General features: G+C 42.5%; 8 protein-coding genes and 1 long non-coding RNA gene across 11 annotated transcripts in view; 3 read left to right on the top strand and 6 right to left on the bottom strand.

The window, feature by feature from the left end:
* zgc:101562 (C2H2-type zinc finger protein) overlaps positions 1-614 on the bottom strand; it is a 1,975-nt gene extending 1,361 nt beyond the window's left edge. Inside the window, exon 1 of the mRNA XM_066677640.1 lies at positions 153-614. Coding sequence (XP_066533737.1) covers positions 153-165 — 13 coding nt within the window. The 5' untranslated portion in view covers positions 166-614. The remainder of the gene's footprint in view (positions 1-152) is intronic.
* Positions 615-1,530: 916 nt separating this feature from the next.
* On the bottom strand, positions 1,531-8,214 carry LOC136702469 (verrucotoxin subunit beta-like). Its single transcript, XM_066677539.1, has 5 exons — positions 8,117-8,214; positions 6,856-6,912; positions 5,638-5,770; positions 3,919-5,555; positions 1,531-3,341 (listed from the first exon to the last, which is right to left on the bottom strand). The coding sequence occupies exons 2-5, from the start codon at positions 6,877-6,879 to the stop codon at positions 3,270-3,272; spliced, it is 1,866 nt and encodes a 621-aa protein (XP_066533636.1). The 5' UTR covers positions 6,880-6,912; positions 8,117-8,214; the 3' UTR covers positions 1,531-3,269.
* Positions 8,215-19,202: 10,988 nt separating this feature from the next.
* Positions 19,203-29,512, top strand: si:ch211-57i17.5 (usherin). The gene is made up of 5 exons (XM_066677235.1): positions 19,203-19,418; positions 19,816-20,018; positions 28,266-28,337; positions 28,499-28,702; positions 29,127-29,512. Exons 2-5 carry the CDS (start codon positions 19,893-19,895, stop codon positions 29,208-29,210), a joined length of 486 nt encoding a protein of 161 aa, XP_066533332.1. The 5' UTR covers positions 19,203-19,418; positions 19,816-19,892; the 3' UTR covers positions 29,211-29,512.
* LOC136702258 (uncharacterized) lies at positions 21,231-27,796 on the bottom strand. 2 transcript variants are annotated; one of them, XM_066677233.1, is made up of 6 exons: positions 27,231-27,796; positions 26,438-26,623; positions 23,393-23,529; positions 21,752-23,291; positions 21,596-21,668; positions 21,231-21,430 (listed from the first exon to the last, which is right to left on the bottom strand). In XM_066677233.1, exons 3-6 carry the CDS (start codon positions 23,503-23,505, stop codon positions 21,345-21,347), a joined length of 1,812 nt encoding a protein of 603 aa, XP_066533330.1. In that variant the 5' UTR covers positions 23,506-23,529; positions 26,438-26,623; positions 27,231-27,796; the 3' UTR covers positions 21,231-21,344. The 2 variants fall into 2 exon arrangements, with proteins under 2 accessions (XP_066533330.1, XP_066533331.1); XM_066677234.1 differs by lacking the exon at positions 26,438-26,623.
* A 25,913-nt stretch (positions 29,513-55,425) lies between the features above and the next one.
* Positions 55,426-74,430, top strand: LOC136701754 (NLR family CARD domain-containing protein 3-like). Its single transcript, XM_066676448.1, has 10 exons — positions 55,426-55,685; positions 56,754-57,083; positions 57,742-57,796; positions 58,019-58,214; positions 58,449-60,213; positions 63,126-63,299; positions 63,474-63,647; positions 64,428-64,601; positions 73,468-73,514; positions 73,824-74,430. Exons 2-10 carry the CDS (start codon positions 56,818-56,820, stop codon positions 74,360-74,362), a joined length of 3,390 nt encoding a protein of 1,129 aa, XP_066532545.1. The 5' UTR covers positions 55,426-55,685; positions 56,754-56,817; the 3' UTR covers positions 74,363-74,430.
* A 2,673-nt stretch (positions 74,431-77,103) lies between these two features.
* Positions 77,104-91,255, bottom strand: LOC136701758 (uncharacterized). 2 transcript variants are annotated; one of them, XM_066676452.1, is made up of 9 exons: positions 91,166-91,255; positions 90,884-91,001; positions 90,561-90,646; positions 90,352-90,469; positions 90,165-90,266; positions 89,462-89,635; positions 88,614-88,794; positions 78,859-78,900; positions 77,104-77,699 (listed from the first exon to the last, which is right to left on the bottom strand). In XM_066676452.1, the coding sequence occupies exons 1-9, from the start codon at positions 91,217-91,219 to the stop codon at positions 77,612-77,614; spliced, it is 963 nt and encodes a 320-aa protein (XP_066532549.1). In that variant the 5' UTR covers positions 91,220-91,255; the 3' UTR covers positions 77,104-77,611. The 2 variants fall into 2 exon arrangements, with proteins under 2 accessions (XP_066532549.1, XP_066532550.1); XM_066676453.1 differs by lacking the exons at positions 77,104-77,699; positions 78,859-78,900 and adding an exon at positions 86,906-87,697.
* On the bottom strand, positions 91,234-95,589 carry LOC136702811 (uncharacterized). Its single transcript, XM_066677947.1, has 10 exons — positions 95,419-95,589; positions 95,101-95,221; positions 93,531-93,596; positions 92,832-92,951; positions 92,414-92,515; positions 92,092-92,324; positions 91,805-91,983; positions 91,617-91,710; positions 91,402-91,516; positions 91,234-91,280 (listed from the first exon to the last, which is right to left on the bottom strand). Exons 1-10 carry the CDS (start codon positions 95,587-95,589, stop codon positions 91,234-91,236), a joined length of 1,248 nt encoding a protein of 415 aa, XP_066534044.1.
* A 2,521-nt stretch (positions 95,590-98,110) lies between these two features.
* Positions 98,111-113,790, top strand: LOC136701759 (NLR family CARD domain-containing protein 3-like). The gene is made up of 11 exons (XM_066676454.1): positions 98,111-98,370; positions 102,151-102,411; positions 103,070-103,124; positions 103,338-103,542; positions 103,778-105,593; positions 107,905-108,078; positions 108,253-108,426; positions 108,601-108,774; positions 109,543-109,716; positions 113,032-113,078; positions 113,252-113,790. The coding sequence occupies exons 2-11, from the start codon at positions 102,215-102,217 to the stop codon at positions 113,788-113,790; spliced, it is 3,555 nt and encodes a 1,184-aa protein (XP_066532551.1). The 5' UTR covers positions 98,111-98,370; positions 102,151-102,214.
* A 26,509-nt stretch (positions 113,791-140,299) lies between these two features.
* LOC136701761 (uncharacterized) lies at positions 140,300-141,054 on the bottom strand. The gene is made up of 3 exons (XR_010803856.1): positions 140,903-141,054; positions 140,621-140,738; positions 140,300-140,387 (listed from the first exon to the last, which is right to left on the bottom strand). It is a non-coding gene; the product is annotated as an uncharacterized lncRNA (long non-coding RNA).
* Between the last annotated feature and the right edge of the window lie 3,125 nt (positions 141,055-144,179).

Here is a 144,179-nt window from a genome sequence, read left to right as displayed (position 1 = left end):
AACGGAAAGCTTTTAAAACCAACTGATAATTTCTTAATAAACAAACACTGTGTTATTTATTTATTAAAGAATGTAACAAAGAGCAGGAATGTAAAAAATAAATCAGACAACCGCACAAACATCAAGGAGATAAACACAGAAACATCACTCACCTTCATCCATCATCAGAACAACAGCAGCGCAGCGTCTGATCTCAAAACCTTATCACGTCTGATTCAAACATCAAACACCAACCTCTAAATCAAACGTCTGATCCCAACATCTAATCTAATCCTGCACTGAGCACTTAAACTTCTTAAACACCTGACTCAAACTCCAGAGCAAGCACAGGTATAGCAGTTTTCAAGATAAAAGTCCTGCTAGCTGACCACTCTCCAAGTCTGTCCCCAGATATTTGGGGGGACCCTTGGTTCTGGAGCCGTCCCGGTTTCACCTTCTACATTCACAAGACTGATTCTGGTGTGTCAGAGGGAGCTGTGTTTTTTTTGAGACCGAGGAGAAGTGTGTGTGAAGAAGAGGAAGTGAGCAGTGGTGGGTGGAGGAGTGTGTGCAGGGGACCGGATGTAACCGTTGCTGATGCAGCAGCTGAAGCAGAGAAGGGGAAAGTTTGGACGCTGAGGAGAGACACTCTCACCCTGAGGCTCACATTCAGTGCAGAGTTTACACCCAACTGTGAACTTTATTCTCACACTGAGCATGTGGGTGTACAGCAGCTTTCAAAATAAAAGTCCTTCAAGTGTCATTTTTCTGCAAGAATGTTCTTCAAACGTCTTTATTGTGGAAAATAAATGCATGGAGTTCATTTTGTGACAAAACATTAGAGAAAAGAAGATCATTTTTGTGAAGGGACATCAGACTCAATTCAAACATTAAAAAACCTGCTCTACAGCGCCCTCTACTTCAGAAACTCTCAGTTCTGATGGGTCCTTACCTTTGCCTTGAGTCTCCAGCCTCGAGGACAGGGACATTATGTTTCTCTAGTTGCAGATTAAAGAGATTAATATTTAAACCTGGGCGGCACGGTGGAGCAGCAGGTGGTGTCGCAGTCACACAGCTCCAGGGGCCTGGAGGTTGTGGGTTCGATTCCCGCTCCGGGTGACTGTCTGTGAGGAGTTGGTGTGTTCTCCCCGTGTCTGCGTGGGTTTCCTCCGGGTGCTCCGGTTTCCTCCCACAGTCCAAAAAACACACGTTGCAGGTGGATTGGCGACTCGAAAGTGTCCGTAGGTGTGAGTGTGTGAGTGAATGTGTGTGTGTCTGTGTTGCCCTGTGAGGGACTGGCGTCCCCTCCAGGGAGTATTCCCGCCTTGCGCCCGATGATTCCAGGTAGGCTCTGGACCCCCCGCAACCCTAAATTGGATAAGCGGTTACAGATAATGGATGGATGGATATTTAAACCTAGAATATAAACCTGCTCAACAGCGTCCTCTACTTCTCTACCTTCAAAACCTGTATTTTGTTTCAACATAAAAAAAAAAAATAGGTGTGAGGGTGATATCAAGACAACTTTGGTGACATTAATGAATTTCTTTATTGACATTCACAGCAAATCTACTCTCAGATCCGTCAGTGTTTGTGTTTATAGCAGAAGCAGAAGCTAATATACACTTCAACACTGTTCATTTCTTACTTTAATTCAGTTTTAAACTTTGTACAGAATGAGCAGTTACATCACGACAGAGCCATTCCTTAAAATATTCACAAGAGTCATCATTGTTGGATAAATGTGGTCAAATTTAAAGCACTAGGCAGTTTCACCAGAGCGCCTGTCTGTGTTATTAAAGCCGACTTAGATGGCCACCAGAGGTCGCAAAATCCCAAATCCTGACCAGTGCAGCAGTGCATTAATCAAGACGACCTCCAGTGGCTAAACAGGTGAATCACAACAATATGAGAATGCACTTGTTATTTTTAATCATGTTTTTCGTATTCTACATTTACATCTATTTGTATTATTTAGGAAATAAATCATTGCCTACTGCACCTTTAAGATGTAGTTTGTTTTAGAGATTAAGGTTTGAACTGTATTCATTCCTCCGTGAAATGCAACATGCAGATCTCTGTAAAAACAGGAGAGACTAAAGAACTGAAAAGAAAGAGGCTCTAATGTACATGTAAAATCTCAGTGTGCAGAGGTCAGAGACCACCCTTTAATTCCTTTGATTTTCAGCTAAAACCCGCCTTGAAATGCATTATAAATAAGTTATTTATTTTTAGAGTCAGGAAAGAAAGTAGAAACGGTGTCTGAAACCAAACGTTCTGAAGAAACTTCAGCAACTCCTTTTACTTTTCTAAAGGCTCATTTGCATTTTCTCACAATCCACTGAGCCGTTTATGAATACAGAGAGCTATGGATCTTGAGGGATTCTGATTTATTAAACACATTCTGGTCTTAGGCCCTGAACACACGGAGCTGTTTATTTTTAAAAACTAATGTTGCGTCCACATGCTCCATGCTCTGAACCCTCTCCCAGGAGGAGGTGTGTGGAGACGCCGTGGTCTCTGTTCTTGTGTGGACGAGGAAATCTGATCTTTTCTGAAACGCTGACGTCACACACTCCTCACTCCCTCCACAGAAACAGAGAGAGGAGGATCTGAGTCTTTAAGTAAAAATGGAGGAAGGAGAGGGGGTCTCTGTAATCTTTCATTATAAAACTGTGGAGAACAAAAGAACAGAATAAAAGATCTGGAGATGAAACGGGGCGAAAGTGCACAGAGACCATTTTTCTGACAGTGTTTAGAAGATGTAGAGCCCATAACAACTGTACCACACCTGGTAGAGGAACAGTTTTGTTACAGTTTGGGTTCCACATTCTCTATGTGTTTTGATGATTATTTATTTATTTATTTATTTATTTATTAAAAACCTGATTCAAACCCCAGTGCAGGTAAAAACCTGCTTAAAAATGTAATTTCCTTTCAAAACTTATACATGCACCACACTCAGGTTCCTTTTAAACTTTACAAACCTGCTCAACAGTGCCCTCTACGTCTGAAACAGAACTCTCGGTTCTGATTGGTCCTTACTTTGTGAGCACCCTTTGAAATCGCTAAATGAGAAACAGTCGAATGTGCTTTTTGGGACAGGGCTCATGTATTACTCAATGTCTGTTTTATCTGGAATGTGATTAACAGGTGGTCTTTAACGTTTGTACAGTTGTGTATGTGGATTAATGGCTATATCCGAGTTGTGCAAAGTCTGGTGCTAACTATACAGTTCATCTTTGTAGAGAGCAACCTCTGCGTGGAAGAGCTGCATTCTTGAAGGGTTTTTATTTACTGCCATTTTCTCCCGTCGACTTCTTGCCCTCGAGGCTCGGTATGGGTTTGGTGTTGATGAGGAGCTGCGAAGGAAGGAATTCAGCAATTAGTCAAACATTCAGAAATATCCACAAATACTTGAATGTTAATTCTGAGAGTGAGTTACAGAACATAACTCCAGACTCTACTGGACTCTACTGGGCTCTACTGGACTCTACTGGTGTCTACTGGTGTCTACTGGACTCTACTGTTCTCTACTGGACTCTACTGATCTCTACTGGTCTCTACTGGACTCTACTGGACTCTACTGGTCTCTACTGGACTCTATTGGTTTCTACCGGACTCTAACAGTCTCTACTGGATTCTACAAGACTCTACTGGTCTCTGCTGGACTCTACTCTCTGTTTGGTCCTTGGTAGGTAAGCTAAAAAGTCAAGTAGCGTCGAGTGCACTAGGGCATTATAAGGTTTCCTTGTTTTCTCTTGGATTGATTACGGATGGCTGTGGCATCACTGGTTGATAAACTGTACATTGTCTTAAACTTTATTTACAGATATAATTTCAAAGCAGTGCTTCACAAACAGGAAAAAGTGGGGGACATTGCTCTCATGTTGTAAAACTTTTATTTTGAAATCGAAATGGTTCGAAATGGTTCCTTACCTTGGCGTTATGTTTTCCGAAATGGAACTCGTAGGTGCTGTCAGGGATCAGGTCTGTAATGACTAGGAGCTCTTGCCCTGTTGGCCAGGTCATCTTCTGCTCCTGGCCCTTGTCGTTGCCGGACACTTTATTGTAGCTGAAAGGGAGATTGCTGGACTTTGTTGAGCTTTTCATGGTGATGCTGCCAGTGTCTACATTTATGATCTCGGGCTCGTACTTGTTCTGGTAGTTGACGTAGTCCAAGTGACAGTTGGTGTAGAGTCGGACGGCGGCTCCGGCAGTGAAGGGATAGTTGATATAGCTGATGATGGACAAGTTCCGATCAGCTGCCCCTTTGTTAAAGGCTTTGAGAGACTCCCTCATGCTCTTTGAGACTTCTGCAGACTTGTACCAGGGCGTTTTCTTCTGGTTGCTCAGTGGCTCATCGGGTAAACCTTCCATTCTGTTAAACTTCTCAGAACGCAGAAAGATCTCAAGGTCCTTCAGGTACAAGTCGTCTTCCCCGAGGGAGGTGAACACGAATGCCCAAACGCTTTTGTTACTGGGATCGAAAAGCATTTTGTCAATGTCTTCTGGAGCTATGACTTGGGCTTCTGGCACGTGAATGTCATCAATGTACGATTTGACAATGCTGACCTCTGTCTCTTTCTCCTTCAGCCACTCGTCCATGTTGGTGTATGAAAAGGGAGATTCTGCGAGAAGCTTGAAGAGCTTTTCCAGCTTTTCCTCCTTCTCCTCTCCCTTCCTGATCTCAGGCAGGAGTTTCATGAGGTTCTCCTTCAACACCAGCACATACTTCTGAATCTTGGCCTCAAAGGTCTTCATCTTCTGAGCGGTGTCCGAGGCCTTGATGAGGTCACTCTCTCGGATCAGGTCGTTTGCTCTCATCTGTGCCTTGTTCACCAGCTCCATGATGCTCTGCAACTTATTGCAGTTGATCTCGCTGATTTCATGCTTGAGCTTCGGAGCCGAAGACATGACTTCCTTGAGCGGCACCAGCCAGAATTTCTTGGGCACGGCTTTCTCCCTGTTGGACCCCAGCAGTTTGGGAAGCTCCCTGTAAACTTTCACGGCCTGCTCGAAGTTGGCAGGGTTTTCTTCCAGATCAAAGTCACCGTAGAAGGTGCAAGCAAAGTTCTGCACTTTCTTCTTCTCTTCCTCAGACATCTCCACCTTCCCCTCAGCTGTGACTGGAATTACGTTCATCTTATTTAGCATGGTTTTGAGGTTCGCAGAGATGGATTTCTTCTCAGTCTCAGTGGTCGCTTTTTCACTAAACACCATCAGTGCTTCCGCTCCGTACTCCACTCCGGTAATAACGTGGGTGGCACTTAGTTTATGAATATTTTTCTTCTTTCCCATTTGGCTTAAGTTCAGATGCTCTGTCCTGGTCATGACATGATACTGGATGGTTGCTCGGCACTCTCGGACAGATGTCGATGTGTCATTCATGTAGCTGGACGAACCTTCGACCTTCACCAAGCCTGCGTACACACTCATGCTGAGAGAAGAACTTAATTTTAACAACTTCGTTTTCTCTTCAAGTGAATCGGACAAAGATATGTTGACAAACGTCTGCGGCCTCTCGCTCACAACCTTGTTCTTCTCAATGTTCTCCATGTCCCACAGGTAAACTCCTAAAAACGACAAGAGTCCATTAGAACAATGGCGGAGAATCTCCTGAGAAGTATTAGGCAAACATTTACAGTGAACTCAGACCTGGAACATAGGACTCATTGCGGCAGTCGTACAGCATTCCCAGATGAAGATGTCTCCCGACTGAAGCGACGGTGATTGTCTTGTCTTTCTTCATTTCTCCACGTTTGGAGAATGTTTTTCTATTAACCAGATTCTAGGAAAAACACAGGATATCAGACTTGTTTACAAGTGGTTTAGTGTGAGTCGTTGTCTCACATCAAAAGAATCAATTGGAAATGAGTCCTGAGTCATTGGAAATCACAGTCTGAGATGTGAGTCTGAATCAAACCCTAACTCTGAGGTTGTGAATCTGAGTCATATATGGAGTCTGATGTGTGAGTCTGAATCAAACCCTAACTCTGAGGTTGTGAATCTGAGTCATATATGGAGTCTGATGTGTGAGTCTGAATCAAACCCTAACTTTGAGGTGTGAATCTGAATCATATACTGAGTCTGAGGTGTGAGTCTGAATCAAACCCTAACTTTGAGGTGTGTATCTGAGTCATATACAGAGTCTGAGGTGTGAGTCTCTATCAAACCCTAACTCTGAGGTTGTGAATCTGAGTCATATATGGAGTCTGATGTGTGAGTCTGAATCAAACCCTAACTTTGAGGTGTGAATCTGAATCATATACTGAGTCTGAGGTGTGAGTCTGTATCAAACCCTAACTTTGAGGTGTGTATCTGAGTCATATACAGAGTCTGAGGTGTGAGTCTCTATCAAACCCTAACTTTGAGGTGTGTATCTTAGTCATATACAGAGTCTGAGGTGTGAGTCTGTATCAAACCCTAACTTTGAGGTGTGTATCTTAGTCATATACTGAGTCTGAGGTGTGAGTCTGAATCAAACCCTAACTTTGAGGTGTGTATCTGAATTATATACTGAGTCTGAGGTGTGAGTCTGAATCAAACCCTAACTTTGAGGTGTGTATCTTAATCATATACAGAGTCTGGGGTGTGAGTCTAAATCAAACCCTAACTCTGAGGTTGTGAATCTGAGTCATATACTGAGTCTGAGCTTTGAGTCTGAATCAAACCCTAACTCTCTGAGGTGCATATATAGGAGGCAGATCTCTAGTCATCAAGTTGGGAGTCAAATTGAAAGCTGTTGGAAAGGATGTCCAAGTCAAGTCCTGAGCCCTTTAGATTTAAAGACGTTTGAGTTGGTTTGGAGGCATCGGGGCGTAGTGATACATGTCATAACACCTGCATTATATCAACCTCATCACAGTGTCTTACCTTGAGCCCTGAGATCTGTGCCATTTCTTTTCAGAATGTGTCATAACAACCTGGTATCTGCAAAAACAAGAGTCTTAACTTTACATCTGAGCTGGCAAACACCACTGATAACGGGTCAGGCGTGTGGGAGAGAGGGTTTGTATGTGTTTGTGTAGCTCTGTGTCAGTCTCGATGAAGGGATTATGTAGGAGTTGTGTCATTGTAGTTATACTGACCGTAGAGAACTGATTTTAAACTCATGTGTGTTTAAAAAAGTGTGCACTGAAAGTCAGACACCACCCTGTGATTTATTTAATTTTGAGCATTTAATATAAATTCATTCTTCAAAAATAGCAGGGAAAATATGTTAAAGACCAAATCTATCAGTAGCTTCTTGAATATATCGTCTCTTACCATCTGTGCTCTCTAACGCCACCTGTCTTCCATGCTTACAAACTTCAATCAGGCAAAGCTTCCCTAATATTCACTGGATGAAGCTTGGGGATGTTTAACTTCAGCAGTGGCTGATTGTATTTGGTCGAGGGAATAATGAAGGCTGATAAATGGACATGTTTAATCTGTGAAATAGGAATTCTGCAGCAAGATAATGAGCCTAAACACACCGCTAAATCAGCCATGACCACACCCCAGAGCCCACGCTTCAGCATCACTACGAGTGATCCCGGCCATTCCCAGAGTTATTGGAGTTTTATTGATGTTAAAGTGTGAGCTCTAGAGCGGCCAGTCCTCAGCTTCTTTGTGAGATCCGTAGACTGTGATTGGCTTAGAGTTGTTATCTTGCTCTAAAGTTACATTTTTGTGAGAGAAATATAAAATGCTAAATTAACTTTAAGGACTAAACTTCGGAGGCACAGCCACAGGTTTCTCTGATGAAGGCAAAGTCTGAACACAGTCCACACTGAAAAACTGTAATAATATTTAAATAAATAAAATTCTTTTATTAAAAAAAATCAATGTGAATGCTTCTGTGTAATTATCTGTTAAAATAATTTTTTTCTCATTTTTAACTGGAATTAAAAGAAAGGAATGTGTTGTAAATTATATTTAAAAAATATATAAAGCATAATTTAAGCATAAGACTATGGTGTAAAGTACATAATATGTCCCTTTGTTTCTTTAAAACTATAATAATAATAATAATATAATAATAATAATAATAATAATAATAATATAATATCTTTGATTGTAGAATATGTTTAAAATAATGTTAAAATATTATTATATAAATAAAAACTTTCGTAATTAAAGTTCAGTGCCGTACCTGGGTGTGATGTCATCGGCCGTCCGTCATCCGATGGTTTCTCAGCGAAATGGAGAGGGTTTATATAACTTTGCTGTGTGTAGAACCATTGGGAGTGGCATCAGAAGAGGATGCAGTGTGTGTGTGTGTGTGTGTTTCAGTGTAAAAGAATATACATTTCCAACTAAACTCCTTGTGTTTACACTGTGTTTGTTTGAACCTGACTGGAGTCACACGGCTCCTGATCCTTAGTGTGAATATTCACTTTATTATTACTGCCATTTCAGATTACAATTATTACACCATCAGAGGCTCTTCAGAACGTAATCAATGTCCAGAGCACGTTATTCCAGCCGCAGGTTTATGACAATACACTCCAATACATTCCTCTGTGATTCACAGCTGATGCTCCAGGAGCCAGACTCAGGATAGATATAGGAGAGGAGAGGAGAGATATACTCAGGAGAAGAGCCTTGGAGAAACACCCTAAATGTAAATATCATTTGATGAAATGAAGTCCATTGCTTTTATTCTGGCACCAGGTTCAGATCAATGAAGAATGCAGATGTTTAAAGTGGAGACGACCCCTGGCATTAACTTTGGATTAAGTTTTAATGTCATTTTAAAGAGTGATTACATTTTTAACTGAAATATTGAACGTAAATTGAACAGAATTATTATTATTATTATATAATAGAGTTGTATAAATATGTATATTTTTAAATATTCTTTATCTACTTTGAAATATTAAGGAAAAATTACAGAAACTTTAGGCTTTTTTTCAAATATGAAAAAGTCATTATTATTATTAATAATTATAATAACAACAACAATAATAACAATAAAAACAACAATAATTACAATGATAGCATCATCATCAACAGCAACATCAATAATAATAAAGTACAATAAAGTGAAATGATTGAAGGCTTTAATTTACCTGCAGCGGCGATGTTCCTGAGCAGTGAACACTTTTAGAACGTGTTAAACTTTAATTAACAGTGAAATATTATAAAGGTTTTATAAACAGTAATTAGTCCCTGACGAATGTGGAGAAGCCGCAGGACGAATATGGATCAGGTTATGAATAGTTTGCAATACTTTTATACACCTATAAATATGAATATTAATTAACCTAATGGTAAATAGTAGCAGCTTAAAACGGCTCTGTTTTTTTTTTTATTGTTGTTGTTGATTTAGCTTTAATTTTTCAAGAGAAAAACGACCTGGTTACAGTCTCAGACCAGTTCTGATCAGTTATTATAGCTCTGGGGGGAAGGTCTGTGTGAGTGTGTGTGTGTCTGTGCGTGTATGTGTGAGTGTGTGTGCGCGTGTGAGTGTGTGTGTGAGTGTGTGTGTGTGTGTGAGTGTGTGTGTGTCTGAGAGAGTTTGTGTGAGTGTGTGTGTGTGTGTGACTGAGAGTATGTGTGAGAGTGTGTGCGTGTGTGTGTCTGAGAGTATGTGTGAGTGTGTGTGTGTCTGAGAGTATGTGTGAGTGTGTGTCTGTGCGTGTATGTGTGAGTGTGTGTGCACGTGTGAGTGTGTGTGTGTCTGAGAGTATGTGTGAGTGTGTGTGTGTGTGTGTGTGTCTGAGAGTATGTGTGAGTGTGTGTGTGCGTGTGTGTATCTGAGAGTATGTGTGAGTGTGTGTGTGTGTGTCTGAGAGTATGTGTGTGTCTGAGTGTGTGTGTGTGTGTGTGTGTGTGTGTGTGTCTGAGAGTATGTGTGTGTGTGTGTCTGAGAGTATGTGTGTGTCTGAGTGTGTGTGTGTGTGTGTGTGTCTGAGAGTATGTGTGTGTGTGTGTGTGTCTGAGAGTATGTGTGAGTGTGTGTGTCTGAGAGTATGTGTGAGTGTGTGTGTGTGTGTGTGTGTGTCTGAGAGTATGTGTGAGTGTTAGAGGGGCTGCTGTATTCTGTGTCTGATGTTCTTAACCTTTCTTCAGTGGTGAGTTACTGGAGCTGTGTTTTTACACTGGATCAAGATCTAGGCCTTGATTTTAACACATTAATCAATCAATCAATTAATCAATCAATCAGCCTTTATTTAAACACATTTACATTAGACAGGAACGCTCCAGAGAACACAGTTCCTCTGTTCCACACACAGGTTAGACACGAGTTAGACAGAGATGAGACACAGGTTAGACAGAGATAAGACACAGGTTAGACAGAGATAAGACATGGGTTAGACAGAGATTAAACAGAGATAAGACATGGGTTAGACAGAGATAAGACATGGGTTAGACAGAGATAAGACACAGGTTAGACAGAGATAAGACACGGGTTAGACAGAGATAAGACACAGGTTAGACAGAGATAAGACACGGGTTAGACAGAGATAAGACATGGGTTAGACAGAGATAAGACACGGGTTAGACAGAGATAAGACACGGGTTAGACAGAGATAAGACACAGGTTAGACAGAGATAAGACACGGGTTAGACAGAGATAAGACATGGGTTAGACAGAGATAAGACACAGGTTAGACAGAGATAAGACACAGGTTAGACAGAGATAAGACACGGGTTAGACAGAGATAAGACATGGGTTAGACAGAGATAAGACACGGGTTAGACAGAGATAAGACACGGGTTAGACAGAGATAAGACACAGGTTAGACAGAGATAAGACACGGGTTAGACAGAGATAAGACATGGGTTAGACAAAGATAAGACACAAGTTAGACAGAGATAAGACACAGGTTAGACAAAGATAAGACACAAGTTAGACCGAGATAAGACACAGGTTAGACAAAGATAAGACACAAGTTAGACCGAGATAAGACACAGGTTAGACAGAGATAAGACACAGGTTAGACAGAGATAAGACCCGGGTTAGACAGAGATAAGACACGGGTTAGACAGAGATAAGACATGGGTTTAACAGAGATAAGACACGGGTTAGACAGAGATAAGACACAGGTTAGACAGAGATAAGACACGGGTTTAACAGAGATAAGACACGGGTTAGACAGAGATAAGACACGGGTTAGACAGAGATAAGACACGGGTTTAACAGAGATAAGACACGGGTTAGACAGAGATAAGACACGGGTTAGACAGAGATAAGACACGGGTTAGACAGAGATAAGACACGGGTTAGACAGAGATAAGACACAGGTTAGACAAAGATAAGACACAAGTTAGACAGAGATAAGACACAGGTTAGACAAAGATAAGACACGGGTTTAACAGAGATAAGACACAGGTTAGACAGAGATAAGACACGGGTTAGACAGAGATAAGACACGGGTTGGACAGAGATAAGACACGGGTTAGACAGAGATAAGACACGGGTTAGACAGAGATAAGACACGGGTTGGACAGAGATAAGACACGGGTTAGACAGAGATAAGACACGGGTTAGACAGAGATAAGACACGGGTTAGACAGAGATAAGACACGGGTTGGACAGAGATAAGACACGGGTTAGACAGAGATAAGACACGGGTTAGACAGAGATAAGACACGGGTTAGACAGAGATAAGACACGGGTTAGACTGAGATAAGACATGGGTTAGACAAAGATAAGACACAAGTTAGACAGAGATAAGACACAGGTTAGACAAAGATAAGACACAAGTTAGACAGAGATAAGACACAGGTTAGACAGAGATAAGACACGGGTTAGACAGAGATAAGACACGGGTTTAACAGAGATAAGACACGGGTTAGACAGAGATAAGACACGGGTTAGACAGAGATAAGACACGGGTTAGACAAAGATAAGACACAAGTTAGACCGAGATAAGACACAGGTTAGACAAAGATAAGACACAAGTTAGACCGAGATAAGACACAGGTTAGACAGAGATAAGACACAGGTTAGACAGAGATAAGACACGGGTTAGACAGAGATAAGACACGGGTTAGACAGAGATAAGACATGGGTTTAACAGAGATAAGACACGGGTTAGACAAAGATAAGACACAAGTTAGACCGAGATAAGACACAGGTTAGACAGAGATAAGACACAGGTTAGACAGAGATAAGACACGGGTTAGACAGAGATAAGACACGGGTTAGACAGAGATAAGACATGGGTTTAACAGAGATAAGACACGGGTTAGACAGAGATAAGACACGGGTTAGACAGATATAAGACACGGGTTAGACAGAGATAAGACACGGGTTTAACAGAGATAAGACACGGGTTAGACAGAGATAAGACACGGGTTAGACAGAGATAAGACACGGGTTAGACAGAGATAAGACATGGGTTAGACAAAGATAAGACACAAGTTAGACAGAGATAAGACACAGGTTAGACAGAGATAAGACACAGGTTAGACAAAGATAAGACACGGGTTAGACAGAGATAATACACAGGTTAGACAGAGATAAGACACAGGTTAGACAGAGATAAGACACGGGTTAGACAGAGATAAGACACGGGTTAGACAGAGCTAATACACAGGTTAGACAGAGATAAGACACAGGTTAGACAGAGATAAGACACGGGTTAGACAGAGATAATACACAGGTTAGACAGAGACAAGACACAGGTTAGACAGAGATAAGACACGGGTTAGACAGAGATAAGACATGGGTTAGACAAAGATAAGACACGGGTTAGACAGAGATAAGACATGGGTTAGACAGAGATAAGACATGGGTTAGACAGAGATTAAACAGAGATAAGACATGGGTTAGACAGAGATAAGACATGGGTTAGACAGAGATAAGACACAGGTTAGACAGAGATAAGACAAGGGTTAGACAGAGATAAGACACAGGTTAGACAGAGATAAGACACGGGTTAGACAGAGATAAGACATGGGTTAGACAGAGATAAGACATGGGTTAGACAGAGATAAGACACGGGTTAGACAGAGATAAGACACAGGTTAGACAGAGATAAGACACGGGTTAGACAGAGATAAGACATGGGTTAGACAGAGATAAGACACAGGTTAGACAGAGATAAGACACGGGTTAGACAGAGATAAGACACGGGTTAGACAGAGATAAGACACAGGTTAGACAGAGATAAGACACGGGTTAGACAGAGATAAGACATGGGTTAGACAAAGATAAGACACAAGTTAGACAGAGATAAGACACAGGTTAGACAATGATAAGACACAAGTTAGACCGAGATAAGACACAGGTTAGACAAAGATAAGACACAAGTTAGACCGAGATAAGACACAGGTTAGACAGAGATAAGACACAGGTTAGACAGAGATAAGACACGGGTTAGACAGAGATAAGACACGGGTTAGACAGAGATAAGACACAGGTTAGACAGAGATAAGACACGGGTTAGACAGAGATAAGACATGGGTTTAACAGAGATAAGACACGGGTTAGACAGAGATAAGACACAGGTTAGACAGAGATAAGACACGGGTTTAACAGAGATAAGACACGGGTTAGACAGAGATAAGACACGGGTTAGACAGAGATAAGACACAGGTTAGACAAAGATAAGACACAAGTTAGACAGAGATAAGACACAGGTTAGACAAAGATAAGACACGGGTTTAACAGAGATAAGACACAGGTTAGACAGAGATAAGACACGGGTTAGACAGAGATAAGACACGGGTTGGACAGAGATAAGACACGGGTTAGACAGAGATAAGACACGGGTTAGACAGACATAAGACACGGGTTGGACAGAGATAAGACATGGGTTAGACAGAGATAAGACACGGGTTAGACAGAGATAAGACACGGGTTAGACAGAGATAAGACACGGGTTGGACAGAGATAAGACATGGGTTAGACAGAGATTAAACAGAGATAAGACATGGGTTAGACAGAGATAAGACATGGGTTAGACAGAGATAAGACACAGGTTAGACAGAGATAAGACAAGGGTTAGACAGAGATAAGACACAGGTTAGACAGAGATAAGACACGGGTTAGACAGAGATAAGACACGGGTTAGACAGAGATAAGACATGGGTTAGACAGAGATAAGACATGGGTTAGACAGAGATAAGACACGGGTTAGACAGAGATAAGACACAGGTTAGACAGAGATAAGACACGGGTTAGACAGAGATAAGACACGGGTTAGACAGAGATAAGACATGGGTTTAACAGAGATAAGACACGGGTTAGACAGAGATAAGACACAGGTTAGACAGAGATAAGACACGGGTTAGACAGAGATAAGACATGGGTTAGACAGAGATGAGACACAGGTTAGACAGAGATAAGACACGGGTTAGACAGAGATAAGACATGGGTTAGACAGAGATAAGACATGGGTTAGACAGAGATAAGACACGGGTTAGACAGAGATAAGACACAGGTTAGACAGAGATAAGACACGGGTTAGACAGAGATAAGACACGGGTTAGACAGAGATAAGACATGGGTTTAACAGAGATAAGACACGGGTTAGACAGAGATAAGACACAGGTTAGACAGAGATAAGACACGGGTTTAACAGAGATAAGACACGGGTTAGACAGAGATAAGACACGGGTTAGACAGAGATAAGACACGGGTTTAACAGAGATAAGACACGGGTTAGACAGAGATAAGACACGGGCTAGACAGAGATAAGACATGGGTTAGACAAAGATAAGACACAAGTTAGACCGAGATAAGACCAAGGTTAGACAAAGATAAGACACAAGTTAGACAGAGATAAGACACAGGTTAGACAGAGATAAGACACGGGTTAGACAGAGATAAGACACGGGTTTAACAGAGATAAGACACGGGTTAGACAGATATAAGACACGGGTTAGACAGAGATAAGACACGGGTTAGACAGAGATAAGACACGGATTAGACAGAGATAAGACACGGGTTAGACAGAGATAAGACACGGGTTAGACAAAGATAAGACACAAGTTAGACCGAGATAAGACACAGGTTAAACAAAGATAAGACACAAGTTAGACCGAGATAAGACACAGGTTAGACAGAGATAAGACACAGGTTAGACAGAGATAAGACACAGGTTAGACAGAGATAAGACACGGGTTAGACAGAGATAAGACACGGGTTTAACAGAGATAAGACACGGGTTAGACAGATATAAGACACGGGTTAGACAGAGATAAGACACGGGTTAGACAGAGATAAGACACGGGTTAGACAGAGATAAGACATGGGTTAGACAGAGATAAGACATGGGTTAGACAAAGATAAGACACAAGTTAGACAGAGATAAGACACAGGTTAGACAGAGATAAGACACAGGTTAGACAGAGATAAGACACAGGGTAGACAGAGATAAGACACGGGTTAGACAGAGATAAGACATGGGTTTAACAGAGATAAGACACGGGTTAGACAGAGATAAGACATGGGTTAGACAGAGATAAGACACAGGTTAGATAGAGATAAGACACGGGTTAGACAGAGATAAGACACGGGTTAGACACAGGTTAGACATAGGTAAGACATGGGTTAGACAGAGATAAGACAATGGTTAGACAGAGATAAGACACGGGTTAGACACAGGTTAGACAGAGATAAGACACGGGTTAGACACAGGTTAGACATAGATAAGACATGGGTTAGACAGAGATAAGATATGGGCTAGACAGAGATTAGACACGGGTTAGACACAGGTTAGACAGAGATAAGACATGGGTTAGAAAGAGATAAGACATGGGTTAGACAGAGATAAGACACGGGTTAGACAGAGATAAGACACAGGTTAGACAAAGATAAGACACGGGTTAGACAGAGATAAGACACAGGTTAGACAAAGATAAGACACAGGTTAGACAGAGATAAGACACTGGTTAGACACAGGTTAGACAGAGATAAGACATGGGTTAGACAAAGGTTAGGCAGAGATAAGACATGGGTTAGACAGAGATAAGACATGGGTTAGACAGAGATAAGACACGGGTTAGACACAGGTTAGTCATAAATAAGACAAGTTAGACAGAGGTTAGACAGAGATAAGACATGGGTTAGACAGCGATAAGACACAGGTTAGACAGAGATAAGACATGGGTTAGACAGAGATAAGACATGGGTTAGACAGAGATAAGACACGGGTTAGACAGAGATAAGACACGGGTTAGACAGAGATAAGACATGGGTTAGACAGAGATAAGACATGGGTTAGACACAGGTTAGACACAGGTTAGACCGAGATAAGACATGGGTTAGACACAGGTTAGACACAGGTTAGACCGAGATAAGACATGGGTTAGACAGAGATAAGACATGGGTTAGACAGCGATAAGACACAGGTTAGACAGAGATAAGACACGGGTTAGACACAGGTTAGACAGAGATAAGACACGGGTTAGACACAGGTTAGACAGAGATAAGACACAGGTTAGACAGAGATAAGACACGGGTTAGACTTAGGTTAGACAGACATAAGACACGGGTTAGACAGAGATAAGACATGCGTTAGACACAGGTTAGACAGAGATAAGACACAGGTTAGACAGAGATAAGACATGGGTTAGACAGAGATAAGACATGGGTTAGACAGAGATAAGACATGGGTTAGACATGGGTTATACAGAGATAAGACACGGGTTAGACACAGGTTAGACAGATGTAAAATAGAGGTAAGGGCTGTGATCTGCATTCCGAGACCTGTTTAACTTTAGGACTTATTTCAGTTCCTCTGAACTCAGCCCTGTGGTTCTGAGGAGCTGCTGAACCTGTTTTTTAGAGCGAGAGACGGGATCCGTTAACTGTCACCGAGAGTTTGTCTTCTCTTCTCAGGAAGGCGGACGTGTTTTATTGGCTAACCATCGCGCTCACATTCCAAGAGTGTTTTTCATTAAATAATACAGAAGGACACTGTTGAATCTGATGGAGCTTCGCCAAAACAAACTATAAAATCCATCCATCCATCCATCTGCAGTGACAGTGAGATGGGTTATGTTTGTCATTCATTTGACTTACTGCACCCCACACCATGCCACCCTGGGTTGGTTCTGAACAGAACCCTGAACACTTGAAGAACTTTGAAGAACTTGAAGAACTTTGAAGAATGATCAAAGGGCTCTCTGCACCATGACGGGGTTCTTCAGATCAAATGGTTCTATACAGCACCTTTTAGAGATGTGTTTTCTTTACGGCACCAAACACAGTTCATTTAGTGTAACAAGCTTGACACTTGTTGACACGTGACAATAATAGAACCCTTTTCTAAAAGGTGCTGTATAGAACGCTCTATACAAAATTCTCCATCAGTCTGAAGAACCTCTTCATGATGCAAAAAAAAAAACCTTTAGTCATGCGAGAGGTTCTTCAAGTGTTCAGGGTTCTGCACAGAACCATTTCTTTAATAAAGAGCCCTTGTAGAACCATCATTTCTAAATGTGTGGAGGAGGATGGATCTGGAGAGAGTTAAACCCATCAGCTGCTGTTCCTTTCACCATTTGGAGGAAGAAGAATGTACTTTTCCTCAGAACTTTCTCCGTGGAGTGAACAGAGTAAACACTCCCCCTGGGCGCGGGCTACAAAAACATTCCCAAAGAACTGACAGCAGGTTAAACCTGTTCATCCCACAGTAACAACACTGTCCTAGCAGACACCAGGCCACGGGCCAACAACCGCCATCTCCGTTACACCCCCCCAGCCCTGCAGGGACAGTACGCCGTCCTTTATTAGTCATAGCTTCAAACAGAAGATACGTTCTGGTATAGGCTCAGCCTGTTGTTCCCACAATGGGGGTGCAGCAAGGCAAATGAAGGAGAAACATAAAGGTGATGTCATCCAATCAGAATTTATTGGTGGTTAAACAATACTCGAAGCCTCTGATACTGTGTGTGAAACTGTTCTTCTGGTGTGACTTCAAAATCATTTAAAAATTCTGCAAAAGCCTTCAAAGGTTTATTTTAGCACAATAAATTAGGCAAGTTCACAAAGAGCCGATTCACAACGAGCCGACTCACAAACAGCCGACTCACAAACAGCCGATTTACAAAGAGCCGATTCACAAAGAGCCGAATCACACAGAGCAGATTCACAAAGAGCCGAATCACACAGAGCAGATTCACAAAGAGCCGACTCACAAAGAGCCGACAACGTTTCAGCCTTCATCAGGTCAGTGGTAACACCTGCTGGAGTCCTCCTTCCACAAGGGGCATCATTATCACACCTTCTTACCAAAACAACCAGGAAGAAACACACACTCTTCTACACTTATCACAAAAAAAGTCAGAAACAATCATCCTCATAATTAACTGTAGTTAAGGTCCTTTGTCCGACGCTCATCAGATGTGTGTTTACTGTTTGAATGAAGCTGAGTCAACTCTGTGATCTCTGTTCAGTTCAGAAACAGAAGCAGATGTGTGTCTTTGGCAGCACAGTTCACTAAAGTGGGCCAAACCGAGCAGGTTCTGACAGATCGAGCTCCGAATTCCTGAGCTGTGTTTGTTTAATCAGAGGATGGTGATTGGCTGTCGACTTCAGAAATCACTGCTGAGTGTGTCTCACCCTCGCTCTATTCTCTCTGCTGCTGAGCTCTCGTCTGTTTTTCTGATGTCATTTGTTCTGTGTATTCTCATGTGCTCTGTGTTCTTGAACTATGCGAATATAAATAGTTAGGAACATATATAATATATAATAATAATAATAATAGTATCTATATATAATGCCATAGCAATTCAAGGCGGCTTCATAGAACCCATTTTTAAAGTGTAAAGTGTTAAAAGAACACAAGGTAAGATTCTGTTTTTTTGCTGTTAGGGCCCCCCTTAGCGTGGTTACATTTTACAGCACTGTACTGAAATCAATGGGGAGGCGGATTGGTGTCCTACCCTACTCCAAGAGTTACATAGTGCAGTTTCTGCAGTGCTGAGCCTAAAGTAGCAGTGACAGAGGCTCTGTTCTCACTCTTACACCTCAGTGGAGCATCACAGTGATTTTGAAGCTGTTATTTTAAGGTGAAAATATTACATAGTGTTCCTCTAAAGCGAAGCATGAAATGAAAAGTACAATAGGAATAAAGCAATATTGATAGAAGAGAAGAAAAGAAGAAAGGATGAAGAAGATGAGACCATTGTGAGTGTCACCTGTGTGTGAAGGTGTCATGGCTGACTGGGCCCTCCCAGGTAAACTGACACCCCCCGGTTACCATAGCAACACCGGACAAGCTTCACTACATTAACACTCTCTCTCTCTCTCTCTCTCTCTCTCTCTCTCTGAATGGACTGCTGTTTCAGTGTAATGGACGCTTTGTCTTGTTTTCTTTTATCCCTCTTTATTTTCTCTCTCTCTCTCCATTTTGGCTGTATGACATTCAGCCAGAGGCATTGCATCAGTAAATTATTGATAGAGTAACAGCTCTCTCTCTCTCTCTCTCTCTGCTTCACACACTCTGGGTGTCTCTGCACCCTCTTCACAAAACAAACAACGGAAAACTCAAGTGGTGAGTACTATTTTCTCTCTCTCGGTCTCTCTTTCTTTCTCTCTCTGTCTTTCTCTCTCTCTCTCTCTCTCTGTCTTTCTCTCTCTCTCTCTCTGTCTTTCTCTGTCTCTTTCTCTCTGTATTAAGCAGATGTCTCTCGCTCATTCAGGTCCAGGATGTTGTGAACATTGCTGTGAAGTTTTGATTGTATTCAGCCTTCACAAACATTTGAGTCCAGGGGCTGTTGCTGGTGGTCTTCTTACCCCTCTAGCCCACTTTTGCCTTCCATCACGATGTCCTTAGGCTCATCTGCAGCTGCTCCAGAGTCCTGTGTGTTCTCCGCTGTGAGCTGACAGTGTCCCGTTGTGGTTTGTGTATTACTCCACAGCTGTGCCCCTGTGTTTCTCTGTGTGCTCAGATCTGGAGCTGGAGACTGTGGCGGGGGAGCGCTCTGGTGGGGGTCCGGCTCCTCCAGTCTATCTACAGCTGTGGTTCATGGTGCTGATGGCCGGCGTGGCTCTGCTACTGCTCGCTGTGCTGTTGGCTTTGGGTCTGCACCGAGCCCTGCACCGGCCCCCACTGACCCGCCAGAGGCCCCCCATCGTCCCCCTGCACCTACAGGTACAGCCACACACCTGGAGTGAGTGAGAGAGTGAGTGAGACAGTGAGTGAGAGGGAGTGAGAGAGTGAGTGAGAGGGAGTGAGAGAGTGAGTGAGTGACAGAGTGAGAGTGAGAGAGTGACAGATTGAGAGACAGAATGAGAGTGAGAGTAAGTGAGAGTGAGTGACAGATTGAGAGTGAGTGAGAGTGAGTAAGAGTGAGTGAGTGAGAGACAGAGTGAGAATGGGTGAGAGTGAGTGAGTTTTATTTAATTTTATTAAAGTAGCTATTACATTAATCATTTTATATTTGATTATCTTTATTATTTAAATGTAATCATATACTCATAATTATATATATATTATTATTATAGGTAATATACAAATTGTATTATGTATGAACTATATGTGATATGTATATTTATATAATTTATATATTTTTTATTTAGTACCTATTTGATTATAGTTTATATATTAAACTTGTATCAATTTGTATTTTATTTATTTTAAATACATTTATTATATATAATTATACCACAGTTAGTTCTAATCCTGCGATGTGATTGGCTGAGAGACGTTCCAGCAGTGTCAGTATTACACTGGTCTTCAGGTATCGCTCCGCACTTAGCACTTTTATTTTTCACGGTCTTCTTCGTCTTAAGACCTAACTATAAACGGCTAGAACTGTGTTATAATCAATCATCAATCAATGCAATAAAACACTGGAGGAGTGTGCTGTAGTGTGAGATATTGACAGTGGTGACTGATCTACAGCACTGCGACCGCAGCACAGCAGCGCAGTGTCTCACGCTATAGCACACACCTCCAGTGTGTTATTGATTCATTACAGCATTTATGACATCATATTTAATATGTATTTTACACATATTTATCACTTTTTAAATACATTTTATATTTATATTTCTGTTATAGTTTAGAATTTTATATTATTTTTATAATGTATTCAAATATAATTAATATATTATTTTATATGAATTATATTTATATTCCTCGAACTGATTATATATAATAATAATAATGTTATTGTATATAGTATAAAATATATTGTATTATATAATATTTAAGTATTATTATTACTTTTTAAAATAATGATTAACTCCTCACACCTGCCCCCCACATCCTTTCAGACCCACCCCCTTCACCCCTCTGTAACCCCTGAGGTACAGAGGTGTAATAAAGTCGTCAGAACACAGTAAATCCTTCTGTTTGTTTGTTTATTTAAGTCCAAGTTGAGACTGTGTCCCCGAGTGTGTCCCTGAGTGTGTCCCCGAGCTCTGAGGTGGGGGAGAGCACTGATTGGTTTTGCAGTAGCCAATCGGGAGGGAGTTAAGCATCCGGCTTCCGAAAGGAGGAGAACATCCTGGAGAAGATGGATCCTTTCTTCTGCTTTTTCTCTTGGGAAGGGGCTGCGTCTGCGGAGAGAAGATCACACGGTTGGTATCTGACCACACGAGGAACCAAGGTACCGTCCAGCAGTAATCTCAGAGTTAAAACCACGTCGATACCCATACCTCCCCTCCACCAGCCAGGGAGGAGCCGGGCACTGGCATCAGCTCCAGTAACAGAGCGGAACTTACTTTGTGTGGAGCAGCTGGGTAATCCATCCGGGTCACCATCCTCCGGTCCGGACTTCTTTCCTTCTTTGCTTTTCTGTAAAAAGAGAAAGGACAATGTGGTCAGGCTCAGATTCGCTGAAACTACTCGATAAAGAAAGAATTCAAATAATACTCTACCGTTTTGAAGAGGCTGAGCTTCCTCAGGCTGGAGAAGATGTTCCTCAGCTTCTTCGTCGTCCTCTTCGTGTCCTCGGGTTCACCTTCAGCCCGTGAACCTCCGAGAAGCTTCTCCAAAGCCCGTGTCAGAGCGCGGGTCACGCTGGAGTCGTGAGGGTTCATCACCATGCGCAGTAACCTCTCCTCACCGAACCTCTGACGGAGCTCATCAAAAGTCCCTCTGAGAGCTGTCTGTATCCTCTCAGAGCCAGAGTCTGAGGACACCTCCAGCAGAACCCTCTCCATAAGGTCTTCTTTCTGACTGTTGGAGCTCCTTTTCTTCCAGCAGCAGCCCTCTGGAGCTGGTTCTGAGCGAGCCAGGACGCGAAGGAGCAGCAGAGTCACCGGGTCGAGGCTCGGGCTGCTCACGGAGGCGGGGGTTTCAGGAGCGTACCCTGGAGGCCATATGTATTTAGGGTCCGCTCGTAGAATGGCCCACACGATGGAGACGGTGAGGATCTCGCACAGAATCTCTCTCCGGGTGTACACAGCCTCCACCAGATCAGACACAGACCCCATTCTTCTCAGAAGAGCCTCATAAGCTTCGTCGACGATGGAGGGGTGGAGCTCTGGGAGAGCATGCTCGTCGTTCCCGAGTCTGACCACAGTGGCCAAAGCCATAATTGTCCACACCGAGTAGGTCAGTTCCAGGACCTGCTGCTCTGTAACTGCTGCGAGCTGAGACTTCTGGACATCAGTGGACGCCACCCCCTGGATCCTGCGCAGTATTGCTTGGATGCAGAGAGTGAGAGCTGTCCAGGAGATCACAGGTTTGGGATCAACGTTTTTGGACGTTTTTTGTGATGCTTTCTGTACAGTGTCCACTAAAGAGGACATCAACACCCTGTCTTTGTCGTCGTGTCCCTGCTTCCTGAGGATGACCCAGGATTTGCCCTCTTCCTCTCTCTTATCCTCGGACTCAGAGGCGAAGTCAGGGAGTTCCACACTCTGAAGGTCCAGATCACTGCTGCCGGAGGACCAGCTTCCGTCTGAAGCCGGGGAGCAGCTCCTCTCCTGAACTTTGACCATCAGGACGTTGTTCAGGATGAACTCGACGAGGTCCAGAGAGAACACGGCTTCCTCCGAAGTCTCAGATCCTGTGATCTGGTCTTTGATCACCCAGAGAACTTCAGCAACAGCTGCTGTCACATCTGTCTCTGGGGCTCCGCTGTTCCCTGCCGCCTGCTCCCGGATCAGATCCTCAACCCTGGCCGTGACTGAGGAAACGAGCTCGTCACCCGTCTGTGTGCAGGACTTAAACGGGTGTCTGCAGAACAGGGGCTTAGAACATCCCCAAGCCTCTTTGACCATGGTCTTCTGGACGGCGGCGTTGACCGCATGGAAGACCTCGCTGACCAGAGCCGCGGTCAGCTGGGGGCAGTCGGAGAAACCTCCGAACACACACTTCTTCATTCTTTCCTGGACGCTCCTCAGGACTGTCTGCTCTGTAATTCCAAACAGAGCCCCCAGGTGACTGTAGGACCCCGCTACTGCTTCAGACCTTCAAAAGAGAACAACACAGTGTTATTGGGGGCTGCCGGGTTCTTCATGACATCTCATCCTCACTGAGACAGTCAGATAAAATAAGGTCTGAGTACTCACTCGTTCCTCAGGCTCTGGAGGACAGTGAAGTCTTTGTTAGATGAAGCACAGATGTCTTCCAAGAAAAAACTTTCCTCATCCATCACTTCGTTCTCAAGTGCTTTCTCTGCCATTGTTTCACTGATTACGGTTTAAACCTGTAAACAACAACAACAACAACACACTGAATTCAGACACTTCTACCACTACAAACAACAACAACAACACACTGAATTCAGACACTTCTACCACAACAAACAACAACAACAACAACACACTGAATTCAGACACTTCTACCACTACAAACAACAACAACAACAACACACTGAATTCAGACACTTCTACCACTACAAACAACAACAACACACTGAATTCAGACACTTCTACTCCTACAAATAACAACAACAACAACACACTGAATTCAGACACTTCTACCCCTACAAACAACAACAAAAACAACACACTGAATTCAGACACTTCTACCCCTACAAACAACAACAAAAACAACACACTGAATTCAGACACTTCTACCCCTACAAACAACAACAAAAACAACACACTGAATTCAGACACTTCTACCCCTACAAACAACAACAAAAACAACACACTGAATTCAGACACTTCTACCCCTACAAACAACAACAAAAACAACACACTGAATTCAGACACTTCTACCACTACAAACAACAACACACTGAATTCAGACACTTCTACCACAACAAACAACAACAACACACTGAATTCAGACACTTCTACCACTACAAACAACAACAACACACTGAATTCAGACACTTCTACCACAACAAACAACAACAACACACTGCATTCAGACACTTCTACCCTACAAACAACAACAACAACACACTGCATTCAGACACTTCTACCCCTACAAACAACAACAACACACTGAATTCAGACACTTCTACCCCTACAAACAACAACAACACACTGAATTCAGACACTTCTACCACTACAAACAACAACAACAACAACACACTGAATTCAAACACTTCTACCACTACAAACAACAACAACAACACACTGAATTCAGACACTTCTACCCCTACAAACAACAACAACACACTGAATTCAAACACTTCTACCCCTACAAACAACAACAAAAACAACACACTGAATTCAGACACTTCTACCCCTACAAACAACAACAACAACAACACACTGAATTCAGACACTTCTACTCCTACAAACAACAACAACACACTGAATTCAGACACTTCTACCCCTACAAACAAAAACAACACACTGAATTCAGACACTTCTACCCCTACAAACAACAACAAAAACAACAACACACTGAATTCAGACACTTCTACCCCTACAAACAACAACAAAAACAACAACACACTGAATTCAGAAACTTCTACCCCTACAAACAACAACAACACACTGAATTCAGACACTTCTACCCCTACAAACAACAACAACAACAACACACTGAATTCAGACACTTCTACTCCTACAAACAACAACAACAACACACTGAATTCAGACACTTCTACCACTACAAACAACAACAAAAACAACAACACACTGAATTCAGACACTTCTACCCCTACAAACAACAACAAAAACAACAACACACTGAATTCAGACACTTCTACTCCTACAAACAACAACAACACACTGAATTCAGACACTTCTACCCCTACAAACAACAACAACAACAACACACTGAATTCAGACACTTCTACTCCTACAAACAACAACAACACACTGAATTCAGACACTTCTACCCCTACAAACAACAACAAAAACAACAACACACTGAATTCAGACACTTCTACCCCTACAAACAACAACAAAAACAACAACACACTGAATTCAGACACTTCTACCACTACAAACAACAACACACTGAATTCAGACACTTCTACTCCTACAAACAACAACAACAACACACTGAATTCAGACACTTCTACCACAACAAACAAAAACAACAACAACACACTGAATTCAGACACTTCTACCACAACAAACAAAAACAACAACAACACACTGAATTCAGACACTTCTACCACAACAAACAAAAACAACAACAACACACTGAATTCAGACACTTCTACCCCTACAAACAACAACAACAACACACTGAATTCAGACACTTCTACCACAACAAACAAAAACAACAACAACACACTGAATTCAGACACTTCTACCACAACAAACAAAAACAACAACAACACACTGAATTCAGATACTTCTACCCCTACAAACAACAACAACAACACACTGAATTCAGACACTTCTACCACAACAAACAACAAAAAATCTATAAATTCAAAGGCTTTAAAGTCACCATAGGCATTCTGGGATTTTCTCGTTCCCGTCATTTCTCCTGTTTAAGCGACACGAGTATAACAGCAGTTCAACCCTCACATCATTATAATTCTGATTACATCTGATTAATTTACATAATTGAGCATCGTGATAATACGATAATTTATATGAAGCGTTCTATTCATATTCCCCGTACATTACTTTTCCACAAGGGGGCGCTATTGTCAATGTGTGGTAAAGAGTTGTCACATCATTGAGAATCAGGAAGTTTAAATTAATCTACAAAAATAACATTAGAAACAGGCCAAATGCCGCTCTCCACAGGGGGGCGCTATTAGCCACATTAGAAATTCAGTTCCATAGACTGACTCTAAAACTGTCCGAAACTGTGCCCTATTCACTATTAAAAGTGTACTGTTTTGTGTCTAAAATCATTCACTACCGACCTGAATTCAGCTCCCTAAAGTAGTGCCCTATATAGTGAGTATTGTAGGGAGTAGTGAGTAGGGGGCGTTTCAGTCATAACAGTTTAACAGCTTTGGAGATTGGGCGGGGTTTATTTGTGGCGCTATATGATTGGTTTACCATCATATGGGATGATAATTATAGGCCCGATGATCATTAAAATAATAAATATTATTATTATTATTAACATTTCGGGGGGCGGGTCCTTCTCTGAACAATATTAAAACGTTATTATTTTAGTGAAGAACGTGCGTTTGTGTTCGTTATTAAACCATCTCCACAGCGGAGGGGACCTCCTCTTACCCTTCTCTCAGTGTCACGGATCCGCTTCGGTCCAGTTCGATGGAGCTGTGAAACCAGAACCTCCCTCAACTCGCACCTAGACCGACTGAGGCAGGTCGGAAAAACCCGCGGTTTATTGCGTCACAGACGGCCGTTACCGTGGAGACCGGTGCCTGGTGACGTGATTCGCGTATTTCTTATTTGTCACTGTTTAAAGAATTAGTTTGAGTTTGAGAAAGTCAAGAATTTAAGAAAAACAGTGAACGTAACACATTAAAGCCATATTAAATTCACATTTTTACTGTTCCACCTTAAATGGCGCTGCGATCCATTCTGCAGCTTGTTTCAGGGCTCAGTGATAATGTGGATTATTTAAGGGAGAGTTGTAAATTCAACTTAATTGTCAATAGCTCCTGTCTTTGATTAGTCTGTTCCACCTTAAATGGCTCTTATATGACATCTTTCTGCTGTTTGTTCAGTGCACAGTAACTGGGCCATTTAAGGTGGAACTAAAAGTTGAACGACGAGCTAACTTTTCCTTCTTAAACGTACGAAATCTCGGTTATTTTCGCTTAATATTCGAAAGTTTAAAATGTTGGTGTATGGGTGTGTTCATAATTTTCCGAAGTGTTAGAGGACGGTTTCTGAGATGTTATTTGTTATATTTATGAGCTTTATTGAGTCGCCATTTTAAGGTCCAGTAGCTAGCTAACTAACTTAGCAGCAGGAGCAAACAAGAAATATTTCATCAGCAGCATTTTAACTCTGCTATTCCACTCTGATGTGTGTTATTCCTCATCCCTGATTTATTTACCTCATTAAAAATATTGTTTTCAGTTTCCATACAAACAAAGACAGCGAGCATATATCGGTCCACTGTCGTAAAAAGACTCAGATCACTGTCCTGTACCGGATAGAACTCATTTATAATCTCCTCACACAGACTTTACACTCACAGAGACTTTTATTCTGGAAAACACACTAATACAAATATTACCAGCAGCTATTATTAGAGATATAATAATGAGTATGAGCCTGATATAAAATCATTAAATGATGAAAATGTTGACACTGTGCTGATTTAAATTATTTACTGATCTTATTAATAAAGAATAACAAAAAGAACCTAATGAAGGGGAAAAATGTGAATTGGACTGTGAATGGAAAAGTGCTAAAATGTGTGATTTTGTCTAAAATTCTGTTTAATCAGCAGCGGTCCGCCCAGAAAACGCTGTGTAAAACACTAGTGGACCTCCAACTCTGTCCTCAGTGGAACAACAGTGGTCCGCCGTCTCCTTACGCTCTGGGAATACTTCTTTTATTTTGACAAGTGCCCTCTAAATTGTTTGAGGTGTGCTTTAAAGTGTAAAACTAGGCTACAGATCAGACAGAATCATTTTTATAACTGATATCTATGAATAAAATGGTCCTATTTTAATAAATGATAAGATTATGAATAATATAACTGATATAGTTTAAATTAAACAGTTATTCTGAGATATTATGTTTTTATTGTGATTTAATAAAACACCTGAAAGCGTCTGTTTTTCATGAGATATGAAGTAGACCATAAATCACTTAAACAGAGTCAAGTACAAATACACAAACTAAATAAGACTTTACTGAACCTGAAGTGCATATAAAACAGGACTCTGCTCTTAAACACATTCTGTTGATTAGAGTTTATAACCTCAGAGTGTTTCTGATGGACCTTTGGTAATTCTTGGATTATGGATGAGATTCCACTGCTCCACGTTTCATCCATCGCTCAGTGGGAGTTGTCCTAATTAAAAGTGATCAGTCCGATTGATGTTAACGTGTAAACTGTACGTGTCTGATTATGTTCCAGTTTGATACGGTGCCGGACACGATCAGCTCACCCAACAGTGTCACACTGAAAGGCTTCACCATGCACCTGGAGGTGAACACACCTTACACTTTAAACACTTCAGATTCACTGGGTTTTTACTGACGTTTATGAATTAAGGCTCTGGGTTAAGTTAGATACGGCACGTATTAAACCCTCAGAGAACCTTTATCTCACACTGTGCTGGTCCTGAAAGTTCTGTTCTGTTCCCTCAGGGAGTGACAGACACCAAAGTGCTGGACGGTGCAGATTTTCCTGAAGGTCAGACGGGGGTCGTCTCTGTTTCGACAGTCCACGGCCTTTCCCGGAATCACCTGCGGCGGAGCGTGAGCCAGTTGATGGACAGGAAGGGCGGGGAGGAGGAGGAGGAGGACGAGTGGGTGTCGGACCCCCACTTCAGAGCCCACGACAGTGGCATGGTGAGGATGAAGCCCAACAGCAGTAATGAATAACTCCTGTGTTCATTAATCACTTCCACTGCATTAATCCTTTAAATCGTATGATTCAGTACAACACACCTTTATTTACATCTGCTTTTAAAGGAGCAGCTTTGAGACTGGGTCCTGTTTTTGGGAGATTGTGATTTCAGTCCCCAGTGATGTCACAGCCGTCTGTAATTGTGAGATCGCAGGAACACGTCCCACATCATCAGTATCTAGGAGGCACTGTGTAAAAAGAGTTCTTAATGACGGAATATAAATGAAAAAGTGTCATTGATCAGACGTGTCCGATGTTTCATCTGTAAACTAGATCCAGACAAACACTGCTGCTTTATGGAACAGAGACTGTGTTGTGTGCTCTTAATAATCTCTGTCTCTCTCTCTCTCTCTCTCTGTGTTTCAGTTTGATGAGGAGTTTGTGGACTCTGTTAAAGGCTTCAGCACCGTGAGGAAAGAACACACCATGTTCACCGACACCAATCTCTGAGACACTGGCCTCCTTGAGAGAGACAGAGAGAGAAAATGCAGAAAACATTCAGACGTTGTGTAAAGCTGCTGTGTTTAAGAACTGCAAACAAGAACCGTGTTCTCCTTCAGTGACAGTAATCTCTGTAGAGAAGCAGGAAATGGGCCACACTGCTGCACATGAGCCTAGAGTCTGGGGTGAGGGAGAGGGCTGACGGAGCACTGGAACTGTGTTCTCTAAAGTGAGATAAAGTCAAATGCAGAATGTGGTCCTTTTAGAAATTGAGTGGGAAATGTGTAAAAGGAATAAAACCCAGAGTTGAATTCAGCATGACGTCGTTTATTTTCAATGCACTGTGAAACACAGAGGCGTAAAAAGTACCGCTACAGAACATGGGATGGATATAAAACATGAACGTAATAAATTAACCGTCTTCAGATAAAACATTAGATCAACAACACAAAAGAGGGGCTTAATAAAAATAGGTTGTTTTTGTGTGTACAAAGACTCCAGGCGTTTGTAAAGGCAGCCGTTCACTGGGGCTTGTTTTCTGTAGAAATATAAATCTCTAGTCATTAGCGCCAGGTCCTGAAACACACACACACCTACTACTACTCACTGTCCCCCACCACACACACACACACACCTACTACTACTCACTGTCCCCCACCACACACACACACACACCTACTACTACTCACTGTCCCCCACCACACACACACACACACCTACTACTACTCACTGTCCCCCACCACACACACACACACACCTACTACTACTCACTGTCCCCCACCACACACACACACACACCTACTACTACTCACTGTCCCCCACCACACACACACACACACCTACTACTACTCACTGTCCCCCACCACACACACACACACACCTACTACTACTCACTGTCCCCCACCACACACACACACACCTACTACTACTCACTGTCCCCCACCACACACACACACACACACCTACTACTACTCACTGTCCCCCACCACACACACACACACACCTACTACTACTCACTGTCCCCCACCACACACACACACACCTCCTACTACTCACTGTCCCCCACCACACACACATACACACACACACACACACACACCTACTACTACACACTGTCCTCCACAACACACACACACACACACCTACTACTCACTGTCCCCCACCACACACACACACACACACACACACACACACCTACTACTACACACTGTCCTCCACCACACACACACACACACCTACTACTACTCACTGTCCCCCACCACACACACACACACACCTACTACTACTCACTGTCCCCCACCACACACACACACACACCTACTACTACTCACTGTCCCCCACCACACACACACACACACCTACTACTACTCACTGTCCCCCACCACACACACACACACACCTACTACTACTCACTGTCCCCCACCACACACACACACACACCTACTACTACTCACTGTCCCCCACCACACACACACACACACCTACTACTACTCACTGTCCCCCACCACACACACACACACACCTACTACTACTCACTGTCCCCCACCACACACACACACACACCTACTACTACTCACTGTCCCCCACCACACACACACACACACCTACTACTACTCACTGTCCCCCACCACACACACACACACACCTACTACTACTCACTGTCCCCCACCACACACACACACACACCTACTACTACTCACTGTCCCCCACCACACACACACACACACCTACTACTACTCACTGTCCCCCACCACACACACACACACCTACTACTACTCACTGTCCCCCACCACACACACACACACCTCCTACTACTCACTGTCCCCCACCACACACACATACACACACACACACACACACACCTACTACTACACACTGTCCTCCACAACACACACACACACACCTACTACTCACTGTCCCCCACCACACACACACACACACACACACACACACACACACCTACTACTACACACTGTCCTCCACAACACACACACACACACACACACACACACACACCTACTACTACTCACTGTTCCCCACCACACACACACACACCTACTACTCACTGTCCCCCACCACACACACACACACACACACACACACACACACACACACACCTACTACTACTCACTGTCCCCCACCACACACACACACACACACCTACTACTACTCGTTGTCCCCCACCACACACACACACACACACACACACACACACTGCTCTCTGATCTACTGCAGGATCTACACTGTACAAAATACAGTGAGTTACACAATCACACACACACACACACTTTCCTGACTTTACCGTGAAATAAATGTGAAATGTTGTGGTACATTACTGTAGATGTGTTTCAGAAATTGAAGGGGTTCAGAGAATGTTTTAAACCGTAAAGAGAATGACAAATTACTTCTAGTTCTTAATACATTTGGAAAGAGTCTAACTTCTTGATAGGCTGGAAAATCGGATAGGAATAAAAGGATCTGCCCTCTCTTGGTTCAGATCTTATTTATCCGATCGTTATCAATTTGTTTATCTGAATAATAAATCCTCTAATCATACTTTAGTTAAATATGGTGTTCCACAAGGATCAGTGCTCGGCCCTGTATTGTTCACACTCTACATGCTGCCACTGGGTCGACTAATCCGTAAGCATGGGATTCAATTCCACTGTTATGCTGATGACACACAACTGTATATATCAGCCAAACCTAATGATGTTGGTTGTCTACACAAAATAACAGAATGTCTAACTGAAATTAAAGACTGGATGATGCAAAACTTTCTCATGTTAAATTCTGATAAAACTGAGGTCTTGTTACTAGGTACAGATACTCAGATACATTCACTCAGAAATGCTGCTATTAACCTTGATAATTCAACAGTAAAACACAATGCCATCATTAAAAACTTAGGGGTAGCCTTTGATTCAACTCTCACATTTGATACCCACATATCCACTACAGTCACAACCGCCTTCTTCCACCTACGCAATATTGCCAAAATTCGACATATTTTATTATTAAAAGATGCAGAGAAACTAGTGCATGCTTTTATAACTTCACGTCTAGACTACTGCAATGCGCTCCTGGCAGGGAGCTCGTGCAAAGCGTTACTTCAGTTAGTTCAAAATGCAGCAGCCAGGGTGCTCACCAGAGCTAGAAAATTCGAACATATCACCCCAGTTCTCTCGTCCCTACACTACCTGTAAAATTTCGCATTGACTATAAAATACTCCTCTTAGCTTATAAATCTCTAAATGGTTTAGGCCTGCAGTATCTTACTGAACTTCTCATACCTTATCGCCCGTCACGTACACTTCGTTCACAGGATGCCCATCTACTCTTAGTTCCTCACATTAAGAAAAACACTGCAGGAGGAAGAGCCTTTTCTCACAAAGCTCCTCAACTCTGGAATAGCCTTCTGGTTACTGTTCGGGGCTCAGACACACTCTCAATCTTTAAATCTAGATTAAAAACCTACCTTTTCAAACAAGCTTTTGGTTAATCATTCACTTTCAGGTTACTCCTTCTCTATTGGTGTTCGGGCTGGTTTTCATATTATCACTGTTCTGTATTAACCCTGTCATATCACCATAGCTACAGCATTTTTAGTTAGCTTTCTAGTAACCGCCATCACGCTGTCTGTCGCTGGGTTCTCTTGCCTGCCCCGTGGAAGCTTTTTTCGCAGGACAAATTTGCCCATTCTTTACCATGACCCTACTAACCTCTGTATTTTTATTTGTTCCCTTTGTCTGGTTTTCTTTCTCCTGTCTCTCTCATGCTTTGAGATGTCCTGCTGCTCTCCAGGTGTCGCCCTGATCCAGCCCCTGTGTCCTGTACAAGATCCTGGCCTTGTCTCATCTACACTATCATGCTTGGCCACGCTGTTTTATCTCAGATTAACTTTGCACCTACTTTTAACTCACACAGAATCCCTGATCACCTCCTCCTTCATCAGACTCATACATCACTAATATCATCATCCTCATCATTTTCTTTTCCGCTTCTCCATCATCACTAATATACTACATTTATATTACTGTCATCATTTCACTTTTACTTCTGTTCTCTGTTGTGTCTCCGGTGTCGACCCGAGGAGGATGGGTTCCCCATGTGAGTCTTGGTTCCTTCCAAGGTGTCTTCCTCGTGTGCTGAGGGAGTTTTTCCTTGCCACTGTTGCCCCTGGCTTGCTCATAGGAGGCTTGGACCCGGATCTCTGTAAAGCTGCTTTGTGACGACTTTTTGTTGTGAAAAGCGCTATATAAATAAAATTTGATTGATTGATTGATACACTGTGCCCTTGGCCTATGTTCACACACATTCTCTGTACTCAGTCTGTTACATAGAGGCACATGTCAGGGATGTCCTCTTTCTTACTTTGGGCTGTGGACTTAGGGTCTCTTTCAATTGCCCTTATAGGAATATAATATAAACACCACCGACTCCTGCATTTGAATAAAAAGCAATGAGAAATTAAATGTACTATAAATAAATTGATGAATAAAATTAAACAAATAAAAAACATCAGTCTGAAAATGTTTGCAGTTTTGTTGGAAAAATTACTTCAATTACGTATTTGTTTCCATTGTGTGATTGGATCAACACAAAAAACAAGTCAAAATTTACATAATTTCACACAAAAATCCAAAACTGGGCTGGACTCTGAAAGTGGTGATGCAGGTAGACAGGAGCTCATCAGAACTAAGGGGTGTTATTGACCAAGTACAAGGCATTAGAGCAGGTCTTGGTTCAGGGGATTCGTAGGAAGCTTTTAGTAAGGACACATCACCAGAGAGAAGGCAAATGATGGCTAGATTTTTATTTCGGAGACTGAATGGTAGAACAGTAGAAATCCTTCTTTGTGATTTTGTTGCTCAATGAAGCTTCAAGGGAATTAAATAAATATGAGATATTTTAGTTTTACTGCATTTTACACAGTGTCCAGAGCAGAGACAGAGATGGGTCACTGTGAGGTGATGAGGGAGAGGAGCTGAACACAGCCCTAGTTACAGGTTGATGGGTTCAAAGAGATGGTTGTAGACTTCAGAAAAACAAGGGGTGAGCACTCGCCACTGAACATCGACAACTCTGCTGTGGAGATTGTCAAGAATACCACATTCCTTGGTAATCACCTAGCGGATGATCTCACCTGGTCCAGTACCACCAGTAACATCAGAAAGAAAGACCAGCAGCGCCTCTACTTCCTGCGAAGGCAGGCACTTTCTACAGAGGAATCATCGAGAGCATCATGACCAGCTGCATCACTGTCTGGTTTGGGAACTGCACTGTGGCAGATCGCAAGTCCCTCCAGCGGATCGTGAGGACAGCTGAGAAGATTATCGGTGTGTCTCTTCCCTCCATCACAGACATCTACACCACTCGCTGCACCCGCAAAGCACTCAGCATTGTGGGAGATCACACACACCCTTCACACACATTCTTCAACCTACTGCTGTCTGGAAAAAGGTACTGAAGCATTCGAGCCCTCACATCCAGACTCTGTAACAGCTTCTTCACACATGCTATCAGAATCCTGAACACCTGGACTGAAGAAGCGCACCCACACACACACACACACACACACACACACTTCTTCACACACACACAGTTCTTCACACAAACACTGGTCTGTTGGAGTGAAAATGAGTGTACTGTTTACACATGTCCTGTTTACATCAGGGTTACATCCAGTTACCGTTTACAGCACAAATACACTTTAAATTGCAGTGCCCCCCCCCCCCCCCCCCCGTACTTATATTATGGATATTGTTTTGTTTTGTATTTTCTTAGCCATATCTTCTTCACTTTAATGTGTGTGCACTGTTTTATGTTGCACTAGCTTTGCACTAGTTGCACTTTAATGTTGTGTACTGTTTTATGTAGCACCTTGGTCCTGGAGGAACGCTGTTTCGTTTCACTGTGTGCTGTAAACACTGTATACTGCTGAAATGACAATAAACTTCTTCAACTTGAACTTATTAGAGTCCAGTTGTGTTCCTTAAATGTTCATTACATTCTCTTCTCCAGAAGGAGAGGGGATCTCTGTAATCTTTCATTATGCAACTGTGGAGAATAAAAGAACACAAAAGTCCTGGAGCTGAAATGGAGCGAATGAAGTCAACACAACTTTAACATCCACAGTTAATATAGAGTAAGGTCCAGTTCTGTTCCTAATTAAAGGTACAGTGTATGTTTCACTGAGGGCACCATCACAGAGACAGTGTTTCTGACAGTGTCCCACACTTTGACACTGACAGAGTGTGAAACACCCCACAGAGACACGGCTGAGTGTGGAGCAAAAGCAGAGGTGCACTTTGTACATTCCAATGATAAAATGACCAGTGAGTGCAGGTGTGACGTAGGTGTACCTAATATACTGGACACTCAGTGTGTATTCCACATTGGAACAGACTCATAAATCATCGAGTATTAGGCTATTGTTATATGTCCGTGTGTCTGCGCATGCGCTGAAGACTGAGAAGAGCTGGATGTTTATGAACTGAGATTAAATCTGAAAGTACACGGTTTATAAACTGAGACGGGTTACTGAACCCTGTACAGATTCTCCTACTGCTTCACTACGTCGTCTCGCTCCTCAGCACTGGGTCATTCCTGCTGATCCCCACTTTCGCCATTATCAAACCCACCGAGCCTCCTGTTTTAAAACTTGCTATGGGACTGCCTGGTATCTGAAGTTACGTACGGCCGTTGTCGCGCCTGCAACTGCTTAGACTGTTCTATGCTCTGTGGTCTTACCTGTTCCGGATCGGTGCTCTGCTCAATGTCTTGTAGTCTTTGCTGTCTCACAAGTCGGTGCATTAGAGGGCTGTTTTGATAATAATATAATTATCTGAGCTGCATTGGATAATGACTTGGAATCTGCAATATTCACGCACCTCACCAGGGCACTACTTCACCTACACTGCTTTCTAAGATGGTCCTATTTGAAATCAAGCTTTGAAATCAAGCAGGCAGCATGTTTAAGCCTTCATTCCGAATCGGCTCCTCCTTCCCTCTGAATAATGTCTTTATTGACAGCATTGCACCCATTTAGACACAGCCCTCCAAGTTTGGTTCATTCTCTCTTATCCTCTCTACACATCATCCCACCCCTCCCTTCATCATCCCACCCCACCCTTTATCATCCCACCCCTCCTTTTCTCTTCCTCTACATCTGTCTCTATGCATCATCCCACCCCTCCCTTTCTCTTCCTCTGCATTTGTCTCTATGCATCATCCCACCCCTCCCTTTATCATCCCACCCCACCTTTTATCATCCCACCCCACCCTTTATCATCCCACCTCTCCTTTTCTCTTCCTCTACATCCCTTCATCATCCCACCCCTCCCTTTCTCTTCCTCTGCATCTGTCTCTATGCATCATCCCAGCCCTCCTTTCACTATCCCACCCCTCCCTTCATCATCCCACCTCTTCCCCCAATGCAGCTGTAGCTGCATGCCTCAGACCTTCCAGCCCGCACCCCTCTATAGGTGCTGCGGAGGGCCTGTCTCCTGTCCAACTGTTATACCCCATAGCTTTGAGGCTGCACTTCCTGCATCCAACTTCACAGCTTGCACTCTCTCCTCAGAAACTGCTGTGGATGCTCATCCCTGTGCCTTCCCCTCACAAACAAACAACGTCCTGCGTCCACTGTACGGCTTGCACTCTCTCCTACTGGATCTTACTTTCTGCTTCTGCTTGCAGCTAAGCTTCTCCTATCAACTGCCCCTCACCCTGCCTCTTATGGTACTGTTCACACTGATTTCTCCAGCAGCTGCGGGCCTTCAACCTGACCTCTCCTCTTCGCAATCATGCTGCTCCGAGTCTTTACACAGCAAATTTGCCAGTGTTAAATCAAAACTATTTGTGTAAACTTAACTCTGAGTATGTTAAACTATTACACTAATTACACTAATTTAACACTAATAGTGTTGATTTTACACTGGTGAATTTGCTGTGTAAGTTCCAGCTTATGCTCTCTTCTCAGGCGTTGCCTTGGACCAGCCCTTCTACCCAGCACTCAGGCACCTGACGCCACCTCAAATTCAATTCACCCTCTCACATGCAGCCTTGTCGCTCTCAGCCTCTAACTTTTCAGCTCGTGCCACAGAAGCCCGTCATCTCTCATCTCTCTGCTAGCAACTGCACCTCACCCTGCCTCCTATGGTACCGTTCACATTGATCCTATGGTACCATTCACAAGGCGCTGTGGGCCTTCAACCTCTCCTCATATCTTCACAACCATGCTGCTCCAAGCCCCTAAGTTCCAGCTAATGCTCTCTCCTCAGGTGTTACCTTAGACTAGCACTCAGGCACTTGACTCCACCTCAAATTCAATTCACCTTCTTACATGCTGCCACTTCTCTGGCACATGGTTTTCATCACCATTGAGACATCTTCGCTATGTTTGAGTCAACGTTCTACCTTGCCCTCTTGCTTGAGCTCCTCAGCACCTTTGGATTTTGTCTCTTTTAGAGTTTTCTCCCCTGTGACAAACTGCCTTCTCTCTATCTTGCCTTTCCTGCGGTACTAACCCTTTTTGGGCTTCTTATTTGGCCTCATCTGTCATCCCTCTAGATCACCCTTCCATTCTCAATTCCCTCTATGCCATTGGAAAGGCACCACCCAGGCACACCTGCTAACGAAGGACATCTCGCTTTATTAATGCTGCCCCTCTGTAGTACTTGACTTAAAGGCTGCTAGTAATCCACTTTCCACCTATTGTTGCCAGCCTAAGACCCCCTGACCATTACCCAACCACTATCAATTACACTGAAGTAGCAACACTCTGTCCAATGCATCCAGTCTGATGCACTGTCATGGTGGCCACAGATTAATGTCACTATTTAAAATTCTATTAGTAGTTGTAGTGGAGTATGGACCAAATATGAATATTGGACAATGAAGGAATAATGAGATGAAAGGTTTTGAATTAAACCTTTCTCACTCTGACCAGGACTTTCGTCTGGTCCCGAAGTCAACATTCCACAGGACTGTTTGAACAACGGGGTGCAAAGCCCCCACACACGCACACACATGAGCTGAAAACATCAAAGGACACTCTCAACACATGGCCCCAACAACCCCGTCTCTCTTTTAACTAACAGGAACTGTCGAGATAACTAACTTTTATGATGCTTTTAAAGAGACAGGAACCTCAAACAAAGAAGAGAGCTTTTACGGCCCGTTTTTATGACAATGGCACCTAAATGTCTAATCCTTATCTTTCACGGAGATCAACAAATGTTCAAACCAAAGTGACCTCGAGTGAACTCCCGTGAATCACCAGCCGAAGCACGGATCAACCGCGACACTAAATGGACACTGGCGGAACTACACCTCGCTCGGAATCGCTGGAAAACAATAGCGGAAAATAATCAAACTCTGATTATTTGTGTATTAAACCTATGTATTGATGTCACTTTCTGTACCCTCAGATGAATGCCTACCTCCTAATGAAATGTGTATATTGTGGACTGTTTTCTATCATGAAGAGAAATCCTACCTCTGAATAGGATTAAACGAACTAATATACTTTCCCAGCATAGCATCATAAATGGGACGTAAAGATGAAACCTTATGTAACTGTCTGATGTTAATAGTCCAATGTACTCATTGTTATATGTTGATAGCGGGTATAAGAATTTTGATATAAGAAATTCATATTCTTTATGTGAGAATCAATGATTCAAACTCCCTTCGACTCTCTATCCCTAGCGAGAGTCACGTGAGACTGAACTCGCGTCCAATCAGAAAGAGGACGCCTCCCATTAGGGCGTGACCGCGCCAGCCTTGAAAATAGCAGCTCGACTGCTCACATCCAGTTCGAAGTTTTGAAGAGTCGCGAGGACTCTACAGAAGTAACGGACCACTGAAAAAGAGAGGACGCCGACAACAAACAAAGAAAAACCTCTCAGAGACTTCATTTAAAGCTTACGAGAGACGTCTCGAAATTAGCTAAGAGTATGAAGTTTTACTAATACGTCGAGTAATTTGAATATCTTTCTTTTCTTTTAATCTTGTTTATGTTTATTACCTATCGAAGCGTGATCTCACGAGTGATCAAAGCGGGTGAAACTTATTTGTGGCCAAAGTAAGGTATCAACCGTTTGAGTAATCGATAACAGATATATTAACGTTATAAGCTGATTCCTGAAGACATCAATCCTGGAAAGCTGAACAACGAGACTAGCTAATACTCTGAAAAAGCCTTTCCACTACGGTGGAAAACCAGCCACGCCTGTGAAAAACCGAAGAAGGGAAATCTCGATCGACGCAGCTCAGCTCGGAATCGAGGGTCTTTAAATCGACTGTAAAGAGATCCTCCATAAGCGGGCCTGCTTCTCACCACGTGGGAACGACGAGAACACCCCGGGACACGGAGATTAAACAGCAGGACGCGACGGCTCGGTGAAACGGCGAACGAGTAAGCTAGCGTATTTAACATCTTTTCAGTAGCTGATGTCTAAATAAACCCTCTTTATAATTTACCATTTATTAACCTTAGTTAGCAACCATTTAATCACAAGACAGTAGTGCCTAGCTCACCTTTAAGCTTGAATCAGTTCCCCCTGCCGGACACCGTGAGATTACAAGGTTGTGCTATGTTAATTAAATACTTCTCTTTATTAATAAAACTCTCATTATTTGAAATCACAGTGTTTGCAATTTGTTCATTAGAATTTCTGAAAATCCGGAAGAACTCATTTAGCATGATTATTATTCATTCTCAAACTAATTATTAATGTTCTAATTGCTTAAACCAATTATAAATCTTAATTAATTTCATTAAGTCAAATATCAGAAGTTGAAGGAGTTTGAATAAAGTCAAGGCTATAAAACAAATTATAAAATTATATGTATATGTATTTGTGGTGTACCTTACTACGCTACATATACAGAACATTATAAATTTTTGGCGCCCACGCGAGGCCGGAAAAAGGCTTTTTAATGAACAAACTAAACACTGAAACAATATCAGCTTGGGTTTATGAAATACTTTACGCTGTTGTGTTACTGAATAACGATTGAGATTCAAAGCTTGATGTGGGTAATTTCGTGTTGTGTTTGTTACTGCTGAAAAACTGTTCTGTGATATATACCGGTTAGAAAATAAGCTTGGTTGTTTTTGAAAGAGCGCGGCTCTGCGCCATTTTGCATGCATTAAATTGAGGCCTGGGCACGTCTGAACTGCGCGAAATTCCGCTGTAAGACTTTGCCGTCGGATTCGACCTCCCGCCGCGAAACTCCGGCGAAGTGAGACCACCGAACCGAACACCCCCGTTCGTTTTAAACTGGGTCGCTACCAGCGTTAATAACGAGATCGCGCGCTAGGCGATTGGGAGGTTATTAAACAGCCGAAAATACGGCTTGTATGAAGAGCGGTCTGCTCTTGTCAGCTGTTCCTGTTAAACTGAACTCGTATTCAGAAAGGAGCGAACCCCTTTGAAGGGGCGGAGCTGAAACTAAGGAAGGAAATTCAAAACGCCCCCAAAACAGAGGAAGACAAATTCCCTCTTGTGGTATAAGTGCGTAATTGCAGGGAAAAATACTTCAAAACTAGCGTCTATTGAAGCGTGTCCTCCCGTGCTCCTCCTTGTGGTCAAGTGGTGCTACCCTTGACCTTTGATTCCCGTACACCCTCTAGTGGTTGGGAGGTTGTCCGCCGAGACAACATAAGTGTTTAGCAGCCCTCTGGTATTTAAAAGTTGTCATTACAGATGAAATTCTTTTAAAATACCTTAGTGTAAAATCTCTGTTCCCCTTTTAAATTGTTATTTTTATTTTTGATAGAGTATCTGAGCGTTTAAAATCTTTATCCCATTTTAGATTTTAATCTGATAACGCCCTCTAGTGTTGAAACTTCCCGCTACAGTGGAAATTCCCACTTGTGTTATATTGTGTCTGCCCGTACTGTGTCGATTGGGATTCCCACCAGCGCCGACTGGTGTCCATTGCTGCTATTGCATTGTAACTTGCTTGTCGCCCTCTGGTGTCCTAGTCTGGTATTACAATTTAAGTTCAACTTAAATACTGAAGCTCGCTGTTGCCATTCAGACTTACCTTCAGTACCCTCTGGTGGAGAAAACTTGCTATCGCAATTGAAATTGTCGACCAGTTCACACTGATAAGACCTGGTATCACAGCTCTAGTGGCTGTCTCTAAACTCTGCACATCTGAATAATTACAAGTAAAGGCTTGGAAGCATAATAAGTTGATACAACTACAGCAGACAGTGTGCAGTAATTAGAGATTGACACTTTAACTCGATACCAGATCACAAACGCAGTTAAAAGAGAGAGTCTTTTAATCTTGCTATTCTTAATAATTCTTTAATTCGGAAAATTCTTTTACTATCATAATTCCTTAATTTGAAATTATATGTAGAAAAAATTTCACTTAATTTAAAATTCTTTAATCCAAAATTTTTCGACAATTCTTTAATTCAAAATTTTTAATAATTTTAATTATTGAAAAAAAAAAAAAAAAAAAAAAAAAAAATATTTTTTTTTTAATTTTTTTCCTCTCTTCTTGTATTCACTTGCGTATAGCAACTTTCACTCCACCCTCTTCTACTAACAGACTTCCCTTAGAGACTCACAAGTGAACTCTAACACCATACATACTGGCAGTTACTCTTAGAGCACTCGGTACAGGTGAATTTAGTTCAGATTTAGTTAGAAAAGGGATTAACGGAATTAATCCTAACTAAATAGAAGTAAGTTACACCTCGCAGTTAAAAACACAGCTAACATGGCAGAAGGGACTTTTTCTTCGGAAATATATGTAGAAGGTTTGTGGGATGAGGCATTCTCTGTTCTGACCAGCATCACCAGTGATGTGATGCCTGGACTCGCAGAAACTGTGCAGAAAACCTCACAGGCCCATCGTGACCACATGGTGGCTAAGTGGGTAGAGAACCACTTAACCGACATCCTCAAGGGCAAGCCCCTAACTGAGGCATTAGGTCAGATAGCCCTCCTCGCTGTAGTACAGCTAAGAGCCAGCGAACGTGAGCTTGAGGTATCAAGGCGACAGCAGGCAAAGGTAGAGGCAGAGCTAAGTCGACTTCAAAGCGAAATAGCTGAAGGGAACACGCTGCCCCAGGTCACACCCGATGTGCCACCTAGTGCCGCTACAGAAAGACAAGGCCAGCAGGAAGATAGTGAGGATCAGGAACCAGACTCAGGGACCGTAACCTTTAGAGCTGCTGCAGCACCTCCTCTGGTATCAACGGGTATTTCCCCTTCCCCTGTGTCTCCTGTCAGTCGTCCCTTACAACGCCCTGCTAGACCCAGAGCACTGCAACCCAGTGTCTGGTCCCCTCAACCTTTACCCTCTCATGGTCCCTCATACAAGGACCTAGATAAAATCGCGCGTAATATAACCTGCTTTGATCCCAAACCTGACGGTTCTAATGATATCTTTTCCTACCTAAAAGATATTGACTTCTACCTCCAAAGGTTCCCCGGGATCACCATAGATGACAGACTATATGTGATTAAACTGACCTCCAACCGAGACGTCAGCAATTTCATTGAACGTCAGCCAGACTATGTAAAAGCGCGATATGATGTGCTGTGCCAAGCCTTGGAGGAAGAATTCTCCAATCACCTGTCACAGACCGGACTGGCCGCTGCTTTGAATATAAAACAGCAACGCCAGGAATCCCCTCAGCAATATTATAACCGACTCAGACAGGCGTACTTCGGACCTAGAAATGACTCCGGAATGGAGGAAGAGTTAAATTTCAAATCACTATTTATCCAAAACCTCCATCCCCACACTAGTCATCAGTTGGGAGTCTCAGCTTGCCCTCGCACCCTGTCTAGCAGGCAGCTGCGTGATTTAGCACTCAGAGGTTTCCTAAAATCCCAACAAATTCCCAACAGGCGGTCCGAAACACCCCAAGTCTTTAATGTCGACTCCCACTCCTCACATTTAGAGTTAGAAGGTGCCACCCAGGCCGATCCACAAAAATCCACCCTGGACCCTTCCTCCACTCCGTGGACCGGTGAGGGCCCGAAACCTCATCCGCCCTCACACCAATACAAGCGCTACCCTCCTCGCAGGCCAGACAGAAATCACGACAAAGATTTCTGGAACCCTCGGGACAGGGCGGGGTATGGTCGTGACTATTACCCTGTAGAAAACCGCGGTGCGGGCCGTGGAAAACCATCACATCCCCATAAGGGATATGAGCGAACAGCTCCGAACCAGCTTTCTAATTCCTATAGAGAAAAGAAAGAAAAATACTGGTATCAAAATAAAGAAAATCACGCTAAAGACAAGCTTAAAGACAAGGAACTCAGCTCTAAGGAGTTAGAGGACATCCGCCGAATGCTTGTAATGATTTGCAAAGAGAAAAAGAAAAAACCTGACGTTCTTTCTATCACCTCTTCGCGGTCTAACCCAAAGCCATCCTCTAACACCCCAGAAATGTTAGAAAGTTATGTAGGAGAAGTGACAAGCGAAGCTCCGTCTTCTAGCGCACCGTGCAATCTCCTCGTGACCCAAACAAACACTGAAAACCCGATGATACAGGGGGGTGACTCGCAACCACCCTCCAGTGCTGTTTTAGTTGTTCAGTTAGACGGTAAAGAAGGTTTAACGCCAAATGACCCTTCAGTCATTGAAGGCGACACACCCGTCCGACAATTCATGGGACACCTAACGGAGAAAGGGGTTGCACGCAAATTCTACTTGTCCACCATTGTGGAGAGAAGGCTAGTACATGAGGCCCTGTTGGACACTGCATCAGATGTCACGCTCATGTCTTCCGCCTTATTCCACCAGGTTCGAGCCATTGCGCGGCGTGAAAATCGCGAGATACAGCTCCAAAACTGTTCTCTTAAAATTCAGCCGTATTCACATGCAGGCCTCACTATCCAGTCTATGGCACTAATACACTTAGCCATTGGACCAATGACCTTAGTGCATCCAGTCCATGTGTCTCCTCTCGAAACAATTCCCTTCCTCATCGGCAAAGATCTCCTTAATCGCTTCGAACCACTGATTGACTTCAAAAGGTCAAAGATCTGGGCACAAGTGCGTGAGCCTTTACCCATCTACACCCCACACCACCGGGAAGCTCAGTGTTGCCGCCTCGAAATCCGGCCTGAATCAATAGGAGATCCACCAAGTCAGATCCCTCACTTCGAGGAAGAGGAAACTGAGCCCATGGCGGCCACACCAGAGACAGCAGTCTCTCCCTGGCCCCCTAGTGCCATGTTAGAACAACGGAACACATTCCTATGCACTTTCACACAGCCGTCCACAACAGACGCTCCAGGCCTTCCCATCGTGAATGGTCTCACAATGCAGGACTATCATGTAGACAATGCAGTTCTGGCTCTATGGACCGACCAGTCCGCCATAAGCCAAACCCTCTTTAACACTCTGCGCCTCACTCAACCAAATATTCCTTTGGTGAGCAGTCCTTGTCGCTTTCCTCTTAACCTGACATCAAAAGCAATGTCACCCACTGATGGAATTTGCGCTTTAACCGTCCAGTGGAACAAAAGGGTAATCACCCATTATTTCTTAGTCGTCCCTAACTTGCCGCACGACGTTTACATTGGTAGTGACTTCTTGGTGCGCCTCGACGTCCACGTAGACACCCTCAATAGTGTACTGTGGTCTTTGACTGATGTTTCAACGGAAACCTGGTCCTCCGATCTCAGCAACCTAGGCTCAGGACAAACTATTCCCGAGGTATGTCAGGTCACTAACCAAGGTTCACTTGTGGTACCTGCGAACGCAGCAAATGTACCCATCCGCTTAGTCATGCGACCTGGCCAACACTTAAGCCACGCGCATGCACTTTTCCAACCGTCACCTCAGTTCTTCGAACTAGGCCTCACCCTCGAAGCCACACCTTTGGTGGAGACGCGAGCAAGATCCACCTATCTATTCGTACGGAACGAAACCACTCAACCCTTGACGATCCCTCACTCATCTCCTCTGGGTTGGTTAGTCAGTACGAAATTCCATGACTTCGAGTTGCGAATTCCGATCATAGGACCAATGCCTGAATCCCTGCTTCTTGATCATGCAGAATCAAAGGTGTTCTACACTCATCCGACACGAGCTGTTGCTCTCTTCTCAGCTCTGGACATGAGTAACGATGCCATTTGCAGGATAGATCTCGCTGACGACAATCAAATGACGATCACGGTTCTTTCCATAGATTCATCCCCGGAATCCTCCCGGGAACCATCTCTTCTTCCCGAAGCGGGAGAAAACACTTCAAATCCACGTACTTCAAAAGAACTATCTGACTCCGAATTTCGTATCCAAGTCGAACAAGTTCTAAAGGAGGCCGACGCCCTCCAAAGCAAAGAAGAACGTGAGAAACTCTGTGAAGTGCTCCTTAAATATCAAAAATCTTTTTCCAAAGATTCAACGGACTGTGGTCTCACTGACATTCATTCAGTACGCATTCCCACTCGTCCAGGAGCACCACCCACATTTGTCCGCCAATACAAAATTCCATTGGCATCCTATGAACCGGTACAAGAAATCATTGATGACTTGCTGGAAAAGGGCATAATTCGACCCTGTAACAGCACGTACTCGGCACCATTATGGCCCGTCATAAAACCAAATGGTAAATGGCGCTTAACCATCGACTATCGGAAACTAAATCAACAGGTTCCCCTGTCTCGATGGCCGATGACACAATTGGAGCAAGAACTCCCCTCGGTCCGAAACGCTAAATACTTTTCCACCATCGACGTAGCCTCTGGCTTCTGGACCATCCCGGTGCAAGCAGAAGACCAACACAAGCTCGCTTTCACTTTCGCAAACCGACAGTACACATTCACTCGGTGCCCTTTTGGATATGCCAACTCACCCGCGGAGTTTAACATCTTCTTAAACAAAGCATGCCCTGATGCCCGCGAGCGAGGCACCCTCATATATGTGGACGACATACTCATGCGTAACCACTCCCTACAGGCACACCTTGACGAGATTGATCATGTTCTTGACCAGCTTACAACAGCAGGTGCGAAAATATCACTCTCCAAATGTCAGTGGTGCAGAACAAAAGTGAATTACGTCGGTCTGCTCGTAAGCACTGATGGTGTTGAACCACAAGTGAGTCGAGTGCAAGGGGTAACAAACCTCGCAGCACCCACCAATCTTAAGGAACTCCGCAGTTTCTTAGGAGTATGCAACTACTCACGACAATTCATAGAGAACTACGCGGACCTAGCTCGTCCACTTTATGACCTCCTGAAAAAGGACACTCCGTTCACCTGGGGCGAAGCCCAGGAACACGCCATGCAGGCACTAAAATCGAAACTGTGCACGGCTCCATGCCTTGCCTATCCTGACAGTAGCAAAGAATTCTACCTAGAAGTAGGGTTCTCAGCTCCGGTCTGTATCAATTACACGACAGAGACAAACGTGTCATAGCCTATGCTAGTAAAACTATGCTGGCTACCGAAAACAAATACAGTGACTGCGAAAAAGCACTACTAGCAACAGTGTGGGCAGTCAAACATTTCTCCAACTACCTAGGTGGTCAGAAGGTGATTGTTGAAACTCATCATCAACCAGTCACTTTCCTAAACAGCCAACGAATTCGAGAGGGTGTAGTAACTAACGCTCGAGTAGCATCATGGCTAATGGCTCTCCAAAGCTTTGACTTAGAGGTGCGTTACGCGCAAAACTACAAGAGCCCCCTAGGCACAGGCCTTGCCTCCTGCAAGCGATGCGAAGGAAACACACCTTCCCAAGTGCCACAAACTCTAGAAACCCTCTTACCTACCGTGGCTAACCACCACTATTTTGATCCTAACACATGCAAAGACCTTGTCACTGCATATGTAGATGGTTGTTCGTTCCGCCGAGAACACACCCTGATGGCAGGGGTGGGTATTATCGGAATAAACGGATGGCCTCACGAACCCCTAAGTTTCAAATTGGGTGCTCAGTCCTCCCAATATGCTGAAATAGCAGGAATTCTCATCACAATCCAGTCTGCGGTCCAGAAAAGCGTAAAAACGTTGGTGATCTGCACAGACTCCAACTACGCACGCCTAAGCTTCACATGCCACTTGAGACTGTGGAAAACCAACAACTACACCACGTCAAACAAAAAGCCAGTTAAACACAAAGAGCTTTTCGCGGCATGCGAACACTTGGTAGACACGCATGACCTGCAGATCTACTGGAAGAAAGTGAAAGGTCACTCCCGAGTCCCGGGAAATGACAAAGAATTCAATGATCAAGCAGATAGCTTAGCCAAGCAAGGGGCCCGCGAAGGCACATTGTGGACATTCGATCCCTCCCTTTTTCCAAACCCACCCGACATCAAAGTCCTAGCTGTCACACGGTCTCGAACTGTAACAAAGGCGTCGCCTGACAATGCCAAAACTACCATTGTCTCTATTAACCCCGCTTTTTCAGACGCTGACTTAGTTACTCTCCAAGCTCGAGACCCATCCATTTCGAAAATGCTTAGCCATGTCTCTGACCCATCTACTAATCCCATTACAGCACAAGATCTTGACACCATACCAGGCCTTAAAGACCTATACGGCGCCAGAGCGTCCCTCCAAGTCGTCAAAGGCTTGCTAGTTCATGCCACTGACTCGCACACTTCACCTACGTTCGTGGTTCCTCAGTGCCACAGGGGGGTGATGCTGATGCACGCCCATGACTCCCCATCTGCGGGACACAAAGGGGTCAAAGCAACACACCATGCGCTCAGGCAGGTGGCATATTGGCCCCACATGGTAAAAGATGTGGCTGACTACATTAAAGGCTGTCTGGCATGTTGCCAATTTCAACCCTCGAATCCTCTTCATAGAGCTCCTCTGCAAAAGAAAGGAGTATCCTTCCCTTGGTCAAACCTCCAGATAGACTGGGTTGGACCACTCACTCGAACAGTAAGAGGTAACAAGTACTTCCTCACAGTCACGTGTGCATTCACTAAATGGGTAGAATGCCTCCCCGCACCGAATGACACAGCACTAACCACTGCATACTTACTGATGAACCATGTCTTCTCACGGTTTGGCCTACCCAGCCGTGTCGACTCTGACAGAGGGACACATTTCACAGCTGAGGTCATGCAGCAGCTCTGGCAACTCTTAGGAGTAAAAGCCAGCCTTCACATTAGCTACCATCCTCAAAGCTCAGGTCAGGTAGAGCGAGCCAACCGAACTGTTGTTAGCATACTGAAAAAGTACGTAGCAGCAAACCAACGAGACTGGGATGTCAAACTCCCCCTCGTACTGATGGCCATACGGGCGACCCCACACGACGCGGTCGGGGTCTCACCCTTTGAGTTGATGACAGGGAGACAAATGACTCTGCCACTACATCTGTTATATCAGCCAGGTGAAGCTAGCATAGCCGTAGCCTACACCACTCATCAGTATATGGAGGATCTGCAGAAACACCTCAAAGCCACCTTTGCCTTTGCCCAACAGAAACTGGAAAAAAGTGCAGAAGGTCGCAAAGCGTACTACGATCACAAAGCATCCCACGATGAACTCCAAATAGGGGACAAAGTATGGTACTACATCTTTGTCCAACCTGTTGGAAGGTCGCGAAAAACAGGGGGGAATTTGGCCCGCAAATTCCTACCCCGATGGTCCGGTCCCTATAAGATAACGGACAAACTGTCCCCCGTTGTTTACAGGATCAAAATAAACAAAGCTCGGGGCAGTACCGAATTCAAATGGGTCCACCGCAACCAAATCCGACCACACACAACCCCCATGGGACTTGTAGGGGATACTAACGCTTGTGTTAGATCATAAACGACAGAACCAAAGGCAGGAAGGGTGTTAGTTAACAAACAACTATAACCTTCTACTCACACCTTAGTTCTCCTATCCCTTTTCCCTTTTTCTCTCACTCTTTAGCAGGCAACGAGCTTCTAACCAGACTGAGGACACTCAGGGTGCAAGACCCTAGTCCCTCATCGTCAATTATTGTAGAGTGCTTACCCTAGAAAATGTTTATCAAAAAGGGGGGTATCGTGAAAATTTCTTATAATTTATCTAAACGACTCGCCGTAAATACCCTAAATCTAACCATGAGCATCTCTTCCGGTAGGATGGCCCCGCTGCTCATTCTCCTGATCGTCGGCTCCCTAGGAACCGCTGTGCTCCCTGAAGTGATTGAACCAGGTCCTGACTCAGGAATAATACTGAAAGACCAGCCGGGACTGCTAATCACTAATTGCCGCCTCCATACCCAGAGAGTATTTGTACGGTTGAATCCCGCCGAAGCGTGTAGCAAAAACCTACCGATAACCACGCTGCAGACTGGCCGGAATGGAGTTAGATGGACTGAGGAAGCTATCAGCCATGCTGAAGCCGACGTAACTCACATGCTCCGCCAGTTACAAAAGTTTACCGTAACGCAATCAGAACTAAATGGTTTTAATAAACGACCTAAACGCTTCATAGGCGGATTACTAATGGCAGCTGCAACTGTGGGATCACTACTGAGTCTCGGAACGTCCGCCGTCAATGCCGTCAATGTAGCCACTGTTAAACGTCAAGTAGGGGAATTGCAAGCGGAAATTCCGAACATTAAAACCCAATTAGACAAACAGCAGCAGCACATGCAAACCATTGGGCAAACCCTACGTGGCACCGTCGTAGTGCTCAACGCTCACAGTATCGCTTTGAACAAAACGCTCCAGACGGTTAACTCTATGCTTTCAGTAGTACAACTTGACCTTGCCCACATCCAGCTTGTGAATATGTTATTGTCTGATATGCTACAAGAAATCAGCTCCTCTGTAGATAGCCTAGCCATGGGGAGAATCCCTCCCTACCTGGTGCCCCTATCCTTAGTACAGGAGATTTTATCCACAGCAACTCGAGAAGTAGTTACTGATCTCCAGGCCCACCTAGCCTATACCTTAGGTAGCGCCATCCCAATTTATGTTAATCCTCAAGACCGAGAATTAGCATTCATTATTAACCTTCCCATAATGGCGCCTGAAAACATATACCGTTTGAAAGATGTTGTCAACGTTGGTTTCTGGCAAGATTCTGCCTACATTCGTGTGAAAACAACATCTCTTGTAGCATACCAAGACGATAACCCTGACCTATACCTGGTACCCAATTTGCTTATGTGCACACTCACTAAAGACATTCACTACTTGTGCCCTAGCAAACCTTTCATTCGTGACAGCGCAAATGGGATCTGTGGCCTTAAGCCTATGATGAGTAATACTCAATGCCCGGTAGTCGTCACGCCCCGACGTTTGGTAACCAGTACTCAAACTGAAATTGTTGGAAATCGTTGGTTGGTTAACACCCCCTTTAGAGAGGCCCTACTAACCTATGATCAACATGACACCTCAGAAAGGGTACTCCTTCCTAGCCAAACCTTCTGGGTAGACGTCCCCGTAAACGCAATCTTACATGTAGGAGACCTGGCCCTGTATCACCTAAACCCTGACCAATATGAGAGCGACATAGAAATCTCAGAGTTCTTCTCCAAACACACCATCGAGCTAGATACTAAAATCCTAACTCGCCTAGAATATGAGGGAACCCAAGTCATTGACCTAACCCCCATAGATAACACTCTTAGAGAACTATCATCTCAACCCCTATGGCCAGTTCAGCCTGTCACCTATGCATGGTCCACCCCGGACACCTTACTAGTTACCCTGGTAGGATTAGGATATCTTTTGACCTTTGGTATAGCTTGGTTCTATTTCAAACGCACTCGAGCCCTCCAGAGCAGATTAGAAACTTGGTCTAATAAAATGGTCAAATTCGTTAGACATAAGAGAGCCCAGAGAGGTGAACCCCCAAGTTTTAGATATGAAGCCGAAGGCCATGTCGAAGAATCAGCTCTCGAGGTTGCGTTTGAACAAGACCTGCCCCTAAATAATTAGGATCCCTTCAGCACGCAAACATACACATTCCATATACACCCATACACTAATAGGAATACATCAGCTCTGGAAATGTGTTTGAATATGCTTGATGACCTCACCTTCCTCCACAGCAAAAGTTCTTTTCAGCTCCATGATCCCTGACGAACCATAAAACTGAAAAGAAAGGGGGGAATGTAGTGGAGTATGGACCAAATATGAATATTGGACAATGAAGGAATAATGAGATGAAAGGTTTTGAATTAAACCTTTCTCACTCTGACCAGGACTTTCGTCTGGTCCCGAAGTCAACATTCCACAGGACTGTTTGAACAACGGGGTGCAAAGCCCCCACACACGCACACACATGAGCTGAAAACATCAAAGGACACTCTCAACACATGGCCCCAACAACCCCGTCTCTCTTTTAACTAACAGGAACTGTCGAGATAACTAACTTTTATGATGCTTTTAAAGAGACAGGAACCTCAAACAAAGAAGAGAGCTTTTACGGCCCGTTTTTATGACAATGGCACCTAAATGTCTAATCCTTATCTTTCACGGAGATCAACAAATGTTCAAACCAAAGTGACCTCGAGTGAACTCCCGTGAATCACCAGCCGAAGCACGGATCAACCGCGACACTAAATGGACACTGGCGGAACTACACCTCGCTCGGAATCGCTGGAAAACAATAGCGGAAAATAATCAAACTCTGATTATTTGTGTATTAAACCTATGTATTGATGTCACTTTCTGTACCCTCAGATGAATGCCTACCTCCTAATGAAATGTGTATATTGTGGACTGTTTTCTATCATGAAGAGAAATCCTACCTCTGAATAGGATTAAACGAACTAATATACTTTCCCAGCATAGCATCATAAATGGGACGTAAAGATGAAACCTTATGTAACTGTCTGATGTTAATAGTCCAATGTACTCATTGTTATATGTTGATAGCGGGTATAAGAATTTTGATATAAGAAATTCATATTCTTTATGTGAGAATCAATGATTCAAACTCCCTTCGACTCTCTCCCCCTAGCGAGAGTCACGTGAGACTGAACTCGCGTCCAATCAGAAAGAGGACGCCTCCCATTAGGGCGTGACCGCGCCAGCCTTGAAAATAGCAGCTCGACTGCTCACATCCAGTTCGAAGTTTTGAAGAGTCGCGAGGACTCTACAGAAGTAACGGACCACTGAAAAAGAGAGGACGCCGACAACAAACAAAGAAAAACCTCTCAGAGACTTCATTTAAAGCTTACGAGAGACGTCTCGAAATTAGCTAAGAGTATGAAGTTTTACTAATACGTCGAGTAATTTGAATATCTTTCTTTTCTTTTAATCTTGTTTATGTTTATTACCTATCGAAGCGTGATCTCACGAGTGATCAAAGCGGGTGAAACTTATTTGTGGCCAAAGTAAGGTATCAACCGTTTGAGTAATCGATAACAGATATATTAACGTTATAAGCTGATTCCTGAAGACATCAATCCTGGAAAGCTGAACAACGAGACTAGCTAATACTCTGAAAAAGCCTTTCCACTACGGTGGAAAACCAGCCACGCCTGTGAAAAACCGAAGAAGGGAAATCTCGATCGACGCAGCTCAGCTCGGAATCGAGGGTCTTTAAATCGACTGTAAAGAGATCCTCCATAAGCGGGCCTGCTTCTCACCACGTGGGAACGACGAGAACACCCCGGGACACGGAGATTAAACAGCAGGATGCGACGGCTCGGTGAAACGGCGAACGAGTAAGCTAGCGTATTTAACATCTTTTCAGTAGCTGATGTCTAAATAAACCCTCTTTATAATTTACCATTTATTAACCTTAGTTAGCAACAATTTAATCACAAGACAGTAGTGCCTAGCTCACCTTTAAGCTTGAATCAGTTCCCCCTGCCGGACACCGTGAGATTACAAGGTTGTGCTATGTTAATTAAATACTTCTCTTTATTAATAAAACTCTCATTATTTGAAATCACAGTGTTTGCAATTTGTTCATTAGAATTTCTGAAAATCCGGAAGAACTCATTTAGCATGATTATTATTCATTCTCAAACTAATTATTAATGTTCTAATTGCTTAAACCAATTATAAATCTTAATTAATTTCATTAAGTCAAATATCAGAAGTTGAAGGAGTTTGAATAAAGTCAAGGCTATAAAACAAATTATAAAATTATATGTATATGTATTTGTGGTGTACCTTACTACGCTACATAGTTGATCTGTTTGATTTCTGCCGACGCGATGATCTTGTCCATCTTAAGACCAATTCTGACTCTTATCGCATTTTGCAGTCACGCTAGAATTTCTGTCATCATAATCAATAAAGGACATTCAACTTACTCAACCTAATGCTATTTCTCTACCGTCTCACATGACACTCAATCATGCACCAGTTTATTAAAAGTAGTTCATTCATAGACTCACTAACCCCTATGATTTACCTACACACAATCCAGGACACCAATCAATCTCTTGACCAGAGTACCTGAACCTGTCCATTCTGTAGCACTTAATGACCAGCATTCCTGTAAATTGTTGGGGGTCCCGCCTCATACGCATTCATAAGCCACCCTGAACTCCTCCCCAAAGACTTCTGAGTTCACCTCCCCATTTCAGCCTCTACAGGCATGGTCCGTATTGGCTATATATATATATATATATATATATATATATATATATATACACACACACACACACACAGGAGCTGGTCACAAAAATAGAATATCGTTAAAAAAGTTGATTTATTTCAGTAATTCCATTCAAAAAGTGAAGCTTGTATATTATACTCATTCTTTACACACAGACTGATATATTTCAAGTGTTTATTTCTTTTAATTTGATTATTATAACTGACAACTAATGAAAACCCCAAATTCAGTTTCTCAGAAAATTAGAATATTGTGAAAAGGTTCAATACTGAAGACACCTGGTGCCACACTCTAATCAGTGAATTAACTCAAAACACCTCAAGGGCCTTTAAATGGTCTCTCAGTCTAGTTCTGTAGGCTCCACAATCATGGGGAAGACTGCTGACTGACAGTTGTCCAAAAGACGATCATTGACACCTTACACAAGCAGAGCAAGACATAAAAGTTCATTGTGAAGACTCTGCCTGTTCACAGAGCTGTGTCCAAGCACATTAACAGAGAGGTCAAGGGACAGTCTGGACTTCAAGAACCACCACCACACACAGACATATGCAAGACATGGGTTTCAGCGTCACATTCCTTGTGTAAAGCCACTCTTGAAAGAGACAGCATCAGAAGCTTCTCGCTTCCAAAAAGCACTGGACTGCTACTGAGTGGTCCACAGTTATGTTCTTTGATGAAAGTAAATTTTGGAAATCAAGGTCCCATAGTCCAGATGAAGAGAGGCACAGAATCCACGTTGCTTGAGGTCCAGTGTAAAGTTTCCACAGTCAGTGATGGTTTGGGGTGCCGTGTCATCTGCTGGTGTTGGTCCACTGTGTTTTCTGAGGTCCAAGGTCAATGCAGCCATCTACCTGGACGTTTTAGAGCACTTCATGCTTCCTGCTGCTGACCAACTTTATGGAGAAGCAGATTTCATTTTCCATCAGGACTTGGCACCTATAGCAGAGACTGTGGGAAGAGGCTGCTGAGATTAGAAGGGGAGGCTAGATAGAGTGGAAGAAAGGCAGTCAACAAACTGAAGGACATCGCTCACCGTCCGCAACCATTTTTCCTGACAGTAATAAAATAGGAGATAACGAGGCACCAATAAGGGTGTTTGGTTTGATGGAACGAGACATGATGTAATAACGCCAAAATGGCACAAATGATGGTGTACGTGACTGGGGTCCTATATATACTGCATGATTTTTTTCAATAAAGAAAGAGATTGGAGAGAATGCTTGACTCTGTGTCTTTGTTTCTCTGATGTCTCCTCGGTCTTAGACAATTGCCATAACAGTGGATAACTGTTTTCTACACAGCACTGACACTGACAGAGTGTGAAACCCCCCACAGAGACACGGCTGAGTGTGGAGCAAAAGCAGAGGTGCACTTTGTAGACTTCCAATGATAAAATGACCAGTGAGTGCAGGTGTGACGTAGGTGTACCTAATATACTGGACACTCAGTGTGTATTCCACATTGGAACAGACTCATAAATCATCGAGTATTAGGCTGTTGTTATATGTCCGTGTGTCTGCGCATGCGCTGAAGACTGAGAAGAGCTGGATGTTTATGAACTGAGATTAAATCTGAAAGTACACGGTTTATAAACTGAGACGGGTTACTGAACCCTGTACAGATTCTCCTCCTCACCCTTTATTTTTCTCTTTAGTGCCCCCTGCAGGCCTCCGTCACTCCCCGAGTCAGAAGTGAAAGTAAAAAGCAGAGACAGAGAGAGGAGGAGAGACACACGGAGCTGTAGGAGACGAAGAAAGAGATTTCACCCAAACAGCGCTGTTCCTCCACACAGTGATCTTTTCAGTGTAGAAGAATGGAGGGTTTATTAGAGAAACAAAGCGGTGCTGGGAGTTTTCAGGAGTTAAACTCAGCGCGGGAGAAAATGGGGTCGGTGTGAAGAGAAGAAACTGAAGCGGAAGGAGAGAAAGACACTAAAACAGCGCTGTATTTTCACACGGTGAGTTTATACCTGAGTTTATTAGAGAAAGAACAGGACTCCGAGAGTCTCCAGCTCCGGGAGAGATAAGGGACCGTCTACAAACTACACTCCACAGTAAAGACGGAGGTGACGGTCAGCGGGGAACAGCACCTCACGGTTTATTATGAAAATAGAGACCGATGAGCCACAGATGATCAGTGAGAGGTTTGAGAAAAGAGCGGGTTTATAATTACCGCTCTGTGGAGGGAAACACTGCAATATGACGTCACTATTACTTCAATTATAATTAATTTTCTCCATGTTACAGTGGAATAAATACAAGTGAAGATCAGGGTCAAATCAGAGAAGATCCATTTCTGAACATGACAGAGTTTTATGATAAATTCACCCCTGACCCCCTGATTACTGCAGTTTAAAAACTGAACAGAATTCACCAAAACAATCACAACACACTGATAAAACAGGACACCATTTCAACACACAGTTAATGTTTGATTGGAAAGCTCCAAAACACGTTTATTAAGTGCATACCCAGTAAACATTTAGCCGTTGATTCAACGTTGAAATAACGTACTTGACTGTCATCTAATCAACGTTTTCTTAAGGTTGCAAATGAAAGTTGAAAAGACGTACAAACACAGACGTTGCTCCAAGTGAGACTCTGGCAGCTGCATTTTGAGTCAGTTTAAGCTGACTCAAAGCTGGGAACTTTGATTTGTCCCACTGTGTGTGTGTGTGTGTGTGTGTGTTTGTGTGTGTGTGTGTGTGTGTGTGTGTGTGTGTATAAACCAGTCAGGTATTTACTCCAGAGATGGTGGTCTTATCTGCTTTGAGTGCTCCCTGATAACACGTCGTATCCATGGGATTCCTACAGTTCTCTCACACCTACAGCTCTCAGTAACGGTCAGTCTATTTTACACAGGTGTAACACAGTAAAGAGAATTAGGAGAATCTGACCACTCCCCCCTCTCTCCCTGAACTCCTACCAGAGTCTGTACACACCACTGGGTCTGAATACGTACAGTATCCCTTCCTGTGTTCTCTTACTCAGTCTACTGTCCTGTTCACTCTGTTTAATATCCACAGGACTGAAACCCAGAGAGCAGATTCTCCAGTGTCCAGCTGTGTGTCTGTAAAGAGTGACCAGATCATGGAGGACCCTCCTAAAGCCAGCACTGGGGGAGGAGAACCCAGCTGTGTGTCTATGAAGAGTGACCGGTCCATGAAGGAACCTCTTAAATTCAGTGAAGAAGGAGGAGAACCCAGCTGTGTGTCTATGAAGAGTGACCAGTCCATGGAGGAACCTATTAAATTCAGTGAAGAAGGAGGAGAACCCAGCTGTGTGTCTATGAAGAGTGACCGGTCCATTGGGGTTCCTCCTGGTTTCAGCAGTGGAGCTGTCCCCTCTGATCCAGAGTGAGTTACTGTCCTTCAGTGAAACACTGATGAGTGATAAATGAACAGATAAAGAAGGTTAGAACTCCTCTTGATCTAAGAGCATGAGAGGACACAGTGGAGAAAGACAGTCCAGAGCTTTGTAGATGTTCAGTCTGTGTTTAACTAAGAATCAGTTAAAGATCTATTAAATGAAACTGAAGTGGACGTGTCGGACAGAGCTGAGGACGTTTTGTCCAGTTCTGATTCTTCTGGAACACTAGGATAAGATCATAAACACAGGGACTCTTATTCTGTAATAGCTACTGTCCTCAGTTCAGTCCTAACTGAAGATCTGATGAGAACTAAACAGATGAGATTAAGATGAGATTTTCAGAAACAGGAGCCCACATGATCCACTGTTTGAAGATGAACTGATGAAGGAGTGGAATCAGGTGTGTTTCTGCTTTATTGGAATGAAAAGCTGCAGTAACAGCGCCTCTTTGTGGAGAAGATTAGACCCTGCTGATCTGTGCAGCTGAACTCTGTGTGTTATAACGGCAGTGGAACCTTCATTATATATCTAGGATTTCCTACTGAATATGGATCCAGAACAGTCTGAATAATTAGTAATATCTGATGATGTAATGTATTGATCAGGTTCTCCACATTATTCAGTCTGTGTTCTGATTCTCCACAGAGTCCAGAAGAAGACTCCTGACAGAACCAGGAAGAATATGGAGTCAATATTCAAGGTGTTTGTGTGTGTGTTCCAGTGTTGTTATTAGAGGACAGTAATAAAGGCTACTGTTTATTCACTGTAGCAGTGTTATGATGGAGAGTGATGTAGAGTTTGGTGATGGACAGTGATTCTGGATTTTCTTAGAATAATAAAATATAAATCATTATCACTTCCACCCCTCAGCTCACACTGCACTGACTGACAGACTCTGTGTTAATATTTCTATTTTAATCAGGAGCTGGAGCAGAGAGTGATCTCTGTGGTGAAGAATCATCTGAAGAGGTTTATGAAGCTGCTGAGTGAGGATTACCCAGCATGCTCTGAGAGAGAGGAGGAGGGGGAGGATGGTGTTAGAGACGGAGTGATGAAGATCACACTGAACGTCCTGAGGAACATGAACCACACACACCTCGCTCACACACTGCAGATCAGTAAGACTTCAGGGTCCTGTCTTTACTCTTTAGACACTTTAATAGAAACAGATCTAAGGATCATCACGATGGAATATTAATAAAATTAATCACAAATATATTTTCATTGTGTGAATATTTGTTCTGTGAAAATATATTCTCAAATATAAATAAACTACAGCTGAAGAACTTTTAGGTTTAATTTAATCAAAAAATGTTTTGTTATTGTGATTGTTCCCTCTTTTTTTAAATTAGAACAGGCTCCTTCTTCTCATCGAAAGCTGAAATCAACCCTGAAGGAGAAGTTCCAGAAGATTAATGAAGGAGTCTCTAATCCTGGAAGCTCAGCTCTTCTGAATGAGATCTACACAGATCTGTACATCACAGAGGGAGGGAGTGGAGAGGTCAATATTGAACATGAGGTCAGACAGATTGAGACAGTTTCCAGGAGACCAGCAGCACAGGAGAAACCCATCAAATGCAGCCAGCTCTTTAAAGATGAAGCCATCAGAACTGTGCTGACTAAAGGAGTGGCTGGAATTGGAAAAACAGTCTCTGTGCAGAAGTTCATTCTGGACTGGGCCGAAGGAAAAGAAAACCAGGACGTCCTCTTCATATTTCCACTTCCTTTCAGAGAGTTGAACCTGATGAAGGAGAAAAGGCTCAGTCTGATGGAGCTTCTTCATCAGTTTTTCAGAGACACAAAAGAATTAAAACCAAGAGACTATGATCTCTACAGAGTCCTGTTCATCTTTGACGGTCTGGACGAGTGTCGACTTCCTTTAGATTTCCAGAACAATGAGGGATTGTGGGATGTAAGACAGTCAGCCTCAGTGGATGTGCTGCTGACAAACCTCATCAAGGGGAATCTGCTTCCCTCTGCTCTCCTCTGGATCACCTCTCGACCAGCGGCAGCCAATCAGATCCCTCCTGAGTGTGTCGCCCAGGTAACAGAGGTACGAGGGTTCAGTGACCCTCAGAAAGAGGAGTACTTCAGGAAGAGGGTCAGTGACCAGAGCCTGGCCGATCAAATCATCTCCCACATCAAGTCCTCCAGAAGCCTCTACATCATGTGCCACATCCCAGTCTTCTGCTGGATCTCAGCCACGGTTCTAGAGAGAGTTTTGGGTGGAGCAGAGGGTGGAGAGACGCCCAAGACTCTGACTCAAATGTTCACACACTTCCTGATCTTTCAGATCAAACACAAGGAACAAAAGTACCAGGGAAAACAGGAGGTTGATCTTCAGAAAACTAGAGAGAGTGTCCTGGCCCTGGGAAAACTGGCGTTCCAACAGCTGGAGAAAGGCAATCTGATCTTCTACGAGGACGACCTGAGAGAGTGTGGCATTGATGTCAGAGAAGTGTCAGTGTACTCAGGAGTCTGTACCCAGATCTTCAGACAGGAGTCTGGGCTGCACCTGGGGAAGGTGTTCAGCTTTGTCCACCTGAGTGTCCAGGAGTTTCTGGCTGCTTTATACACATTACTCTCCTTCATCAGCAGAGATGGACAACAACAGAGTTCCACTGATCTCTCTGGGATCTTCAGAGCATCCACCATGTCAGAGTTCCTGAATTCTGCAGTGGACAAGGCCTTACAGAGTGAGAATGGACACCTGGACCTTTACCTCCGGTTCCTTCTGGGTCTCTCACTGGAGTCCAATCAGACTCTCTTACGAGGAATACTGACTCAGACAGGAATCAGATCTCACAGCAGAGAGGAGACAGTCCAGCACATCAAGGAGAAGATCAGGGAGAATCCCTCTCCAGAGAAAACCATCAATCTGTTCCACTGTCTGAATGAACTGAACGATCACTCTCTAGTGCAGGAAGTCCAGGAATACCTGAAGAGAGGAGGTTCTCTCAGTAGAGTCAGGTTCTCTCCTGGTCAGTGGTCAGCTGTGGCGTTTGTGTTGCTGAATTCAGAAGAAGAACTAGATGAGTTTGACCTGAGGAAATATAATCCATCAGAGGAAGGTGTTCTGAGACTGCTGCCAGTGATCAAAGCGTCCAGAAAAGCTGTGTGAGTTCATCATTAATAAATGTTTATTATACTTTTAGATTTACTGCTGAATTTTCTCTCATTGTCTGAAATCCTTTCACTGTTAGATTTGTCTTTCTCACCATCCTCTCTCTCATCTGTCCCTCACTACAACTCCCATGTCTCCACGGGTGATCACATGAATGTGGACATCTGTCCTCCACCCGATATGGGAGGGAAATCCTGACAACATTAAAACTGAAGTGAAGACAACAAAATGAAAATACAAATACGTTTTACAAATATGTTGATTTTTTTACTTTGAAATCACAACATAATTTTTCTATCCTTTCCTTGAGAAACTACTCTCTAATGGTCCTCTCTCGTAGCTCTGCCGCTCACTTCCTGTGACACTCTTTGTAGGAAAATCCTGGGGTCTGAGCTGAAAAAGGAATCTCACTTCATTTTTCTAATACATTTTTGCTGAAGCATAGTCTGAGATGAGAAAACATTTAAAACACACAACAGATGAACTCTAGACTCTAAAGACGTAAACAATGAGCACTAAGACTAACAATGACAATGAACTGCAGAACACAGACACCAAGACACACTTTAAATAGTGAATATAACTGGGATAATGTGACCCCACTCACAGGTGTGGGGCGAGACTAAAGGTAACACAAGTGAAAATAGACACAAGACCAAAGCACAGAACGAATAGATCCTGACACCATGTAGTCAGCCTGGTGTTCTGTTTACTGACATTTTGACCTGTTTGTTTCCAACTGTAACTTTGTTTTTCACCTGCTATTTTTGATATTAAACATTCACATCTCAAACATTAACAGTTAACAGTAACATGAAATCGCCTGCTTCTTCCTCCTCCATGTGACAGTGGCTTTATATAAAACTACATCAAAACAGTTAGTAGTTCAAATGAAATTGTAGTCAATGTCCATGTTGTTGAATAGAGTTAAAGAGTAAACAGGCTCTACTTAAAACACCACAAGTGCACACACTCACACTCAGGGCTGTGACTAGAATTAAAGTTTTAGTGAGGTCCACACTGCGGGAATGAAAACTCACTTCACTTCACAAAGCCAAATGTTTACAACTTCTAGTGCTGACTTCTAAATTGTTACCCATCAATACTCCCATAGACTGCTTTGACCCACTTAGACTATGTCTTTTGTTTTACGTTTCCCTCTCTGTCTGTCTCTCACTGTGTGAGTTCATCCTCCTCTCACTTCTCCTCACTGATTACTAAAAAAAACATAAAATAATATTATAATCACAAACACCATGCATTATATTAGTAATAATATTAGTAAAATACTGAATGACCATCATCAAAATGACTGTATTAATGCAGTAATTAAAACAGTTCATGTTCTTATAATGTACTAATATACTGCATAGATTACATCATATCACGTTACTTTTAATAATAACTGTTTAAAGCTGGAAGCAAGTGATTATGATACAGAAATGTGTAACTTCTATAAATAACTGATGCTGGAATCATGTTTAGATAAATTACAAGATATGATACTTACAGTTTTAATTGTGTTGGATTATTTTATAAAGTGATTTAAGATAAATATAACGTTACTATAAAACATTTAACTGCTGAAAGCATTTTGTATTATTCAGTTTTTATCCTGTGTTAAGATGTCGTACATTTGTACTTTCTGAGTTAAACCTGTAAATACACACTGGGTAGCACGATCTGACAAAGTCGCATAACCTGACAGGTATTAGTCTGCTCAGCTAATGGTGCTGCAGTTAGAGAACAGGTTTAGAATAACGGTGCTACCCACACATTTCTGACTAAACCTTCGATTTGCCCTCACAAAGTCCTCAGGTTCATGTCATAGCAGCAGTGTAGTATGTTAGTCTGCAATATGTGCTTAACATACCTCTCAACAAGCACTTAAAGATAGTTACTAATTGAAAGGTCTTGTGAGAGCAGGTTGGCAATTCTACCAACAAACTGAGAGCAGGGTTGCCAGATCCAGCAAAAATATCCATACCAAAGTCTGTTGAAAACCCAAGTCCTAGAAATATGGGAGATGGGGAAAACGTAAAAACACAACCGAGGTCCAGAGCTCTGTGTCCTCGTAGCTAGTTACAGTCATGCTCACACTGTGCACTACACACACATCAGCAAATACCAATTTATTAATTACTAACACTAGCTTTGTTAGTTTAAGTTAATTTTAATGATAAAACATATTCCAGTAGGGCTGTGTGAGAATGTGGTGATACGATACATATCACGATACAGGGGTTACGATTCAATATATTTAAAATAATCAGAGATTTTTATCTTAGAAATGAAAGTGATTGCAAGATTCCTAAAAATAAACAAAACAAAAAATACATATGCAGGTGAGCATGTATGTAGTATGTATTGCCTTTGTTGTGGAATCCAAAAATCCACAATAAGCCCACACTTCAGTTCTGTACACTACGGGAGCCGCTCTAGCTTTCACACAGAAACAAACACAACATTCATCGTGGACATTACCCGGACTGGTAAAATCAGAATAAGCGCATGTGAGAACAGAGCGAGAAATGATTCTCCTGCACAAGTGCTGCTCCACGCTTCATCTCCCACTGTCAGAACACACCTGATGCAGAAAATCTCCCGCAGTGCGCTCCAGGTGTTAAAGTATGACTCCAGGACATCTCTGGACCTGATACTCAGGCGTTTCTCTAGAAATGTGCTGGAGCTCATGCCATATTTGGCCAATGCCATCAGATAGGTTCACTAATGCTAACGTTAGCAGTGCATTCTGAAGTTACTCGTTTACAATGGGGTGGGAGAGTCTAATGACAGGAAATATCAGGCTACAACAATTCAGTCAACATTTTCTAGTTTCAAAAGGAAGGGATCTATTCATCACGCCATATTATCACACCACATGCTGTATTTACTGTTTTTACAGACTTGCTGGGTGTAATCTCACCAAGGACTCCTGTGAAACTCTGGGATCAGCTCTACAGTCAGTAAACTCCTCCCTGAAAGAGCTGGACCTCAGTAACAATGACCTGCAGGATTCAGGAATGGAGCTGCTCTCTGCTGGACTGAAGAGTTCACTCTGTAAACTGGAGACTCTCAGGTAAATCTTTCTGTACAATCAATCCTGAATGAACAAGTAGATTAGAAACTTTAACTCACCTTACACACAATATATCAATCCAGTGAACCTATTCTAAATGAAAAAAGAAGCATTTGGACTGTATCATCACTCTACACCATCGTACAATGTGCTGTATTTACTCTTTTTTTACAGACTTGCTGGGTGTAATCTCACCAAGGACTCCTGTGAAACTCTGGGATCAGCTCTACCGTCAGTAAACTCCTCCCTGAAAGAGCTGGACCTCAGTAACAATGACTTACAGGATTCAGTATTGGAGTTGCTCTCTGCTGGACTGAAGAGTTCACTCTGTAAACTGGAGACTCTCAGGTAAAACTTGTCAAAGCCAAATTACTGTTCTTTGAAATCTAATCTTTTCTTTCATTTTCTTATTATTATTCTATTCGCAAAATGTAAAATGCTACTCCTCCTAGGGTTCTCATGCTACAGCTACGAAACTTCACATAGTCATAGATCCTGTGCCAACTCGGGCGTTTGTTTTTTAGAGCGATCCGACCTACAGATTTCAAAATACGAGCTTCTAAAGTGGGTATGTTTCCCATAGGAATGCATTGGCCAAAATTTCAACCTGCTCTATGTCGGTCAATTTTAAAGCTTTGGCCACAAGGTTTCAAATTTTCGGACCCGGGCACACCAAGACGCATCACATCTCACACTCATCTGTTTGTATGTTTTTACCCTGCAACAATTCTAGCAATACCTAGCAAGCCAAATTCACGAAAATTATTGAACTTTCACCCTCTAGTTTAATATTTTATGTAGCTGTTTGGTGTAACAGTGCAATGTAATATTATGTACATCTCATTTAACAATATCTTCACTCAGACTCACTGTCCAGATGATAATGACTTCTACGTTGTCTTGGATCCATTCTGAATGTTTTATAACTAGCTCTTACTTCCCAGAATAAAATATATATTTTAACATGTACTAATTCAAAGTAAAAAAAAAAGTACTATGTCATTTTAGCTGTGGTGTGTAACAGCATTGACTCATTTTAAACAGAGTTTAGTGATGTGTGTGTTTGTGTGTACTGCTGTACTACAGCTGTTGTTACTCTGTGTAAACTCCATCTGTTCCTTTCTGCAGATTGTCTGGGTGTATGATTACAGATGAAGGCTATTGTTCTCTGGCTACAGCTCTGAAATCTAACCCCTCCCACCTGAGAGAAATAGATCTGAGTTACAATCACCCAGGAGAGTCTGGAGGGAAGCTGCTCTCTAATCTACTGCAGGATCCACACTTTGCACTAGAGAAACTACAGTGAGTTTTACACACACACACTGCTCTCTACAGAGTGACCGGTATGTGGACGGTGGAACTGAGAGAGAGGACAGTGAGTGGACACAGTGTGTAACTGTAGAACTACAGAGTGACCGGCGTGTGGACGGTGGAGCTGAGAGAGTGGACAGTGAGTGGACACTGTGTGTAACTGTAGAACTACAGAGTGACCAGTGTGTGGACGTTGGAGCTGAGAGAGAGGACAGTGAGTGGAAACGGTGTGTAATTGTAGAACTACAGAGTGACCGGCGTGTGGACGGTGGAGCTGAGAGAGTGGACAGTGAGTGGACACGGTGTGTAACTGTAGAACTACAGAGTGATCGGCGTGTGGACAGTGGAGCTGAGAGAGAGGACAGTGAGTGGAAACGGTGTGTTACTGTAGAACTACAGAGTGACCAGCGTGTGGACGGTGGAGCTGAGAGAGTGGACAGTGAGTGGACACTGTGTGTAACTGTAGAACTACAGAGTGACCGGTGTGTGGACGATGGAGCTGAGAGAGTGGACAGTGAGTGGACACTGTGTGTAACTGTAGAACTACAGAGTGACCGGCATGTGGACAGTGGATGTGAGAGAGTGGACAGTGAGTGGACACGGTGTGTAACTGTAGAACTACAGAGTGACTGGCATGTGGACGGTGGAGCTGAGAGAGAGGACAGTGAGTGGACACGGTGTGTAACTGTAGAACTACAAAGTGACTGGCGTGTTGATGGTGGAGCTGAGACAGCAAACAGTGAGTGGACATGGTGTGAAAGTGTAGAACTACAGAGTGACCGGCGTGTGGACGGTGGAGCTGTGAGAGAGGACAGTGAGTGGACACAGTGTGTAACTGTAGAACTACAGAGTGACCGGCGTGTGGACGGTGGAGCTGAGAGAGTGGACAGTGAGTGGACACGGTGTGTAACTGTAGAACTACAGAGTTACCGGCGTGTGGACGGTGGAACTGATAGAGAGGACAGTGAGTGGACACGGTGTGTGACTGTAGAACTACAGAGTGACCGGCGTGTGGACAGTGGAGCTGAGAGAGGGGACAGTGAGTGGACATGGTGTGTAACGGTAGAACTACAGAGTGACCGGCGTGTGGACAGTGGAGCTGAGAGAGAGGACAGTGAGTGGACACGGTGTGTAACTGTAGAACTACAGAGTGACCGGCGTGTGGACGGTGGAACTGATAGAGAGGACAGTGAGTGGACACGGTGTGTGACTGTAGAACTACAGAGTGACCGGCGTGTGGACAGTGGAGCTGAGAGAGGGGACAGTGAGTGGACATGGTGTGTAACTGTAGAACTACAGAGTGACCGGCGTGTGGACAGTGGAGCTGAGAGAGAGGACAGTGAGTGGACACGGTGTGTAACTGTAGAACTACAGAGTGACCGGCGTGTGGACAGTGGAGCTGAGAGAGAGGACAGTGAGTGGACACGGTGTGTAACTGTAGAACTACAGAGTGACCGGCGTGTGGACAGTGGAGCTGAGAGAGTGGACAGTGAGTGGACACGGTGTGTGACTGTAGAACTACAGAGTGACCGGCGTGTGGACGGTGGAGCTGAGAGAGAGGACAGTGAGTTGACAAGGTGTGTAAGTGTAGAACTACAGAGTGACCGGCGTGTGGACGGTGGAGCTGAGAGAGTGGACAGTGAGTGGACACGGTGTGTGACTGTAGAACTACAGAGTGACCGGCATGTGGACGGTGGAGCTGAGAGAGAGGACAGTGAGTGGACACGGTGTGTAACTGTAGAACTACAGAGTGACCGGCGTGTGGACAGTGGAGCTGAGAGAGTGGACAGTGAGTAGACACGGTGTGTAACTTTAGAACTTCAGAGTGATCTGCGTGTGGACGGTGGAGTTGAGAGAGTGGACAGTGAGTGGACACGGTGTGTAACTGTAGAACTACAGAGTGACCGGCGTGTGGACGGTGGAGCTGAGAGAGTGGACAGTGAGTGGACACGGTGTGTAACTGTAGAACTACAGAGTGACCGGCGTGTGGACGGTGGAGCTGAGAGAGTGGACAGTGAGTGGACACGGTGTGTAACTGTAGAACTACAGAGTGACCGGCGTGTGGACGGTGGAGCTGAGAGAGTGGACAGTGAGTGGACACGGTGTGTAACTGTAGAACTACAGAGTGACCGGCGTGTGGACAGTGGAGCTGAGAGAGTGGACAGTGAGTGGACACGGTGTGTGACTGTAGAACTACAGAGTGACCGGCGTGTGGACGGTGGAGCTGAGAGAGAGGACAGTGAGTGGACACGGTGTGTAACTGTAGAACTACAGAGTGATCGGCGTGTGGACAGTGGAGCTGAGAGAGGGGACAGTGAGTGGACATGGTGTGTAACTGTAGAACTACAGAGTGACCGGCGTGTGGACAGTGGAGCTGAGAGAGAGGACAGTGAGTGGACACGGTGTGTAACTGTAGAACTTCAGAGTGACCGGCGTGTGGACGGTGGAGCTGAGAGAGAGGACAGTGAGTGGACACGGTGTGTAACTGTAGAACTACAGAGTGACCGGCGTGTGGACGGTGGAGCTGAGAGAGAGGACAGTGAGTGGACACGGTGTGTAACTGTAGAACTACAGAGTGACCGGCGTGTGGACGGTGGAGCTGAGAGAGTAGACAGTGAGTGGACATGGTGTGTGACTGTAGAACTACAGAGTGACCGGCGTGTGGACAGTGGAGCTGAGAGAGGGGACAGTGAGTGGACATGGTGTGTAACTGTAGAACTACAGAGTGACCGGCGTGTGGACAGTGGAGCTGAGAGAGAGGACAGTGAGTGGACACGGTGTGTAACTGTAGAACTACAGAGTGACCGGCGTGTGGACAGTGGAGCTGAGAGAGAGGACAGTGAGTGGACACGGTGTGTAACTGTAGAACTACAGAGTGACCGGCGTGTGGACAGTGGAGCTGAGAGAGTGGACAGTGAGTGGACACGGTGTGTGACTGTAGAACTACAGAGTGACCGGCGTGTGGACGGTGGAGCTGAGAGAGAGGACAGTGAGTTGACAAGGTGTGTAAGTGTAGAACTACAGAGTGACCGGCGTGTGGACGGTGGAGCTGAGAGAGTGGACAGTGAGTGGACACGGTGTGTGACTGTAGAACTACAGAGTGACCGGCATGTGGACGGTGGAGCTGAGAGAGAGGACAGTGAGTGGACACGGTGTGTAACTGTAGAACTACAGAGTGACCGGCGTGTGGACAGTGGAGCTGAGAGAGTGGACAGTGAGTAGACACGGTGTGTAACTTTAGAACTTCAGAGTGATCTGCGTGTGGACGGTGGAGTTGAGAGAGTGGACAGTGAGTGGACACGGTGTGTAACTGTAGAACTACAGAGTGACCGGCGTGTGGACGGTGGAGCTGAGAGAGTGGACAGTGAGTGGACACGGTGTGTAACTGTAGAACTACAGAGTGACCGGCGTGTGGACGGTGGAGCTGAGAGAGTGGACAGTGAGTGGACACGGTGTGTAACTGTAGAACTACAGAGTGACCGGCGTGTGGACGGTGGAGCTGAGAGAGTGGACAGTGAGTGGACACGGTGTGTAACTGTAGAACTACAGAGTGACCGGCGTGTGGACAGTGGAGCTGAGAGAATGGACAGTGAGTGGACACGGTGTGTGACTGTAGAACTACAGAGTGACCGGCGTGTGGACGGTGGAGCTGAGAGAGAGGACAGTGAGTTGACAAGGTGTGTAAGTGTAGAACTACAGAGTGACCGGCGTGTGGACGGTGGAGCTGAGAGAGAGGACAGTGAGTGGACACGGTGTGTAACTGTAGAACTACAGAGTGACCGGCGTGTGGACGGTGGAGCTGAGAGAGAGGACAGTGAGTGGACACGGTGTGTAACTGTAGAACTACAGAGTGACCGGCGTGTGGACGGTGGAGCTGAGAGAGTGGACAGTGAGTGGCCACGGTGTGTAACTGTAGAACTACAGAGTGACCGGCGTGTGGATGGTGGAGCTGAGAGAGTGGACAGTGAGTGGCCACGGTGTGTAACTGTAGAACTACAGAGTGACCGGCGTGTGGACGGTGGAGCTGAGAGAGTGGACAGTGAGTGGACACGGTGTGTAACTGTAGAACTACAGAGTGACCGGCGTGTGGACGGTGGAGCTGAGAGAGAGGACAGTGAGTGGACATGGTCTGTAACTGTAGAACTACAGAGTGACCGGCGTGTGGACGATGGAGCTGAGAGAGAGGACAGAGAGTGGACACGGTGTGTAACTGTAGAACTACAGAGTGACCGGCGTGTGGACGGTGGAGCTGAGAGAGAGGACAGTGAGTGGACACGGTGTGTAACTGTAGAACTACAGAGTGACCGGCGTGTGGACGGTGGAGCTGAGAGAGAGGACAGTGAGTGGACACGGTGTGTAACTGTAGAACTACAGAGTGACCGGCGTGTGGACGGTGGAGCTGAGAGAGAGGACAGTGAGTGGACACGGTGTGTAACTGTAGAACTACAGAGTGACCGGCGTGTGGACGGTGGAGCTGAGAGAGTAGACAGTGAGTGGACATGGTGTGTGACTGTAGAACTACAGAGTGACCGGCGTGTGGACAGTGGAGCTGAGAGAGTGGACAGTGAGTGGACACGGTGTGTGACTGTAGAACTACAGAGTGACCGGCGTGTGGACAGTGGAGCTGAGAGGGTGGACAGTGAGTAGACACGGTGTGTAACTTTAGAACTTCAGAGTGATCTGCGTGTGGACGGTGGAGCTGAGAGAATGGACAGTGAGTGGACACGGTGTGTGACTGTAGAACTACAGAGTGACCGGCGTGTGGACGGAGGAGCTGAGAGAGTGGACAGTGAGTGGACACGGTGTGTGACTGTAGAACTACAGAGTGACCGGCGTGTGGACGGTGGAGCTGAGAGAGAGGACAGTGAGTGGACACGGTGTGTGACTGTAGAATTACAGAGTGACCGGCGTGTGGACGGTGGAACTGATAGAGAGGACAGTGAGTGGACACGGTGTGTGACTGTAGAACTACAGAGTGACCGGCGTGTGGACAGTGGAGCTGAGAGAGGGGACAGTGAGTGGACATGGTGTGTAACTGTAGAACTACAGAGTGACCGGCGTGTGGACAGTGGAGCTGAGAGAGAGGACAGTGAGTGGACACGGTGTGTAACTGTAGAACTACAGAGTTACCGGCGTGTGGACGGTGGAGCTGAGAGAGTGGACAGTGAGTGGACACGGTGTGTAACTGTAGAACTACAGAGTGACCGCCGTGTGGACGGTGGAACTGATAGAGAGGACAGTGAGTGGACACGGTGTGTGACTGTAGAACTACAGAGTGACCGGCGTGTGGACAGTGGAGCTGAGAGAGGGGACAGTGAGTGGACATGGTGTGTAACTGTAGAACTACAGAGTGACCGGCGTGTGGACAGTGGAGCTGAGAGAGAGGACAGTGAGTGGACACGGTGTGTAACTGTAGAACTACAGAGTGACCGGCGTGTGGACGGTGGAACTGATAGAGAGGACAGTGAGTGGACACGGTGTGTGACTGTAGAACTACAGAGTGACCGGCGTGTGGACAGTGGAGCTGAGAGAGGGGACAGTGAGTGGACATGGTGTGTAACTGTAGAACTACAGAGTGACCGGCGTGTGGACAGTGGAGCTGAGAGAGAGGACAGTGAGTGGACACGGTGTGTAACTGTAGAACTACAGAGTGACCAACGTGTGGACAGTGGAGCTGAGAGAGAGGACAGTGAGTGGACACGGTGTGTAACTGTAGAACTACAGAGTGACCGGCGTGTGGACAGTGGAGCTGAGAGAGTGGACAGTGAGTGGACACGGTGTGTGACTGTAGAACTACAGAGTGACCGGCGTGTGGACGGTGGAGCTGAGAGAGTGGACAGTGAGTGGACACGGTGTGTGACTGTAGAACTACAGAGTGACCGGCATGTGGACGGTGGAGCTGAGAGAGAGGACAGTGAGTGGACACGGTGTGTAACTGTAGAACTACAGAGTGACCGGCGTGTGGACAGTGGAGCTGAGAGAGTGGACAGTGAGTGGACACGGTGTGTAACTTTAGAACTTCAGAGTGATCTGCGTGTGGACGGTGGAGTTGAGAGAGTGGACAGTGAGTGGACACGGTGTGTAACTGTAGAACTACAGAGTGACTGGCGTGTGGACGGTGGAGCTGAGAGAGTGGACAGTGAGTGGACACGGTGTGTAACTGTAGAACTACAGAGTGACCGGCGTGTGGACGGTGGAGCTGAGAGAGTGGACAGTGAGTGGACACGGTGTGTAACTGTAGAACTACAGAGTGACCGGCGTGTGGACGGTGGAGCTGAGAGAGAGGACAGTGAGTGGACACGGTGTGTAACTGTAGAACTACAGAGTGACCGGCGTGTGGACGGTGGAGCTGAGAGAGTGGACAGTGAGTGGACACGGTGTGTAACTGTAGAACTACAGAGTTACCGGCGTGTGGACAGTGGAGCTTAGAGAGTGGACAGTGAGTGGACACGGTGTGTGACTGTAGAACTACAGAGTGACCGGCGTGTGGACGGTGGAGTTGAGAGAGTGGACAGTGAGTGGACACGGTGTGTGACTGTAGAACTACAGAGTGACCGGCGTGTGGACGGTGGAGCTGAGAGAGAGGACAGTGAGTGGACACGGTGTGTGACTGTAGAACTACAGAGTGACCGGCGTGTGGACGGTGGAACTGATAGAGAGGACAGTGAGTGGACACGGTGTGTGACTGTAGAACTACAGAGTGACCGGCGTGTGGACAGTGGAGCTGAGAGAGGGGACAGTGAGTGGACATGGTGTGTAACTGTAGAACTACAGAGTGACCGGCGTGTGGACAGTGGAGCTGAGAGAGAGGACAGTGAGTGGACACGGTGTGTAACTGTAGAACTACAGAGTGACCGGCGTGTGGACAGTGGAGCTGAGAGAGTGGACAGTGAGTGGACACGGTGTGTGACTGTAGAACTACAGAGTGACCGGCGTGTGGACGGTGGAGCTGAGAGAGAGGACAGTGATTTGACAAGGTGTGTAAGTGTAGAACTACAGAGTGACCGGCGTGTGGACAGTGGAGCTGAGAGAGTGGACAGTGAGTGGACACGGTGTGTGACTGTAGAACTACAGAGTGACCGGCATGTGGACGGTGGAGCTGAGAGAGAGGACAGTGAGTGGACACGGTGTGTAACTGTAGAACTACAGAGTGACCGGCGTGTGGACAGTGGAGCTGAGAGAGTGGACAGTGAGTGGACACGGTGTGTAACTTTAGAACTTCAGAGTGATCTGCGTGTGGACGGTGGAGTTGAGAGAGTGGACAGTGAGTGGACACGGTGTGTGACTGTAGAACTACAGAGTGACCGGCGTGTGGACGGTGGAGCTGAGAGAGTGGACAGTGAGTGGACACGGTGTGTGACTGTAGAACTACAGAGTGACCGGCGTGTGGACAGTGGAGCTGAGAGAGTGGACAGTGAGTAGACACGGTGTGTAACTTTAGAACTTCAGAGTGATCTGCGTGTGGACGGTGGAGTTGAGAGAGTGGACAGTGAGTGGACACGGTGTGTAACTGTAGAACTACAGAGTGACCGGCGTGTGGACGGTGGAGCTGAGAGAGTGGACAGTGAGTGGACACGGTGTGTGACTGTAGAACTACAGAGTGACCGCTGTGTGGACGGTGGAGCTGAGAGAGAGGACAGTGAGTGGACACGGTGTGTAACTGTAGAACTACAGAGTGACCGGCGTGTGGACGGTGGAGCTGAGAGAGTGGACAGTGAGTGGACACGGTGTGTGACTGTAGAACTACAGAGTGACCGGCGTGTGGACAGTGGAGCTGAGAGAGTGGACAGTGAGTAGACACGGTGTGTAACTTTAGAACTTCAGAGTGATCTGCGTGTGGACGGTGGAGTTGAGAGAGTGGACAGTGAGTGGACACGGTGTGTAACTGTAGAACTACAGAGTGACCGGCGTGTGGACGGTGGAGCTGAGAGAGTGGACAGTGAGTGGACACGGTGTGTAACTGTAGAACTACAGAGTGACCGGCGTGTGGACGGTGGAGCTGAGAGAGTGGACAGTGAGTGGACACGGTGTGTGACTGTAGAACTACAGAGTGACCGCTGTGTGGACGGTGGAGCTGAGAGAGAGGACAGTGAGTGGACACGGTGTGTAACTGTAGAACTTCAGAGTGACCGGCGTGTGGACGGTGGAGCTGAGAGAGAGGACAGTGAGTGGACACGGTGTGTAACTGTAGAACTACAGAGTGACCGGCGTGTGGACGGTGGAGCTGAGAGAGAGGACAGTGAGTGGACACGGTGTGTAACTGTAGAACTACAGAGTGACCGGCGTGTGGACAGTGGAGCTGAGAGAGTGGACAGTGAGTGGACACGGTGTGTGACTGTAGAACTACAGAGTGACCGGCGTGTGGACGGTGGAGCTGAGAGAGAGGACAGTGATTTGACAAGGTGTGTAAGTGTAGAACTACAGAGTGACCGGCGTGTGGACGGTGGAGCTGAGAGAGAGGACAGTGAGTGGACACGGTGTGTAACTGTAGAACTACAGAGTGACCGCTTTGTGGACGGTGGAGCTGAGAGAGAGGACAGTGAGTGGACACGGTGTGTAACTGTAGAACTACAGAGTGACTGGCGTGTGGACGGTGGAGCTGAGAGAGAGGACAGTGAGTGTAGAAACAAGGATGTGTTCATAATGTTGTGGCTGATGGGTGAACACACTCCTGTAAGTTTGAGCTGTAAAACCACGGAAGTGCAGCCCCCCACTGCGGTGATGAGGGGGAGGAGCTGAACCCCGCGGGGGGCATCACATGACCCCGGTGTTGGGGGAATGCTCTTATGGTCACAGCCCTAGTTTCAGGTTGATGTGGAGTTTAATGAGTTTATAAATGTGTGTGTTTGATCTTTAGAGTCCAACACGGAGGAATCAGCAGAATGAGACCAGGACTGAAGAAATGTAAGATACACACACACACTATACACACACACACACACACACACTATACACATACACACACACACACACACACACACACTATACACACACACACTAAACACACACACACACACACACACTATACACACACACACTAAACACACACATACACACACACACACACACACACACAAACACTATACACACACACACACACACACACACACACACACACACTATACACACACACACTGTACACTAACATAAATATATAGTAAAAACACATGTATAGTATTGTTTGTAAATGTGTGTGTGTGTGTGTGAGTACAGATTACTGTGATCTGACTCTGGATCCAAACACAGCACACACTGCTCTCTCTCTGTCTGAGGGAAACAGGAAGGTGGAGAGTGTGGAGGAGACTCAGTCGTATCCAGATCATCCGGAGAGATTTGATGGTGTTCCTCAGGTTCTGAGTGTGGAGAGTTTAACTGGACGCTGTTACTGGGAGGTGGAGTGGAGGGGGGTGGTTTATATCTCAGTGTCGTACAGAGGAATCAGGAGGAAAGGAGGAGGAGATGAGAGTGTGTTTGGATCCAATAAATTCTCATGGAGTCTGATCTGCTCTGAGAACAGTTACTGGGTCAGTCACAATAATCAGGAAACTGAGATACACTCCCCCTATCACTCTAACAGAGTCGGGGTGTATCTGGACTGGGGGTCCGGCATTCTGTCCTTCTACACCATCTCACCTCACACACACACACTCACACACTTACACACATTCACCTCCACATTCACTGAGCCGCTCTACGCTGGGTTTACTGTCTGGGGTTATGACTCCTCAGTGAGTCTGTGTGAGACAAAATAGACACACTCTCTCTCTCCTACACACACACACACACACACACACACAATATCACATTTTCAGACACACACTAACACTAACATTTTTATTAAAATGTTTAAAATGTAAAAAAACTGAAAAAAACTGTGTTGTGTCTGTTTTCTCTCAGTTTTTAATTGATTTTAAATTAAATGTAGGGTTTAAATGATGCCTGGAGATTGTGGGTTCGATTCCCGCTCCGGGTGACTGTCTGTGAGGAGTTGGTGTGTTCTCCCCGTGTCTGCGTGGGTTTAAAAGTGAGCAGGTGCATGGAGGACTTTTATTTTGTAAAGTAAATGAAGCTAGGCGACATGCTCATCATTACCACGTGTTAGTGAGCGCCCCTCGGAGGTGATCACCGCTGTAGTATCTGCACTAGCTCTCAGTCTTGGTCCTGGTGCCGCTGCCCTCTGCAGATTGTAGTTCTCTCCTCACTCCATAAAGGTTCAGAGAGCTTTGTTCGTTAGCTGCATCTGGTGTTGGGCGGCAGAGAAATCTCCAACAACGTGCAGAGCACTGGCCCTTGGCTTGTCATGTTCTGTCAGGTTTTAGGAAGTGACGTTTGATCTAGTCGTTACACTCTGCATTTGACATCTGGAGGAGAATTATTAAAGGGTGAACTGAAAGGTGCAGATTCAATTGAGTCAAAGTGAGTTTAATAGCACATCACTATGACATTTTCTTTTGAAAATAAAATGCTCCCATGATTAACAAACGCTATTTATTATTTATTTGGGCGTTATTATTTATTATATTTTATTATTTATTTGGCCATTGATCTGTGGGACATTGTTGAATAATGGAGTTTACAGAAAACAATGTATTTTTCATGAATAAAACAAAACGTTTCCATTTGGTTTGTACAATATATTATACAACCCCTGGCAAAAATGATGGAGTCTCCAGTCTCTCAGGATGTTCCTCAGAAACAGTAAGCAGTTATAAAAGACAGAGGTGGTGCAACAAAGTACTAGTGATGTGTTGGAGTGTGTTTTTTTTTTGTCATGATTCCATAATGTTTTCCTCAGAATTGAGTGATTCCATAATTTATTCCCTGTGCTTCTTCTAAAAATCTAACTGTTACTGGCCCCCACAATTATTTTTCTTGATTTCTTTAGTGTTTCTTAAAGCCAGAAAGTTGCCATTTGAAATGCCTTTAGTTTGTTGTCGTGTCTGTGATCTGCTTTTTTTCTACAAAATTAAACACCTGAAGGAACATCCTCAGAGACGGGTGATTCCATAAGTTCTGCCAGGGGTTGTAATATTGTTGGACGTGTATTTTATTTTATACGTTTCCGTTTCCAATGTAAATAACTTTAATTTAATGGTAACAGTTTACAATATGGGTGACAAATAATCATATATTAATACGTCATTTAATGATCTCCTCATAGTATAATAACACATACGTTAATGCTTAATATATCAGGAACTAACAAAGGATATACATTAATGACCACGTTAATCATACATAAATAGCCATTAACAAGGGTAAACATTAAGTATCAACATCTTGTTAATTCAGTCCGTAATTAACACTATGACTCGCCTTATTAATTAACACCCTTTACATATTGGATCTATTTGGATACTGTGTGTTACATATCTTTGTGCATTGATGTAGGCAAAATTATAGGCAGCAGGGACATAAGCAGTGATTAAGTGATTATTATGAGTTTATTGCGAGTTTTACTTCAATAAAGTAAAAGTCACTCGACTTTAGGGTTGCTATTGGCCACATTAATTAATTAAATAATTAGCTTAACCCACTCACACACAGAGAAAATTGGCAGAAAAAAAGACCATAAGGAAATTAGTCACAGGTTTGTTTCTGTTTAACAATATCTCAGAATGTGGCCCTCATGGTTCATAGAGCATGTGTAATAAGTTGTGCCTTATTTATGATCTGGTCACCATTTTACACACCTACCTTGTTGGTACCATTCTGATGTACAGTTCATTCTGGTGTTGTGTTCCATGGCAATGACAAGAGTTCAGTTTCAGGTCTTTTTCACATGGTTCTTGACTTTAGAAGTGCTACTGTTGATGTAAAATAAAAAAATCTACTTTCAACTTCCAGTGATGATGCCCAAATTCAAGATGTAATTATACATGACTTAATGCCCTAACACTCATTACTTAACACCACTACAGGTCATTAGTTACTGCATTTACATATGATAATGTGCCCCACCAAGTAAAGTCATGACATAATACATATTTATAAGTCATCAGTTAATATATTGATATATCATTAATTTACAGTATGCACTAATAACTGTTAACATTGTGTTTATCAGCGTAAAGCATTCGCTAAAATACTATTTCCAAATATGTTTCTTAGAATACAAAACATGAGGTAATGAAGTGAGAGACAATGTAACATTTTTTACTTTTTATTTACATTTTTACGTCATCTGTCATTCAGAACACAGAAGTTATTCCTTGTACTACACAGAAAATACCTGTAAACTCTCACAAAATGTTTTGTAGCAGCTACAAAGACTCATCTTTAAACAAGAAACCATGGCTAATTCTTCTGTACATTCTCAAACTTAAAAATGGTACCTTTATGCACGTGAAAAAAACCCAACAATAAAACACAAATCACAGGGAACTTATTCAAAGCCTGCATTTTAAAACAAAGAAATGATGTCTAATCCTTCTGTACATTCTCAAACATAAAACATGACTGCCTTTATGCATTTGAATAATGTAAAATAAGTCATACATTTCAAAAAGAAAAAACCAAAGGCTAATTGTTAAGTTCTTAGAAAAACTAAAGCCAATTATTCTATTTAAGAACAAGAGGCCACAATTTCAGAATCCTCCATCTTTACACAGGAAACTGATGCCTAATATCCTTAAGCAAGCGCCCAAGGGGACCATGTCTATGTTTATCACCTAGCCAGTATGTCCACTCAATGATTGAAAGGTGTTGTTTTAGCATTTGCTCTGACCTGTTGCCTCGTAGCCTCCAGATTCTTGTTTTGTAGGTCAACCATGCCCGCTCAAGATGCTAGGTATGGGCTCCAGTGTGGGGATCTACAATCCACTGGGAGTGATTAACGCTAAAATGTGCATAGCCCAAATCCATCAAAGCACCTCTGTACGCTCTCCATTCATCACTGATCAGTGTAGTACCTGGATGCACATGTTTAACAACTATAGGAACAAGATGCTGCCGTGATCTTCTCTTCACAAGGCGCAAGACTGTACGGCGCTGTTCCCTCTTTACACCAAGCATACCAAACACCCACTTCTTTCTCCTCCAAGTGGGGGCAGCCTTTCTGTTGAAGGATTTTGCTGAAAACCAGGTCGCCTACAAGTGAGAGGACCCAACTTCAGCCAGAGGTAAAGAAGTCACCGCATGACACCTAGGCACACAAGGTGCATATAATCAAGAGGGAACCCTGAGACCATTCCCAAAGATGTCTTTTCTAAAGGTAAAATGACATGGTGGTGATCTGAATCTGTCTTGTTTTTGAAACTTTCATCAGTTCTGAGTGGCATGTCCTTTCTTGGATATGTCATTCTATTGTCAGTTTATACTCCCTCCTGTGTGCATTTCTCACACCCATGGTACCCAGCGTGACCTTTCACACACTTAACAAAAGCACATGCCGGGGCATCGCAAACCATTGAGGCGAGCTTTAACGTTAGCCTGACTTCCTCAAAGTCAAAACCATCTTCCAGCTCAACTATCTCTGAGGCAAAGTCATCAAGAAACTCTCCTGGTGAATCAGTCTTTCTTGCACCACAAAACAGTGCTATTGTGACAGGCTCATGGTGTGGTAAATTGACAACACTTCCAAGAATAGGCCATAGCTGTGTTGAAGAACTCTTGAAAAGTGGCAGCCCATCAATGTTGACTTGAAGTTTTAACTGTTTGTTATTCAGCAATAAACTTTTGTACTTTTGTAAAGTGTGTGTTATTGATCTGTGCACACACCAAAGTAATAGCACTGACCACCAGTTCTCCTCTGAATTGCAGAACCACTGGTTCTCACTGTACCCAACAGTGTCCTAGCATCTCTTGGTTTGATGATGCTTTCCAAGAACATGTAGCAGTGCATTAACTGCATTGTGTGTGATGTGGTACTCAGTCGCCCATTTTGCAAGTCCTTCACACAAGTCATATTCCGTTTCTGTGTCAGACCCTGAATCGACACCAGCCAGATCATTGCTGCAGGAATCAAACTCATTGTCACACACACTACTTTGGCAGTCCATGAAAACATTGTCATCATCATTGCCATTTTCACCCCAGGCATTTTCTTTCAATAAACCTGTGTTCAGCCCCGACCCTGTTCCCTGAACTGATTCTATGTCCCTCTCGACCCATTCTATTGCTCTTCTCTTAATTGTCCAATGAGAAGGTTTTCAGTGAGACACACTACACAGTGAGACAGAACATACATTGGTTATATTTCATCTGTTGGTGCAGTCATTTAAGGAATATTTGATTGTTTGTTACATACCTGTTTATTTTGACAAACGTAGCACCAGTCTCACAAGTCCACCTGCGTGAAAAGAGACAACTGTTGAGTGCTTGTATAATCTTGCCGTGCTAGACCTGAATACCTTAGCTTTGACAGAGGAATTTTTTAAAGAGTTTTTTTTTCTTTTTTCATAACTACATTACCATCAAATGTGTGCAGTCACCTTTAATATTAATAATTTATATTTTGAACACATTATTTTTGGATGCAGCCAAATTAATTTTGTACAGCTTCCTACCAGTGAAACCTGTGACGTTTTTGTGAATTATTTTCTAAATCTTTTTCAATGTAGGTGAATATTTTGTGGCAAATGTTGATCCCAAACCTTTAAACATGATTTTAAACATTGGAAGATTAAATAATAGTTCATCTTTCAACATGCTGAAAGTCGTACTAGTTTGGGTAATATACAACAATGCATGTAGCACCACATTGGTTTTATTGTTATTACTGCAGTGTTATTACTGAAAGATGTTTATTGATGTGTTACACACAGTTAAATTTAAATGAGACACACTCTGTTGTTAGTAAGGCTGAAAGGGCAGTCGCTGCAGTAGAACGTCAGTTCTGTTTGTGTTTACGCTGTAAGTGAACTTTAAAATGGTCTCGGTTCTCTTTCAGGTCCTTGTTAGCACTTTCTGGTCTCTCCTTACACCTCCTTCCACACCCAGAGCCCACCTGGGTACCACTGAATACATTGTTTGGGTGAAGTTTATTATATAACATCTGATTTTCTAAGTAATAAAAAACACAGCAGGTCTAATCAACTCATGCATCATTTAATAGCTACATGGATTGCGCTGTAATCACCTTTTATTTAACATTATATTGTATATTCTATTGTTTGTCACTGTTTAATGAAACGGTATCCACTGGAGGCCGTGTGGTAGAGAGGTTAACTCTTAGTTGATGGACTCACATCATCATCATTATCTTATCTGCTTGTCCATTTCAGGGTCGCAGTGGGCTCACATGTGAAATGATAAAATTAAAATTAAAGTTCTCCATAAGAAAAGTGTTGGACTGGTCTTCATTTTAAACACTACGCAGGAATCTGACACTTTTGTGGGTTCCAGATGTTGTACACTTTTTACCCTGTTCAAATGTAGTGAAGGTAAACCTTAAAGTTCCCTCTGGGATTAATAAAGTATCTCTTAACCTCTGCACAGATGCAGTTTTCGTCTCATTTTAGAGAGGTTTGTACCACTGTAATATAAGACTAGATATCTTAGATCCTACAAATAGTAGAATGATGATTCACGGCTTTAACTGATGTAGACACTTAGGCCAAGCATTCATTCACCTTCAGGATTGAACGCCCTCGGTTTTGAATTCACGAAAACTTTACGTAACACCTGTCCATTTCCTGGGCGCCAGGAGCTCCAGAACAGTGCGGTACCATTATGCAGGAAATAAAGGTGCGTTTATTGTGGTGTGGTGGGCAAGGGATTTGTGTTTTTTTTAAGTGCTTTATATTTTAGGAGCTTTTCGCCGGCGCCTCTCCTGAGACAGTAAGTGATTTTAAAGCCAGAATCCGAAGAGATCTTTCATGTCTTACGGTTTAAAAGTCAGAGTTTAAATGGCGTCCTGCTCCGGGTGTAAACAATCAGTACCGAGCAGGGTGGGCTCTTTTTTTCTGGAGAACTGTTGAGTGTAGGCAGCTGAGAATCGGTGTGTGGGTAGTTGGATTACTTCTGAAACACTGAGGGCTGTGATAAAAACGATTGAGGCTATGAACTACTTAATACTGAATAACACCAGTGGCCCATTGGAAGGCCAGGTATTTATTTAATTTATTTAGGTAATTATTTAATGAGACACAATATTAACTATCTACTAAATGTCAAGTTTAACCTTGCCTTTATGTATAATTTAGCCAAGATACATACTTATGTAATTGGGGGGAAAACGTAGCTCTATGAACAGGAGCGAATGGGTGAAACGTATAAAAACTGCAGTAAAATTAATATATACAAAGATAAGGAACAACTATGTACAATAAATGGGTTCAATTTTCTAGTACAAGCTCGCGCACATCGCTCTGTCCTGCTCGGTCCAGCGCAAAGGACATTTTCTAGATGAGAATAAAGAGTCACTTGTAACAAAGCCATTTATTCTGTGTAGCACCATAAAAAACGTCACTGAGAAATAACGTACTTCACAATCTTAAAGTTATTTGAGGACATGTAAGTAAACCGTACTGAACAGAACACAAAGTGTATGAAGCTGGTGTTTTTTCTCCTCTATGAGAACAATTATGTCTAGAATGTAGTGCTCAATATAAATAGTTATATGCAGAACACAAAGCAGTCATCTGGACACCTGCTCATCCTACATCTCTGACGTGAAGTGCATCGATAGGGTGTTTGTCCCTCCTTGAAGCGGTTATTTCAGCTCAGCCTTAAAGGTATTGAATCAACCTGATATCATGGCTGAAACGTACCTATGCTACTAAAAGACCACACCAGCTAAAACGTACATTTAACTACGTTTAACTTGATATGCGCCCCCTAGCCTCTAAGGCCGCTTGGAAAACTGCATGAACCAAAGCATTCAAGTAGAAGATTATTCAACTTTTTTAGTGGAAAAATGTGTTTAGAAAATTTTTGCAATCAGCTGATATGCCACGTGTGTATAAACACAAATAAATGCAGTATACAAAAGCACACACACACACACACACACACACACACACACACACACACACACACACACACATATATTCACTCGGCAGGTTGCAGCTGCTCTTACTCGTGCGCGAAACTACACTACATTTCCCACAATGCCGCATTGTAGATTAGTTTCTCGCGCGAGTAAGAGCAGCTGCCACCTGCAGAGTGAATTTTCCAGGTAGCGTTAATTAACAGTTAATGATGCAGGGCTCCACGTTAAAAAAGTGCATCGCTTGCGAAACAACGATAAACGCGGCAACCAAAACGTGCAAGTGTTGTGGAGCCAAGCAGCCACACAAAAGAAAACTGGAACGAGCAGAAAACAAATATGACGATAAATGGGCGGAGAAGATGGTGAAGAGCAACAACGCGTCAAAACTACGCAATGCGTCGACCCTGCTGTTCAGTTTACATAGTCCTTTAGTTTTAGTTTTAAAAGTGTTCGGTGAAGTGTAGACATAGGATTAGTTGTGACACTGTTTATCGATATGTTCGGGTTTGTGCCTCTGAATTAACTTTTTAGACATTTTCAGACGTCCTTGCACCAAATGTTTATCTGAATGCAGCTAGCGATCACTACGTCACAGTGAAGTCAAACCCAGGCTTTTAAAGCACACGTAGCCTAACCATTTTCAGACCGCTCAGTGCCGTTCATATATCCCAGTTACACAGCCCTAGATTTAAGACCCACGTACGTTTTTATAAATAAGATTGTAGTCGTAGTAGTGGGTTAACCGCAGAAAAAAATCAGACCAATCTGAGTGCGCTCAAATGTGCACAGCTATCGCCTGCACTGCCACAGTTTCGGTGTTCCAATAGATATAATACAGAACACTCCCTGTTCACTAGATCAGGTGCTGAGACAGGGAGTGTGTGAAGTTGTGCAGAGAAACCTACAGCCAGGACTGGATTTGAGTTTTTAGAGCAGGAAAATAACAAATTGTGCAGTCTAGTGGTACTCCAGTACACTGAGAACTTCTGGACTAAAATGTCCAGACAACACCTTTAACATATTTACATCTGTTTCAAATAATAATTTTATGAAATATTCATAACTTGTGTTATGGATGAGAAAAGCTTGAGACGTTTATTATTAATAATAATCAAATTAAAATGATGTATTAATAATGTATTAATAATAAGAAGAAGAATCAAATTTAAATGATGTATTAATAATTAAAATGTGTACTTCTACTTTTAGTTTTCATAACTTATTACTAATTGTTTATGACTTTGTTTTCAACCTGAATTGACCCATTTCACTGATTTCACTGTAATCCCTTTTTAAGTGAGTTTGTGGGTGTAGCTCTTCACTGACTACATCTGAGAAACACTGGTGTAGTTTGCTAATGTCATATATGACACCGGGGAATGTTTTTATAGATATTCAAAACGTGTGTGAAAATAAAATCAAAGTTAATTTTTTTGATATCTCATGAACTAGGTTTTCTCAGGCCTTGAAAAATGAAATGTTTAGATATAGAAATGTTGCCCAAGTCGGTATTATTGTTGGATAATCATTTTTAATGAGCTATCACATAAAAACAAGCAATGAATTAATTTGATGTATTTGCTCTTTGTTTCAGCTTCATAAGTGGCACACACTGGGCTACTATCCATTGCTTCTAATTGGCCGCAGAAAGAAGAACACAGTAGGGTACACAGCTGACATGATTTGTCCCCAAAAGCAGGAGACGGAGCAGGAGAAAGCCACATTGGCTACGATCAAGAACCTATATTCAGGCCTTTTAAAAGGTGAGTAATACTTTTTTATTGTTTTTAATACATATTTATCCTTTGTCTCACCTCAAAGAAAGTAAATCCCCACAAATGATGTGATGTGTGATCATAGTGTAGTGGTGAGAAATGTGTGGAAATGTTTTACTGTGTTTATCTGCGTGTGGCTCGTCTAGTTTTGGAGTCGGCCCAGGCCCCCAGCTTTTTGATTCCAGAAGTGAGCTGCGTGAAAACTAGAGGCTATTGTAGAGAAATCTGAAGTCCAATTATTAAGACACATCTTTTTAGATCGCCTCATGACCCTGTCCTCTTCCACAGAGACTGGACTCTCTGAAATTATAATCACAATATGTGATAATGTTGAGAAATAGAGCTTCTCAAAAGAATGTAATAAGAATACATGTGGTCTACACAAATTCTAACAATGATATCTTCACCAATAGAAAGAGACAATCACAGTGCATACATTTATAGAGTTGGGGAGAGATATTCCAAACCTTTATTTTGAATGAACATAATTGATACACATACATTCTCTTATTGAGGATCTAATTGATTTACATGATAAATACGTATAATAAAGTTTTTTGTAGTCCATATATTTCTCTGCATATTGTTACCCTGCTCTTCAACATTCAGAATGGGGGTTCATTCTCAAACACAGAACCAGCAATATGCAGCCACCAGTGTCCTATGGCCACTGAAGAAGGACTACGTTATGACCAGCACACACACAGCAGCAGTGCTCCACTATGTACTGTGGTACAATTCTTTTTTCCCCCCAATGAAATGTTGGTAAGTTTCTGAAAAAGGGGAGGAAACCAAAGACAATCGTGCAGAACAAGTGTTTGTAAATACTTGGTTATAGAACATCCCACGCTTAGCCATCACCCATCTGTAATTTTATCACATTTTACAGCAGGAAACAATCAGGTTGAGGACAGGCCACACTTCTGATCAAGAATTCATGATTTATGTGCAGTGACTGCAGGGGGTACATTTATGTAGATCAGATTACTATGATTTTTCTGTTATGAAATCCATAACTATATCCACAAATATATTTCATTGTACGAGGCTTATTTGGGATTTTATTCTACTTATTATATTTAAATGCAGATCCTTTGTAGCGAGTGACTGCCTGAAGTCTGGAACCCATAGACAACTAAATGTTGAGTTCACTCCCTTAAGATGATTGGTCAGGCCTTTATTGCAGTCGCCATCATTTCTTGCTTCATTGTTTGAGTCTGCTTTCTGTTATGTCTTCTGTAACTGAAAAGCATGCTCTAGGTCAGATGACTGACTCGGCCGTCAAAGAACATGCCGTTACCTCGTGAAGGGCTTGGGTCAGTTGTGCATCATGTTTTGGGTCATTATTCACCTGTACTAAGAAGCACTGTCCTATCAGTCTTGGAGCATTTAACTAAATCTGAGCAAAATATATACACTTCAGAATTCATTGCACTACCTCTGTCAGTCACTTCAATAAACGACAGAGAACAAGTTCTATTGGCAGTTATAGATACCCATCCCATAATACTTCACTATGCTTCACATATGTGGTACACTTTGGATCAAGAACCCTTACTTTCCTTCTCCATACTTGTCTCTTCACATCAACCATAGACCCTTTGTCTCCTTAATTAGTCGTTCAATAGGGAATTGGACACCTGCCCATGAAACTGCTGATCCTTTAACTGTCCAAACTTTTCAGCCCGTGAATGTGGAGGGAAATGTAAAGAATGAAATTTCATGTAAATGTTCATAAAGGTGTAATTCTGTCACAGTTCCACTTATGTTTTCTATCAGGTATTGTAGCTTTACAGAAGCAGGTATTATACACCCTTGTATGTTTCTACAGAGCTCAGTGTTTCTATTGGAAGGTAATTCATACTATAAAATATGATTTTTTTCATACAGCATCTGGTTAGAGAGACACCACCTCTGAGACCAAATCAACACACGTTTCAGATTTATTCTGTATTTATTTCAAAATTGTTTCTGTACATAAGTCCTTCTAGAAGGTTCCTCTTGTGGTAGGTAAACATGAAAGAGATCATTATATCTTCATACAAGCATTTTGAGATAAAGATGAATGTCCACTGTATTAATGTATGTGTTAATAGAGGGTGACCAGATCTGAGATGGTGAAAAAGAGGACACGTGTCGAGGGGGAGGGGGGGTAGTGATGAGCTCTCGCCCCTCACTGCCGCTGTATGTTTAGCTGAACTTATGTGTGCTTTTAGGTCCTTTACACCTTTCTTTGCTACACATGGGAAAACATGGGAATTTCTTTTTTAATTCATCCGAGAACTTACATTTCCGTTTCGTCATAGCTGCTCGAGATGAGGGTGGGTACATGAGCTTTGCCTGACGTAAACAAGGACTACTGACGTGCAGACTGACCAATTAAATGTTCACAGAGAAGGTTATCGACCAATAACGGTAGCGCTACAGTCAGACCGTCCAATCAGAAGATTTTAGGCTCCTTCACCACGCCCCCTTCTCACTCAAGCGAACCAATCGGAGTAGGGGAGGGCGGGACTAGTTTGTGAACGAAACGCTTCTCGAAGTTCTATGTAAACTCTAGAAAAACAACATCCCGGACGTTTGTGAAATTCCACCCGGACATTTTTTTAAGTCTAAAAAAGAGGACATGTCCAGGTAAAAGAGGACGTCTGGTCACACTAATTAATATAACTGATCACATCATAAAACAAAATAACTCAGAAAGTAATTTATTTGTTAAAAGTAGTGTCTACCATGAATGTTTTTTAGTCACCTCTCTATATTTTAGTTGTGCACAAGCTGGCGTTAAACTACATATTAATGTCAAAATAGATTCGCCAGACACTGTTGGGAGAGTCTGGTATCTTTCGACTGACACCCAAAAGGACCAATTACAAGTCGCTATGTTGGCACGACATGTAGGAGGAGTCTTTGATTCACGCCCGACCAGTACAAGAACCAGGACACGACAATACACGGAAGAGAGCCAATCAGATCCAGTCAGAATGCAGCTGGCAGAATCCTGACAGTGAAGTTAGATTAACGCACTGAAGTATGAGATGTGTGCGGAGCGTCTGTAGCTGAGACTATTATCAGGAAAACAAAACCTAACAAAAAAATAAATAAAACAATTACATTTCCCGTTTTTGAGTAATGTTATCTCTGCAATATATAGCACATACTGCTCTGTAGATTTTACTACTCCGTGTCCCCAACACATAAAATCCAGGTCATAAAGGGGCTGATTGGTCGATTTACTGAGCACATAAACTACATTGATAGAGGATTTTTTACAGAAACCAGCATTTCTCAATTTACTATCAGCAAGGAACCAAAATAATCACGGACGTAATTCCCATTTACTTAAAAAAAGTTACACTTGGCCATTTCATATTTATTGCGTACAGTGGCTTTTAAAATTCTAATAAAAATATTTTAGACCACAGCGATGAACACTGCTGTACATTCTACCTAAGGCCAATTAAGTATATGCTGAAGTGTTCATACTGTACCTGTACTAAAGGACTCTACATGTAAGACAATAGACTGCAACTGCAAATTCCACATGTACAAAAATAGCACATTTTATTTCACTTTAAAATAAGGACATACAAACAGCTACTTAGTGATTACAAGTATTACATTCCCTGCTGCAACATCACCTGATCCAGCCCAGTAACTCATCATTCTTTTATTATTATTAGGCAAGGAGTAGTCAAAACAGCACAGAAAAAAAAATCAACTCCTCAAATGTAAAGCAGGTGCTAGTACTTCTAATCAGACATTTGTTAGCACATCTACTGTCTACACCAAAATATTAAATCTGAAGGAAACAATATTGCTCTATATGTATTTTAGGAATTTACATAGACACACGCATGTTACAGGTAACGAAGGCCATGGTGGAGACTCTTGGTGGCGATAGATTTCCAGGATCAGAAATGGTTACCCAAGTAACAATGGATTACACGACAAAGCAAGGAAAATGCGTACTAATACCTGTATTAGGACTATTATTTAGAACATCTACTTCCTAATTTGCATAAACCCACTGATACATAAGGAAAGGAATTAAAAAAGAGCTCTTCAAAGCACAACAGTTAGAAAAGTAATAACTACGTCAGCATTGGGCCAATGTATTGTTCTTAAGTGTATTAAAAAATAAACAAAGGCAGAGTTATGGTGTCCCTTCTGCTTCTACACACCATCCTCACTGTCGTCTGACTCTACACTTCCATCTTCATCCTCCAGCACCACCTCCTCTTCAGCAAAAATAGTTGAGTCTCCTGCAACAATCTGGTTGTATGTTTGTTTGACTTCCGCTTGCAATGACTCTACCTTTTCCAGTTTGAATAAAAGAGAAGCAAGCAGTCCTTGACATCCTTCCTTAGACAGCCCATCTGGAAAGCCCACGAGACACAAGAAACAGTCCTATCATGTATCAATCTCTCTTTTTCATCATCTGTGATTTATCCCTCTTGACTCCATCTTAGAGAATGAAAGCCTTCATTATTTAAACCTAATTTATCAAAAATGTTTCTACATGCTGATACTCACGTTCAATACAATCACTACTGGAAAATGATGACATCAACAAAAACAAGTGTCTCAGTCATTGACTGTTATTCATTGTGTAAACAATACATTTTTGGTGTATGCTCCATTTAATGTTTCCTTAATCTTCAACAAATTATGAATTAATCCGTATGAATGCATAATATGCAGTGTGTGTAGTGTTTAGAGTCTGACAGTAATAAATGTGGAATGAATGGTATTCTGTAACTGACTGAATATAAAGCACCCACTGTAGCAGCAGTCCATTTCCACTGAACTTTATGCTAAAATAATAGCAAAACACGCTAAAAGAGACAGCTATTGTTATTTAATTTGAAGAATTTTGGAGAAATACACAAAAGACATTATCCTGTACCAATTGGCCAATGAACTGCTGACAAATTACACAACCTCATCTGGTCAAATTAATCCAGCACCAATAGTGAGTAGGCTACATGAAATGCTGAATTTACCATTATGGACTTATAGAGTTAGAAGTGCAGATTAATGGTGTACATGTACAAGAGACAGCTTTACAATCAAATTTACTGAAAAATAATAACACTAAAAGATTAATAGCAATGATAGCACATGAATCGAAATTACATAAATACATATAAAAAATTTACCATTTTTGAGCGGCCTATGGTTATTTGGAAAGAGCAATTCTTAGACATAACATTTTACAATGTTGCAGAGAAGTACAATGAACCACAATTGTAAATACAGTAATTAATAACAATGTGTATTTAACAGTCTTACTGTCTTTCTCGAGGTCTTCGTTTGTTTGTTGAATTAGGAGTTTCAAACTCTGTGAAATTCCTCGAAGGTAGAGACAGTGTTGAGTCATTTCTTTTATCAGAATGCTCTCTTCTTCCTGAAGCCCGACTGACAAGCATGACTTTGTCAAAAATCTTTCTTCTACTGCTCAATCCAACAGTGTCTGTAACACAGCACACACACACACACACACACACACACACACACACACACACACACACACACACACACAGGTCACTTTAATGAAAACATGTGCCCTGTAGGTATATTATATACAGTAGTGTACCAAAATATGGGCACCCTTAGACAAATATTTAAAAAACAAATGTAAGAAATGCACACCCTTAACAGAAGGCACATGTCTACATACTAACAAACAATTATTTATTATTTAGTGAATGCAAATTGTAAAATGTGGCCTTTGTAAACATTATGGCACATTTTATAGTTTAGTTTTCCCCTATGTGCTAAACAAGAAATGGAAATTGTGTAAATGTGAAAATGCCATGTTTAAAATTCCTGTAGACTATTATTTAAACTTTGTAAAAAAAAAAAGCAAAACATAACGGTTGGTGTATAATTTAAACATCTGTGCAGTTTAGCTCTCCTATATTCCTATGCTACCCTTTCTGCAGTGAACACTAACAAAAGGACGACTGATAGCTCACAACTCACCAGTGTCAGTGATACTGTCAGTGTTACTGTTGGACTGCTGTTCAAACATGTGTCTACAGTATTTTAAAAGCATGTAACTTACGATGTATCCATAAATATCAAATGTTCATCAGGTCCAATTTACTACACAGGAGCCCTTTGTAGTTCATACATACCATTGGGTAACATCTCCCAAGGCCAGACCACATTTTCATCTGGATCACTTGCTGCAAGGACATCAATCTTTTCAGCATTAGGGACTGCAGGGTTGTATTGGTGTATAGCCTCCAATAGCTTTGCCTTCACTTTGGAAAGATGCCTTCTCTTTTTTTGTCTTTGTTTGTTGCTGTCTAATGAATAGATACAAAGTCATGAGCAATAGAAACAATTCTACAATTATGAATTAATGTCAGATTAGCTGTTACTCATCCCAGGCACTTAGTTTAACTACAAGGTCATATTTTATTAATTTACTTCCATTACAAAATGTCCTAAAAGCTGAAGGACAACAAAACCATTGCCTCACAGCTAGTAAACTCTGGCCTATCTGGCCTGTGTTGTTTGAAACACTTAACAGATTCACTTGTTTGATTTTATCCTTAAATTCCCACATTGTATGATGTCTGCATGTGGGTGTGCATCGATGTATCGACTGGAACTACCTTGCAAAAATATTTAGCAATCTATGCCATTCAAATATATATTTTGACAATCTGGAACTTAGCAAAGTGAAATTAATAGAACATGGGGTGAAAAGGTCAACACATCGTACAATGTATCCTTTACAAGAACAATATTAACTTACTGATTGATTGCCACATCACCAGAGGTAAGACTTACAGCAATATGTGATGTGTCTATGACAAAGGGGTTGTTTACCATTTTGTCTGTAGAGGTTGTGTTTCTTTTCACGAAGACTTCCAAACAACCCCTCAATGATCTTCTGCGACTCCTGTGGACTGCCTGGAGCTGCATCTGTTACTGTTAAAACATTCAGAATTTCAAAAGTAACTTTAGTAAACCCTCTATATTTGAGACTGTCAGGAATCCAGTTTGAGATCCTCACCGGTTAGGGCCCACTGTTTGACATCTGCAACCCACTGATCCCGTAGTTCCACACTACAGTTGAGGTCCACCATAAAAGACTGCAGACTATCTGCCTCAGCCTTTGCTCTCTGCTTGGTCTAGAATTCACAGCCAAAACCACAAGCTTATAGAAACATGTCGGTGAGCAAATTTAATATACAACATTTTCATTTATTTTCTTTTAAATACCTTTCTGTATCTGAGACAATGCCCTGTGCAAGCTCTCAACTTTCCTGGAATTCCAGCCCATTGCTTGCAGTGTAAACATATCGTTTCTTGCTGTAAAAATAATTACAAATGTCATTAATTAATTTAAATTCAAATAGATTGGGTACCTGCATTTCTTATGCAATTCACATTTTTATATAAAAAACTACTTAATTGGTAGCTACTGGTTAAACCAAATTCTGTGCTACTTAACAGCTTTTTTCAACAATATTATCTGAATTAGGCATGAAATAATGCAATGCTACATTTTACAAATAGTATAATTATAGTATATACATGAATACCTGCTTTTGTCATATATTTGGTAGTGAGAGCCACACGAGACAAGAAACTGTTGACTTGTTCAACCTCTTCTCCAATGGTGGTTCCGGATCCTTCTTGATTTCTTCCACCCCAAATAATCTAAACCATGGAGCAATGACTAATAACAGTTAGTTTTTATATATAAATATACAGTACATGATCATGCTGTATAGCTTTTATTAGGTTGATATGAATAGTAAACAGAAACTGTGTAAATGTGAAGAAATGTATTTAATATGACACTTTTATAACTGCATACAAACCTCACACTTCCAGTCATGAGCCTTTGCATGGAGCACAGATAGGAATGGCTTCATCCCAGTGAGTGAACTCAGCTCCGGAAAATGTCCTGTGACACGCTGGAGATAAGGCCAATACCTACACATTACATCTGTGCAAAACAAGCTAACGTTTCTGGAAGACGCAAGCTCTTTCTGCAGAAACATTGGGTAGGCAAATATCTCTCCCCTGAACATGTTGAAGCCCTTGAGAAGCACACCATGCCGACAGACAGCCACCTCTATGCCTTCTTCATCTAATTTTGAGCTTGACCGCTGAGAACATTCTTTTGCTGCAGCCCAGGTGGATGTCCCACAAGTGGCACTACCTTGTGTCTAAAACCAATAAAAATGAAGGTTAGCCAGAAACTGCACTGATTATTCCAATGAAAAGAAGCCAAAATAAAAACCAAAAGTACACATTGCTTATAATTACATGTGTTATTTGGGCTCTTATGTAGTCCACAAAAACTGACACATCCTCATCTTTTGCTAGAAAGACTCCTGCATAATGTGCCCGTTCATCAATACTAAGAGGAAAGGCATGAGTAAGAATGATTATTCATACAACAAAACCTATAAAACAAAATCTGTAATAAAATAAATAAATAAACCCACACAAACCCTTTTGATTTACGAAAACGATAATGTTTCCGGTTGCCATCAACACAGACAGCCAGCATGTCCGGAGTGCAAGCAGGACAAACAAAATGTTCTTTTGCACACATTTTCTCTTTTTCAAACTGACTGTATGAATATTCTAAGAAACTTCTTTGAAAAGTATCAGGGCAAATCTTTCCAACCTGAAAAAACATGAGGCACATTCACTTTCACAGGATAACAACTTCTTGAATAGCTATATAAAAAAACATCATTAGTATATGTAGATAGTATTGCAAAAATGGATTTACCCTCCCATAGTACAAGGACCTTTGTTCCAACATTCTCACAAAGGCCAGCCTAGACAATGCCGGAGCTGACGTCTTCATTTCCTCATAAGATGAAAATACATCTATGGCATACACTGTTTGGAAATTGACAGTAGCTGGCCAGTATCTGGCTAGGAGAAGGTCCTTCACCTCCGGTACCCAGCAGCTTTTGCAAAAGCTGCAACTCATACAAGGAAGTGAAAAATCATACCTCCCTGCAAACAAGGAGAAATCACAATTGTGACTCTGTAAAATAATGTTGTACATGGAACTTGACGAATGTGTGTATAAAATATTCTGATACCATTGATGGTGATCAAGATGATTGATCGTCCTGCACCGACAGTGATATGTGAATCTTCACATGTACGAATACGGCGTGGCACAGGTGTAGGCAAGAGACGTGCTGCAGAAGAGAATTATAACTTAATAAATTGTTCCTATTAAACATTAAATAAAGTAAATTAAATCCAAACATGCCCGTCTCAACCATCTGGAGTTATGGATAAAATACCACATGTTGTCCAGGGGCACACAGCAACAACCGTGTACAAATGGATACACTGTAGTACATATGGTATTTTAGTAGACTGTTTATGTTTCTGGCATGAGAACTTGTCACATTTGTGTTTGTTAGCCCACTTTCCAGTACCAGACCAATATCTAAGCTATAAGCAATATATGAAGAGAACAACAAATATGAAAAATAAATGTGTTCTTACCTTGTTCATGCAGAATAACACGGTCATTGTGAAGCTTCACAGCACATGATGTGGGAGGAATGGCCTGGTAAAAGCCTCTGATCTTAACTTCTCGATTGTGCATAACATACGTCTTGTGGACTGCTAAGTCACAGTCAGGACACAAGTAATAATTTGGTAAACAGTCAGGACATCGAACGACAGACTCCTGCTCACCACAGTGACAGCACTTCTGCAGTGATGTGTTTTCAGCCACAAGCATGTCATCCAGAAGTATGGCCCTAGAAGCATTCCATCTTTCTCTAGAAACAGAACGTCTTAAACTCCAGTCAGAAGATGTTGAAGGTGCCTTCATGCTCTCTTCTACCTCTGGATTCATTGTTTCCAAGACTGTCTGCAGCTGTTGGAGGTGGACATCTTTATATATATATATATATATAAAAACATACAAACAAACACACACAACAATATTTAGTAAGTTAAAAGAAGTGTAATTCGAATGTGAAAACAAAAAAAGCAAACAGGATCTCATAAGAAGTTTTATTCCAAAATGATGTACTCATTTCTAAGAATATTTTTGAAAGTGGTCTAAAATGAAACTAATTTTAAAACTGTTGGAAGATGAGAAAAACACACACACACACACACACACACAATGTTGACATATATAACATACATGCTGAATATACATATATATATATATACACGTTATCTACTTGCCATGACTCGACAGGTCTTCTAGCATAATCTCTGCAGGCAGGGCATCCTCCATTGGTCTGGTAGATCCTAAAGCAATTGAAAACCCAAGATTACTTTTTTAAAAATCTAAATAAATAAGTTAATAAATAAATCTGTTCTTTTTTTAAACTATATTGTTTACAACACATTTGGTTTATTATTAGAACCAGTGTGTAAAATTCAGCTGTATGACTATACATAGAAACTGTACATTAAAAACATAAGTATATTTAAGTAAAACAGATAGTTATTTATACAGCAAAAACTGGCCTTTTCCACTGGAATGAGAAAACCTCATACGCTGGGGCACTATTCGGTCACTGCTGTCCCTTCTTCGCCACTGGACGTCTTTTGCAGTTTTCTTCTTTTTTTTCTGATGGGAAAATATTTGCCTCAATGTTAATATTACAGTACAGCCAGAGTATAGGTGTATTTATGACATAATCAGAGTTTGCAACTCACCGATTGTACATGATGCATGCCAGCCATTCTCTTTCCTCGTTCCAGAAGTTCATTTAATTTTGCTTTGGAGTCTTGTTTTCGTGCCATCCTCTCCAAATAACTTAATTATATACATTTTTTGAAAAATACTTAGGTACGAAAGACTGCATTTCATCTTAATTTCACAAGATCTAAAAAGATGCACAGTAAGGGGTACTTTAAATCTGAACTTTGAGTTAACATACCTTACATAGCCCATAGCCAAAAAGGTTTTTTATTACAGATTTAAAATAAACCTGTGATATGTCATTTATATATAAAGATAAGTAATAATAATAATTAGAAATAACTGTTTAGGGCATAATGAATTCCATGATCTACACTGGTTTATGCTGGTGCTGGTTTGCTAAATCACGCAACATGTTCATTCTGTCCAGTAAAACAGCATCAAAAACACCACATATAGCTATTGTTGATGCATGTGACCAGAACTACGGTGTTCAGAATGGTAGCTAGCTAGCTGGCTAACATATGATAACTGGGAACGTTTACTTGCCTATGAACTCATTAAGAGATTTCATTATAAAAGCTAGAGATTTGGACGTAGCTGGATGTTTTATAGTTTATTAATACTAATACATGTTAGGCCAGCGACAAATCAGTCAATCTGCATCACTGGGCATTTCATTAAGGGTCAGACAACTACTCGGCTACTCGCCATATGCTACGACAAAACATACAAGCACGTCTAGAAACACATGATTTACGGCTTAGAGTAGCGACATTCGAGGTGTTAGTTGAGCTAAAGCTAAAGCTAGATGTGGAATGAACTCAAGGATGAAACCATTAGCTTGTATAAGGTGCAAAACTATTACTTGTTTTACCGATGAATTTAGAAACCCACAAGTCAGCGTCACAAAGTCAGCCTTTTACCTTTGAACCTTCACCAACAAATAATCAGCACCATGGCAACACCGGCGCCATGTGCGTCGAGACCATCTGTTGTTCTGCTTGTAATACCGCATTTTGTCAATATATCAACTACGTACAAATGAATACGTTATAGTAGGTATGGTCTTTTAGTAGACTGTTTAGGTTTCTGACGTGATACCTGGTAGCAACCAATAGAACTCACAAAAACTATTTCCCAGCACCTTCAGCTCTTGCTTGGTGATACTGTATAAACCAGTGGCGGATGCTGGTCTTTCAAGGAGGGGAAGCTCAGTTTCGGCCTACATCATAAAATGTGTCGGTTTATTTATACGTAAATTCTACCCTCCGTTCCTTTTCAAGAAAATGATCTGTGACCCTGTCGTACCAACAAGGTGTCTTTTCCAGGAACTCGACTAGTGTCCTCTCAATGGCCAGCAGAGCTAGGCTGCTTAAACGGCCTTGGCCCATGTGAAGTGTCTCTGCCTGTGGTCTGTACCCAGATCTTCAGAGAGGAGTTTGGGCTGCACCTGGGGAAGGTGTTCAGCTTTGTCCACCTGAGTGTCCAGGAGTTTCTAGCTGCTTTATACACATTACTCTCCTTCATCAGCAGAGATGAACCAGAACAGAGTTCCACTGATCTCTCTGTGATCTTCAGAGCATCCACCATGTCAGAGTTCCTGAATTCTGCAGTGGACAAGGCCTTACAGAGTGAGAATGGACACCTGGACCTTTTCCTCCGGTTCCTTCTGGGTCTCTCACTGGAGTCCAATCAGACTCTCTTACGAGGAATACTGACTCAGACAGGAATCAGATCTCACAGCAGAGTGGAGACAGTCCAGTACATCAAGGAGAAGATCAGGGAGAATCCCTCTCCAGTGCAAACCATCAATCTGTTCCACTGTCTGAATGAACTGAATGATCACTCTCTAGTACAGGAAGTCCAGGAACACCTGAACAGAGGAGGTTCTCTCAGTGGAGTCAGGTTCTCCCCTGGTCAGTGGTCAGCTGTGGCATTTGTGTTGCTGAATTCAGAAGAAGACCTAGATGAGTTTGACCTGAGGAAATATAATCCATCAGAGGAAGGTGTTCTGAGACTGCTGCCAGTGATCAAAGCGTCCAGAAAAGCTGTGTGAGTTCATCATTAATAAATGTTTATTATACTTTTAGATTTACCGCTGAATTTTCTCTCATTTTCTGTCAAAATTTACATAATTTCACACAAAAATCCAAAACTGGGCTGGACTCTGAAAGTGGTGATGCAGGTAGACAGGAGCTCATCAGAACTAAGGGCTGTTATTGACCAAGTACAAGGCATTAGAGCAGGCCTTGGGTCAGGTGATTCGTAGGAAGCTTTTAGTGAGGACACATCACCAGAGAGAAGGCAAATGATGGCTAGTTTTTTTTTTTTTTGGCAGAGACTGAATGGTAGAACAGTAGAAATCTTTCTTTGTGATTTTGTTGCTCAATGAAGCTTCAAGGGAATTAAATAAATATGAGATATTTTAGTTTTACTGCATTTTACACAGTGTCCAGAGCAGAGACAGAGATGGGTCACTGTGAGGTGATGAGGGAGAGGAGCTGAACACAGCCCTAGTTTCAGGTCGATGGGTTCAAAGAGATGGTTGTAGACTTCAGAAAAACAAGGGGTGAGCACTCGCCACTGAACATCGACAACTCTGCTGTGGAGATTGTCAGGAATACCAAATTCCTTGGTGTTCACCTAGCGGATGATCTCACCTGGTCCAGTACCACCAGTAACATCAGAAAGAAAGCCCAGCAGCGCCTCTACTTCCTGCGAAGGCTGAAGAAGGTTCATCTCCCACCTCCAATCCTCACCACTTTCTACAGAGGAGTCATCGAGAGCATCATGACCAGCTGCATCACTGTCTGGTTTGGGAACTGCACTGTGGCAGATCGCAAGTCCCTCCAGCGGATCGTGAGGACAGCTGAGAAGATTATCGGTGTGTCTCTTCCCTCCATCACAGACATCTACACCACTCGCTGCACCCGCAAAGCACTCAGCATTGTGGGAGATCACACACACCCTTCACACACACTCTTCAACCTACTGCCGTCTGGAAAAAGGTATTGAAGCATTCGAGCCCTCACATCCAGACTCCGTAACAGCTTCTTCCCACATGCTATCAGACTCCTGAACACCTAGAGACTGAGACTGGACTGAAGAAGCACACACACACACACACACACACACACACACACACTTCTTCACACAAGCACTGGTCTGTAAATGAGTGTACTGTTTACATCAGGGTTACATCCAGTTACCGTTTACAGCACAAAAACACTGTGCTTTTCACTGTGTACTGTAAACACTGTATGATGTGTTTACAGTACACAATGACAATAAACTTCTTGAACTTGAACTTGTTAGAGTCCAGTTGTGTTCCCTAAAGGTTCATTACATTCTCTTCTCCAGAAGGAGAGGGGGATCTCTGTAATCTTTCATTAACAACTGTGGAGAATAAAAGAACACAATAAAAGTCCTGGAGATGAAACGGAGCGAATGAAGTCAACACAACTTTAACATCCACAGTTAATATAGAGTAAGGTCCAGTTCTGTTCCTAATTAAAGGTACAGTGTATGTTTCACTGTGGCACCACCACAGAGACAGTGTTTCTGACAGTGTCCCACACTTTGTAAAACACACACTGTACACATCTGTCTCTTCACAGTTGATCAGCTCTCTCTACGCCAGCCGTGACTGAAGAGGGACCACCACAGGACCCTCCTGTCTGTGTCTGATTCAGGTGGAGAAGCGTTTTCTACACAGCACTGACACTGACAGAGTGTGAAACCCCCCACAGAGACACGGCTGAGTGTGGAGCAAAAGCAGAGGTGCACTTTGTACACTTCCAATGATAAAATGACCAGTGAGTGCAGGTGTGACGTAGGTGTACCTAATATACTGGACACTCAGTGTGTATTCCACATTGGAACAGACTCATAAATCATCGAGTATTAGGCTGTTGTTATATGTCCGTGTGTCTGCGCATGCGCTGAAGACTGAGAAGAGCTGGATGTTTATGAACTGAGATTAAATCTGAAAGTACACGGTTTATAAACTGAGACGGGTTACTGAACCCTGTACAGATTCTCCTCCTCACCCTTTATTTTTCTCTTTAGTGCCCCCTGCAGGCCTCCGTCACTCCCCGAGTCAGAAGTGAAAGTAAAAAGCAGAGACAGAGAGAGGAGGAGAGACACACGGAGCTGTAGGAGACGAAGAAAGAGATTTCACCCAAACAGCGCTGTTCCTCCACACAGTGATCTTTTCAGTGTAGAAGAATGGAGGGTTTATTAGAGAAACAAAGCGGTGCTGGGAGTTTTCAGGAGTTAAACTCAGCGCGGGAGAAAATGGGGTCGGTGTGAAGAGAAGAAACTGAAGCGGAAGGAGAGAAAGACACTAAAACAGCGCTGTATTTTCACACGGTGAGTTTATACCTGAGTTTATTAGAGAAAGAACAGGACTCCGAGAGTCTCCAGGAGTTAAACTAAACTCAGGGAGGAAACGGCGGTGAGACCGTTATAAAAAGGGAAGACTCCAGTAAAGTTGGTTTCATATTCGCATATTCAGATTTCTTTCTTCAATATCTCCCAAACGCTATGTTTGTTGTTGTTCTAGTCCCGCCTTTGTTCCGCCTCCTTGTTCGTCACCCTCGTTATCTGTTTCATGTGTGTCTCGTCTGTTCGTGTATTTAAGTCCCCTTCCTTCCCTTCCTTTTTTTGGTCATTCGTTCTTTGTATCATGTCAAGTTGGTTATATTTTCAAGTCTGTCTGTCTCTGCAAGTCGTTCTCATTCGTTCTCTTACTCGTTCCTATTCCTAGCCTTGTTTCGCTTCTATTGTCGCTCTGTCAGTCTCTATCGTGTTATGTTGTTGTTTTACTTACTAGTTATGTTGTTTAACCCTCTAGTTTGTCTGTATTCCTCTTCAGTCTGTTTAGCTCTCTGTCCTGTTAATTTGGTAGCTCTCTAGTCTCTGTCCCTTTAGCACTGTTTAGTACTCCATGTTTAGCACTCCGTGTTTAGATTTGGTCCGTTTAGTCTTCGGTGTTTAGGATTCGTCTATTTAACTCTGTGTCCTAGTTTAGTTCGCTTACTCCGGTAAAGTTGGTTTCATATTCGCATATTCAGATTTCTTTCTTCAATAGCTCTCAAACGGTGCATGCAAATGACTTAATACTTGCAAAGTATTGTTTTTGGGATCCAAGACAAGCAACTACAACTCAGTTTATGTCAGAAATGTTTGCCATTTAAAAAACACGAAATATATTGTTTACTATGGGCTGCCGCCATCTCCGCGAGAGCTAAGGGACCGTTTACAAACTACACTACACAGTAAAAACGAAAGTGACGAACCTCACACATGATGTATACTACATCTCTTACCTTGATAAATTTAACCATTACTGGCCCGTGGTGATACATTTTTCATTATAAATTTCAATAGCTTTTGAACCTTTGATAATATTGTTTTTAAACAAGTTGTATTTGATCAAGTGCCACCCACATGACATGAGACCGTTATAAAAAGGGAAGTAGTCCGGGGTTGATACCCTTCTTGCCAGTTCCGGGAGAGATAAGGGACCGTCTACAAACTACACTCCACAGTAAAGACGGAGGTGCCGGCCAGCTGACTCACACGGGGAGCAGTGAGGGTCTCCTTCACAATCAGACCCCTGTGGCTCGCACACACACTGAACCGCACAGTATACACACATGTAAACAGATTGAGACACACACTTCAGAGATGTAAGAGTTGCAGTGAGGTAAATCAGTGAGGGACTGTGGTCAGTGCAGTGTTACTGAGTGTGTTTGTGTTTAAAGGAGTAACTCCAGCAGCTCCAGAGTCAGAATTAGTTTAATAAATTAATATTTGTTTGCTGTATTATATTTATAATATAATATATTTGGCAGCAGGTAGTGTCGCAGTCACACAGCTCCAGGGGCCTGGAGGTTGTGGGTTCGATTCCCGCTCCGGGTGACTGTCTGTGAGGAGTTGGTGTGTTCTCCCCGTGTCCGCGTGGGTTTCCTCCGGGTGCTCCGGTTTCCTCCCACAGTCCAAAAAAAAACACACGTTGCAGGTGGATTGGCGACTCGAAAGTGTCCCTAGATGTGAATGTGTGAGTGAATGTGTGTGTGTCTGTGTTGCCCTGTGAAGGACTGGCATCCCCTCCAGGGTGTATTCCCGCCTTGCGCCCGATGATTCCAGGTAGGCTCTGGACCCCCCCGCGACCCTAAATTGGATAAGCGGTTACAGACAATGGATGGATGGATGGATATATTTGGTTTAGAGAGAGAGAGAGAGAGAGAGAGAGAGAGAGAGAGCAGTGCACAGTGTTACATCAGTAAAAGGACAGTGAAAAGGCATAGATTAAGGGTTGTAATAACTGAGAAGGCTCTTGCGGTACCAGTTACTAAACACTGTACAGTTCAGTCTCTTGGCCTCCAGTGTCTCTCCTTTATCAGCAGAGATAAACAGGATTGTCTTCATGGAGAACAGGATGAGGAAAACAGTCTGAATGACCTGCCGTTCCAGTAGAACGTACGACTCACACTGGGGTCACACTACACCACTTTTAGCTTCATTTTAACCCTGATCTCCAGTCAGTCCGAGTCTGTGCTGCTCGGCTGTAGTCTGCAGAGCCCGGTGCAGTAGCAGTGTCAATCGGGGGAAAGTCTAAACATTAAATGTTTGATTTTTCCGACCCGATTTACAGCCTGCTGTCATTCTTCCAACCGGACTTTGCCCGTAATAGCGTAATATAAACTCTTCAGCAACTCAAGTCAGAATGAGACCCTTCAACAGCCAATCAGAACAGAGCACAGAAAGTTAACACAGGCAGTAGATACAGAAAACTACAAGTCTTTACATAATTCTAGATGCAGATGTCCCCAGATAACCAGTATTACCTGTAACAGAAACAACACGTTGGGCCACATACGTCGTTACAGCCTTTATTCCAACTTTATTCAAATGTTCTGTTCCACCTTCAATAACACAGCACTGTGGAGAGAACTACTGCTGCAGGTCTGATACTTCTGAGACATTGAAGGTGGAGCGTAGTCTCAGGTGTGTGCTGTTCTACTGATCTCCAGCTCCCTCTGCAGTGTGTAGAGACCGTGCTGACCACGTCTTCACATCCACCACCAAAGAGAGTTCTACATTATTTTTCTCTGTGGATCGACACAAACAGCAGTGCAGACAATAACCACAGAGAGTTGTTGTAGGTGTGTGTTTATCCGTGTCTCCTGGGGAAGGCTAGTGTGTGTGTGGTTCAGGAGGTTGGGGTCGTGTAGTGTGTGTCTCACATTGTTCCAGTCTCCATTAAAATCATCAGAAACGGGTGTAGTGTGAGACCCCAGTCTGTTTCTAATCTGCTCCCACTGTAAAGGGGACATTTTATTTTAAAGTCTCTTTTTGTGTGCTTTTGTATTTCCACTTTGGTCTCTATTTCTCCTATAAACATTCCAAGTGCAAAAATAAAACCCTCTGTTTTCTGAGTCAGTTGAAAGAGTTCAGTGTCAGGAATCAAATGCTTCAACGAGCCGTATGGGTGTCTCCCTTATTGTGACGTCACAATGAAGAAATTTGCATAGATCCACCCTGGCATCACCCCTCACCTGCGTCAACACGAGATGAAATAATGAAAGAACAGAGCTGGAGATATCTCTTTATGTGAGTGATTTTGTGTAAAGAACTTCATGAACATGTTTTGTATCGCCCCATAGACCTATTCTAACCTGTTTAAAAAGAGGTACATTATGTCCCTTTAAAAAGTTCTGTAGTATGTCACCAGGAGAACTGAAGATGTTCTGGAAGATCATGGTGGACACACACCTCTCTCTGGGTTAATGTTTCCTTTGATTTGTCCCACTGTGTGTGTGTGTGTGTGTGTGTGTGTGTATAAACCAGTCAGGTATTATCTCCAGAGATGGTGGTCTTATCTGCTTTGAGTGCTCCCTGATAACACGTCGTATCCATGGGATTCCTACAGTTCTCTCACACCTACAGCTCTCAGTAACGGTCAGTCTATTTTACACAGGTGTAACACAGTAAAGAGAATTAGGAGAATCTGACCACTCCCCCCTCTCTCCCTGAACTCCTACCAGAGTCTGTACACACCACTGGGTCTGAATACGTACAGTATCCCTTCCTGTGTTCTCTTACTCAGTCTACTGTCCTGTTCACTCTGTTTAATATCCACAGGACTGAAACCCAGAGAGCAGATTCTCCAGTGTCCAGCTGTGTGTCTGTAAAGAGTGACCAGATCATGGAGGACCCTCCTAAAGTCAGCACTGGGGGAGGAGGACCCAGCTGTGTGTCTATGAAGAGTGACCAGTCCATGGGTCAACCTCCTGATTTCAGTAAAGAAGGAGGAGAACCCAGCTGTGTGTCTATGAAGAGTGACCGGTCCATGGTTCATTCTCCTCCTGATTTCAGCAGTGGAGCTGTCCCCTCTGATCCAGAGTGAGTTACTGTCCTTCAGTGAAACACTGATGAGTGATAAATGAACAGATAAAGAAGGTTAGAACTCCTCTTGCTCTAAGAGCGTGAGAGGACACAGTGGAGAAAGACAGTCCAGAGCTTTGTAGATGTTCAGTCTGTGTTTAACTAAGAATCAGTTAAAGATCTATTAAATGAAACTGAAGTGGACGTGTCGGACAGAGCTGAGGACGTTTTGTCCAGTTCTGATTCTTCTGTAACACTAGGATAAGGTCATAAACACAGGGACTCTTATTCTGTAATAGCTACTGTCCTCAGTTCAGTCCTAACTGAAGATCTGATGAGAACTAAACAGATGAGATTAAGATGAGATTTTCAGAAACAGGAGCGCACATGATCCACTGTTTGAAGATGAACTGATGAAGGAGTGGAATCAGGTGTGTTTCTGCTTTATTGGAATGAAAAGCTGCAGTAACAGCGCCTCTTTGTGGAGAAGATTAGACCCTGCTGATCTGTGCAGCTGAACTCTGTGTGTTATAACGGCAGTGGAACCTTCATTATATATCTAGGATTTCCTACTGAATATGGATCCAGAACAGTCTGAATAATTAGTAATATCTGATGATGTAATGTATTGATCAGGTTCTCCACATTATTCAGTCTGTGTTCTGATTCTCCACAGAGTCCAGAAGAAGACTCCTGACAGAACCAGGAAGAATATGGAGTCAATATTCAAGGTGTTTGTGTGTGTGTTCCAGTGTTGTTATTAGAGGACAGTAATAAAGGCTACTGTTTATTCACTGTAGCAGTGTTATGATGGAGAGTGATGTAGAGTTTGGTGATGGACAGTGATTCTGGATTTTCTTAGAATAATAAAATATAAATCATTATCACTTCCACCCCTCAGCTCACACTGCACTGTCTGACAGACTCTGTGTTAATATTTCTAGTTTAATCAGGAGCTGGAGCAGAGAGTGATCTCTGTGGTGAAGAATCATCTGAAGAGGTTTATGAAGCTGCTGAGTGAGGATTACCCAGCATGCTCTGAGAGAGAGGAGGAGGAGGAGGATGGTGTTAGAGACGGAGTGATGAAGATCACACTGAACGTCCTGAGGAACATGAACCACACACACCTCGCTCACACACTGCAGAGCAGTAAGACTTCAGGGTCCTGTCTTTACTCTTTAGACACTTTAATAGAAACAGATCTAAGGATCATCATGATGGAATATTAATAAAATTAATCACAAATATATTTTCATTGTGTGAATATTTGTTCTGTGAAAATATATTCTCAAATATAAATAAACTACAGCTGAAGAACCTTTAGGTTTAATTTAATCAAAAAAATGTTTTGTTATTGTGATTGTTCCCTCTTTTTTTAAATTAGAACTGGCTCCTTCTTCTCATCGAAAGCTGAAATCAACCCTGAAGGAGAAGTTCCAGAAAATTAATGAAGGAGTCTCTAATCCTGGAAGCTCAGCTCTTCTGAATGAGATCTACACAGATCTGTACATCACAGAGGGAGGGAATGGAGAGGTCAATACTGAACATGAGGTCAGACAGATTGAGACAGTGTCCAGGAGACCAGCAGCACAGGAGAAACCCATCAAATGCAGCCAGCTCTTTAAAGATAAAGCCATCAGAACTGTGCTGACTAAAGGAGTGGCTGGAATTGGAAAAACAGTCTCTGTGCAGAAGTTCATTCTGGACTGGGCCGAAGGAAAAGAAAACCAGGACGTCCTCTTCATATTTCCACTTCCTTTCAGAGAGCTGAACCTGATGAAGGAGAAAAGGCTCAGTCTGATGGAGCTTCTTCATCAGTTTTTCAGAGACACAAAAGAATTAAAACCAAGAGACTATGATCTCTACAGAGTCCTGTTCATCTTTGATGGTCTGGACGAGTGTCGACTTCCTCTAGATTTCCAGAACAATGAGGGATTGTGGGATGTTACACAGTCAGCCTCAGTGGATGTGCTGCTGACAAACCTCATCAAGGGGAATCTGCTTCCCTCTGCTCTCCTCTGGATCACGTCTCGACCAGCGGCAGCCAATCAGATCCCTCCTGGGTGTGTCGCCCAGGTAACAGAGGTACGAGGGTTCAGTGACCCTCAGAAAGAGGAGTACTTCAGGAAGAGGATCAGTGACCAGAGCCTGGCCAATCAAATCATCTCCCACATCAAGTCCTCCAGAAGCCTCTACATCATGTGCCACATCCCAGTCTTCTGCTGGATCTCAGCCACGGTTCTAGAGAGAGTTTTGGGTGGAGCAGAGGGTGGAGAGACCCCCAAGACTCTGACTCAAATGTTCACACACTTCCTGATCTTTCAGATCAAACACAAGGAACAAAAGTACCAGGGAAAACAGGAGGTTGATCCTCAGAAAACTAGAGAGAGTGTCCTGGCTCTGGGAAAACTGGCGTTCCAACAGCTGGAGAAAGGCAATCTGATCTTCTACGAGGGCGGCCTGAGAGAGTGTGGCATTGATGTCAGAGAAGTGTCAGTGTACTCAGGAGTCTGTACCCAGATCTTCAGAGAGGAGTTTGGGCTGCACCTGGGGAAGGTGTTCAGCTTTGTCCACCTGAGTGTCCAGGAGTTTCTGGCTGCTTTATACGCACTACTCTACTTTACCTCCAACAACAGAAATGAGCTGAAGCCTGGGCTCTTTACTATCTTCAGAAAGTCCCCCAGAACAGTTAGTTCTAGTTCCACTGATCTCTCTGGGATCTTCAGAGCATCCACCATGTCAGAGTTCCTGAATTCTGCAGTGGACAAGGCCTTACAGAGTGAGAATGGACACCTGGACCTTTTCCTCCGGTTCCTTCTGGGTCTCTCACTGGAGTCCAATCAGACTCTCTTACGAGGAATACTGACTCAGACAGGAATCAGATCTCACAGCAGAGAGGAGACAGTCCAGTACATCAAGGAGAAGATCAGGGAGAATCCCTCTCCAGAGAAAACCATCAATCTGTTCCACTGTCTGAATGAACTGAACGATCACTCTCTAGTGCAGGAAGTCCAGGAACACCTGAAGAGAAGAGGTTCTCTCAGTGGAGTCAGGTTCTCTCCTGGTCAGTGGTCAGCTGTGGCGTTTGTGTTGCTGAATTCAGAAGATGAACTAGATGAGTTTGACCTGAGGAAATATAATCCATCAGAGGAAGGTGTTCTGAGACTGCTGCCAGTGATCAAAGCGTCCAGAAAAGCTGTGTGAGTTCATCATTAATAAATGTTTATTATACTTTTAGATTTACTGCTGAATTTTCTCTCATTGTCTGAAATCCTTTCACTGTTTGATTTGTCTTTCTCACCGTCCTCTCTCTCATCTGTCCCTCACTACAACTCCCATGTCTCCACGGGTGATCACATGAATGTGGACATCTGTCCTCCACCCGATATGGGAGGGAAATCCTGACAACATTAAAACTGAAGTGAAGACAACAAAATTAAAAAAACAAATACGTTTTACAAATATGTTTATTTTTTTACTTTGAAATCACAACATCATTTTTCTCTCCTTTCCTTGAGAAAGTACTCTCTAATGGTCCTCTCTCGTAGCTCTGCCGCTCACTTCCTGTGACACGCTTTGGAGGAAAATCCTGGGGTCTGAGCTGAAAAAGGAATCTCACTTCATTTTTCTAATACATTTTTGCTGAAGCATAGTCTGAGACGAGAAAACATTTAAAACACACAACAGATGAACTCTAGACTCTAAAGACGTAAACCATGAACACTAAGACTAACAATGACAATGAACTGCAGAACACAGACACCAAGACACACTTTAAATAGTGAATATAACTGGGATAATGTGACCCCACTCACAGGTGTGGGACGAGACTAAAGGTAACACAAGTGAAAATAGACACAAGACCAAAGCACAGAACGAATAGATCCTGACACCATGTAGTCAGCCTGGTGTTCTGTTTACTGACATTTTGACCTGTTTGTTTCCAACTGTTACTTTTAATAATAACTGTTTAAAGCTGGAAGCAAGTGATTACGATACAGAAATGAGTAACTTATATAAATAACTGATGCTGGAATCATGTTTAGATAAATTATAAGATATGATACTTACAGTTTTAATTGTGTTGGATTATTTTATAAAGTGGTTTAAGATAAATATAACATTACTATAAAACATTTAACTGCTGAAAGCATTTTGTATTATTCCTTTTTTCATCCTGTGTTAAGATGTCGTACGTTTGTATTTTCTGAGTTAAACCTGTAAATACACAATGTGTAGCACGATCTGACAAAGTAGCATAACCTGACAGGTATTAGTCTGCTCAGCTAATGGTGCTGCAGTTAGAGAACAGGTTTAGAATAGCGGTGCTACACACACATTTCTGACTAAACCTTCGATTTGCCCTCACAAAGTCCTCACGTTCATGTCATAGCAGCAGTGTCGTATGTTAGTCTGTAATATGTGCTTAACATACCTCTCAACAAGCACTTAAAGATGGTTACTAATTGAAAGGTCTTGTGAGAGCAGGTTGGCAATTCTACCAACAAACCTAGAGCAGGGTTGCCAGATCCAGCAAAAATATCCAGACCAAAGTCTGTTGAAAACCCAAGGAAAACCCTAGAAATATGGGAGATGGGGAAAACGTAAAAACACAACCGAGGTCTGGACCTCTGTGTCCTCGTAGCTAGTTACAGTCATGATCACACTGTGCACTACACACACATCAGCAAATACCAATTTATTAATTGCCAACACTAGCTTGTTAGTTTAAGTTCATTTTAATGATAAAACATATTCCAGTAGGGCTGTGTGAGAATGTGGTGATACGATATGTATCACGATACAGGGGTTACGATTCAATATGTTTAAAATAATCAGATATTTTTATCTTAGAAATGAAAGCGAATGCAAGATTCCTAAAAAAAACAAAACAAAAAAATACATATACAGGTGAACATGTATGTAGTATGTATTGCCTTTGTTGTGGAATCCAAAAATCCACAATAAGCCCACACTTCAGCTCTGTACACTACGGGAGCCACTCTAGCTTTCACACAGAAACAAACACAACATTCATCGTGGACATTACCCGGACTGGTAAAAGTCAGAATCAGCGCATGTGAGAACAGAGCGAGAAATGATTCTCCTGCACAAGTACTGCTCCACGCTTCATCTCCCACTGTGAGAACACACCTGATGCAGAAAATCTCTAGTACTAAAATACGACTCCGGGACATCTCCGGACTTGATACTTAGGAGTTTCTCTAGAAATTTGCTGGAGCTCATGCCATATTTGGCCAATGCCATCAGATAGGTTCACTAATGCTAACGTTAGCAGTGCATTCTGAAGTTACTTGTTTAGAATGAGGTGGGAGAGTCTAATGACAGAAGACAGTACAAGAGCGCACTCTAGCAGTCAGGAGTTTAAACACCGAAGAAGAAATATCAGGCTAAAACAATTCAGTGAACATTTTCTAGTTTCAAAAGTAAGGGATCTATTCATCACGCCGTATCATCACACCACATGCTGTATTTACTCTGTTTTTACAGACTTGCTGAGTGTAGTCTCACCAAGGACTCCTGTGAAACTCTGGGATCAGCTCTACAGTCAGTAAACTCCTCCCTGAAAGAGCTGGACCTCAGTAACAATGACCTGCAGGATTCAGGAGTGGAGCTGCTCTCGGCTGGACTGAAGAGTTCACTCTGTAAACTGGAGACTCTCAGGTAAATCTTTCTGTACAATCAATCCTGAATGAACAAGTAGATTAGAAACTTTAACTCATGTTACACACAATATATCAATCCAGTGAACCTATTCTAAATGTAAAAAGAAGCTTTTGGACAGTATCATCACTCTACACCATCATACAATGTGCTGTATCTACTCTGTTTTTACAGACTTGCTGGGTGTAATCTCACCAAGGACTCCTGTGAAACTCTGGGATCAGCTCTACAGTCAGTAAAGTCTTCCCTGAAAGAGCTGGACCTCAGTAACAATCACCTGCAGGATTCAGGAGTGGAGCTGCTGTCTGCTGGACTGAAGAGTTCACTCTGTAAACTGGAGACTCTCAGGTAAATATTTCCGTACAATCAATCCTGAATGAACAAGTAGATTAGAAACTTTAACTCATGTTACACACAATATATCAATCCAGTGAACCTATTATAAATAAAAAAAGAAGCATTTGGACAGTGTCATCATTCTACACCATCATACAATGTGCTGTATTTACTCTGTTTTTACAGACTTGCTGGGTGTAATCTCACCAAGGACTCCTGTGAAACTCTGGGATCAGCTCTACAGTCAGTAAACTCCTCCCTGAAAGAGCTGGACCTCAGTAACAATGACCTACAGGATTCAGGATTGGAGTTGCTCTCTGCTGGACTGAAGAGTTCACTCTGTAAACTGGAAACTCTCAGGTAAAAATTGTCAAATTACTGTTCTTTGAAATCTTATCTTTTCTTTCATTTTCTTATTATTATTGTATTCGCAAAATGTAAAATGCTACTCCTCCTAGGGTTCTCATGCTACAGCTACGAAACTTCACATAGTCATAGATCCTGTGCCAACTCGGGCTTGTGCTTTTTAGAGAGATCCGACCTACAGATTTCAAAATACGAGCTTCTAAAGTGGGAATGTTACCCATAGGAATGCATTGGCCAAAATTTCAACCTGCTCTAAGTCGGTCAATTTTGAAGCTATGGCCACAAGGTTTCAAATGTTCAGACCCGGGCACACCAAGACCCATCACATCTCACACTCATTCGTTTGTGGGTTTTTACCCTGCAACAATTCTAGCAATACCTAGCAAGCCAAATTCATGAAAGTTATTGAACTTTCACCCTCTAGTTTAATATTTTATGTAGCTGTTTGATGTAACAGTGCAATGTAATATCATGTACATCTCATTTAACAATATCTTCACTCAGACTCACTGTTCAGATGAGAATGAATTCTACTTTGTCTTGGATCCATTCTGAATGTTTTATAACTAGCTCTTACTTACCAGAATAAAATATAGATTTTAACATGTACTAATTCAAAGTAAAAAAAGTACTATGTCATTTTAGCTGTGGTGTGTAACAGCATTGACTCATTTTAAACAGAGTTTATTGATGTGTGTGTTTCTGTGTACTGTACTACAGCTGTTGTTACTCTGTGTAAACTCCATCTGTTCCTTTCTGCAGATTGTCTGGGTGTATGATTACAGATGAAGGCTATTGTTCTCTGGCTACAGCTCTGAAATCTAACCCCTCCCACCTGAGAGAAATGGATCTGAGTTACAATCACCCAGGAGAGTCTGGAGGGAAGCTGCTCTCTGATCTACTGCAGGATCCACACTTTGCACTGGAGGAACTACAGTGAGTTTTACACACACACACTGCTCTCTACAGAGTGTCGGCGTGTGGACGCTGGAGCTGAGAGAGAGGACAGTGAGTGAACACGGTGTGTGACTGTAGAACTACAGAGTGACCGGCGTGTGGACGGTGGAGCAGAGAGAGAGGACAGTGAGTGGACACGGTGTGTGACTGTAGAACTACAGAGTGACCGGAGTGTGTACGGTGGAGCTGAGAGAGTGGAGAGTGAGTGGACACGGTGTGTAACTGTAGAACTACAGAGTGACCGGCGTGTGGACGGTGGAGCTGAGAGAGAGGACAGTGAGTGGACACTGTGTGTGACTGTAGAACTACAGAGTGACTGGTGTGTGGACGGTGGAGCTGAGAGAGAGGACAGTGAGTGAACACGGTGTGTAACTGTAGAACTACAGAGTGACCGGCGTGTGGACGGTGGAGCAGAGAGAGAGGACAGTGAGTGGACACGGTGTGTGACTGTAGAACTACAGAGTGACCGGAGTGTGGACGGTGGAGCTGAGAGAGTGGAGAGTGAGTGGACATGGTGTGTAACTGTAGAACTACAGAGTGACCGGCGTGTGGACGGTGGAGCTGAGAGAGAGGACAGTGAGTGGACACTGTGTGTGACTGTAGAGCTACAGAGTGACTGGTGTGTGGACGGTGGAGCTGAGAGAGTGGACAGTGAGTGGACACGGTGTGTAACTGTAGAACTACAGAGTGACCGGCGTGTGGACGGTGGAGCTGAGAGAGTGGACAGTGAGTGGACACAGTGTGTAACTGTAGAACTACATAGTGACCGGCGTGTGGACGGTGGAGCAGAGAGAGAGGACAGTGAGTGGACACGGTGTGTAACTGTAGAACTACAGAGTGACCGGCGTGTGGACAGTGGAGCTGAGAGAGTGGACAGTGAGTGGACACGGTGTGTAACTGTAGAACTACAGAGTGACCGGCATGTGGACGGTGGAGCTGAGAGAGAGGACAGCGAGTGGACACTGTGTGTAACTGTAGAACTACAGAGTGACCGGCGTGTGGGCGGTGGAGCTGAGAGAGAGGACAGTGAGTGGACACGGTGTGTATCTGTAGAACTACAGAGTGACCGGCGTGTGGACGGTGTAGCTGAGAGAGAGGACAGTGAGTGGACACGGTGTGTAACTGTAGAACTACAGAGTGACCGGCGTGTGGACGGTGGAGCTGAGAGAGAGGACAGTGAGTGGACACTGTGTGTGACTGTAGAACTACAGAGTGACTGGTGTGTGGACGGTGGAGCTGAGAGAGTGGACAGTGAGTGGACACGGTGTGTAACTGTAGAACTACAGAGTGACCGGCGTGTGGACGGTGGAGCTGAGAGAGTGGACAGTGAGTGGACACGGTGTGTAACTGTAGAACTACATAGTGACCGGCGTGTGGACGGTGGAGCAGAGAGAGAGGACAGTGAGTGGACACGGTGTGTAACTGTAGAACTACAGAGTGACCGGCGTGTGGACAGTGGAGCTGAGAGAGTGGACAGTGAGTGGACACGGTGTGTAACTGTAGAACTACAGAGTGACCGGCGTGTGGACGGTGGAGCTGAGAGAGTGGACAGTGAGTGGACACGGTGTGTATCTGTAGAACTACAGAGTGACTGGTGTGTGGACGGTGGAGCTGAGAGAGAGGACAGTGAGTGAACACGGTGTGTAACTGTAGAACTACAGAGTGACCGGCGTGTGGACAGTGGAGCTGAGAGAGTGGACAGTGAGTGGACACGGTGTGTAACTGTAGAACTACAGAGTGACCGGCGTGTGGACGGTGGAGCTGAGAGAGAGGACAGTGAGTGGACACTGTGTGTGACTGTAGAACTACAGAGTGACTGGTGTGTGGACGGTGGAGCTGAGAGAGTGGACAGTGAGTGGACACGGTGTGTAACTGTAGAACTACAGAGTGACCGGCGTGTGGACGGTGGAGCTGAGAGAGTGGACAGTGAGTGGACACGGTGTGTAACTGTAGAATTACATAGTGACCGGCGTGTGGACGGTGGAGCAGAGAGAGAGGACAGTGAGTGGACACGGTGTGTAACTGTAGAACTACAGAGTGACCGGCGTGTGGACAGTGGAGCTGAGAGAGTGGACAGTGAGTGGACACGGTGTGTAACTGTAGAACTACAGAGTGACCGGCATGTGGACGGTGGAGCTGAGAGAGAGGACAGCGAGTGGACACTGTGTGTAACTGTAGAACTACAGAGTGACCGGCGTGTGGGCGGTGGAGCTGAGAGAGAGGACAGTGAGTGGACACGGTGTGTATCTGTAGAACTACAGAGTGACCGGCGTGTGGACGGTGTAGCTGAGAGAGAGGACAGTGAGTGGACACGGTGTGTAACTGTAGAACTACAGAGTGACCGGCGTGTGGACGGTGGAGCTGAGAGAGAGGACAGTGAGTGGACACTGTGTGTGACTGTAGAACTACAGAGTGACTGGTGTGTGGACGGTGGAGCTGAGAGAGTGGACAGTGAGTGGACACGGTGTGTAACTGTAGAACTACAGAGTGACCGGCGTGTGGACGGTGGAGCTGAGAGAGTGGACAGTGAGTGGACACGGTGTGTAACTGTAGAACTACATAGTGACCGGCGTGTGGACAGTGGAGCAGAGAGAGAGGACAGTGAGTGGACACGGTGTGTAACTGTAGAACTACAGAGTGACCGGCGTGTGGACAGTGGAGCTGAGAGAGTGGACAGTGAGTGGACACGGTGTGTAACTGTAGAACTACAGAGTGACCGGCATGTGGACGGTGGAGCTGAGAGAGAGGACAGCGAGTGGACACTGTGTGTAACTGTAGAATTACAGAGTGACCGGCGTGTGGGCGGTGGAGCTGAGAGAGAGGACAGTGAGTGGACACGGTGTGTAACTGTAGAACTACAGAGTGACCGGCGTGTGGACGGTGTAGCTGAGAGAGAGGACAGTGGGTGGACACGGTGTGTAACTGTAGAACTACAGAGTGACCGGCGTGTGGACGGTGGAGCTGAGAGAGAGGACAGTGAGTGGACACGGTGTGTAACTGTAGAACTACAGAGTGACCAGCGTGTGGACGGTGGAGCTGAGAGAGAGGACAGTGAGTGTAGAAACAAAGATGTGTTCATAATGTTGTGGCTGATGGGTGAACACACTCCTGTAAGTTTGAGCTGTAAAACCACAGAAGTGTAGCCCCCCACTGCGGTGATGAGGGGGAGGAGCTGAACCCCGCGGGGGGCATCACATGACCCCGGTGTTGGGGGAATGCTCTTATGGTCACAGCCCTAGTTTCAGGTTGATGTGGAGTTTAATGAGTTTATAAATGTGTGTGTTTGATCTTTAGAGTCCAACACGGAGGAATCAGCAGAATGAGACCAGGACTGAAGAAATGTAAGATACACACACACACACACACACACACACACACACACACACACACACACATACACACACACACACACACACACACACTATACACTAACATAAATATATAGTAAAAACACATGTATAGTATTGTTTGTAAATGTGTGTGTGTGTGTGTGTGTGTGTGTGTGTGTGTACAGATTACTGTGATCTGACTCTGGATCCAAACACAGCACACACTGCTCTCTCTCTATCTGAGGCAAACAGGAAGGTGGAGTGGGTGGAGGAGACTCAGTCGTATCCAGATCATCCGGAGAGATTTGATGGTGTTCCTCAGGTTCTGAGTGTGGAGAGTTTAACTGGACGCTGTTACTGGGAGGTGGAGAGGAGGGGGGGGTGTTATATCTCAGTGTCGTACAGAGGAATCAGGAGGAAAGGACGAGGAGCTAAGAGTGGGTTTGGATCCAATAAATTCTCCTGGAGTCTGATCTGCTCTGAGAACAGTTACTGGGTCAGTCACAATAATCAGATCACTGAAATACACACCCCCTCTCACTGTAACAGAGTCGGAGTGTATCTGGACTGGGGGTCCGGCACTCTGTCCTTCTACACCATCTCACCTCACACACACACACTCACACACTTACACACACTCACCTCCACATTCACTGAGCCCCTTTACACTGGGTTTAGGGTCTGGGGTCATGACTCCTCAGTGCGTCTGTGTGAGACAGAATAGACACACACTCTCTCCTACACACACACACACACTCACACACAAATAATTAAATAAATAAATATTTTTTTATGAAAATGTTTAAAATGTAAAAAAACTGAAATGTCTTTGTGACTCTGTGTTGTGTCTGTTTTCTCTCTCAGTTTTTAATTGATTTTAAATTAAATGTAGGGTTTAAATGATTTGCACATCATTGTGAGTTGTTTTTATTTACATGTTGCACACTGATTTAGAGCAGTGGGGAAATACACTACGTTATAAAACAAGGATCTAAGTAAGGGGTGTGTGTGTGTGTGTGTGTGTACACTGCACTGCACTCTATAATGATAATAAAAATACACAGTGTCTCCCCTCCTCCTCCTCCTCATACAGCCCCTGTACTCATGTAGCTCCTGCTACTATGTCTCTGCTAGCATTAGCATATTCAGCCTGTTAGATGTGCCTTGCCTCTGCTAGCTCAAGATACTATTTCTCCGCTAGAGTTAGCATATTCAGACTGGCAAACACGCCTTGTCTTCGCTAGCTTATGCTACTATGTCTCTGCTAGCATTAGCATATTTAGACTGGCAAACATGCCTTGTCTTTGCTAGCTCAAGCTACTATTTCTCCGCTAGAGTTAGCATATTCAGACTGGCAAACGTGCCTTGTGTCCGCTTGCTTATGCTACTATGTCTCTGCTAGCATTAGCATATTTAGACTGGCAAACATGCCTTGTCTTTGCTAGCTCAAGCTACTATTTCTCCGCTAGAGTTAGCATATTCAGACTGGCAAATGTGCCTTGTCTCCGCCAGCTCAAGCTACAATTTTTCCACTAGCATTAGCATATTCGTTCTGGCAAACGTGCCTTGTCTCCGCTAGCTTATGCTACTATGTCTCTGCTAGCATTACCATATTCGGCCTGTTAGATGTGCCTTGCCTCCGCTAGCTCAAGCTAATATTTCTCCCTACCGTTAGCATATTCAGACTGGCAAATGTGCCTTGTCTCTACTAGCTTATGCTACTATATCTCTGCTAACATTAGCATATTTGGCCTGTTAGATGTGCCTTGCCTCTGCTAGCTCAAGCTAATATTTCTCCGCTAGCGTTAGCATATTCAGACTGGCAAATGTGCCTTGCCTCTGCTAGCTTATGCTACTATGTCTCTGCTAGCATTAGCATATTCGGCCTGTTAGATGTGCCGTGCCTCCGCTAGCTCAAGGTACTCTTTCTCCACTAGCGTTAGCATATTCAGACTGGCAAACATGCCTTATCTCTGTTAGCTTATGCTACTATGTCTCTGCTAGCATTAGCATATTCGGCCTCTTAGATGTGCCTTGCCTCCGCTAGCTCAAGCTACTATTTCTCCGCTAGCGTTAGCATATTCGGTCTGGCAAACATGCCTTGTCTTCGCTAGCTTATGCTACTATGTCTCTGCTAGCATTAGCATATTCGGCCTGTTAGATGTGCCTTGCCTCCGCTGGTAACCATTATAATCTGGTAACCATTTTACCCACCTACCTTGTTAGTACCATTCTGATGTACAGTTCATTCTGGTGTTCCATGTCAATGACAAGAGTTCAGTTTCAGGTCTTTTTCACATGGTTCTTGACTTTAGAAGTGCTACTGTTGATGTAAAATAACAAAATCTACTTTCAACTTCCAATGATAATGCCCAAATTCAAGATGTAATTATACATTACTTATTATTTCTCCACTAGCATTAGCATATTCAGAGTGGCAAACGTGCCTTGTCTCTGCTAGCTCAAGCTACTATTTTTTCGCTAGCATTAGCATATTTAGACTGGCAAACGTGCCTTGTCTCTGCTAGCTCAAGCTACTATTTCTCCGTTAGAGTTAGCATATTCAGACTATACATTACTTAATGCCTTAACACTCATTACTTAATACCACTACAGGTCATTAGTTACTGCATTTACATATGATTATGTGCCCCACCAAGTAAAGTCATGACATAATACATATTTATAAGTCATCAGTTAATATATTGATATATCATTAATTTACAGTATGCACTAATAACTGTTAACATTGTGTTTATCAGCGTAAAGCATTCGCTAAAATACTATTTCCAAATATGTTTCTTAGAATACAAAACATGAGGTAATGAACTGAGAGACAATGTAACATTTTTTATTTAAATTTTTACGTCATCTGTCATTCAGAACACAGAAGTTATTCTTGTACTACACAGAAAATACCTGTAAACTTTCACAAAATGTTTTGTAGCAGCTACAAAGACTCATCTTTAAACAAGAAACCATGGCTAATTCTTCTGTACATTCTCAAACTTAAAAATCGTACCTTTATGCACGTGAAAACAAATCCAACAATAAAACACAAATCACAAGGAACTTATTCAAAGCCTGCATTTTAAAACAAAGAAATGATGTCTAATCCTTCTGTACATTCTCAAACATAAAACATGACTGCCTTTATGCATTTGAATAATGTAAAATAAGTCATACATTTCAAAAAGCAAAAACCAAAGGCTAATTGTTAAGTTCTTAGAAAAACTAAAGCCAATTATTCTATTTAAGAACAAGAGGCCACAATTTCAGAATCCTCCATCTTTACACAGGAAACTGATGCCTAATATCCTTAAGCAAGCGCCCAAGGGGACCATGTCTATGTTTATCACCTAGCCAGTATGTCCACTCAATGACTGAAAGGTGTTGTTTTAGCATTTGCTCTGACCTGTTGCCTCGTAGCCTCCAGATTCTTGTTTTGTAGGTCAACCATGCTCGCTCAAGATGCTGGGTATGGGCTCCAGTGTGGGGATCTACAATCCACTGGGAGCGATTAACGCTAAAATGTGTGTAGCCCAAATCCGTCAAAGCTCCTCTGTACGCTCTTCATTCATCACTGATCAGTGTAGTACCTGGATGCACATGTTTAACGACTATAGGAACAAGATGATGCCGTGATCTTCTCTTCACAAGGCGCAAGACTGTACGGCGCTGTTCCCTCTTTACACCAAGCATACCAAACACCCACTTCTTTCTCCTCCAAGTGGGGGCAGCCTTTCTGTTGAAAGATTTTGCTGAAAACCAGGTCGCCTACAAGTGAGAGGACCCAACTTCAGCCAGAGGTAAAGAAGTCACCGCATGACACCTAGGCACACAAGGTGCATATAATCAAGAGGGAACCCTGAGACCATTCCCAAAGATGTCTTTTCTAAAGGTGAAATGACATGGTGGTGATCTGAATCTGTCTTGTTTTTGAAACTTTCATCAGTTCTGAGTGGCATGTCCTTTCTTGGATATGTCATTCTATTGTCAGTTTATACTCCCTCCTGTGTGCATTTCTCACACCCATGGTACCCAGCGTGACCTTTCACACACTTAACAAAAGCACGCGCTGGGGCATCGCAAACCATTGAGGTGAGCTTTAACGTTAGCCTGACTTCCTCAAAGTCAAAACCATCTTCCAGCTCAACTATCTCTGAGGCAAAGTCATCAAGAAACTCACCTGGTGAATCAGGCTTTCTTGCACCACAAAACAGTGCTATTGTGACAGGCTCATGGTGTGGTAAATTGACAACACTTCCAAGAATAGGCCATAGCTGTGTTGAAGAACTCTTGAAAAGTGGCAGCCCATCAATGTTGACTTGAAGTTTTAACTTCAAGTCAACATTGGCTGTCAACGTTTTTGGCTGTTTCTGTACCCGTTTGGAAGCTGTTTTGATCGCTCGGGTTTTTCCTGTTTACTCGTTTCCATTGTTATTTCTATATTTATATCTGTTTTTATAACCTACTAACCATCCATAGATCTATCTTTTAGATTGTCTCCGCAGGAATATTCATTACAGAGGCACTAAAACTGCCACCGGACCCTGGAGTAACGTTCTTGGTGTAAGTTACTAAAATTCACTAAAAGCGGTAAGTACCTGCAATTCCATGGCTACTACTGGCTGTTTTGCCTGCTCAGAGTGTGGCATGTTTAGTTTAACGCCCTTTTCCACCTCTAGCGATAAAGATAGTGGTTGTATTTGTACTAAGTGTCAGCTAGTTAGCTCTCTGGTGGATAAAGTGGACCAGTTAGAAGTGCGCATCCGGAGCTTATTATTGTTGAGGGATAAACAGCGAGATTCAGTGTTAGCAACTCCGGGTGCCTTAGGGAGAGTTAGCACCCCCACGACTCCGGCGTTAGAGCCCTCACAGCGGGGTGAATGGGTGACGTCTCGGCGTCATAGCCGGAAAGCTAAGGCTGATGCTAACGCTGAGGCCAAAGCTAGCCCACCGGGACACCACGCTCCTCCGATTCGCGTGTCAAACAGGTTTGCCCTGCTCAGCGAAGCACCCGCTGAGGAGCCTGTTAAGAGTGCTCTGGTTATAGGAGACTCTATTGTTCGACACGTGAAATTAGCTACTCCTTTAGGGGTGCCGGCAGTAACAGTTAGCTGTTTATCGGGAGCCAGAGCGCCGGATATTAGTGGCAACCTTAGACTGTTAGCTAATAGGAGATATTCGAGGGTAGTCATTCATGTAGGGGCCAATGATATTCGTCTGCGGCAGTCTGAGGTAACTAAGGGTAATATTACAGAGGTGATTAAACTGGCCCAGACGATGTCCGATGCCGTAATCTGCTCTGGCCCCATACCAATGCGGCGTGGCGACGAAGCTTACAGCAGACTTTGGGCGTTAAACTGCTGGATGTCCAAGTGGTGTTCCGAAAATCAAGTGGGCTTTATAGACAATTGGTTACGTTTTGAGGGCAAGCCTGGTCTTATAGGTAGGGATGGTATCCACCCCACGCGGGAGGGTGCTGCCTTACTTTCTTGCAGTATAGCACATAGTCTTTTAGTTAGTCAGCAGAGTAGTGTAGATAGCTGCTGACAATCCAGAGCCGGGACCAGGCCGCAGACAGACAGGCTAAACCGACCGTCTGCGAACTGTCTTGAGGCGTCACCCAGGCTCAACTGTATTGAGACTGTGTCTTTCCCCCGAACTAAATGTAAAAGTAGAAAAACAAAATCAGCCTGTTTCAGCAACCTAATCAATATTAAATCATACACAACACCTAGCAGCAACACCTCAGAACTAAAATTTGGGTTACTCAACATAAGATCACTAAACTCAAAAGCACTCATCGTAAATGATATTATAAGTGATCATAAATTCAATGTTTTCTGTCTCACGGAAACGTGGGTTAAACCAAATGAATATTTAGCACTAAATGAAGCCACCCCCCTAGGCTATAATTATGCACATAGCCCAAGAATATCAGGCAAAGGAGGTGGAGTATGTGTAATTTACCAAAATACCCTAGAAATTAGTCTTAAACAATTTGACACCTTCTCTTCTTTTGAGGTTCTCTCCACTATTATTACAAATCCGGTCACAAAAAAGGACGCATTTTTATTATGCAACATTTACAGACCACCAGGGCCTTACTTAGAATTTCTGAAAGAATTCAGCGATTTTGCTACAAACCTAGCGGTGTGCAATCATAAAGTTATAATTGTAGGAGATTTCAATATCCATTTTGAGAAGGAAAGTGACCCACTAAAAAAGGCATTTACCTCAATCTTAGACTCTATTGGTATTACTCAAAATGTAACAGGGCCTACACACTACTGCAGCCACACTTTAGACTTAGTTCTGACACTAGGTCTTAACATTGACAAAATTAATATCTTACCGCAATCCTCAGCAATCTCCGATCATTACTTAATTTCATATGAGCTACGTTTTATCCATAATATATGTAAGAACCCTCGCTATTCTACAAGGCGTATAATAAAACCATCTACCGCCCTACAATTTATAGAAAACCTACCAGAACTATCGACCCCAGTTCCAACTCCATCAGACCCAATGGACCTAGATGTACTAATTGATTACCTAGAAAATACCTGTCGATCTACTTTAGAAAAGGTAGCACCACTTAAACATAAAAGTATAAGACAGAAAAAGCTCGCACCATGGTATAACGATAAGACCCGTACTTTAAAACAAACATTACGAAAACTAGAGCGGAAATGGCGATCAACCAAGCTTGAAGTGTTCCATTCTGCCTGGAAGGACAGCCTTATAGAGTATAGAAATGCCCTCACTAAAGCTCGCTCAGCATATCTGGCCTCGCTGATCTCCCATAATAAAAATAATCCGAGAGCACTGTTTAGTGTGTTTTCTAGAATTACAAAAAATCAAGCAGGTTCTGAACAACTAATTCCAGCAACTCTCACCAGTAAAGATTTTATGGACTTTTTTAATAATAAAATTGAGAATATTAGACAACAAACTCAAGCCACAGGATCAAATCCATCCTGGCTGCCACCCGATGTGAATGATATAAAACATAATATAACTGTAAAAGAAAGACTTGAAACCTTTTACCCACTCCCACAATTAGAACTAGAGAAGATTATCACCTCCGCAAACTGTACAACTTGCACACTTGATGCAATTCCCACAAAGTTGCTCAAAGAAGTACTACCAGCTATTATTGATCCTCTTTTAACTATAGTAAACTCATCGCTTAGTCTGGGCCATGTACCCAAAGCTTTTAAACTAGCAGTTATTAAACCTATGATCAAGAAACCAAATCTTGATGCTAGTACACTGTCTAATTACAGGCCTATTTCTAATTTGCCATTTCTGTCTAAGATCTTAGAAAGAGCTGTGGCCCAACAACTTAGTTCATATCTACATAAGAATCATATATATGAAAAATTCCAATCTGGATTCAGGCAACATCATAGTACAGAGACAGCTCTAGTCAAGATAACAAATGATCCTCTTCTTGCCTCTGATCAAGGCCACGTATCCCTGTTGGTGCTTCTTGACCTAAGCGCAGCCTTCGATACAATAGACCACAATATTCTCATAGAAAGGTTAGAAAACATGGTTGGAATCACAGGGACAGCCCTATTATGGTTCAAATCTTACTTAACGGAACGTTATCAATTTGTAAAAGTAAACAATCTAAATTCAAATTATTCTAAAGTAAGATTTGGAATTCCACAAGGCTCTATTTTAGGACCATTATTATTTACATTATACATGTTACCGCTAGGCACAGTTAAAAGAAACCATGACATTAACTTTCACTGTTACGCAGACGACACACAATTGTATATTTCAGCCAAGCCCGATGACAAACACAGATTAAAGAAAATAGAGGACTGTGTAAAAGACGTGAAAGGCTGGATGTTGCGTAACTTCCTCCTTCTAAACAGCAACAAAACAGAGGTCCTGCTTTTGGGTCCAAAAGTGGCAAGAAATAAATTATCAGATTTAATTTTAAATCTAGCTGACTTTCCAGTTAAACCTGGTTCAGCAGCAAAAAATCTTGGTGTCATAATTGACCCGGATTTATCATTTGATCAACACATAGGTAGTATCACTAGGACAGCTTTTTTACATCTTCGCAATATTGCTAAGATTAGAAATGTCTTATCCCTCCAGGACGCAGAAACATTAGTACATGCCTTTATTACTTCAAGGCTTGACTACTGTAACGCACTACTGTCAGGATGCACCAGCAGCAATTTAAGAAAACTTCAACTAGTTCAAAATGCTGCAGCTAGGGTCCTCACTAAAACTAGAAAATTTGAACATATCAGCCCAGTTTTATCATCACTTCATTGGCTGCCTGTTAAATTCCGCATTGACTACAAAATTTTGTTATTAACATATAAAGCTCTACATGGGCTTGCTCCTGAATATCTTCAAGATACAATTTCCTATTATGAGCCTCCACGTTCACTCAGATCACAGAATACTGGATTTTTAATTGTTCCCAGAATTCAGAAGGCCTCAGCTGGGGGAAGAGCCTTTTCTTATAAAGCCCCCCAACTCTGGAATGATCTTCCAGAAAATGTTCGGGACTCAGACACAGTCGCAATCTTCAAATGTAGGCTAAAAACTCATTTGTTTAGTTTATCATTTGGTAGCTAATGCTCCCCCATAGATAAAGGCGGCAGATCCGGGGGGTCCATGGACACAGGGAATTATAGTAAACTGAGACGCTGGTGCTGTCGTCCCGCCTCTTCTCGCGATCACTCAGGTTTGTTGACGGTGGAGCGGAGGGATGCCAGTGTTTCAGGATGCTCCCGTGTCTGTGTGTCCTCCTGGTTCTCTCCTTTTAGTTAAAGCTGTCATAGTCAGATCTGCCGGAGTCATTAGCCACACTCTGGAAATTTTCATATTTTCTACTTTACAAACACAAAACAGTTCAAAACTAATTCCATCCCTTTACATCTTTCTGAGTAAACGACTGCCCACCTGTCTGTCTGGACACTGATGGATGACTGTTGAGATCCTCCTCCACGCTTCAGACCAGCTGCCCACGCTCCAGCAACCACCAAGTGCCTTGAAGCTGTCCCTATACTGAAGTTCTCATGGACTACTAACTATTATCACCAGTAGATTGACCAGAGGAGGATGGGTCACCCCTTGTGAGCCTTGGTTCCTCCCAAGGTTTCTTCCTCAGCTGGGGGAGTTTTTCCTTGCCACTGTCGCCCCTGGCTTGCTCACTTGAGGGTTTTACATTTGTCTTTACATTTCATGTCAAATCTTTGTCTTACTGGAATTCTGTGAAGCTGCTTTGTGACAACATCAGTTGTGAAAAGCGCTATATAAATAAATTTGATTTGATTTGATTTGATTTAACTGTTTGTTATTCAGCAATAAACTTTTGTACTTTTGTAAAGTGTGTGTTATTGATCTGTGCACACACCAAAGTAATAGCACTGACCACCAGCTCTCCTCTGAATTGCAGAACCACTGGTTCTCACTGTACCCAACAGTGTCCTAGCATCTCTTGGTTTGATGATGCTTTCCAAGAACATGTAGCAGTGCATTAACTGCATTGTGTGTGATGTGGTACTCATTTTGCAAGTCCTTCACGCAAGTCACATTCCGTTTCTGTGTCAGACCCTGAATCGACACCAGCCAGATCATTGCAGCAGGAACCAAAGTCATTGTCACACACACTACTTTGGCAGTCCATGAAAACATTGTCATCATCATTGCCATTTTCACCCCAGGCATTTTCTTTCAATAAATCTGTGTTCAGCCCCGACCCTATTCCCTGAACTGATTCTATGTCCCTCTCGACCCATTCTATTGCTCTTCTCTTAATTGTCCAATAAGAAGGTTTTCAGTGAGACACACTACACAGTGAGACAGAACATACATTGGTTATATTTCATCTGTTGGTGCAGTCATTTAAGGAATATTTGATTGTTTGTTACATACCTGTTTATTTTGACAAACGTAGCACCAGTCTCACAAGTCCACCTGCGTGAAAAGAGACAACTGTTGAGTGCTTGTATAATCTTGCCGTGCTAGACCTGAATACCTTAGCTTTGACAGAGGAATTTTTAAAGAGTTTCTTTTCTTTTTTCATAACTACATTACCATCAAATGTGTGCAGTCACCTTTAATATTAATAATTTATATTTTGAACACATTATTTTTGGATGCAGCCAAATTAATTTTGTACAGCTTCCTACCAGTGAAACCTGTGATGTTTTTGTGAATTATTTTCTAAATCTTTTTCAATGTAGGTGAATATTTTGTGGCAAATGTTGATCCCAAACTTTTAAACATGATTTTAAACATTGGAAGAGTAAATAATAGTTAATCTTTCAACATGCCGAAAGTCATACTAGTTTGGGTAATATACAACAATGCATGTAGCACCACATTGTTTTTATTGTTATTACTGCAGTGTTATTACTGAAAGATGTTTATTGATGTGTTACACACAGTTAAATTTAAATGAGACACACTCTGTTGTTAGTAAGGCTGAAAGGGCAGTCGCTGCAGTTGAACGTCAGTTCTGTTTGTGTTTACGCTGTAAGTGAACTTTACAATGGTCTCGGTTCTCTTTCGGGTCCTTGTTAGCACTTTCTGGTCTCTCCTTACACCTCCTTCCACACCCAGAGCCCACCTGGGTACCACTGAATACATTGTTTGGGTGAAGTTTATTATATAACATCTGATTTTCTAAGTAATAAAAAACACAGCAGGGCGAATCAACTCATGCATCATTTAATAGCTACGTAGATTGCGCTGTAATCACCTTTTATTGAACATTATATTGTATATTCTATTGTTTGTCACTGTTTAATGAAACGATATCCACTGGAGGCCGTGTGGTAGAGAGGTTAACTCTTAGTTGATGGACTCACATCATCATCATTATCTTATCTGCTTGTCCATTTCAGGGTCACAGTGGGCTCACATGTGAAATGATAAAATTAAAATTAAAGTTCTCCATAAGAAAAGTGTTGGACTGGTCTTCATTTTAAACACTACACAGGAATCTGACACTTTTGTGGGTTCCAGATGTTGTACACTTTTTACCCTGTTCAAATGTAGTGAAGGTAAACCTTAAAGTTCCCTCTGGGATTAATAAAGTATCTCTTAACCTCTGCACAGATGCAGTTTTCGTCTCATTTTAGAGAGGTTTGTACCACTGTAATATAAGACTAGATATCTTAGATCCTACAAATAGTAGAATGATGATTCACGGCTTTAACTGATGTAGACACTTAGGCCAGGTATTCATTCACCTTCAGGTTTGAACGCCCTCGGTTTTGAATTCACGGAAACTTTACGTAACACCTGTCCATTTCCTGGGCGCCAGGAGCTCCAGAACAGTGCGGTACCATTATGCAGGAAATAAAGGTGCGTTTATTGTGGTGTGGTGGGCAAGGGATTTTTAATTTTTTTTTTTAATTGCTTTATATTTTAGGAGCTTTTCGCCGGCGCCTCTCCTGAGACAGTAAGTGATTTTAAAGCCAGAATCCGAAGAGATCTTTCATGTCTTACGGTTTAAAAGTCCGAGTTTAAATGGCGTCCTGCTCCGGGTGTAAACAATCAGTACCGAGCAGGGTGGGCTCTTTTTTTCTGGAGAACTGTTGAGTGTAGGCAGCTGAGAATCGTTGTGCGGGTAGTTGGATTACTTCTGAAACACTGAGGGCTGTGATAAAAATGATTGAGGCTATGAACTACTTAATACTGAATAACACCAGTGGCCCATTGGAAGGCCAGGTATTTATTTAATTTATTTAGGTAATTATTTAATGAGACACAATATTAACTATCTACTAAATGTCAAGTTTAACCTTGCCTTTATGTATAATTTAGCCAAGATACATACTTATGTAACTGGGGGGAAAACGTAGCTATATGAACAGGAGCGTATGGGTGAAACGTATAAAAACTGCAGTAAAATTAATATATACAAAGATAAGGAACAACTATGTACAATAAATGGGTTCAATTTTCTAGTACAAGCTCGCGCACATCGCTCTGTCCTGCTCGGTCCAGCGCAAAGGATATTTTCTAGATGAGAATACAGAGTCACTTGTAACAAAGCCGCTTATTCTGTGTAGCACCATAAAAAACATCACTGAGAAATAACGTACTTCACAATCTAAAAGTTATTTGAGGACATGTAAGTAAACCGTACTGAACAGAACACAAAGTGTATGAAGCTGGTGTTTTTTCTCCTCTATGAGAACAATTATGTCTAGAATGTAGTGCTCAATATAAATAGTTATATGCAGAACACAAAGCAGTCATCTGGACACCTGCTCATCCTACATCTCTGACGTGAAGTGCATCGATAGGGTGTTTATCCCTCCTTGAAGCGGTTATTTCAGCTCAGCCTTAAAGGTATTGAATCAACCTGATATCATGGCTGAAACGTACCTATGCTACTAAAAGACCACACCAGCTAAAACGTACATTTAACTACGTTTAACTTGATATGCGCCCCCTAGCCTCTAAGGCCTCTTGGAAAACTGCATGCTGAACCAAAGCATTCAAGTAGAAGATTATTCAGCTTTTTTTAGTGGAAAAATGTGTTTAGAAAATTTTTGCAATCAGCTGATATGCCACGTGTATATAAACACAAATAAATGCAGTATACAAAAGCACACACACACACACACACACACACACACACATACACATATATATATATATATATATATATATATATATATATATATATATTCACTCGGCAGGTTGCAGCTGCTCTTACTCGCGCACGAAATTAAACTACATTTCCCACAATGCCGCATCGTAGTTTAGTTTCTCGCGCGAGTAAGAGCAGCTGCCACCTGCCGAGTGAATTTTCCAGGTAGCGTTAATTAACAGTTAATGATGCCGGGCTCCACGTTAAAAAAGTGCATCGCTTGCGAAACAACGATAAACGCGGCAACCAAAACGTGCAAGTGTTGTGGAGCCAAGCAGCCACACAAAAGAAAACTGGAACGAGCAAAAAACAAATATGACGATAAATGGGCGGAGAAGATGGTTAAGAGCAACAACGCGTCAAAACTACGCAATGCGTCGACCCTGCTGTTCAGTTTACATAGTCCTTTAGTTTTAGTTTTAAAAGTGTTCGGTGAAGTGTAGACATAGGATTAGTTGTGACACTGTTTATCGATATGTTCGGGTTTGTGCCTCTGAATTAACTTTTTAGACATTTTCAGACATCCTTGCACCAAATGTTTATCTGAATGCAGCTAGCGATCACTACGTCACAGTGAAGTCAAACCCAGGCTTTTAAAGCACACGTAGCCTAACCATTTTCAGACCGCTCAGTGCCGTTCATATATCCCAGTTATACAGCCCTAGATTTAAGACCCACGTACGTTTTTATAAATAAGATTGTAGTCGTACTAGTGGGTTAACCGCAGAAAAAAATCAGACCAATCTGAGTGCGCTCAAATGTGCACAGCTATCGCCTGCACTGCCACAGTTTCGGTGTTCCAATAGATATAATACAGAACATTCCCTGTTAACTAGATCAGGTGCTGAGACAGGGAGTGTGTGAAGTTGTGCAGAGAAACCTACAGCCAGGACTGGATTTGAGTTTTTAGAGCAGGAAAATAACAAATTGTGCAGTCTAGTGGTACTCCAGTACACTGAGAACTTCTGGACTAAAATGTCCAGACAACACCTTTAACATATTTACATCTGTTTCAAATAATAATTTTATGAAATATTCATAACTTGTGTTATGGGTGAGAAAAGCTTGAGATGTTTATTATTAATAATAATCAAATTAAAATGATGTATTAATAATGTATTAATAACAAGAAGAAGAATCAAATTTAAATGATGTATTAATAATTAAAATGTGTACTTCTACTTTTAGTTTTCATAACTTATTACTAATTGTTTATGACTTTGTTTTCAACCTGAATTGACCCATTTCACTGATTTCACTGTAATCCCTTTTTAAGTGAGTTTGTGGGTGTAGCTCTTCAGTGACTACATCTGAGAAACACTAGTGTAGTTTGCTAATGTCATATATGACACCTGGGAATGTTTTTATAGATATTCAAAACGTGTGTGAAAATAAAATCAAAGTTAATTTTTTTGATATCTCATGAACTAGGTTTTCTCAGGCCTTGAAAAATGAAATGTTTAGATATAGAAATGTTGCCCAAGTCGGTATTATTGTTGGATAATCATTTTTAATGAGCTATCACATAAAAACAAGCAATGAATTAATTTGATGTATTTGCTCTTTGTTTCAGCTTCATAAGTGGCACACACTGGGCTACTATCCATTGCTTCTAATTGGCCGCAGAAAGAAGAACACAGTAGGGTGCACAGCTGACATGATTTGTCCCGAAAAGCAGGAGACGGAGCAGGAGAAAGCCACATTGGCTACGATCAAGGACCTATATTCAGGCCTTTTAAAAGGTGAGTAATACTTTTTTATTGTTTTTAATACATATTTATCCTTTGTCTCACCTCAAAGAAAGTAAATCCCCACAAATGATGTGATGTGTGATCATAGTGTAGTGGTGAGAAATGTGTGGAAATGTTTTACTGTGTTTATCTGCGTGTGGCTCGTCTAGTTTTGGAGTCGGCCCAGGCCCCAGCTTTTTGATTCCAGAAGTGAGCTGCGTGAAAACTAGAGGCTATTGTAGAGAAATCTGAAGTCCAATTATTAAGACACATCTTTTTAGATCGCCTCATGACCCTGTCCTCTTCCACAGAGACTGGACTCTCTGAAATTATAATCACAATATGTGATAATGTTGAGAAATAGAGCTTCTCAAAACAATGTAATAAGAATACATGTGGTCTACACAAATTCTAACAATGATATCTTCACCAATAGAAAGAGACAATCACAGTGCATACATTTCTAGAGTTGGGGAGAGATATTCCAAACCTTTATTTTGAATGAACATCATTGATACACATACATTCTCTTATGTATTTATTGACACATTAATGCATATGAAACAGTGAAATCACTGGGTTCGTTTATAAATGCTGTTTACTGTCCATTCATCCACTGCACCCTCAAACTTTTCTAAGGTTTTTAAAAAGTATTTAAAGAACTAGTTCCCATACATTTTTCAGTGCTGTCTATTATCTACAGTGTTTGGTTTTATTTTCTCCTTGTGTTTCCAAACAGTCCCATGAGCACAAGGAGGTTAAAATGGTCAATTCCATATAAAGATTGTGACATATTTTATTGTGTTCTTATAAAATCCATACTTTTTTTTGTGGTATACCACTTTTACATGAACATTGATCAGAAACCTGCTGAACATTATTTTATGACATACCTGTATATGAGTAATTCCTGTGTAATACAGTAATAACACATCTATGAATTCCAACAGAACAATTAAAATAGCTCTTAAAACATGCATCTTCTACCTGCATCCTGTCTATTTTGATCAGTTCTGCAGTCTTCCTAAAGCAGTGGTTCCTAGCCCTGGATCTGTAATACCCTATATCCTAGATATTTTAGTATTTTCCATGTTCTCAACATCTGATCCAATAAATTAGGTCATAAACAAACCCTTTATGATGTGAATAGGTAGTTTTAGGAGCAGGGCAGTGGGTATCTCAGGACCAGAAGAACCTATTGTCTAAAGCTCTCACAAACACACAGGCCATATGTAAGTACATCATATGTGTTTTAATGTCTTATTTAAGTAGTTATTTTAGGTACATCTTCTGCATTTAAGTGTGACAAGTCAAAGAATGTCTTGACTGGGAGGGTTACTAAGCTACCTATTTGTTTTTGCAATAATGTCCACTTTTCTCTCCTCTATTCTCTTAAAAAGATGACTTTTCAAGAGTCCTACATCGAGCCGTGAGCACACAAAGAACCTTTGCACAATTAAAACATTTTTACACAAGTGTGCTGTAGATACAGTGCCTTGCGAAAGTATTCGGCCCCTTGAACTTTTCAACCTCTTGCCACATTTCAGGCTTCAAACAAAGAGCAGGTGCAGTTATACGGAGACTTGATCACACACAGGTGGATTCTATTGATCGTCATCAGTCATTTGGGACGACACTGGATCATTCAGAGATCCTCAATGAACTCCTGGAGTGAGTGCTGCACTGAAAGTAAAGGGGCTGAATAATATCGCACGCCCCACTTTTCAGTTTTTTATTTGTTAAAAACGTTTGACACATCCAATAAACTTCATTCCACTTCACGATTGTGTCCCACTTGTTGTTGATTCTTCACAAAAAATTTAAATTTTATATCTTTGTTTGAAGCCTGAAATGTGGCAAAAGGTTGAAAAGTTCAAGGGGCCGAATACTTTCTCAAGGCACTGTATAGGGCTGTTTGAAAATGGTTGTATATAGCATCATGGAAGTTCCTCTATTTGAAGTTTGATATCATAACTGTAGCACAACCCTTTTACCCAAACCCTTTATAGCACATTCTTCATCAATCTGAAGAACGATTTCACAATGAACCCATTAATCAGACAAAGTGTTCTTTAAATGTGTTCAAGGTTTTATGTAGAACCGTATTTTGCTGAAGAACTTTTGACAAACCATTATTTAAATGTGTAATGTAGAATAGATTTGTAAATTGGTCTGTATAATTAGAATGTAATATTATAATAGTTGTTGTTTATTTATTTACTATTTCTGTTTATTCCTCCTGCCCCCAACAGTTTCTCTTTCTTCTCAGAGACCTGGAGCATCTACCACTAACACTGCACCCTCCACACAGTCTCTGTCCCCCACTAACACTGCACCCTCCACACGGTCTCTGTCCCCCCCTAACACTGCACCCTCCACACGGTCTCTGTCCCCCCCTAACACTGCACCCTCCACACGGTCTCTGTCCCCCCCTAACACTACACCCTCCACACAGTCTCTGTCCCCCACTAACACTGCACCCTCCACACGGTCTCTGTCCCCCCCCTAACACTGCACCCTCCACACGGTCTCTGTCCACCCCTAACACTGCACCCTCCACACGGTCTCTGTCCCCCCCTAACACTGCACCCTCCACACGGTCTCTGTCCACCCCTAACACTGCACCCTCCACACGGTCTCTGTCCACCCCTAACACTGCACCCTCCACACGGTCTCTGTCCACCCCTAACACTGCATCCTCCACACGGTCTCTGTCCCCCCCTAACACTGCACCCTCCACACGGTCTCTGTCCCCCTCTAACACTGCACCCTCCACACGGTCTCTGTCCCCCCCTAACACTGCACCCTCCACACGGTCTCTGTCCCCCCCTAACACTGCACCCTCCACACGGTCTCTGTCCCCCCCTAACACTGCACCCTCCACACGGTCTCTGTCCCCCCCTAACACTGCACCCTCCACACGGTCTCTGTCCACCCCTAACACTGCACCCTCCACACGGTCTCTGTACCCCCCTAACACTGCACCCTCCACACGGTCTCTGTCCACCCCGAACACTGCACCCTCCACACGGTCTCTGTCCACCCCTAACACTGCACCCTCCACACGGTGTCTGACCCCCCCTAACACTGCACCCTCCACACGGTCTCTGTCCACCCCTAACACTGCACCCTCCACACGGTCTCTGTCCACCCCTAACACTGCACCCTCCACACGGTCTCTGTCCCCCCCTAACACTGCACCCTCCACGCGGTCTCTGTCCACCCCTAACACTGCACCCTCCACGCGGTCTCTGTCCACCCCTAACACTGCACCCTCCACACGGTCTCTGTCCACCCCTAACACTGCACCCTCCACACGGTCTCTCTCCACCGAAGCACAATCAAGTCCAGAACATCAGTCATTTTTCATCTGTAACTCTCAACCTGTCAAGAACAATAGTTCATCAAAGATGCAACAGCAAAAACAAAGCAAACCCAGAAAAAGAAAAGGGACTGTGGTGTCTGGTGAGTTTTCCCTTGACTCTTCGCAGCTATAATATTATTGATGTAAATGGTGTGATAATCACAAGTTTGCATTCATTTCTTTACAAAGTTTATGTATATTATAATCTCTTTCAGTCTACTGCTATCACATAAATAAATATTGTTGCCATTTTATTTAACTTTTCAGAATGCACTCTTCACTCAGGAGAATCTTTTCCATATGAAAGAATTTTAAAGCACAGAGTCAGAGAGGTCAGTCAGGACAGTGTCTGTTGAATTGTCTTAGATCTTGAAAATAATATTTATTAACATATACAATGGTCTTTGAAAATGTGTAAACCATTTAAAATGATGTATTTCTCAATAAATATGATAAATATTAATTGATAAATAAATATTAAACATCTTTAGATATTCACGTAAGAAGTAAATGTAGATAGTGAGTCAAATACTTTATAGAACTTAATACTGAGTCATTTACCTCAGTAAATGTAGTATAATCATTGTATGTAATTTGTTTAACTCAGTAATTGAGTATGAGACCAATTGTCACCCAACTGTATACTGCCAAGTACAGCTGGGCAAAAATGGACAAAATTTAATCGTGGTACTTTAAGATATTTGACAATTCACTATCTATATATATATATTAGTATTTTTGTCTACTCTTGATATGCTCAGAAAAGCTTAGTGTAACATATTGTGACATACACCAATCTTCCCTAATATTATGACCACCTCCTTGCTTCTACACTTGCTGTCCATTCTCTCAGCTCCACTGTCCACACATGAGCACTTTGTACTTCTACAAATACAGACTGCTGTCCATCTGTTGCTCTGCATACGTTGTCCCCTTTTACCCTCCACAGAGCAGGTGTGATGTGGTGGTGGATCATTCTCAGCGCTGCAGTGACACTGACGTGGTGGTGGTGTGTTAGTGAGTGTTGTGCTGGTGTAGAGTGGATCAGACACAGCAGTGCTGCTGGAGTTTTTAAACCCTGTGTCCACTCTCTGTCCACTCTGTGAGACACTCCTCCCTCGTTGGTCCACCTTTTAGATGTAGAGTCAGAGACAGTAGCTCATCTGTCGCTGCACAGTGTGTGTCGCTCGTCCTCTAGTCCTTCATCAGTGACACAGGACGCTGTCGGCTGGATGTTTTTGGTCGGTGGACTGTTCACTGTGGGGATAAAATACTCCAGCAGCACTGCTGTGTCTGATCGTATCACAACACACACTAACACACCACCACCACGTCAGTGTCACTGCAGCGCTGAGAATGATCCACCACCACATCACACCTGCTCTGTGGGGGTCCTGAGCACTGAGGAACAAGGGGAAAGGGTGCAAAAACTATGCAGAGCAACAAGTGGACAACAGCGTCTAATTGTAGAACTACAAAGTGCTCCTGTGTGGTCAGTGGAGCTGAGAGAATAAACAGTGAGTGCAGACATAAGGAGGTGGTCATAATGTTCTGGTTGATTTGTGTAATTTATCACAATAACAATAAATCCGTGTGAATCAGTGTTCACTCACCCTCCTCCTTAAAATCTGTAGACCTGCAGAAGTAAACTCCAGCTTAGGTGTGTGCTGCCTAATGCATATTATCCGACCAATCAAGGATTTCTCTAGAAGTGAATTAATTGGAGCATATGTGGCAGATTCTGATAGGTATCACACTTCACAGAAATGTAGATCTCCAGGACCACAGTTTATGTCAGACCTGTGCTTCCTTTTGAAATGATTATTTCAGATGTAAAGTTTATATGATGCCTCTTTATTTATTATATTTTAGGGCCAAAAAGAAGTGTTGGTGGGTGGTTGCCCTGCAATGCTTGGTAAGTACATTTTTGGATTTCCGAATCAAAAATCAAAAAGACTAGATTTATTCCTAACTCTGCAGCACTTTAGTACATGTAAGGAACTTTAACCATATAGGCACTTAATAAGATTGTTGCTGCACAGTCTCTTGCTCCACAATCTTTCCGTCTACCGTGTAAAGATATGGAAAGTGACCACCACAGGAACAGAACAAGCAGATGTTGTTGAAATGTGACGGTACATTACTTTTAAGTTGATGCTGACTATTGATGATTGATATTATTTGTGCGCTTTCCATTAACAGAACACTACGGAATAAGAATATTTGTGAATCGAAGTCCCAATGCATCAGATTAACCATCTACGTAATTACAAAGTGAGAGGAGTCGGCCAGTCAGGTTTTAGTAAAATGAATAAATATGGTGAAATTAGTTTGTACGGCCTAGACTAATATAAATTTAGACTTTTACAATACAGTAGACTCATGTATATTCTGCTTTTGTGTGTGTCATTTCATTTAGTGGAGTAAAGTGGAAGGACACCCGGGAGCCGTCAGAGAACTTTTAACACCTGCAGATTCATCCCTGCTCTGCGTACAGCAGCTAAAACAGAACACGTCTTATTTTGTTACTGTTCAAAAGGTGTTCAGTTTTTGTCTGTTCTGTGTTTTTGTTCATATTCATAGGGAATCTAAAGAGGATCATTATTGTTTAGTTCAGTGGTTCTCAACCAATTCCTCGTTTACTCACAACACACCTGAAGCCAGTGAGGACGTTGAAAACCTTGTCCTTGTGTGTGTTGGTGGTTGGTCATTCAGCACATCCTCTAAAGAGAACACACTTCTGCAAAAATAACACACATGATTTATTTGCTGAAAAACAGTGGAAATTGGGCTCTGCAAAACACATTAACAAACATCTTGTTTTAATGTTTTATTTTTCAATATGTTTATTTCCAGTTTTGCAGAAAGCTATTTTAAACTTTTTTCCCTGTAGTGGATGTGATTTATTTTATTTTACATTTTGTTTTACTTATGATATTATAAGCTACAAAAAACTTTGATGTCTGAACACACAAACTGTTTTTCAGAGTGGAATACCCAGTGTAATCACATGTTCTGAACTGACAGAAATAAATCTGTTTGAAATTTATGGGGAAAAATGTGTTTGTTCTTAGTGACAGCAACATTTTCACTGCTTCATTTTAAATCACAGAACAATACATTTGCCATTTGCACCATAAATATAAGAACAGTTAAGTATTTTTGAAAATACAAGTATAATAATATTTCCTAATGTAAATATCAGGGGACACGTAACAATTGATGTTTGCTGTCACAGACGTTCAGCACAAGGGTTTCTATGAATCAGTACGATGAATTAAAGTAATGCGGATCAAGCAGGTTACAATGTGAAGTTTAGGGTAAATATATAGACTGGGTTTTAGAGCTAAACCTTGTGTAGTCACTGAAAACAATCCAGTTGGTGAAGAAATCTGAGTTATATAAATAGATTAACTGATACTCAGCAAATGTAATGTAAACTGTATGTAAGAGAAACAATTCTCGGTGTGAACATCATTTAGAAGGTGTTTCTGTCCTGGGTAAGATGGATTCAGCAATACAGCCAACCTCTTTTATTTATTTATTTATTTATTTTTAAATAATATGCCCTTTCTATACATGCTTCAATAAAATTACTGCTGATTGAGGATCTAATTGATTTACATGATAAATACGTATAATAAAGTTTTTTGTAGTCCATATATTTCTCTGCATATTGTTACCCTGCTCTTCAACATTCAGAATGGGGGTTCATTCTCAAACACAGAACCAGCAATATGCAGCCACCAGTGTCCTATGGCCACTGAAGAAGGACTACGTTACGACCAACACACACACAGCAGCAGTGCTCCACTATGTACTGTGGTACAATTCTTTTTTTCCCCCCAATGAAATGTTGGTAAGTTTCTGAAAAAGGGTAGGAAACCAAAGACAATCGTGCAGAACAAGTGTTTGTAAATACTTGGTTATAGAACATCCCACGCTTAGCCATCACCCATCTGTAATTTTATCACATTTTACAGCAGGAAACAATCAGGTTGAGGACAGGCCACACTTCTGATCAAGAATTCATGATTTATGTACAGTGACTGCAGGGGGTACATTTATGTAGATCAGATTACTATGATTTTTCTGTTATGAAATCCATAACTATATCCACAAATATATTTCATTGTACGAGGCTTATTTGGGATTTTATTCTACGTATTATATTTAAATGCAAATCCTTTGTAGCGAGTGACTGCCTGAAGTCTGGAACCCATAGACAACTAAATGTTGAGTTTACTCCCTTAAGATGATTGGTCAGGCCTTTATTGCAGTTGCCATCATTTCTTGCTTCATTGTTTGAGTCTGCTTTCTGTTATGTCTTCTGTAACTGAAAAGCATGCTCTAGGTCAAATGACTGACTCGGCCGTCAAAGAACATGCCGTTACCTCGTGAAGGGCTTGGGTCAGTTTTGCTCTCGCCCCTCACTGCCGTTGTATGTTTAGCTGAACTTATTTGTGCTTTTAGGTCCTTTACACCTTTCTTTGCTACACATGGGAAAACATGGGAATTTCTTTTTTAATTCATCCGAGAACTTACATTTCCGTTTCGTCATAGCTGCTCGAGATGAGGGTGGGTACATGAGCTTTTCCTGACGTAAACAAGGACTACTGACGTGCAGACTGACCAATTAAATGTTTACAGAGAAGGTTATCGACCAATAACGGTAGCTCTACAGTCAGACCGTCCAGTCAGAAGATGTTAGGCTACTTCACCACGCCCCCTTCTCACTCAAGCAAACCAATCGGAGTAGTGGAGGGCGGGACTAGTTTGTGAATGAAACCCTTCTCGAAGTTCTATGTAAGCTCTAGAAAAACAACATCCCGGACGTTTGTGAAATTCCGCCCGGACATTTTTTTAAGTCTAAAAAAGAGGACATGTCCGGGTAAAAGAGGACGTCTGGTCACACTAATTAATATAACTGATCACATCATAAAACAAAATAACTCAGAAAGTAATTTATTTGTTAAAAGTAGTGTCTACCATGAATGTTTTTTTAGTTACCTCTCTATATTTTAGTTATGCACAAGCTGGCGTTAAACTAACATATTAATGTCAAAATAGATTCGCTAGACACTGTTGGGAGAGTCTGGTATCTTTCGACTGACACCCAAAAGGACCAATTACAAGTCGCTATGTTGGCACGACATGTAGGAGGAGTCTTTGATTCACGCCCGACCAGTACAAGAACCAGGACACGACAATACACGGAAGAGAGCCAATCAGATCCAGTCAGAATGCAGCTGGCAGAATCCTGACAGTGAAGTTAGATTAACGCACTGAAGTATGAGATGTGTGCGGAGCGTCTGTAGCTGAGACTATTATCAGGAAAATAAAACCTAACAAAAAATAAATAAAAACATTACATTTCCCGTTTTTGAGTAATGTTATCTATGCAATATATAGCACATACTGCTCTGTAGATTTTACTACTCCGTGTCCCCAATACATAAAATCCAGGTCATAAAGGGGCTGATTGGTCGATTTACTGAGCACATAAACTACATTGATAGAGGATTTTTTACAGAAACCAGCATTTCTCAATTTACTATCAGCAAGGAACCAAAATAATCACGGACGTAATTCCCATTTACTTAAAAAAAGTTACACCTGGCCATTTCATATTTATTGCGTACAGTGGCTTTTAAAATTCTAATAAAAATATTTTAGACCACAGTGATGAACACTGCTGTACATTCTACCTAAGGCCAATTAAGTATATGCTGAAGTATTCATACTGTACCTGTACTAAAGGACTCTACATGTAAGACAATAGACTGCAACTGCAAATTCCACATGTACAAAAATAGCACATTTTATTTCACTTTAAAATAAGGACATACAAACAGCTACTTAGTGATTACAAGTATTACATTCCCTGCTGCAACATCACCTGATCCAGCCCAGTAACTCATCATTCTTTTATTATTATTAGGCAAGGAGTAGTCAAAACAGCACAGGAAAAAAAATCACCTCCTCAAATGTAAAGCAGGTGCTAGTACTTCTAATCAGACATTTGTTAGCACATCTACTGTCTACACCAAAATATTAAATCTGAAGGAAACAATATTGCTCTATATGTATTTTAGGAATTTACATAGACACACGCATGTTACAGGTAACGAAGGCCATGGTGGAGACTCTTGGTGGCGATAGATTTCCAGGATCAGAAATGGTTACCCAAGTAACAATGGATTACAAGACAAAGCAAGGAAAATGCGTACTAATACCTGTATTAGGACTGTTATTTAGAACATCTACTTCCTAATTTGCATAAACCCACTGATACATAAGGAAAGGAATTAAAAAAGAGCTCTTCAAAGCACAACAGTTAGAAAAGTAATAACTACGTCAGCATTGGGCCAATGTATTGTTCTTAAGTGTATTAAAAAACAAACAAAGGCAGAGTTATGGTGTCCCTTCTGCTTCTACACATCATCCTCACTGTCGTCTGACTCTACACTTCCATCTTCATCCTCCAGCACCACCTCCTCTTCAGCAAAAATAGTTGAGTCTCCTGCAACAATCTGGTTGTACGTTTGTTTGACTTCCGGTTGCAATGACTCTACCTTTTCCAGTTTGCATTAAAGAGAAGCAAGCAGTCCTTGACATCCTTCCTTAGACAGCCCATCTGGAAAGACTACAAGACACAAGAAACAGTCCTATCATGTATCAATCTCTCTTTTTCATCATCTGTGATTTATCCCTCTTGACTCCATCTTAGAGAATGAAAGCCTTCATTATTTAAACCTAATTTATCAAAAATGTTTATACATGCTGATACTCACGTTCAATACAATCACTACTGGAAAATGATGACATCAACAAAAACAAGTGTCTCAGTCATTGACTGTTATTCATTGTTGTGTAAACAAAACATTTTTGGTGTATGCTCCATTTAATGTTTCCTTAATCTTCAACAAATTATGAATTAATCAGTATGAATGCATAATATGCAGCGTGTGTAGTGTTTAGAGTCTGACAGTAATAAATGTGGAATGAATGGTATTCTGTAACTGACTGAATATAAAGCACCCACTGTAGCAGCAGTCCATTTCCACTGAACTTTACGCTAAAATAATAGCAAAACACGCTAAAAGAGACAGCTATTGTTATTTAATTTGAAGAATTTTGGAGAAATACACAAAAGACATTATCCTGTACCAATTGGCCAGTGAACTGCTGACAAATTACACAACCTCATCTGGTCAAATGAATCCAGCACCAATAGTGAGTAGGCTACATGAAATGCTGAATTTACCATTATGGACTTATAGAGTTAGAAGTGCAGATTAATGGTGAACATGTACAAGAGACAGCTTTACAATCAAATTTACTGAAAAATAATAACACTAAAAGATTAATAGCAATGATAGCACATGAATCGAAATTGCATAAATACATATAAAAAATGTACCATTTTTGAGCGGCCTATGGTTATTTGGAAAGAGCAATTCTTAGACATAACATTTTACAATGTTGCAGAGAAGTACAATGAACCACAATTGTAAATACAGTAATTAATAACAATGTGTATTTAACAGTCTTACTGTCTTTCTTGAGGTCTTCGTTTGTTTGTTGAATTAGGAGTTTCAAACTCTGTGAAATTCCTCGAAGGTAGAGACAGTGTTGAGTCATTTCTTTTATCAGAATGCTCTCTTCTTCCTGAAGCCGACTGACAAGCACGACTTTGTCAAAAATCTTTCTTTTACTGCTCACACACACACACACACACACACACACACACACACACACACACACACACACACAGGTCACTTTAATGAAAACATGTGCCCTGTAGGTATATTATATACAGTAGTGTACCAAAATATGGGCACCCTTAGACAAATATTTAAAAACAAAATGTAAGAAATGCACACCCTTAACAGAAGGCACATGTCTACATACTAACAAACAATTATTTATTATTTAGTGAATGCAAATTGTAAAATGTGGCCTTTGCAAACATTATGGCACATTTTATAGTTTAGTTTTCCCCTATGTGCTAAACAAGAAATGGAAATTGTGTAAATGTGAAAATGCCATGTTTAAAATTCCTGTAGACTATTATTTAAACTTTGTAAAAAAAAAACAAAAACAAAGCAAAACATAACGGTTGGTGTATAATTTAAACATCTGTGCAGTTTAGCTCTCCTATATTCCTACGCTACCCTTTCTGCAGTGAACACTAACAAAAGGACGACTGATAGCTCACAACTCACCAGTGTCAGTGATACTGTCAGTGTTACTGTTGGATTGCTATTCAAACATGTGTCTACAGTATTTTAAAAGCATGTGACTTAAGATGCATCCATAAATATCAAATGTTCATCAGGTCCAATTTACTACATAGGAGCCCTTTGTAGTTCATACATACCATTGGGTAACATCTCCCAAGGCCAGACCACATTTTCATCTGGATCACTTGCTGCAAGGACATCAATCTTTTCAGCATTAGGGACTGCAGGGTTGTATTGGTGTATAGCCTCCAATAGCTTTGCCTTCACTACAGATGCCTTCTCTTTTTTTGTCTTTGTTTGTTGCTGTCTAATGAATAGATACAAAGTCATGAGCAATAGAAACAATTCTACAATTATGAATTAATGTCAGATTAGCTGTTACTCATCCCAGGCACTTAGTTTAACTACAAGGTCATATTTTATTAATTTACTTCCATTACAAAATGTCCTAAAAGCTGAAGGACAACAAAACCATTGCCTCACAGCTAGTAAACTCTGGCCTATCTGGCCTGTGTTGTTTGAAACACTTAACAGATTCACTTGTTTGATTTTATCCTTAACTTCCCACATTGTATGATGTCTGCATGTGGGTGTGCATCGATGTATCGACTGGAACTACCTTGCAAAAATATTTAGCAATCTATGCCATTCAAATATATATTTTGACAATCTGGAACTTAGCAAAGTGAAATTAATAGAACATGGGGTGAAAAGGTCAACATATCTTACAATGTATCCTTTACAAGAACAATATTAACTTACTGATTGATTGCCACATCACCAGAGGTAAGACTTACAGCAATATGTGATGTGTATATGACAAAGGGGTTGTTTACCATTTTGTCTGTAGAGGTTGTGTTTCTTTTCACGAAAACCTCCAAACAACCCCTCAATGATCTTCTGCAACTCCTGTGGACTGCCTGGAGTTGCATCTGTTACTGTTAAAACATTCAGAATTTCAAAAGTAACTTTAGTAAAACCTCTATATTTGAGACTGTCAGGAATCCAGTTTGAGATCCTCACCGGTTAGGGCCCACTGTTTGACATCTGCAACCCACTGATCCCGTAGTTCCACACTACAGTTGAGGTCCACCATAAAAGACTGCAAACTATCTGCCTCAGCCTTTGCTCTCTGCTTGGTCTAGAATTCACAGCCAAAACCACAAGCTTATAGAAACATGTCGGTGAGCAAATTTAATATGCAACATTTTCATTTATTTTTTTTAAATACCTTTCTGTATCTCTGAGACAATGCCCTGTGCAAGCTCTCAACTTTCCTGGAATTCCAGCCCATTGCTTGCAGTGTAAACATATCATTTCTTGCTGTAAAAATAATTACAAATTTCATTAATTAATTTAAATTCAAATAGATTGGGTACCTGCATTTCTTATGCAATTCACATTTTTATATAAAAAACTACTTAATTGGTAGCTACTGGTTAAACCAAATTCTGTGCTACTTAACAGCTTTTTTCAACAATATTATCTGAATTAGGCATGAAATAATGCAATGCTACATTTTACAAATAGTATAATTATAGTATATACATGAATACCTGCTTTTGTCATATATTTGGTAGTGAGAGCCACACGAGACAAGAAACTGTTGACTTGTTCAACCTCTTCTCCAATGGTGGTTCCGGACCCTTCTTGATTTCTTCCACCCCAAATAATCTAAACCATGGAGCAATGACTAATAACAATTAGTTTTTATATATAAATATACAGTACATGATCATGCTGTATAGCTTTTATTAGGTTGATATGAACAGTAAACAGAAACTGTGTAAATGTGAAGAAATGTATTTAATATGACACTTTTATAACTGCATACAAACCTCACACTTCCAGTCATGAGCCTTTGCATGGAGCACAGATAGGAATGGCTTCATCCCAGTAAGTGAACTCAGCTCCGGAAAATGTCCTGTGACACGCTGGAGATAAGGCCAATACCTACACATTACATCTGTGCAAAACAAGCTAACGTTTCTGGAAGACGCAAGCTCTTTCTGCAGAAACATTGGGTAGGCAAATATCTCTCCCCTGAACATGTTGAGGCCCTTGAGAAGCACACCATGCCGACAGACAGCCACCTCTATGCCTTCTTCATCTAATTTTGAGCTTGACCGCTGAGAACATTCTTTTGCTGCAGCCCAGGTGGATGTCCTACAAGTGGCACTACCTCGTGTCTAAAACCAATAAAAATGAAGGTTAGCCAGAAACTGCACTGATTATTCCAATGAAAAGAAGCCAAAATAAAAACCAAAAGTACACATTGCTTATAATTACATGTGTTATTTGGGCTCTTATGTAGTCCACAAAAACTGACACATCCTCATCTTTTGCTAGAAAGACTCCTGCATAATGTGCCCGTTCATCAATACTAAGAGAAAAGGCATGAGTAAGAATGATTATTCATACAACAAAACCTATAAAACAAAATCTGTAATAAAATAAATAAATAAACCCACACAAACCCTTTTGATTTACGAAAACGATAATGTTTCCGGTTGCCATCAACACAGACAGCCAGCATGTCCGGAGTGCAAGCAGGACAAACAAAATGTTCTTTTGCACACATTTTCTCTTTTTCAAACTGACTGTATGAATATTCTAAGAAACTTCTTTGAAAAGTATCAGGGCAAATCTTTCCAACCTGAAAAAACATGAGGCACATTCACTTGCACAGGATAACAACTTCTTGAACAGCTATATAAAAAAACATCATTAGTATATGTAGATAGTACTGCAAAAATGGATTTACCCTCCCATAGTACAAGGACCTTTGTTCCAACATTCTCACAAAGGCCAGCCTAGACAATGCCGGAGCTGACGTCTTCATTTCCTCATAAGATGAAAATACATCTATGGCATACACGGTTTGGAAATTGACAGTAGCTGGCCAGTATCTGGCTAGGAGAAGGTCCTTCACCTCCGGTACCCAGCAGCTTTTGCAAAAGCTGCAACTCATACAAGGAAGTGAAAAATCATACCTCCCTGCAAACAAGGAGAAATCACAATTGTGACTCTGTAAAATAATGTTGTACATGGAACGTGACGAATGTGTGTATAAAATATTCTGATACCATTGATGGTGATCAAGATGATTGATCGTCCTGCACCGACAGTGATATGTGAATCTTCACATGTACGAATACGGCGTGGCACAGGTGTAGGCAAGAGACGTGCTGCAGAAGAGAATTATAACTTAATAAATTGTTCCTATTAAACATTAAATAAAGTAAATTAAATCCAAACATGCCCGTCTCAACCATCTGGAGTTATGGATAAAATACCACATGTTGTCCAGGGGCACACAGCAACAACCGTGTACAAATGGATACATTGTAGTACATATGGTATTTTAGTAGACTGTTTATGTTTCTGGGATGAGAACTTGTCACATTTGTGTTTGTTAGCCCATTTTCCAGTACCAGACCAATATCTAAGCTATAAGCAATATATGAAGAGAACAACAAATATGAAAAATAAATGTGTTCTTACCTTGTTCATGCAGAATAACACGGTCATTGTGAAGCTTCACAGCACATGATGTGGGAGGAATGGCCTGGTAAAAGCCTCTGATCTTAACTTCTCCATTGTGCATAACATACGTCTTGTGGACTGCTAAGTCACAGTCAGGACACAAGTAATAATTTGGTAAACAGTCAGGACATCGAACGACAGACTCCTGCTCACCACAGTGACAGCACTTCTGCAGTGATGTGTTTTCAGCCACAAGCATGTCATCCAGAAGTATGGCCCTAGAAGCATTCCATCTTTCTCTAGAAACAGAACGTCTTAAACTCCAGTCAGAAGATGTTGAAGGTGCCTTCATGCTCTCTCTTCTACCTCTGGATTCATTGTTTCCAAGACTGTCTGCAGCTGTTGGAGGTGGACATCTTTATATAAAAAAAACATACAAACAAACACACACAACAATATTTAGTAAGTTAAAAGAAGTGTAATTCGAATGTGAAAACAAAAAAAGCAAACAGGATCTCATAAGAAGTTTTATTCCAAAATGATGTACTCATTTCTAAGAATATTTTTGAAAGTGGTCTAAAATGAAACTAAAGAGTCCAGTTGTGTTCCCATAAATGTGGAATGAATGGTATTCTGTAACTGACTGAATATAAAGCACCCACTGTAGCAGCGGTCCATTTCCACTGAACTTTATGCTAAAATAATAGCAAAACATGCTAAAAGAGACAGCTATTGTTATTTAATTTGAAGAATTTTGGAGAAATACACAAAAGACATTATCCTGTACCAATTGGCCAGTGAACTGCTGACAAATTACACAACCTCATCTGGTCAAATGAATCCAGCACCAATAGTGAGTAGGCTACATGAAATGCTGAATTTACCATTATGGACTTATAGAGTTAGAAGTGCAGATTAATGGTGAACATGTACAAGAGACAGCTTTACAATCAAATTTACTGAAAAATAATAACACTAAAAGATTAATAGCAATGATAGCACATGAATCGAAATTGCATAAATACATATAAAAAATGTACCATTTTTGAGCGGCCTATGGTTATTTGGAAAGAGCAATTCTTAGACATAACATTTTACAATGTTGCAGAGAAGTACAATGAACCACAATTGTAAATACAGTAATTAATAACAATGTGTATTTAACAGTCTTACTGTCTTTCTCGAGGTCTTCGTTTGTTTGTTGAATTAGGAGTTTCAAACTCTTTCATCTCCCACCTCCAATCCTCACCTCTTTCTACAGAGGAGTCATCGAGAGCATCATGACCAGCTGCATCACTGTCTGGTTTGGGAACTGCACTGTGGCAGATCGCAAGTCCCTCCAGCGGATCGTGAGGACAGCTGAGAAGATTATCGGTGTGTGTCTTCCCTCCATCACAGACATCTACACCACTCGCTGCACCCGCAAAGCACTCAGCATTGTGGGAGATCACACACACCCTTCACACACACTCTTCAACCTACTGCCGTCTGGAAAAAGGTATCGAAGCATTCGAGCCTCACATCCAGACTCCGTAACAGCTTCTTCCCACATGCTATCAGTCTCCTGAACACCTAGACACTGAGACTGGACTGAAGAAGCACACACACACACACACACACACACACACA

The sequence above is a fragment of the Hoplias malabaricus genome, chromosome 7 (genome assembly GCF_029633855.1).
Source record: "Hoplias malabaricus isolate fHopMal1 chromosome 7, fHopMal1.hap1, whole genome shotgun sequence".
Classification (NCBI taxonomy): domain Eukaryota; kingdom Metazoa; phylum Chordata; class Actinopteri; order Characiformes; family Erythrinidae; genus Hoplias; species Hoplias malabaricus.
Note: the sequence above shows the minus strand (reverse complement) of the source record. Positions and strands in the feature narration are given on the sequence as shown.

Excerpts from the sequence above, each read along its gene's own strand:
- LOC136702811 (XM_066677947.1), bottom strand. The coding sequence starts at position 95,589 with ATGGTGGATGCTCTGAAGATCACAGAGAGATCAGTGGAACTCTGTTCT. Across the intron at positions 95,222-95,418 it reads ACTCCTCTCTGAAGATCTGG|GCCGAAACTGAGCTTCCCCT; the intron begins GTACAGACCACA and ends TTTATGATGTAG. Across the intron at positions 91,711-91,804 it reads CGTTTTCGTAAATCAAAAGG|TATTGATGAACGGGCACATT; the intron begins GTTTGTGTGGGT and ends CTTTCCTCTTAG.
- LOC136702258 (XM_066677233.1), bottom strand. The coding sequence starts at position 23,505 with ATGGCAGAGAAAGCACTTGAGAACGAAGTGATGGATGAGGAAAGTTTT. Across the intron at positions 23,292-23,392 it reads CTCCAGAGCCTGAGGAACGA|GTCTGAAGCAGTAGCGGGGT; the intron begins GTGAGTACTCAG and ends TCTCTTTTGAAG. Across the intron at positions 21,669-21,751 it reads AGCTCAGCCTCTTCAAAACG|AAAAGCAAAGAAGGAAAGAA; the intron begins GTAGAGTATTAT and ends CTCTTTTTACAG.
- LOC136701754 (XM_066676448.1), top strand. The coding sequence starts at position 56,818 with ATGGAGGACCCTCCTAAAGCCAGCACTGGGGGAGGAGAACCCAGCTGT. Across the intron at positions 60,214-63,125 it reads AAAGCGTCCAGAAAAGCTGT|ACTTGCTGGGTGTAATCTCA; the intron begins GTGAGTTCATCA and ends CTGTTTTTACAG. Across the intron at positions 63,300-63,473 it reads TGTAAACTGGAGACTCTCAG|ACTTGCTGGGTGTAATCTCA; the intron begins GTAAATCTTTCT and ends CTTTTTTTACAG.
- LOC136702469 (XM_066677539.1), bottom strand. The coding sequence starts at position 6,879 with ATGGCACAGATCTCAGGGCTCAAG. Across the intron at positions 5,556-5,637 it reads CAATGAGTCCTATGTTCCAG|GAGTTTACCTGTGGGACATG; the intron begins GTCTGAGTTCAC and ends TGTCGTTTTTAG. Across the intron at positions 3,342-3,918 it reads TCGGAAAACATAACGCCAAG|CTCCTCATCAACACCAAACC; the intron begins GTAAGGAACCAT and ends CTTCCTTCGCAG.
- si:ch211-57i17.5 (XM_066677235.1), top strand. The coding sequence starts at position 19,893 with ATGGTGCTGATGGCCGGCGTGGCTCTGCTACTGCTCGCTGTGCTGTTG. Across the intron at positions 20,019-28,265 it reads TCGTCCCCCTGCACCTACAG|TTTGATACGGTGCCGGACAC; the intron begins GTACAGCCACAC and ends ATTATGTTCCAG. Across the intron at positions 28,703-29,126 it reads GAGCCCACGACAGTGGCATG|TTTGATGAGGAGTTTGTGGA; the intron begins GTGAGGATGAAG and ends TCTGTGTTTCAG.
- LOC136701758 (XM_066676452.1), bottom strand. The coding sequence starts at position 91,219 with ATGAAGCCATTCCTATCTGTGCTCCATGCAAAGGCTCATGACTGGAAG. Across the intron at positions 90,647-90,883 it reads CAAATATATGACAAAAGCAG|AAACGATATGTTTACACTGC; the intron begins GTATTCATGTAT and ends TTTTACAGCAAG. Across the intron at positions 90,267-90,351 it reads CAAACAGTGGGCCCTAACCG|TAACAGATGCAGCTCCAGGC; the intron begins GTGAGGATCTCA and ends ATGTTTTAACAG.
- LOC136701759 (XM_066676454.1), top strand. The coding sequence starts at position 102,215 with ATGGAGGACCCTCCTAAAGTCAGCACTGGGGGAGGAGGACCCAGCTGT. Across the intron at positions 105,594-107,904 it reads AAAGCGTCCAGAAAAGCTGT|ACTTGCTGAGTGTAGTCTCA; the intron begins GTGAGTTCATCA and ends CTGTTTTTACAG. Across the intron at positions 113,079-113,251 it reads GAGACCAGGACTGAAGAAAT|ATTACTGTGATCTGACTCTG; the intron begins GTAAGATACACA and ends GTGTGTGTACAG.